The 144,179-nt window shown below is 37.2% G+C and overlaps 1 protein-coding gene across 1 annotated transcript; it reads right to left on the reverse strand.

Moving 5' to 3' along the window:
* Positions 1-16,716: 16,716 nt before the first annotated feature.
* On the reverse strand, positions 16,717-95,995 carry LOC126382082 (uncharacterized). Its single transcript, XM_050031806.1, has 2 exons — positions 94,762-95,995; positions 16,717-18,528 (listed from the first exon to the last, which is right to left on the reverse strand). Exons 1-2 carry the CDS (start codon positions 95,528-95,530, stop codon positions 17,168-17,170), a joined length of 2,130 nt encoding a protein of 709 aa, XP_049887763.1. The 5' UTR covers positions 95,531-95,995; the 3' UTR covers positions 16,717-17,167.
* Positions 95,996-144,179: the final 48,184 nt, after the last annotated feature.

Raw genomic sequence — 144,179 nt, forward strand, 5'->3', positions numbered from 1 at the left:
GTTTGAGGTATTTCTGGCCAGGAATGTACCGCGACGTGCTTGATTTTGTCAACAAATGCCGTATTTGTTCCGCTTATAAGCACAGGACCAAACTCACTCCTGGGATCATGGGTCAGCCTAAGCAGTGTTATAGGCCGTTTCAAGCTGTATCCGTAGATTTGGTAGGACCTCTTCCACGATCACGTTCGGGTTATATGCACCTTTTAGTAGTAACATGCTGTTTTTCAAAGTACACCATGTTATTTCCACTTCGTCGAGCGACTAGTGCTGCAGTAGCTAAAAACTTTGAGAATTATGTGCTTCTAGCTCACGGGATTCCTGAAACCGTAATTACCGACAATGGGGTTCAATTCACGGGATCAGAATTCAGTGGCCTTCTCAAGAAGTACAATATTCCACGAGTTCACTACGGGCCTAGGTATACGCCACAGATTAACATGGTGGAAAGGTACAACAAAACAGTCATGACAGCTGTTTCGTCTTATGTAGCTGACGATCATAGGGCATGGGATCTCAATTTATTTAAGGTGCAGTTTGCATTAAATAGTGCGGTGAACGAAACCACTGGTTTTAGTCCATTCTTTTTAGTCCATGGCCGGGAACCAATTATTAACGGTTCTTTTTATAAAGATGACAATAGGGAATACGAGGTCTCTATGCCAAGGGACGAGTATGCGGGTGAATTTGGGGTCCTTCGGGATATTTTTAATAAGGTTCGAGTTAATATCGAGAAGGCTCACACGACGAACGCGAAGTACTACAACCTGCGACGCCGTAACGTTAATACTTTGCGCGAAGGTCAAGTAGTGTGGCGGAAAACGTACGTACAGAGTGACGCCGCTAATTTTAGAGCCTCGAAACTTGCCCCAAAATACGAGCAGTGCGTAATTAAAAAGGTATTATCACCCTTGGTATACGAATTGGTCTCATTTAGTGGCAAGAACTTAGGTTCTTGGCATATAAAGGATTTAAAAATTTAATTTACAAATTGCCCCGTGTTCCCCTAGTCATATTTCTTTTAAAACAAATTTTTCCGGTTTGGATCTTTGTTTTTGGCTCAAATTTAAATTTACGTTTATAAAGAAAGTTACATAAATTATGTCTTTCTTGGTTAGCTTTAATAACATTTTGTTTTTAGAAATATAAAACTTTGGTGTGTTTACTTGTGTCGTAAGTGGCCTAGTAACATCCTTTTTATAACAAACACGTTTTTATGTAGTTAAAGACTATTAATTAAGTCTTTTGATTTTAAAATAACTACATTTACCATTAAATGTTTTATGTTATATGTTTTTTTTAGTGTGTTTATGGTGCGCTGATAAGGCCCATACACACTAGCGTTTGCAACGCGCGTTTTTATGAACGCTCAATATAGCGTTTTTATGTTTTTTTTGTATAGGCGATTATAGCCAACGATTTAAAATAGTTTTTACGTTGCTCGTGTCAACATTAATTTTTTTTTTAGGCTTTATAGTAGCCGTTGCAAATTAAGTTTAGATAGACCTTATTAGGTTACTCTTTGATTTTTTTTCCCTTTTCGACGGAGCGGGTAGTGACTCCTTAAATAAGCCTCTAACAACTGTTGTTTTGTTTTTTGTCTTTGTCTTTAGAATTGGGGTATCGAGTGACACTAAGATAGTCGTCAGCTCAACAGGGTTATGAATGTGGGTAACACCCAGTGAAATGGATACTGGGTGCTACTTTATGAAAGAAGTGAAAGGTGATCAATGAATGGTGATGAATAACAGGTCGGGGTAATTGTTGTGCTTAGGGTTGTGCTGTTTAGATGTTGGTGTTTGTGCTTCGTTACGTTTTTTTTTATAAATTGTTGTTGTCTCGTCTTCTGTGACAGATTTTTTTTAAATTTGATAAAATTTAGACTGGTTGTGCGCTCCAGGCTCTATGGCTGAGGGCAGCCGTGTTTCTCACCCAGTTCGAAACCTCTCGTGGGTAGGGGGGTATTGTAACGAAGCATTTCGGACCAACGAGCCTTGTAGCGACATCTTGTGGTTTCTGGCGATATATCGTTGTTTTATATTTTACCCGCAGAAAATCACAGATGGCGCTGCAGGGTTATCGATGGGCCCGAACATTTTTATAATTTTCTTTTGTTCTAAATTATATATTAAAATTATCTGCAACATTTATTTTTGATATATTATAATTATATTGTTTAAATTTTGGGATCAAACAAGTCGATCGATTGTTGTCGTTGATTCGGCGAATTTATGGTTTGGTAGATTTTTTCTAGTTTGGCAATATTGTGGGTTCGTGTGTCAGACTGACAGCTGGCTGAGCTGAGACACAGGTTATGGAAAGTGGGGACGTCGCGAGAGCGCCGGAGACTCCACTGCCGTAACAATAATGTGGGCAAATTAAAAGCCACGATTTATCGGCGACATCAAGAGCCGATGTCTCGATTTAAATAAATAACTTAACCGAGATGGTGAGTCCTCGCAATTCTTCGTGCATATTTTTGCACCAACTTTGTGATAACCTCGAGGTCCTTGTTTTCAGCAACATCACTGAAATCCCATCGCCTAAGGTCCAGTGGGTGGGTTTAGGTTTCATCCGAGCGATGCCCAACTATCCCGGATGAACCTGTAAGTTATTTTCTTTGTTTTACACTCGTGAGTTGCATTGCCACGCTGTCAGCTGAACCACATGCTAATCATTGCCATTCCTTGTTGCAGATGGGGTTTAATTGTTTAAAGTTTTAAAGTTTTTAAAGTCCTTTTTTCTTTAAAGTTTTAACGTTTTAATTTTCTAACGTTTTGCAAGTCTTAATGTAAGAAGAAGTAGATGATTGGATCAGACTATTTCAACAATGTTTTGTGAATGAAGATTCCTACTGTTTTCTTCTGCGTTTGCAAGTTATTTCAAGCTTCTTGACGGCGGAGCTTGCCTTGGTTGTTTGCACGTCGAAGCTTTCCTTTGTGCGGCGCGCATGTGGATGTGCCGCGCCTCTTCTTTTGTCAACACTCCGGATAAGGCCCGGTGAAGGACTGCGAGGTTGACCGGTGGACGTGCAGCCCGCCAGCTGCGTAACAGTTGGCCCGCTGCGCCGCCATCGTCCAGCACGCCCTGGCCTGAGCCGGCCTCAACTCATCACCTGTACGGTATTCCGGAACGCCTCAGGTAGGCCTGATAGTCGGAGGTCCTCGAGTAAGTGAGGTGCCTACAGGTGTACGGACAGTGTTTTTAAATATAGTGATATCCCATGGTTGTTACGGAGTGGCAATTAACCTGACGGACCAAAGCGCGACCTGTCTCCCTCCATAGGGTGTTCACCTACCTATGGTTGTACTTGTTAATTAAATGTTATAAGAATATACATTGTACGGATTCAAAGGGAGTTTTCTTTGTCTCATGCTCACCGGTCTATAACATCTAGCTGTGCCCTTCAGGTAAACACCACTTTATAAATTTTCTGAAACATATATGTAACTTTCATCATACCATTTCCTATTATACCTTTACTTTTATATAGGTAGCAAAAATCTAGTGTTTCACTGGTCCTACGAGCCTGTCACAGGTTTTTTTAGACGTGACTTATTGTAGATTTTCCGCAGATGGCATAAACTACTTGGCCGGACAAATGGGGAGCACTGAGTGCTCTTATCCGGTGAGGTCACAGTTCTTTCCCCTCTATCAACCGGAGGGGCTATTACTACCTATGTTTTGTTAGTGGTCCCTGTGGCCCTCCTAATGCTACTCCATAGTCCATCACTGGCTACATCAATATCATAGTTCCTTCTAAGAATCAAGCCGGCAGTGTAGGTACCTGGTATGCGGTTATAGTAGTGATGTTTTCCTTATACTGGTACGATCAATTATGTAGAATTACGTATGTTATATTGTATGTCTGTGGAGCCGTGGTAGCCCAGTTGGTAGAACGCTTGCCTCTGACTTCGAGGTCCCAGGTTCGAAACCAGTACAGGCGTAAACCAATGATTGTCGAATTTGTTTTCGAATTCATGCTTGGATCATAAATAGTTAACACGTGCTCAGCGGTGAAGGAAAACACATTTTTGGAGGTATGTGACCTAACCTATATTGGGCTGGTTTTCCCTTCGCGGTAAGAAGGTCAGACAGGCAGCCGCTTCTGTAAAAAACCGGACCTGTTAAATCTTCAGGTTAGGTAGGCGGACTCTGTGAAAAATGGGATAATGGTAGGGGGGTCCATTAGGGATTACGGGCGTGAGTTTATGTATGTATGTATGTATGTATGTGGTAGGGGGACGATGACGTATGTTATGTTGTGTGAGCAATAGCTTCTATGCTGTTCTGGGAGCAAATAAAAAACATAAAACACGTTCAGCTGCTTGTCTTCCCGGGTAGGTATGTCGTAAAATCTGACAGAGGGACTGTGTCCTTTCTAACATGATGGACAAATGTTTTGGGCGATAAGCGGATCCCTTAAACTTATTTTAAGTTATACCTTTAATTTTCATATCCACCGAAAAGGAAAGAGACGAATCGACAGGCATAAAATTTATCGAACATACGTTATTATTTTAAGCAGAAATTCAAACAACCGTCTAAAAATTTTACATTGGCCAACAACCCGACAGAATTACGTCGGCAGCAAACGGGTTGCATATCAGCGAGATGCCTATTTGATTCAATCATTTTATAATTAACATTTGTCAATCACCCGTCCCTTTCCTTTTTGGTGGATAAGAAAATTAGGATGTGTTTGCAGGAATCAGGGCCCATATTTTACTTATCACAGTTACAGTATAAACATTTATTTACGCATTTGGTCTGACCTTTAGAAATCCGTTCTATGTTTTATGACTTCTGACAAACACATAAGTCCGGTGAACTTTTAAATCGTTTGTCATGTTCTACGCTTTTGAACTTTAAAATTGCCTCGATTAAGCACAAAAGTTAATACCTATGTCTGGCATTGTTATGTATATATATGTATATATATATATATATATATATAATCTCCCTAGCGTTATTCCGTGTTCACAGGGACTGCTTACCTAACCTGAAGATTAGGCAGGTCCGGTTTATTTACGGAAGCGACTGTCTGTCTGACCTTCCAACCCGAGGGAGAAACTGGCCAAATACAGGTTAGGTGATATACATCTACAACGCATTTCTCGGTTATGTGGGTTTCATCACAATGTTTTCCTTTATCGTTGAACACGTGAAAATAATATAATATATGATCCAAACATGATATTGAGGAAAAAAATTAGAAGCTCAATGTAGGCGGCAGCACTGTTGAATGTTCGAATCAAATCAAATTCGTGATAAATTGCTGCAAAATGTGAAGAAACGTGGAGTGTATCCCGTCTGAAGGATGAGTTATGAAAAAAAGCCACCAATTGGAAAAGAAGTTTTGATTGAAAATACATTTTTCTACCTTTTCTTCTTTCTCATATTTAGGGAATAAAAATATAACACTATGATTTTGCAGTTAAACACTGCGCATAGGGTTATACTATAATAATACCTATAACCAAAACAATATGTTTGTTTGAAATGTCAAAATTAAAGAACACTCAACAGTAGCGATACCTGATGGGAGAAATAGACAGTTTTTATACTCATTTGAAAATCATGGTTAAGGCCCGAGCTGGGATTCATACCTGCGATCTCGCACTGAGAGTCAAGCGTTCTTCCAACTAGGCTACCACACACTGCAGAACATTCCGTCATTACTAAACTGTAGATATTATGATGATATAAGTCCATTATTTGCCTAAAGCTATACTTAATGCTACTAAAAGTCGAACGAAGATCTTCCAATAATCCCCCTATCACCGCAACACAGTAGCACAAGGAATACTACTGTTTGCTTAAGCTATCGATCTGAAATAGAGTTCACCTCAGCTGACCCACTTATTGGAGTCCAGGGACAAATGCACGGGAGTAAATATTTAATCGAGGCTTATAAATGAACCGCGGCTCGGAAATACAGTTTACTTACTATAATTATCGGTTGGTAGTCTAAAGTTGAAAGTAACAGTGGCTAAGAGGCTATTATAAAGCCTTTGTTTGGCTGTGGGTGTCTAATAAATAAAGTAAAATCTTTGTGTTTGAATTTGGAATAATTCGATTCCATCATAACGAGGTGACAAGATTCGCCAATCTGTGCAATTTTCAAATATATTCCTTATTTGTATACTGCCGCAGTGGAGAAGCGAGGTAGAGTATGCTCGACATCCCCTCCCGCTGATTGAGGGGGATGATTCCGACCATGATTCTGAGTTAATATCAAGTGAAATTTTTCGTCGCAAAATTAATGTATTTTTTTGTGTTTTTAATTACGTATTTTCAATTCTATACTTTGGCTATAAAAAAACCGCTTGATATTAACTCACAATAATGAGCTGAATAATCCCCCTCAGTATTTGTTACGATTCAAAATTGGCTTACAAAGTTAGCGCTTTTTGAACGTCAAAAATTAAATTACATATTATGTAACTAGCTGTAAAACTACTACCACATCGGAATCTGTAACGCTGAGGGAAAGACGTGGCTAGAAAACCTCCCAGCACAGGGCCTTAGTCCTACTGTTTCATGTTTTCCTTTCTTTTTTTAAATCCAGTTTGTTACGATGTTACGTAGACCCTGTACAAGTACATACAAGTAACCATTCAACTAGATAGTGTCCGTTCCATACTTTTGCGATAGAAAATTCCGCTTGATATCAACTCTGAATCATGGTCTGAATCATCCCTCAAAGTTTTTCGTTACGATGTCACTTACACCCTGTATATTTTATAATATGACATTTTTTTTATAAAAATTAAGTTTGCGTACCTATTACCACAATCATACTTGGTAAGTGAAGATTTGGTTTATTTTAGTCCTTTTCTTGCACCATGTCCTATTTGTTTTAATCTTAGCCAATCTTGATAAGTACTAAAATCAAACGATTATATGTGATAGATGTCATAAAAGATTTAACGCTTCTATGGGTTTGTCATTATCATACTTATTATATAGTACACGGCTTATTTTATGTCTCCAAGCTAAGTTCTGTGTCTCTATGTATTTACGATAAATGCCCTATTAGAGGGCAATATATCATTACGTAAATGGCATATTAACTAAATTACTTATCCCTACTAATATTATAAATTCGAAAGTAACTCTGTCTGTCTGCTACCTTTTTACGCATAAACTACTGAACCGATTGAAATGGAATTCGGTATGGATTCCATTTCAATCGGTTCCATTTCAATTGAGGAGCTCGGTGGCGCAGCGGTTAACGCGCTCGGTCTGCGATTGTTGAAGTAAAGCAACTTTCGCAAAGGCCGGTCATAGGATGGGTGACCACAAAAATAAAAAATAAAAGTTTTCATCTCGAGCTCCTCCGTGCTTCGGAAAGCACGTTAAGCCGTTGGTCCCGGCTGCATTAGCAGTCGTTAATAACCATCAATCCGCACTGGGCCCGCGTGATTGTTTAAGGCCCGATCTCCCTATCCATCCATAGGGAAGGTCCGTGCCCCAGCAGTGGGGACGTTAATGGGCTGATGATGATGATAGTTTGAGAATCAGAATAGAACTCAGGATAGTTTTAAATTCGAAATCGTCCCTTTAGGGGATAAAAAGAGAGTGGATAAGAACATGTCGCGCGCGATAATTAAAGTCCACGCGGATGAAGTTGCAGGCAGAAAACTAGTCAAGTAGGTATAAATAACACGACAAATGGCTAGGAAAATAATAGTAACTTAATATTTATAATAACTACTTAAATTGTCTGGCTATCGTTTACGACTATTATAAACATTTAAATATATCTTTTAGAAATTCTATTTGCATGGATACTGACACCACATCTCTTGCTTCCTTCACATCCATCATACACCCACGCCGGTTCAGATAGATAATACTAAACCGAAAATCAGCTGAATCAAACCTGCAATATCTTTACTGAACAAAGTACAGTCTCACGAAGTGATTTCGACAATGTCCCCATCGGGAATCGTGAGCCCTACACTCTATCTAGTCTACCGCCGCCTCTATGGTCTATAGAGGCGGTTATGTAATAAATAAACTAAAATATTATAATGTTCTAATATAACTGTCTCGCACAATGTAAACAATGATAAACAGTAGACAGAACGGGTCACCCATTAGCCGGTATCCTGCTATTGTGATAAGTTAATTGTTCTAAAACAAACAAATTGTTTTAATCGTACAGACAATTATAGTTTGACGTCAAACGCCAGAGATTCGAGGTATTAATCTCTTTAGTCAATTCCCGTGAATTACTACTACCTATTAAGTACAAATTCAAAAACACCTAATGAACTAGAGTTTTCAAAATATAAGGAGATCCGCTTTTTGGCGTTGACCTAAATTTGCTTAAATAAAGTTATAAAGGCTATTTGTCAATGAGAAACGTGCACCAACCGTTCAAGCAATACGTACTTAGTGAGTGATCGTAGTGCTTGTGAGTAGGTAACTCAACCAAACCATTCCCATTTCGTTGGAAATAATCACATACTGAATTAAGTATTGAGAAGATATTTATTTTTAATATCATCTAACTAATTTAAGAGCCACGCTCTTGTCGGTGTAGCATTCTCCATTCTTGTCTATCAAAGACCAATTCCTTTACTTCCTTATAAGAAACGACGTTCGCTTTCTCTTTAATCTGTTCCATGTAAGCTCTTCTTGGTCTTCCCCTTCCTCTCTTTTCTTGTAGCTTCCCTCCTATGATGTTTTTAATAAATTCGTGGTGTCTTATTAAGTGTCCAATCATCTTGCCTCTTCTGTCCACAATATTTGCCTCTTTTCCCTTAGTACTCTTACTAGCACTTCTTCCTTAATAACTCTTTCAGTCCAACTTATTCTTTCCATCCTGCTCGAACACCACATTTCAAAGGCCTCGAGTCTCTCTCTGTCATTTTTAATATACATGATTTATTGTGGATTTGCCTCAGACGACATTAACTACTTGGCCGGGCAATTGGGAACCGCTGAGGGCTCTCGTCCGATAATTTGTAGCCACTTTATGGCGTCTTAAAAAAATTAACTGTATTGACCGCACAGTACAATACTTATCAAGCTATATCTACTGAATATTGATTAAAATAATTATGTTTTTTATTGTGTTAAATTAACCAAATTCGCACCGGCTTCGTCGAGGTCACCAGATACTGGTTCCGCCGACAATTCTTCAAACTGGTTCCAAAATCTTTTTCCGCAAAAAATACAAAAAGGTGCTTACTTTGTTTTTTAGCATATTTTATTGGTGTTTTGATTTTGGATTTGGAACAGGTATTTTCAAATTAAAATTAATTGTTATGAATATTCCCGTCTCTACGCTAAAAAAGAATCATCACTAGGTATCTGACTTTTCCTCCTTCGATTCATTTATTATAAACATAAACATAAATAGCCTAAGTATATACGTTCCACTGCCAGCAGTGCCCAGGCATAGGTCTCCACTCAATCAACTGGAGGGGGTATGGAGCATATTCCACCACGCTGCTCCAGTGCGGGTTGGTGGAGGCATAACTTTCTTTTATTATAATTTCGTGTAAAATTCATTAAAAATAATGACAAATTGGATTAAAGTCGTAGATAGACTGTAAGTACGCAGCTAGCCTGCGTTTCCATTGACGCGGAGCTGTGCGGAGAGGAGCGGAAATGTGCAGGAATCGACCAATCACTGTGAGGGAGAGAGTGACAGAGCGTCTTCGTTTTTCGCTCTCTCGAACGCTGTGATTGGTCAAATCCGCACATCTCCGCTCTTCTCCGCCCAACTCCGAGTCAGTGGAAACCCGGCCAAACAGTGCAATAGGCCCGATATTGTCCCTTTTTCATCCCGTTTTAATTTAGATTTGTGCCGCTGTTTAAAAGAGGTCCATGTTTTCGCACATGACGGTTTTGTTTCCGGATTGGAAGATTTTATGGCAGTCGTCTCTATAAAACCGGTGCTTACCAGTTTAATCAGGTTCAGTAAGCTATGGTATTATTAAGAAAACAATAGAGGGCGGGTCACATTTTAATGCATACGTGAATTAAGACGCCATGACGTCAATCTAGTGACAATGAGGCAAAATAAAACTAGACAGACAGGTAGCTCACGCCTATAAACATTGTCGGGGTGGAAAGATCCACAAAATATCCCAGTCAATTTCGATCCGTTCTTTGTATTGATGTTCATAACTAGCGGCTCTGGCGACCGAGCAATGGCGGTATAACCATACACCTGGCCGTAAAACCGCGCAGAAGAGGCTTCAGCGGCCTTGAGGTTTAAATCATCACTAAAATGACTGAAAACCGCATATGAGTTTTCATGCAGAGAGCGATCCACGCAGCATATACTCGTACTGAGTGGAAAACCATAACCTGTGGTCGCGATCCTCAGCAGTGAGGGAACGACGAAGAAGAAGAAGAAGCGGCAAATCCACAATAAGTCAACACATGTTGAAGTCAATTATTTTAGCCATCAGCCAGGCTATAATAGCTATTATTTAGAGAAGTATAAAATGTTATTTATTATTGTTACGCCTGTCTTTTTCTATAAAGGTCGTTTGCTGTAACGGTAGGTACGTAGGGTGTCAAGGTATTCGAAAAAAAAACTCGATAAATATTTTGGTACAACTAGTTTTTCTTGTTTTTTTTATTTGGATTCTTTATTAATAAAAAACCTAATCTGCGTCGCAATTTTAGGGTTATGTCAACTCAAATAAACAAAATGATGCTAATTGACACCACCACTTATTAACGCGACCAAAACATTTGTTTTCTGCAAAAAAAAAAACAACACTGTATTGCAAACTTTGGTTTTTATTTTTATATTGTTGTTTTTTTTTTATAGCGATGATACCTCTTAGCTTGCTTAGATATGTTTTTTGTAAAACCAGGGCCGTCGCTTCACTAAATACCTGGGGGAAATAAGCTCTATTCTTGCCTGAATAGAATCAAATATCGGCCAGAAAGTGTACCAGGTACCTACCTAGGTACTTACGTGTATATTTTTGAGTTCTCTTCATTATATAGCTCTATGGTACAACACCACCATGCTCTGCTCGCCTACAGGCGGCCCCGTAAAGTATGATGGCATATTTATGTTTAATATTACGTTCCATGATCAACATCATATATGTAGAGATATCTTATTAGCATTGTTTAATATTATAGTTTATAAATTATTTGCTTGTATTTGCCGGTTAATCTTCCGAATAAAAATAAAATAAAATAATAAATAAATGTATATTACCTTGCGCCCTCTTAATAAAATCATTCTGCCCAATGCAACACCACCGCTTCGGCCTACTGGCGGCCCTGTTTACGATGGTATATGTGATTTAACACTTACATGCCTCGTGGTAACCATTTGCAGATTATGATTCCAAGAGTTTGATGATAGAGTAACAGATTAACAAAAAATAATACTAAACATTTCAAAGACAGGATGTGAATCTTTATAATGTTTAGGTGCTGTTTTTTGTGTGAAAAGTCAGTGTAGATATTTATGATAAAAAATCTTAAAAATGTATAAAATCATGATGTCTTGTTTTGACGTCCGTTTTGCGTTTTTTATGAAAGTTTGTTTTCTTTGGTTTTTTTTGTGAGAAAATGATATCATGATGACAGTAATTTTAATTTAGGGTATGTGATAAAATAATGTATTTAAAAGTTTTATCATTCAAATAAACTGCTATATTTAAAAGATATTATGGTTTAAAATTGCTCTCCGGTTTATTATTCGATTTTGTGTAAAAGTCTTCTTTGTAAGTAGTTCGATGTCATCATAATAAGTTAATAGTTACATACTGATTATGATTTTTTTTTAATTTTTACATTAAATACTTTATACGAGTAGTGTCACTTAACTACCCTTCATTACAATTTCGCCGTTAACCCAAGTAATGGGATATATGGCTGAAAAAATAAATGTATTTAAATAAATTATTTATTTATGTTTCCCAGTAAAATAAAACTAAAGACAAAAGTTAATTGACTGTTTAAAAAGTAGGTAAGTATCTTAAACGATTATTCGTGTCCTTTTTTGTCATGAAGTTTTGAGTTTTTATGTCTCTTCTCTTCTTCTTCTAATCCTTTTATCCTCTGTTGTATTGGATGCAGGGCTCGAATAACAGATTTCCACTCCTCACGATCTTTTCCAGCTTCTGTAGCTTGCTCCCATGATATGCCGAGAGTTTTTAATTCCCGGTCAACCGAGCATCGCCAGGTGTCTTTGGGTCGCCCCTCTTTATGTCTAAATTACCTATTTTAGTTCGTGGGTAATGTTGGGGTAAAGACAATTAATGTACATCAAAAGAGCTTTCAAATGTCTAGATTTCTGGCCATCATCCTTTGTAATTCATATATATCTGATTCAACAATGTAAAGTAAATAAATATACATAGGTATAACTACAGTATTACAATGTAAGTAGGAGCAACTTTGTTGTGCTTCAGGATTCACTGATAGATTCCGTCATTGAGTTAGTCGAAGTTTTTATAGCGGGTAGTTGGAAGTTTATGGAGTCGGAAAGATTTGTGCGCATTTCCACACAACAGAGTTCTTTGATGTAATAATAATCTGCCAGGCAGGCCAGGCGTAAAAAAACATAAAGCAATAAAATTACTCTGTGGTACAAAACATTTCGTAAATCGCTCATTTCCCGTCTTGTCTGTTCTGAACGTGCCCTAGTCAGAATTGTTACTTTTTGCGATTTTCGCATTCGACAAATGCGGGGAGACGGCCCAAGTAAGTAATATATATGCTGTTGTAAAAGTATTATTTGCTCAGGCTCAAGTTGACTGACATCGTATAGGTACTTACAAAACTGTTCAAATTGTTTTATAAATTGGAATTTTAATCCATTTATGATTTTATTTCATTAAAATGGTCTATATAAAACATGATTGCTAGTTAAGAGTACCTATTTTTCCCCATTTTATATGAATATTTATCGTAAAACATCTCAGTAAGTTCCATGTATTTATATAGATTTTTCGTCCTTGACCATTGAAGGACAAAATAAAAAAAAACTTAGAATATAGGTACGGTTATGAAAGGCAAAATTACGTAACCGCCAAAAGGTAATTTCGGGAAAAATCAATTTAAAGTATTTTTTCTTTTTTTGTTATAACTTTTTACATATTTGTCCAATTTACATGAGTTTAAGGTAAGATTAGGTATATTGTTTTCTTTAATTTCTTTGTTTAGTAGCAACATGAACTGCTATTTTAGGATATATTTGGTGCTTAAGAAATGTTGCCTTTCCAGTGACGAAGTATACAGACTGTTAGTGACATCGTAACGAAAACTTTGAGGGATGATTCAGGCCGTGATTCTGAGTTGATATCAAGTGGAATTTTCCGGAACCGCATCTGTCAAATCTTCAGATTAGGTAAGCGGACCCTGTGAATAACGGGATAATGCTAGGGAGATAATGATGATTAATTCAGAATCATGGTCTGAATCATCCCGCTCAGTATTCGTTACGATGTCACTAGCACCCTGTATAGTAGCAGTGATGTACTTTACTTCTGAGGACATTAGGTCAAGAGTGGCTTGGCTGCAAGTTATCTTCTATTGGGAATTTCGGACGTAAGTTTATGTATTCATGTATGTAAATGTAATAGATAGGATTTATTCAACCGCTGACCCTCACTTTATTTCCATCTGTCGCTAACTCATCTTTTTACGCATATTTTAAAACACTCACATCCCTTAACGTACAAAGTGAAACTATTTCGTGATTATTATTCATATAAACCGAAACTCACCAAGTTACCCCTTCGTGGGTCACGCAGGTGGTCACGCGTCACGCTCCGTGGTCACCATCCTTGTGATGGTATTTGGTAACTGGTAACAGGCCTCGTTTCGGTTACCTTGATGCTTGTAGTGACAAAGTGTAATATAACATTGTTCGTGTACGAGTGCGTGACGATTTAAGGTGTCAATCAGAATTTTAATTGCCAATTTTTGTTACCTATTTTGTTAAGGTTCAGTTGTGATTGCTGAATTAATACGATCGGTAAGGTTTAATAGCTCTCGACTTATTTTAGGCTACGTTCACACTGTATTTTATATCCCGTGTGACGTCATATAATTACACACGCGACACACGGAACCTCTTTCGAGACATAATATTGCCCCGCGCCAGTCTGGAATACGTGACAAAATCGAATCGAATACTCGCTGTGTGAACGTAGCCTTATTGTACCTCGTTTAGCGCAATCTGTCTGTCTGAACGTCCTATTACAACAAATGATCAACTACTCGTAATACTTCGCATCAAAACTTACTGCAAGATGACTTCTGATTACTTGAGGCTTTGCCCACCCCATTAGGAACTACAGGCGTGAAATGTACCTATATGTGTACGGTCACGAGTACTAATATGAATACTCTTTGAAACCATGTCACATTAACTTTGACAAATTAAACCGTAAGTCTCACTAAATGTCAAATATTAAGATAAAGACAGGGTTCTAAAGTGCGTTCATGACCGTACGTGAAACTAGTGCACATTCTTCCACAAACTGTGTGGTGGAGTATGCTCCAGATTGTAGCACTGGAGAATTCTATCTATATTTCCCCACTGATGTGCGAAGTGGTTCCATATTCCACCACGCTGCGCCACTGTGGGTTGGTGGAGGTGTTTGGGCTAGTACATGCAGGGACCAACGGCTTAACGTGCTTTAAGAAGCATGGAAACATCTTACTTTTCCGGACAATCAGGTGATTCAAGCCTTCAATGTCCTAGTCAAATAAAGGACATTTTCACAAAGTGATTTCGACAATGTCCTCATCGGGAATCGTACCCGGACATAATCGTGGACCCAGCGGGCTATTCACGGAGGCTGTTCTGTATATACTTAACGTAATTGTGAATACAACAAACCAGAAACAAGTTTGTTTTGATGTACAGAAAGTGGAAAATTCTCATATAGCTTTTAAAAAGAAGATGTTTATTTAATATCTATGAAGCTGAATAGGTATTATACAGTCCCTGTTTATACAGGTTTCATTAAAATAAATACTCGAATGATGGTGTTTCTTAGGAAAATACCGGTGATATTACACAGACAGTGTAATAATTCCTTCTTTCATTTCTCAGTCTGCTGGTCTGGGTGAAAACAAAAACAAACACAGGTTCCTTTCTCACTAAGACAGAAAAACAAAGGACAGTCTCACAAAGTGATTTTCGACATTGTCCTCATCGGGAATCGAACCCGAGCGTCCAAATCGTGATCTAACCACTAGATCATGGAAGCTGTTTTTAAAAGAAATTGTTTAAATGAAGCGAAGTTGTTGTTAGTTGAAAATTGGATGGATCGACAATGTGTATAAGGGATTTAGTGCATACCTAAGCTACTTACCATGTACTTACCTAAATAGTTCCAAGACCATTTCGCATCCGTCATTTGACGGACTCGGATCGGATGTAGTGTGAAAACGCCCTCAGGAATCAAATACCAAGTACGGTCTCTAGATGTTTTGTTGTATTTTGTGGAAAATAATTTATTTTACGATTCAAAGTAAATATTATAAAATCGCTCGAGTCTGGGGGAGTGTTAACGACAGCTTCCTTGGTCGTCTTAAGTTTTTTTTTTATAGACTTGTCAATTCCAGCATGTTCCATTGTTTTTTGAAACGTCTGTCAGTTTTGTTCAATATAAAAATCAGCACGTAATGTTTTAGCTTTTTCAATAATCACTTAAAATCGCTATAAAATCCTTTTGATTTTAATTAAGCCAGTATTTTATGGCTTTTCGCAAATAATTACCTACTTTGCTTTTTTATATAAATAGTTCTATATTAATAAATGGAATTCATTTACCAATTATTATAATAGCTATGATGATAGCAATATATACCTAACTATACCTATCTCATGAATATAGTTATTTTAGAGCACTCAGTTTACACCATTTAATAAATAAATTACCAATCTAATCGGATTACATGTTTACCTTACCATGTGTTGTATGCGAACAAATTATGTTTTTATAAATTCTACAATGTTATCAACACTGCTGGGTATGCCTCTCCCAAAGTACATTTCATCTGCTCTATGACTACATCATTTGCCGACTGTAGCGTAACAGAGAAGAAGGTTATGAGTTTGTCCGCTACGTATGTATGTATCGTTATTCCGAAGAATTATATTTTCTTGTTTCATAGTTTTAGAGCGTGATTTTTCCGTAGTCTGGTTTTAGTTTTTAAACTTAAGTATATTTTATATCGGCGCGGTGACAACAACGTTGAGCAGGTACCCTACAGACAGAAACATTGTAAATTCTACTTACAATGTTTTAATAAACTTTATTTAAAAATTCCTTACGTCGCATTCTAATTCTCGGAAACGTTCTAGATTCAATTTACTTCGCCCTACAGTTGATGGGATAGGTCACACTTTGCGTCGCATTTCTTGTGTCACATTTATTCCAGACATTTCTATAAGTCGACTTCTACGGAATTCTTTACCCAAATAAAAGACCCACCAAACAAGTTCGGACAAATATTTATGTTAGCGACCGAAGCGTCGTTTAGATGCAAAAATATCGGTACCGCGCCACATCCACGTGTTTATCGGGCTCATCAGAATACCTTGTTTTCGCATTGGATTCATTTGCATTCATATTGTTTCATTTGCAAAGAATTATTATATTGTGTTATCTTAATGGTCTCTTTGTGTTACAATAAATTGATTGCATATTTTTCTGCTCGCAGGTACTCATGTTTGCTGGACTTGAAGGTAAGAAAATAACATTATTTTTAATCATTTAATGATTTATTTTCATTAAAATTCCTCACTACAGACGTTTATGAATGACCTGGACAATGAGGCGATAAATATGGAATGTGTAAGTACCTACACACCTCGAAGGTGACTACTGCTGTTTACAAATTACAAGAAGTAATAAATGTACACAAATACGAACAATAAATCTGGTCATCCAATATAACCGTTATACAAATAAAAATCTCATAAAAATCCATCTACATTAAAATAAAGTTAGTTTTACAAACTTAAATTAGACTATGTACACACCTAAATAAAATAATACATCAACTGGATCAAGTACGAGTGTACCCTGTTATTTACAAAATAAAACTCTTATAAACATACTGTATACACATTAGCTACGATGAAGTGCATTGCTGTTGCCGACCCGGAGGTAAACTAGATGAGTCTGATACTACTGATGATAGTGAAGGTCTACACCATGATAGTACTTCCGATGACGCTTTCTTTGCCGTTCTCCAGCAGCTCCGAGTAGCCGGACTCGTCGCTGCACGCGCTGTCGTTGTCGCCGACGTTCTTGAACACTTCAGTCTCGGTACTGGAGTTCAAGCTGTCCACGTCCGTCAGGTTGTCGATCAGAGATTCGAAGTTTGACAAGCTGCTCACGTCCGTCCGCAGCGGAGGATACGTCGATCGTCGACGGAAACCATTTTTTTCACCAATCGGTACGTGGTTCACCTCATCAGTAGCGCCGCACTCGTTTCCTTCATTCATGAGGATTGAGTTAGAATAGCTTCTGTTACTGTCTCGAGAGCGCTCGAATGTCTGAATCCTGTCCAGCACTGATACATATTCCTCATCCTCTTCTTTTAGTATCTCCTCCGAAGGGAAGTGCGAGGGGAGGGAGGAGGGCTCGGCGTCCGAGGAGGTGACAGTGCTGGCGGTCTCGCAGCCCGAGGAAACTGATCCGTCGTCGCTATCCGTGACGAGGAAGTTACTCTGCGACATTTGTTTCGCGCCCTCATTGTCGGTCAGTTCGTTTGATTCAGCGATCGATTCTAACGTTAACCGCTCCTTTTCTTCGTGACTAGTTTCGATTGCCTGTGTGCTCTCCTTCATAATAATGTTGATAATATCATCCGATCCCTCGGAGCTGTCGGAATCTGCTCTAATTCTCCCCATGACTCCTTCGGGGCAGGACATTTTGCGTGGAGATTTCATCTCCGGTCGTCGCCTGTCCAGAGTCTGTGATGCGTAGAACTGGTCTGTCCATGAGTTACACAAGGTTTGAGTGGAATTCATCTCTGCTTCTTCCTCGTCTTCCTCAGAGCAGAGTTCTTCGATCGCCCCTAGTTTGGGAGCAGATTTGGATCGTTCTAACGGTGGTCGGTAGTTCATGGCGCCGACGCTGAGCAGAATCTTGCGGCGCGGCATGCTGGGGTTGTCGTACACGCTGTTGGCGAGGCTGAGACGTGCGTTTTGTTTCGAGATTCTGTCCTTCTTGAATTCTACGAGCGCTTGCTTCAGTTTTACCTGAAGTTCTTCGGTGATTTTTTTGGATACTGATTCTTTGGTGCAAAGTACGGCGTGGCATCGTAGTTCATGTTTGAGTTTCTTGCCCTCATGGCGGTAGACCCAGCAGAAGAGCTTGGGGTAGTGTGGGGGACTCGCGCAGTAGGTGATGCGGTGGGACCAGTATTCTGTGAGGCCGTGCTCCTTGGTGAAGCCTTTGAGGCCGGAGTTGGTGACAGATAGTTTCATCACCACGTCGGGCTTGGTCGACTGCTGGTAGTTCCGCCAGAGCGTCGCCAGCGGCTTCTCTATGCAGCTCTCACCTGGAACCAAAGAGAAACACTACATTAATTATCATCATCAAATGTTCAATAAGAAGTTGTCTACTTTTCGTGTTGAATCCTTCGTCAAATCCATGTCAATTTAAGCTAAAATGCTGTAATCCAAGTTCATTTTTCCTCGTTAAGGGCTAAAATGTGACAGTATGGACATATTACGTAGACGTGTCAAAAGACCACAAAATCTGATAAAAATATGGTGCCATGTTAGCGTTCATCGACAATATATCACGTTGTGGTATTTTGACAGAACGACATGACTTTTTTGGTTTGCCATGTTAGCACCAATCGATAAAACGACATATATCGTCAGAATCGATAAAATTACCGTGACAAAATGTTATCACGGTGCGCATGTTAGCCCAGCTAGAATATATAAAGAGTTTCCTAGAATTAATAAACCTCTCTCTCGGGTAATTGTGTTTATACGTTCTTTCTTTATGAACACTGATCTAATTTGCCTTTGGATTTGTTGGCTGTTAATTCTGTTATATCTTTATTTCTGAAGCAGAAAATACTTATTGTAGTAAATGACAGTACCTTGTACTGTGAACGCCTACATAGCAACTATCTAGTATACTATTATCTATAACATAATATGTTTGGTTAGCGAACAAGTGTGCTAATGTGCTTCGAGGTAAACCACCTGTGATACTCGTTTCAATTAAATGCATAGCGTTGTAAAGAGGTACATGCTCAGTTGTAAAGGAAACACATTCTTTAGACAATTTTGCACTTATTAAAAATAATTTCCGCATTTCCATGCACAGTTAGGTATAACATTTCAAAATGGTAGATTATAATTAAAATCTTACTTCTTTTACGAGTAGTCTAATATAGTTCTTAATACAAATGAGCACTTTACTAGGTACCGAATACACTTCAATTTACCCATCTACATAAAAGTGTCTCGTACGTCCTTTAAAACCAATCGAACAAGTTTAAAATTAAATCCTAAAGTACGCGAAACTCATATTTCATCGTAACCGAGATAGACCCTTTTATACAGAAATACGATATGGAAGTCAAATATAACTTTGCTTCCATTTCGACTACGTTCGCCCCCAGACTTCGTTCGGTGTTCGGTGGCCCAGAACGGCTGAGACGTTGTGCCTCAGCGTAACGACCCATCCGGTCCTTTGTTAAAAAACAAAATGAAAAAATGCAAAGCTTATTTAAAAGCAAAGTTCGCAGTGAATATCTTAGTAGTCAGCTAATTAGCGAGTTTTATTACTACGATATTGTTGGCGAGAATTGAAAGAGAATGTCAAGCGTGATACGAGAATGAAAGGAAGGATGTTCCTTAGGTACGTCATCGAGTAAGTACTTAGTTGGGTGTTTATCTACCAACTAGTAGCTCAAATCTACGAAGGGAGGCCTGTGCCTAGCAGTGGGTAGAGTCTGTATAGATTGTTCATATTTAAGGAAAAATATTTTTATTATAAAAGGACGCCACACAGTAACAATACAGAAACATCAAACTATAGAAGGGTTATAAAGTCCAAATAGGTACCTGTAATGAAGTCACGAGCAATATCATGTGCCCACTTTAAAACCCTGTCGCGTTAACATATTTGATATTTAGTGACACTTTCAGTTCAATTAGTCAGAAAAGTTTATGTGACATGGTACCAAAGTGTATACATTTAATGCTTGCTATAGTGCGTGTAGGTGTCAATACCCGTAAGCAATGAAATGATTAGGAATACCACACAGCTTACAAAAACATAATATAATCATTAAGTAATATATGGTTCCAATAATAGCTACTAATAACATCAAAATTACGCATTTGATTAAACAGTGTCACGATATAATTTGTAGCGCGTCGTAAATTTTGCCTAAATAATGACAATTAGTTGTATATTATAAGAAATTATTGTACTATGCTAATGTAGGGTTGGGACTAGCGAAAAAAAATTAATGTATTCAGTAGGTTGGATGATAATCTATGAGATACTTTTTTAAAAACTGCGTTTGTATGGGAATAGAAAACGGTAAGCTTGTGAACTGCCCACTCCGATACGAAATAGGGGCGTGAGTTGTGTATTAATAAATCATTATTTTATGCCTACAAGCCAGACTGCCGAATGCAAGTATGTTTGTCCTTAAAAACTTTTGGGTTTACTCAGTTAATAAGGAACCCCAAACCCGTCTATCCATCAATTAGCACAATTTGCATGAACACAATTACTAAAATAATATAAACTTACAATTATTTCCCATTTTGGGGTACTCACAGGCATATCCATCTCAAGATGGACCAGTGCCTACCCTTCATCGAGCTTTCTGTTAGACTAAGTCTGAAATAGCCGAGCCCACTGTGTTACTGTGTTATTTACATCAAATACGCATAAATTTAAATACCCGCTTTAGTAGGAGTTGCTTATTATTAAGTATTTTGTGAACTATTTTCATAAGTCACACACACACACACACACACACACACACACACATTACTCCATACCTAGAAGTTTTATTTTTGTTAATTTTAAATATTTTTATTATGTTTCATTATTGTGTATTTTGATATAAGCAGTTATAATTTTTCATAGTGCTCTGTATTCTGTCCGTGTGTCCATTTTGTAAATCCTGACAGGAAATCGTACTCTGGCCCCTGCGATACAAGCTGAGCTTAGTGCAGGGACCGCCGCATATCTAGAGTAATTGGTCTTATTATAGTTGTCTATATTTTTATTAATGTAAAATTGTAAGCCTATGTTCAATAAAGATTATTATTATTATTATTTATCTTTATATATTTATAATTCTCTCCGAAGAGGTTCAAGTCGCACGGGCCGTAGCCAAGTGCTTTTATTGTTTTAGCGATAAAAACTTCCTGACGATGCGGCATGTATTTAGAATTACTGCTTTTTGAAGAAGTGTGAGTGTGGATGGATGCATGTTGAGAGTTTGGAGACTAGTGTGGAGTGTTTTAGGTATGACGCCTGTGGTGGAAACAACGATGGGTACCGTTTTAACAGTTCTTACTTGCCACTGTGTTTGGATTTCTATAGCAAGGTCGGTGTATTTGGCAATTTTTTCAGCATGTGTAGTAAGTAAGTTGTGAGTATTGCATACGGCTATATCTACAAGCAATACGGTCTGATTGAATTTGTCAAATAATAATATATCCGGTCTATTGAAATGAACTGTTTTATCAGTGATGATGGTTGTATCCCAGTATATTCTATATCTATCGTTCTCTAATACAGCTTGTGGTTTATATTTATAATACGGAACTTTTTCTGTAACAAATTTATATTTAAAGGCTAGGTTTTGGTGTACTATTGCTGCTACTTGGTCGTGTCTATGCTTATAATCTGTTTGGACTATAGATTTGCATGCGCCAGTGATATGCTGTATTGTTTCAGAACTACTTTGGCAGCGTCTACATGTATCTGTCTGTAAGTTGGGTAGCCGGATGATATGTTTCTGATAGTTGCGGGTGTCAATGATCTGATCTTGAATGGCGATCATGAAAGCTTCAGTCTCTGGAAAGAGCTCGCCTCTCCGCAACCAATTGTTCGACGCAGCTTTGTCGACGTGCGGCTGTTGGAGGTCGTGGCGGTGTCTGCCGTGCAGAGACTTCTGCTCCCATGAGGCTATCTTATCTCTGGGTTCAGTGATCTGTTCGCATCTTTGGGGGTTGTGATCTTGGAGATTTAGGGGTGTAAGTCGTTTATCTGCATTCGACACTGTATTGTGCAAAGCGGAATGATGCATACGTTGATGGAAATATTGTCTTAATGTTTTTACCTGTTTATTATGTAAATTACAGATATCTATAATTCCTCGCCCCCCTTCATCTCGTGGCAGCGTCTGTCGTTGAGTACATGCTCTAGGGTGATGTTTGCGATGAACTGTCATTGTGGTATTAATAGTGCGCTGTAGATTTATGAGGTCCGTTTTTGACCAGCTGATGACACCAAACGAATATGTAAGTATGGGGATTGCAAAGGTGTTAATTGCTTTTACTAGGTTACGAGAATTCAATTTCGATCGGAGGATTACATTCAGTCTGTGTTTAAATTTCTTTCTTAGCTCATTTTTTATATGTTTTTGGTTGATTTGGCGGGCCTGTTGAAAACCCAGGTACTTGTATGTTTCTTCGGAATTTAGGGATTCTATGCAACTTCCTGATTCTAGTATATAGTCATTTCGCTCAATTTTACCATTTTTAACTGAAAATGTTTTACACTTGTCGATACCGAAATCCATGCGTATGTCGTTTGAGAATGTTTGGGTGATGTCTGCTAGGTGATGTAGTGACTGTGTAGTGTTACTGTATAACTTAATGTCGTCCATGTACATGAGGTGTGTCAGCGATGTTTCCTTGTAGTTGGTTTCGTCAGTAATAGTAAATCCTTGGTTTGATCGGTTTAGTAAATTAGAGAGTGGATTAAAAGCGAGACAGAACCACAATGGACTAAGCGCATCCCCTTGGAATATTCCACGTTTAATAGGGATATCTCTGGTTTCAATGTTACTGTCCCCCACGAGTTTCAGTTTGGTTTTCCAGTTCTGCATAGAAATTTTTAGAAATTTAACTATTGTTGGATGGATTTTGTAGTGCTCTAGAACATATATGAGCCAGCTATGAGGTACCGAATCATATGCTTTACGGTAATCAATATACATGGTGTTGATGTCTTTTTTATTAGAGTAAGCTTGTTTCATAGCAACTGAATCGATAATCAGTTGCTCCTTACATCCATACATATTTTTACGGCATCCTTTCTGTTCTTCTGCAAGAATATTGTTTTGAGCAGCGTGTTGGTGTATGAGTTCTGCTATGCAAGACGTCAGTATTTTATAGATAGTCTGTAAACAAGTGATGGGGCGGTATTTTGCTGGATTTTGGTAATCTGTGTCTTTCGGGATCATGTATGTTATGCCTTGGGTGACATAGAGTGGCATTTTATCCGGTGTTCTGATGAAATCGTTAATGTGGTTATGAAGTATTGGATGAACTGCAGTGAATTTCTTGTACCAGTAATTATGTATATGATCGCTACCTGGTGCTTTCCAGTTATGGGTTTTCATTAAAACTTTATCAAATACCTCTATCGGAACGAACTCAAACTCCATTTCATCTATATTATTAGACTCCATTTGAATCCAGTCTGCGTTATCATTGTGTTGTACTGGGTTTGACCAAATGTTCGACCAAAAATGGTGGAAATCGTCCGAAGATGGTGTCATAGAGGTGTGATGTGGGTTCTGAGTGCGTTGGGTAGCTGCTGAAAGTGTTCTATAAAATTGTTTTTCGTTATTTAAAAATTGAGTATTTTGTACCTTCCTCTGCGTGCAATTGGTGTACCTTCGTAATCTGCTTGCTACTGTATTGAGTTTTTGCTTAAGGGTATCTAAAAACTGTTCATCTGTCAAATTGGGTTCTTCATATTGTGAATGTATTCTGTATGTATTTTTTATTGATTCTATTTGTGCTATCAATCTATTACTCCTATTGCCTTGTATGTATTGAATGAATCTTCCTATGTCCCTTCTGAACGACTCTACCTTTTTCTGTAATCTTCTTTGCCAAGCTGGGATTTTGACTTTTCGTCTATGTTGCACACTGTCCGTGTTATATATTTTTGTCCCATTACAAATAGCTGTTGTGTACGCTGCACAATATATTATTGTCTGAGTGGTCTCAAAATCATCATCAACTGACAAGTAGTTTGGCAATATATCTGTGTTCAAGTAAGTGCAAATCTGAGCTAGTTTCTTAGAAGTTTTCTGTTTTGGTATATATGGTCTTGTCGTTGGGGATGAATTCTTGAACTTATGTAAAATTTCTGCAAACTTCTCTGTTATGTATTGTTGATCTACAGGGGTATTATTATTAAGTAAGTATATTATTTATTTTTGTATATATGTATTTATAAATGTATATTATATTATTGTGCCTATAGTATACGAATACTGAGGGGGATGATTCAGACCATGATTCTGAGTTGATATCAAGTGGAATTTCCTGTCAAAAATTGAAGAAAGATTTTGCTTTTTTTTTAAATATTTTCCGATCCTTTTGCGACGTAAAATTCCACTTGATATCAACTCAGAATCATGGTCTGAATCATCCCTCAAAGTTTTCGTTACGATGTCACTTACACCCTGTATTTATTGGTAATTTGTACTTAGTTTGCAATCTTTGATTTTTACATATTTCCTCGCCTTATGGTTGGTCGTCATTTGCATGTATCTAGTTAAGTTTCTTTTGTAATTATGTAGACGAAACAGTCAATATTCAATATTGTGAGTATGGATGTCCAATGCGCAGTTGAATCCTTGATGACGACATGATGTCCCTTCTGTGGATAGTTTCAAATCCCCAACTTATTTTGTACTTATTTTGCACGGCAGCCTATTTACATTAGCCGCTGCTAAATATACTAAATGTTTGCAATATTTGTTATAAAAATATCCAAGTCGAAACGAGAAATGTACATAAAAGGTGTGTCCGAATAAAAAAATATTTTTCTTGTACATTATAGTAATGAATATGGTAATCTGTCTATTTGCCTGCGTAGGTGTATTCGATAAATTGACATTGCCGTCATATTACAAATATCTTTATAAGAACAAGCTTAGAAAAACATTGAATCAAACGTCTTTCATCACAGCGCGAGTTGTAAGTCGAAAGAATATTATATTTTGTTTTATCACACATTTTTTATAATCTATGATGTACATAACTTAGCTAAGCGTGTATTACCTTAGGTCACATCTTCACCTACCGTCAGGTGAGATTATACAAAATGCAAACCTATTGTTAATTCGAAAAAAAAAACTTTGATAGTCTGTTACGCACTGCCGTATAAAAAAGAATAATGCTAAGTACTGCTGATAAAAAGTATCGTCCATATAATCTAACTTGAGAGGGCTCTATATTTGTCACATTTAGCTTTACATCTCGCGTAACTTTACAAAAAGGCTGAGCAGATAATATTTAAAAATAAAAATAGATAGGAAGTAATCTCCAGTCTTACTGAGATACTCACGAGCAGCCAAGTAATAATGCAAATATAGCCGCAAAACACTTAGTTGCCTGATACTAATGCAAAGGTCAGGCATTGGTCGTCAAAATATTATCTAAACATGTTCGATCATAACGTATCTATTGAAACATACAATAAAGAACATCCGTCGCGCTTAATTTGATAAAATCGATACATGTCTACAGATTGACCAGTTCATGACGATGTAGTGGCCTTTACTCAGTGTAGTAAAATGAAACGAGAGCGCTCACTTTAGTATTATTATGATGTCATCATCAGCCTATTAACGTCCCCACTGCTGGGGCACGGGCCTTCCCTATGGATGGATAGGGAGATCGGGCCTTAAACCATCACGCGGGCCCAGTGCGGATTGATGGTTATTAATACGACTGCTAATGCAGCCGGGACTAACGGCTTAACGTGCCTTCCGAAGCACGGAGGAGCTCGAGATGAAAACTTTTTTTTTTGTGGTCACCCATCCTATGACCGGCCTTTGCGAAAGTTGCTTAACTTCAACAATCGCAGACCGAGCGCGTTTACCGCTGCGCCACCGAGCTCCTCTATTATGATGTATTTTATTAAATTTACGGTTCAGCTGAAAGTTAGCGTTCTGTTGACCCTGGGTGTTCAGAGTTTTATGCTGAGCTAAAAACCCATTTTGCTTGTAATTTATGTTTTATTGGATTTGTTATTTTCTGTAATGTGTTGCTACAGGTAAATAAATACTTTATCTGTCTATCTATCTTTAGGTAACATTTTATTTTATGTTTCTTTAAGCAGCAAACTATGTTTAATAAGCACTATTTTGCGTCAATGCCCTAAAGTTCTAAACATTCTTACCTTTGGATAAGTTAAAATATATAATATAACTAATATACCTATAAGTATTAAGTCTTTTAAACGTAACTCAGTTCTGTATCCCATGTGATCGGTAATTCAAAACGAAGTTCGACTTTGCTAGTCAAATTCGAGAACAGTAGAGGAACCTAAGATCGCCGTTGTTAGATACAGCAATATCTAATGTAAATATTAAATATAAAAGTTTAGGTTTCATTCCAAGCAGCATATATTAAAGCCATAACTCCTAGCAAATCTACGATTTGACACGTACCTAATAACATAAAGCAAATCCACCTAACACTTTGTAGTTTGTATTTTCCAACATTAATATATCGTGTCGCTTGTCATCATCATTCAATAAGTCTAGTACATTTTTCAATCTAGACATTTTTACTAAAGGCAATGTGTTTGTAAATATCATCATGTATTTGATGATCATCTTTATAGGGCGTAAGATTGGAGGTTTACGAGCGATCACGTCGCACTTAATGTCCGAAAGGCGCCGACTGGGCTCAAGGAAGCGTCTGCATTCAATTCTGCACCAAACACATATTTATATTAGGTACTTATTGTATCTTTCTTTTAAAGGAATAGAAAAATAGGTAATCATTTTGTTAGTAGGTATTTGATGAATGTGGAGTGTTGGACAAATGTACTTAGTTCTATAATCAATATGATTATTATCATAATTCGTGTTTTATGCAAAGTAAACTAAAATAAGAAGAGAGCATTAGATTGAAACCGGTGGTTATTTTCTATTGTTATAGAATGTAGAGACGTTTTCTTTTTATTTTATTTATTTTTACTAAAAAGGTACACAGACAGATTGTAAACAATACACATATGACATAACTCGAAACAGGTCAACAGGGGTTTTCAAAGTCTTTTTCTGAGTAGGTTAGTTCATTAATAGCAAACAAAGAAAGGTCGCCTAAAAGCAATTCTACACCGAGAAAAGCGTTAAGGAGAAAAACTCATGTTGTAATCATCCAGTTTACCTAATATATATTTTTACCTATACATCTGGACTGTTTTATATTACTATTTGATAATTATTCAAATGTCACCAAACACGTCAGAAACTAGTTTCAAATAATGTTTATTAAAGATGTTTATGTATAGAGAATCGTAATAAAATAATGGAAATATGTTGCTAGGCGGTTTGAAGACTCGACCTACAAAATAAATTGAAATGATAATCGGAAAATTCATGGACTACTTGGAGGTTGAAAACACTTTATATAAGAAACAAATTCGTTTTTACGTTCTCTACTTCATCATCTCCCTAGTGTTATCCCGTTTTTCACAGGGTCCGCTTACCTAACCTGAAGCTTTAACAGGTCCGGTTTTATCAGAAGCGACTACCTGTCTGACCTTCCAAACCTCGAAAGGAAAGCCAACCTAATACAGGTTAGGTCACATACCTCCGAAACGCATCTCTCGAGAATGTGGGTTCATGTTTTTCTAAAAAATAAGCTTTATCTGCTCGTGTCGTATCAGGAAGTGAAGGTTTTGGCGGGAAGAAGAGAGGAATTGTGATTACTCCACCGACAAGAGCGCAGCTTTTAAATAAAGAGAGAGAAGCTTTATCTAAGTTACAAAATCTCTCTTAATCAATACTCCGTCCAATAATCTTTCTCCAGTATTGTTATTCTAATTGTTCTTCTTGAAGTTATTGTCTTGTTTTTGTGTTTGGCGTCCTTTTTATAATAAGCAATATCTGTTCTATTCTCAACAGAAAACGTATCACATACTTAATACAGATAATTCTGAGATATTTACTGGGAATATCTTAATGATAAAATGTCACAGGCAGAGATACTAACATACCGGACGTATTGCGAAACCATCGCTGAGGTCCAAACATCGGCTTGTATACGGTACTGCTAGGTATATGCCAAATTCCAATACTAAATTGACATCGCTTAGGTTAGCCTTCTAGGGCTTTGCGGGATAGTGATACAAATACATATATGGGATCGACATGTCCTTTTGTGAGAATCCCTAAACATTTTTATCAGTTTCACTGTTGATTGTCATAATCGTTTGCAACTTGGCTACGGCCCCTCAAGGTTTCTTCTGACGACTGAACTCGGTATTTTAGAGATTACGGACTGAAATAAAATTAGTATATGTAAGTATTGTATAACAATATTTTATGTATATTTTTTAAAGAACGTCTAGGGCCCTATGCCGAGGTTTTTCTTGCAGCTTCTTTTCTCCGGCTATACAGGTTGTGAGAAGCTGCAGTAGTTTTAGGCGGATGAGACGTTCGTTATGTAAAAATTAACGATTCAAAGTGTAACTGTGTTACCCACTGAATAAAGATATTTTTGCATTTGAATTGGAATATATATTTGCCACCCCAATTAATTTAAACCGGACGAAATTCCTACCTTACCTACATTTATTTGCTCGGGTGGTATTGAGTAAGAGTTGCATCACACACCGCACTCGACCGACGCGACGTCCTGCGTTGTGCAAACTTGTGGTTACGAGATATGTCTACTTGTCACCGATGTACGGATGTTATTTAACTGATTTCGAGGATATACATACTTAAATAAGAAATGAGGAAGATAGGTAAGTTTGAGTCAATCAGTGGAGATAAGAATGCAATGTGTAAGGAGCATTTATTAGGACTCTAGAAGATTTAGCGTTAGCGTTTAGTGTAAGTAAGTAGCTATTTTCGCGAAGTATGTTACCGTGATAAAGTGTATTTGTATTGTATTGTGATAGAGCGATATTACAAATGGGCCGGCTTGACTGGGCAGATATCACGGTCTCACAGAAAAATCGGCGTGAAAGAATGTTTACGTTTCGCCGAGTGAGTGAGGGTATCGGAGGCCCAAAACCCCTCAAAGGCCGGCAATGCACTTGTGACCTCTCCAGTGTTGCGGGTGTCTATTAGCGACTGTAACTGTGTACCATCAGGCAAGTGATCTTCCGACTGTTTTAAGAAACAGTGAAAAAAAAACAATATTATATATGTAATGTTATTATGAAAATATGTATGTATTTTAATATATAGATAACATTCTCTGATCGTCAATCTTACAACTTGTAATATTTTACCAATAATAAAATAGTATAGCGCCACAGGACATTTTAATACCTAATAAAAGTAAAGTGAAAATTGCACATTACAAATTCAACATGTATTTTCGAAGCCAGTTGAAAAGAGCTTTAAATTGCAAACACGGAATTTTTCACTCAATTGAAAAACCCTGAAAAATTCTCCACGAAATTGCGCTGAAAAATAAAAGTACATAGTACACTGGGAAACAGATTCTCATTATTATGCAGGAAGCAAGAGTCGTAATTAAGTTGCTTTTGCCTTTGCCATTCATTTCTGTAATGCAGTTTCATAAAATATGGAACTCGGCAGAACTGTGCCAAATTAGAATACGTCCGTTTTCAAATTAGTGAGTTGATTAATGGAGCTGCTTATTGAGCACCCATTCGTCCTCTAAAATTTGTAATGGAATAAGTTTACTATTTCAAAGAAATTGTAATGCCAAAGTTTGGTGTGGTTAATTTTTTGTTGAAAAAAATCGAGGTACCTACCCAATATTGTCAATATCTAGGAAATGAAATTTCGTAAAGGTATTTTCCAAAGGAATTTTTACAGGAAACGCATCAATTGAATTAATTGAATTGACTCTGGATTTTTTTCTAATATTGCTCTATTGCTCACCCAGAACACCTCTATTGACTAACATTTGCCAAATGACAAAATCGAGTATTGACCGTACGCAGCTCAGTACACTAAATTACCTAACGTTATCCAAACACAAACATACAATTGAAAGTAAGAAATAAATAAACAAAGTGTGAGAGTACCATCTTCACAAGCAGGTCACGTCTGTGGTTGACTCGTTGAAGTCGTTGATCAATCACTCCCGCAGCTCTCAACCGCCGGGGGCTGCGCCGGCGCCGCGCTCGAGCTTTCACTTTCAGCGCCATCGACTGCCGATAGGCCAACGACATTTCTGTTTGTAATTCGGTTGTGCATTTCGATTTGCCGAATGCGGAATTTGTACATCGGACTAATTGCATAAGATGACTCGTTTCGATGGACTTCAGTGGAATGGGTTTTGTAAGCGGAAAAATATCATAGTGTGTCATAACATCTGTAATTGTTTATAGTGATTTCTGTGAAATTCGTTTGCATTATTTAATAAATTAAGTGAAATTAATTATTAAGTAAGTGAAGTTGCTTAATTAAGTGAAATTAACCAGTCTACATTTCACCACATCATTGGACATGTATAATAAATAATAAACATAAGATCTATGACGTACGTAGTATGAACGGTCACGAGCATTAATATGTATACACTTTTGTACCATGTCACATTAACTTTTTTGACAAATTGAACTGTACGTCTCACTAAATGTCAAGTATGTTAGTGCGACAGAGTCCTAAAGTGGGTACATTATATTGCTCATGACTGTACTATGTATGCTACTCGAGAGCGCTACGCGTTTTCCGTGTATAATTTGTTAGTAAATACATTTAATAATACACGTGTTATAAGTCTGCATGATAATACAAAAACTAGTAATAAATTAACACTAATTAACACTTTACATTAAAATGCCATGAGCCGCGGTGGAAGACAGTGAAGCGAATAAAGTGAACGTTATTCTGTTTAATATCCACCATTTGCATAAATAGTAGTATGTAAGTTGAATTCCATCCTTGAGAGAGTCGTCACTTTTAATTAAATATTTGCATCATCCCTCGCCATCGCTCTTCGTCTCTTGGGTCTTGCGTGTGTTATAAGACCAATGACAACCTCATCAACCCTGGTGTCACGGTTACTACTGAGCCCCCAAATCCCCCTGACATGGCTCATGTAACGACTACATATTTACTAAGAAATAAGTATATAAATCTCTTCTTCTATCGTGTGAGTTGTGAAGTGGAGTACCAACCTCATCAACCCTGGTGTCAGGGTTACTATTGAGGCCCCTGACATGGCTCATGTAACGACTACTTACTTACATCAGTAAGTAGTAACCGGGACCAACGGCTTAACGTGCCTTCCGAAGCACAGATCATCTTGATTTCAGACAATCTGGTGGTCAGCCAGTAATGTCCTAACCAAACTAGGGACCACAAAGTATTTTTTATGATATGTCCCCACCGGGAATTGAACGCGGGACCTCCGGATCGTGAGCCCAGCGCTCAACCACTGAACCACAGAGGTCGTCGAGGTCAAAAAGAAGAAGTATATAAATGATAAATTACTCCAGAAAGGTCACAAATTCACGATTCACCTACCAGACACAACAAAAGCGGAATTAGGACATTCGTACGTAACGCGCTATACAGACACTAGTTACATAACGATTGATGATGGACATTATTGTAGACATAATGACGTAATTCATGACAATCTCATGTACATTAGTTCACCAGCTGCGTATGAACTTATGAGCATGAGTATGATATATCATGTCATAGTCTATATTATACTAAAATTATTAATTCGAAATATTTTATGTCTCGTCTGCCAGAAGACATTTTACCCGAGACGGTTTAAGCGTTTTTACGTTTTCATGCTTAAACCGATTTAAATGAAATTCGGTACGGAGACAGTTTGAGGTCCAAAAAAGAACATACAATAGTTGTTATCTCCGGATTGATCCGGATCTATAAATAGAAAAGAAAGTGTCGCGCGTGATAACCGATGTCCACACGTACAAGGAAAGTATGTACCTAGTTTATAAATTCTGTACTTAATCACAATTTGTTATTGAGTGTAAGTCTCTGTGTAATGTACCTACTGTCTATTGAGTACGTTTGTACTTTTAAGGTCACGTATCTTTTAGAAGATCTTAAAGAATTATTAAGAAAAAAATATGCAAGAAAATAAAAAATAATATATTATGATAGAATTATATACAAGAATTATTATTAATTATTAACAGCCTCCGTGGTTTAGTGGTTAGAGCGTTAGACTCAAGATCTGGAGGTCCGGGTTCGATTCCCGATGGGGAAATTGTCGAAATCACTTTGTGAGACTGTCCTTCGTTTGGTAAGGACTTTTCAGGCTTGAATCACCTGATTGTCCGAAAAAGTAAGATGATTCCGTGCTTCGGAGGGCACGTTAAGCCGTTGGTCCCGGCTATTAGCCGTAAAAACACCTCCACCAACCCGCAATGGAGCAGCGTGGTGGAGTATGCTCCATACCCACTCCGGTTGATTGAGGAGAGGCATGTACGTAGCTGAGGTATATACGAGTAGGCTGTTTATGTATTTATGTTATGTAAAGGTTTATTTCCTTTGAGCGTAGGGCATCAGTAAATAGGGAGATACTAGTCGTTAGATGAGAAAATTAGTAACATTGGATTTAGACTTGAGCGCCATATTTAAATTGCCCTAAGGTATACTATTTATTTATGATGCTGATAAAAATAAATCTCACTAAATAAAGCACTGGATCGGCGCTAATAGCTATAAATAGATAAGGTAAAAAAAAACGAATAACACATGAATATTCTATCCATCATACTTCCTATATAGCTTTTAATTTAAACATGTCAGAAACTAATATAAGCAAAAAACGATATGCACAAGTTTCTTAATTAATTCAGCCGCTGATCTAAATTATATGAATCAATCTTGATAGTGGTTTGCTTTGTAAGTAGGTATATCTTAGAGTAGTTTATGTATAAGTTGAAACTACATAATAATACATATAAAAAAACTATACATATAATTAAAACTAAATAATATATAATTAAATCCTGTGCAGCATCACAGACTGTTCTGGGGCCTTAGCTAAGTTGCAAACATTACGAAAAAATACTGTCTCTTTTTGACGTAACTTTGTTTGTCAATAAATTGAAGATTTGCCGCAGATGCAATTATCTACTTGGCCAGACAAATAGGGAGGGCTGAGAGCCATCACCCTGTACAACATTTAAGACAACAGGCCTGAGGGTGCCCAGTTGGGCGCGAACCTCGGCTCAGGGCGTCGTCTGAGAGGATAATATCGATATAAGCGCTGAATGAAGGAAATCGTCGACCACGCCGGCGGGGTCGGTATCGGGGTTCTGAAGTGCTTGTTGTCGCTAGCTGATTGGCCGCCTCTATGGCTAGAGTAATCGCGTTGTCAGGATCGTATATTACGTCCTTCGTGAAAGAAAAACGACAGTGATGGGTATAAAAATATACGGGATTGATATGTGTGTCAATCATAAACTTATTTTTATTACACAGTCGTTTTTCTTAATCGTTCGCAGCTTGGCCGTTGTTTCTTCTCAATCAAGTCAATACGAATTTAGATAGCATAGCAAACTTTGTAATGTTTCAAATTGTAGCTAAATTAATCGTAGATATCAGCCCACATCGACCCACAGATGTTTAGTGGGTCGTTTGTTTCTCACGCCATTATTCATAGAAGTTAAAAAAACAATGTGTCAAATATCTAATGCAGGAAATCGTCTGGACAGAGACGTTGCGCTATTGTAGTGTCACTTCCTACTAGTCGGTTGAAAATAGCCGCCGCCTGCGCCGCTGTCCCCGCGTCATCGGCGATGCAGACAAATAGACACTAATGTTTGATTTTTCGTATAGTATTAATTCTGTCAACTAGCTGAGGTAAGAAGGGGTGAGGGAAGTGGAACTAATTCATTAATTGACTTACAAAAACAGCGTAAACCATTAATAGTAGATTAAGGTTCCAGGCATGTCAAAAGTTTAAGAGAGTAGTCGCGATTGGTTGAATGTGGTCAGGCAGCATCTTATATCTGATATTTGAATCAAATCTGTTGACAGAACATTTTCGTCTCTTACTAAGAGTCTATAGGCTGTATCGTCGATGCACCGCGCCGTCAGTTCGGTTCCGGATCGCTTGCGCATTCCGGACCCGCGCCCGCGCATGCGACGTGCGCGCATCTCAATGCTTCAGGAAGTCACATTTTATTTACTTTAGGATCTTGTGCCACTCTATATTCCTGACGTTAGACAAGTTAGAATAACTTATTGTTGGTACACTTAAAGACGGGTTTTGTTGTGCTTTTCAGTTTCTACCTTTCTACCTCTACTTTGCCGGTTTGTGATTGTTTTCTAAACGATATAAATATTACCTAGAAAACGAAAAATGTGTATATAGATATATTATAATGACATAATAAAAAAAAAATGTTTGTGCACAAAACGCAATGGAAAATGAAGAAATTTATTTTATTCTTATTCTTATTCTTAAATACTCTTTATAACAACGTTATTAGTTACATCGTGTTATTTGTCTTTGTATTCTTGAAACGAACAGCGAAATTACCTTTATACTTTTGTTTCAGTTTCCATTGTAACATTATGAATAAGTACTTAGTTGTTATTCTGCATACCTGAATGAATATGAACAGAAAAATGTTATTGTTTTCATACTTTTCAACTTTGTCAAAATTCATCTCATTATTTACGGGCATTTTTATCCATTTCGCGCGGTTTAGCGTACCTACTTATTATTCTTTACATTTGATGTACCTATGGTAATGATTTTACCAATTGGACACTGATATTAATAATTATGATTAATAGAAGTGGTACCTTGTCTTTTGAGGAACTGCAGTCAATATTCACTCACTAATTTAAGAGCCACGCTCTTGTCGGTGTAGCATTCTCCATACTACTTTTTCAGAGAAAAATAGGGCAGTGGTTTCCCTCTTGCCTTCCGCCCCGCAGTATTCTGTTTGACGCGAGTGGGATGGCGCCCAGAATAGTCTATTTCAAAGTCGTACTAGAACTGCTATCCTCCGCCTCTGAATAGTACTGACACTTACTGCAATAACTACTTAGGAAACGAAAAAGTATGTAGATGCAATGTAGACGAATATGATGTATATAGGCATTGAATATGCAGACATAGTCCATTCATTTAAAAGTACATCCTTTTAGATGTCGCATATTGCGCACTATGTACTTTTAAATCATAAGTATAGTTAATTTAGCACAAGAAACTTGACAGTACGTTACGTACCTACTGTACATTTCGAAATTACTTACGTCGAAATTCACCGAAATGTTTTGCAGATTTCGTCCACTTACCGCAGTCTGCATGTGGGTCAGTACGCACATTGTACGTTTATACAACTAACATCACACGTATTCGCTTACAAATATCACTTTTATGTACAAAAATGAGTACGACATGCTTATGTAAACGTAAATGCTACCTACTTAAGGGGCAGATGTCTGAAGAGAATATAAAGACACTTTTGGTCGTTGCATCGTGAGCTCCAATACGAGATATATTTTAATTGTTTAGCGTACAATATGAATGTAAGTATATAATAATAACTTTTAATATTCATTTTGTTTTACTAAAGAAAATTCCAATTACAAGCTACCACATACAAAACATACAGTTACCCAATCTGCCAGCTGGAGCATCATTTTAGAATCATAATAATTTACTCTCGGTTCACTCCCACAGACTATGATGCATTACAAAGAAGTATCTACTGAATATTATTTTTAGTCGTTTTGTTCCAATTGATAGATAATCAAATCTTTGTTATTATATAATCTATGTTTGGGTATAATTTGGCATGTTCGCCGAAAGGGCTGGTGACCGGTCGTAAGTAGGCGACGCGCGCGACGCTTTCACCGCGGATTCGCACATGGGAGTGCATGCGCTGCTGCCACACTAGCGGGAGCTGCGACGTACATTCGCGAATATAGGTATTCAAACACACAGGTGTGCCCGCGGCTTTACATGAAGATGGTGTCATACATAGCTTAAGTCCACTTCAAAAGTACCTTATCAATATTGATAAAGACATTTATTTGTTAATGATTGAGTGAAATACATCCTATTGTGTACTAAATTAACACATTCTTCAGACAATATCCTTAAGTATGTCGTGTATTATTTTCAATACTTACCGTTATTCAATTGTAAATACCTAAACAATTTGATGCAGTGTTTCTCCGTTTCTACTCCGATGACTCGCCATAACGCGTATTCTTAAACAGGTACGCCCGGACGCTACGGAAAGGTGCAGTTTGCGCTTATATTAATTAGAATATATCTTTAGAGTGGTCTAAAAGTATATTCTAAATATTGGTGAAAACATTAAGAAAGATGGTAGACAGATATGTCTGCCCGTAGAAAATTATGGATCTACCTACTCCACTCCAACATCAGTCATCCCGTGATCATGGCACTTCCAACAGTGTCGAAATATCGGGAGTCTCAATTCCCTGCTTTAAACGCGGTAAGAACCCGTTATTATGTGTTTTAATTGGTGAAAACATGTTTGAAAGCGGATAAAATGTTTCGGAAATTATCTTTTACTTACGAACTCTATTTATCTGATGAGCGCTTCCGTTCGTGATATTGCCTTGTTCAATTCCGTGTTGCCACATTCAATTCAAAACATAAACACAACATGAAGGACGATTACGATATTATTATTACTTTCATAACAAGCATTAAGTAGTATTCTATGCAAAATTGTCATCGTCGTTAAGAAGGTGACTCGATCACGTTATGTTTAAACACGTGCTAGTAATTTATCAATGTACAATGCATCATTATTTTATCTTAAGGCAAAAATATTCTTATATTTTTCTATATAAATTATATCTCTATGAACCCTCGCGCCACCAACGAAATGTATACAGTTGTTCTTGAGTTGTGCAATTGTTGTTGAGTTGTGCAGTTGTTGTTGAGTTGTGCAGTTGTTGTTGAGTTGTGCAGTTGTTGTTGAGTTATGCAGTAGTTGTTGAGTTGTACAGTAGTTGATGAGTCGTGCAGTTGGTGGCGCGACAGTGGGGGCTCCACCATGATGTACTAGAGAGATAGGCCCCTTAGGATGATATAACCGATGTTTATTGCTTAGTTAATTTATTATATTTTTGAAAATCTCTACGAACACTCAAGATGATTGATTATGATTGTAGAGGATAAACGACGCACGCATTTTACAATGTAAATATTTTCATGTCCCGCGCAAGATGGAACATCTGTTCAGTTTTATGTTAATACATACGTATATTGTTGTTGTACGTTGTATTATGTAGCTTCTGTTATCGTCTCACTAAGCGCCCTATCTCACTAGGACACTATAGTGGCGTAACCACGATCACTCCAGAAACAAAATGTATGCGGTTGTAAACGCTACCTCACCTGGGTGTCTATTCTTGGTTGCGTAACCTTGTACATTTTGGTGGTGCTGCCACCGCTGTATGCTAGTTAGATATAGCCCTAATATTATGAAAAGGTAAAGTTTGCGAGTTTGTTTGTAGGAAGTAATATCTGGAACTACTGAACCGATTTTGAAAATTATTTCACCAGTAGAAAGCTATATTAATTCTGAGTGACCGAAATCCACGCAGACAGACTTGCAAGCGGACAGATATATACATGGATAATCTCACTTGCGTAGTCTTTAATTTGCGTAGGTGCCTCTTTTTGATGCTAAGGTGCCTTTCAGCTCATATTAAATTTCATTAACACTTGAGAATTTCTTTTGAAAAAAAGATCTTAGTTCTCAGGCCAAACACTTTATTATCTTATGAATGTAAGTAGTTATAGTACAGTTATGTCGTGGAACCCCTTAATAAAACAACTGTAACCTACAAATTAATTCGTACGAATTTCAACGTGCAAATTACAGAGGAAATGCCAAATTACTTTTAGTAACTTACAAAAAAAAAAAACAATAGCTCGACGATGTCTGTGAACTGATTCATTCATTAACTATAATACTATTAAAATATATTGATTTTTGTCATTATTAAATCCATTACTTAGTACGGTCTTACACACTTTAGTAGAGTTGCAAATAAAGAAGCGATGTACTATATACAATTTGTTTTGATCGCCAAAATGAACAATCCAAATATGGGGTCGTTTGCCTAGTTTTTATACCGCACAATGGCCCATTAATATTGGCATGAGATCCATTTGGGCTACTTACGCCTAATACAGTTTAATTTTATGAATGTAATGTGCCATTTAAAATAACATTATGGTTTACCGATAAAAAACGTAGGTACGCCTAAACTTGGACCTGTGTAAAAATAGGCTCTACATTTGAGGTTCGAAGGTACATTCCAGTGTTTAAAGTCAAGAACCAAAACCTAATGAACGCACTTTGTAACACATTAAATTAAAAAGTAAATTAGTTGGTAATCAAAAGTAAATATGCATAGGTGTAATACATTTAACAATGTAAACTTAATAGCTCAGCACTGCCGTGTCACGCACAAGTCTGCTATCTTAAAATAGTCGAGTTACGAATAACCAGTTCAAAAGGGGTTTATATCCTATGCTTTACATAGTTCAGTAAAAACATTTTAAAATTTATTGATACTTTTTGAGATATAGAGGTTGACAAAGTCTGCTAACTTGATTTTTTTGCATGTGGGTCACGCCTAACTCATCTAACTAAAAGTTACAATAGATAGGCGTGACTACGACGAAGGAAATCCTCGCGATTCGCGACATTCTTTGTACTTGCAAACCCGGCGCCCAGGGAGGAAACACTTCCTGAATCTGAGAGAGTAGTCGAGGACCCAAAATGCTTTGAACCAGGCATAAAGGGGAAATATTTTTTGGTTTGAATAAGAATGGGAAACTTCTTTAGAACAGTGATACTACCTAGAACCGTTGGTCACAGGATTGAGTTTTGCAAGAACCATCAATGGGAGGATACAATACCAGGCTGGAAAACTGTTTGTTGTGAGAAAGCATACTCAAATGTGATGAGGATGATAAGGTCTTGTGACTTTTCTTGTTGAATAAAGAATTGCAATGGATGTAACCCTGGGTTTTCATAACTGAGCAAGCGATAACATCATCGCTATTAATATTATTTTTAGTTTTGGTCATCAATTGCAGCATCAAAATCGTAAATAGTTCATGAGCACAGGGTTATTTTGTTTATTGCTTTTGTTCCTAGATGATTCTCGTTCGCCGAATGCGATTTTTTGTAAAACATTTGTTGAACCTTTGCTGGATTCGGCTTCTTCAGGGGTTCTATGTATATTATACCCTCTTGGAAGCGGTTTTTGTGGTTTGTCGCGAAACGAATTCAGGTTTTGTGGACTGATGGTCTGTGTTGTCCATTTTTGTGATAATCTGTCAGATCGTCAATCTCTTTTACTCTCGAGAATTCAAGAGTTCGCTGTGCAACCGGGAACTGTATCAGTTGCCATGAGGGTGTACCCTGGTTCCAGAGCTTTGTGTATTCTGCAGTCACAAGTGAAGACGAGTTGATTGATCTCATCATAGCCAAGAAGAGAATTATATTTTTCTTTTGTGAGGTATAATTGTCACAATTCAAAGCCAAGTTATTGTGGTTGCAAGGGTTGTTCAATACAGAGACAGAATGCTGATGCTGTATTATGGACTTTTCAGCCTGCAGTGGCCTTTCTCGAAAAATAATCCTTTACGGTTGGTTTCCACATCCATAGTATGTAAATATGATCCTAAGCTTTTTGGCAGTACTTTCAATTTTAACACCATCTTCTGAATATCTACGGGTTTCATAGGTGGAATAAGTCCCATAGATGTTTAGAGGGCGATCTAAATAATGAAGGTACCTACTGTTGACGAGATTTTTGCTGTGGATGTGCAGGAGGCTATTTGCATGCCCAGGCTAGCTGTGGGGATTGCTGTTTTCAAGAACGTTGGTTCTGTTCATTGAGACGTTTGTGTCGAGGGTGAAATATGATACTGAGGCGAAGCAGGTGGAGGAGGCCAGTTTTTTATAGTTTTATTTTCTACTTTCTTCGAGGGTTGTCCCTCGCAATAGAAAACCAAATTCCTACTCTGAAGTACAAACTTCACAGGATCCATTCTTGTACATTCTTGTTGAGAGTGGAGATCCATTTTCAGCAATGATCGTCTTGATTGACTCTTCTACGCTTGTGGCTGCAAAAAGCGTAGGGAGTATGTTTCGAGCCGGTGCAAACTTCCATCGTGTCTGGTACAATTTGTGCTTGCATAGCAGACAAGTTTTCGGGAGAGGGGAGTTATGCAGTCTAGCAGATTGTGTGGAGAAAGAGTAAATAAGTCGTCGGAAGGTACAATGCAGACTCTTGGCCACGAAAACATTATGTTATTTTGCGACGAACTACTGGAAGGTGTTTCCAAGGGGGTGTGGTGTGCTGGCCTTGAGGATGGTTGAATTTAGTAAGGGTTCAACAGATGTTTTGAGTAAGGGGTGGTGCATGTGTACCGATGATTATAGAGTGATGAAAATTGTGAGGAGGAATTAATCGATTCCTGAAGGTTATGCCTAAAACATTTTTAGCTATGGCATTGTGATTGATGATTGCAAACATGCTGTTGGAATCCCATTTTTTTTCATTGTATTGAGAAGAAGTTTGAACATAATTATATATTTCACAAATATTTTTGTTCTAAACGTTCATTATATTTTAGATTATTTTATTTAAAATTATAAAATTACATAATTCTGAGCTCCTGATTGCTGATTGATGAATGTGTACGAAGCAAAAAAAGTATGTCAGGGTAGAAAAAAAGGAATTCCCAACTTGTACATTAATATTTCCAATTTTGTAGATATCAAAATTAAACTAAGTACTTAATATAAATATTTTCCTTGTATCCATTTCACTTAGTCTACTCAACCCGGTCTACCCCAAAAAGCAGTCTTTATAGAAAGCTTGTAACGATCATCTCTTACAACTAATAATTAGCATAGATAGATTAAAGTTATAATAACAAACCGGCTGCATGTGCCAAACTCTGCTAACTTAATATAGCACAGACCGCGTGACCACATTTCTATGGAAGAGTGGTCATGCACAACTCTTAAACTCGATTTAAATAAAAACTATTATAATAGAGAAAAAAATCAAAAGTGCCTGTTATTCAGAGTACATTTTAGAATATTTTCTGATATTTTGATGACAGATATTTCACTTAATACGAACTATACAGACGATTAACTGAAAAAAACTTTAAAGGCGATTTACTCAAAACAGCATTTTTTGAGATAGCAGAGATTCGTATGACACGGCAGAGCAGTTATGACAATTTTGACAGTGTGAAACATTCAATGAACATCAATTTATGTTATGGTGTAAATATGTTTCGAGTAGAAAGAAATTTACATTATTTAAATGTAATTGTGAAGTGTTTGTACGTTTATCGACCTCAACCCTTGTAAAGGTGAACTTCTTCTTCTTTGCGAGTCGATGGCGATCGATACTAAATTTTTGCTGACATGTCCGTGTAACCTTTTGTCTGTGACTATAGAGATGCGTCTTAATAAATGAGTGAGTGTGCCTATAGCCCCGTGTTTAAGGTGAACTTATGATACAGAATAATGACAGTATGTTATACCACATTTTTTCAAATACATAAATTAGCTTGTTTTCCAAGTTGTTTGAAGTTGCTAATTAATAACAACGTATAGTTATTGTCCTTGGTCTTGGTTCATACAAGACCATTAACCCGGCCCCAGGGGGAACAGAGTCATCTTCTCTGCCCTCCACTGGGGCAATTCCTGTTCGGCGCGTCCTTGCCGCGGGGGTGGGCGCCTCTTACTTCAGTAGGCCGGAGTGAGATGGTGGCTGAGTTCGAATAGGGACCCAGACCTACGGGGTATAACGTAGAACCCTTGCCCAGGGATACGGGTGAAGACCTCAACGGCTGCAGAGGCGGAGATGGGAGCCATCGGTACGGCAATGCAGGACGGAAGGGGCATGTCACAGGGACAGTAACCTGGAACCTGACAGAGGGCAGCAGTAACTGTCAGTACTATTCAGAGGCAGAGGACAGGAGTCCTAGTATGGCTTTGTAATAGACTACTCTGGGCGCCATCCCACTCGCGTCAGACAGAGTACTGCGGGGCGGAAGGCAAGAGGGAAACCACTGCCCTATTTTTCCCTAAAAAAAGTAGCATGGAGAGTATTTGGAAAATGCTACACCGACAAGAGCGTGGCTCTTAAATTGATGATGATGATAGTTATTCGACTCGTGTTCGGAATCGATCGGTAAGGTACATAAAACCTGCTTTTTTGGCGCGTATGTATGAGATATGCCAAGCGTGAGAGAATGTTTACAAGACAAACGTTCTTCACATACATACAGTCATTTAGTCCAAAATTCGTTCAAATGTTAGTGATGTATTTTAATACCCAGGCAGATACATACTATCTTATAATAATAGACGCAACTCACGCATCCCTATAGGGGTTGGCAGAAGTAAAGGAGCCACTCTTGTTATAGAAATCCCAATTATTATTATTATGTTTGTCATTTCCATATCTCGGGACTATGGAGTCCCGGACTTTTGGAAGGCATGCGTGGGGCCGAAGCCCTTCTTCCACTCCTCCCTGTCCTTAGCTTGTTCGTGCCGCCGTTTCGAAAAGCGGTCCAACTCGTCGCGCCATCTTTTTCGTGGCCTTCTCCGACGCCCTAAAAAAACCTAATGCGTTTGTTATGTATAAGTATGTCCGTCCGTGTAACCTTTTGTCTGTGACTATAGAGTTGCGTCTTAATAAATGAGTGAGTGTACTTATAGCCGCGTGTTTCAGTTTTCTCGCCCTGCGTTCGCATACTTAACAATGATAATTCTCACCAAAACCGCTAAACCGCTAACACAACACGGCGCTCTACCTATATATCATGTCACCGACTGGCTTAATCTAAAAATACAAATATACTTTATTGCACCAAAATAAAAGGAAATATTTACAAAAGACTCTTAACTAAGTACATGGCAAATGGCGGCCTTATCGCTAATAATCTACGTGCTCCGTTGCCCGACGACACTTTGGTATTATTCCTTATTCTGTGCTTTAGTTTTCCAACTAGAAATGAGTGAAGCCACCACAGGCAACATAAGCCGGCGAGTCGGCGGGTTCGCCGTGCATAGCGCAATGGTTCTTCTAACAGGCAAAAGGATCACCAAAGCTCAAGATGATGAAGGATTATAAAAATACATTTGTAATTCATTATGGAACCAGTTGTTTCTACGTCGTACATGGTTTACTGATTCTTCCAATATGGCAACGTTCCGCTTGTCACGGATGTTGTTGTGGGAGTGACTTGCTAATTAGGGTTTGATTTTGAAGAACAAATCTTTGGCGTACAGTCATGAGCAATATAATGTACTCACTTTAGAACTCTGTCGCACTAACATATCTGACATTTAGTGAGACTTACAGTTCAATTTGTCAAAAAAGTTAATGTGACATGGTACCAAAGTGTATACATATTAATGCTCGTGACCGTACCATCGTTAGCAATAGAAAAACAGAAGTAGGTATTTCAAATCTTATGCCAAACAAAGACTGACAACAGGGAATTTGACTGAGTCAAAGGTAAATTACAAAATGCTAATTTAGAAATACCTTAAAGCCAGTCTAAGATGAACTAAAATCAATGTCATTTTTGTATGTGTTTTTTCATATTTCGATTTTGAATTTAGTAACAATTATTATTTAGTAGCGACAGATGTACTACACCTGACTACCCCAATTGGGGTTAAGACCGTGAGTTCATGTTTATGTTATACAGTTAGTGTACGAAACGATTGATGAATATGGAGTAAGTACGTAAAGAAGTATGACAGGATTGTAGCAAATTAAATTCCATAGCCTCTGCTTACCCCGGTGGGAAATAATTAGACGTGAGTTTATGTGTGTATTTATGCGGAGTTATTTTTGACTGTTTATCCGCTAAAACGAAGCCCTTTCTAAGTGATATGATAAGATATTACGAAGACGATGGTAGGTAGCAGCAAGTCGGGAAAACTTCCTTTTCAATCATTTGAAATCCGATACGAGATTCTATTTCCATTTATCAGATATCTATCGAGTAAATCACATCAACATCGCTATTATTGGGATAAATTTTCAAATGAAATGACGGCAGAATAATAATATAAAGCCGCCACTGCTCGTAATAAAGTTTGCTGTATATTCCACAGGCTTTCAAATTTCGTATTCACAGAATTATTTGTTTGGTAAAAATATAGCTGTTCGGAATAGTATTTCAACGTTGATTATTTTGTTCCATATTTTATTTTTCGATTACGATGTTGATTGAATTATAAATACATTTTGTAAATCTGTAACCGCAATGGAGCAGCGTGGTGGAGTATGCTCCATACCCTGTCCTGCTGGTTGAAAATAGGCCTGTGCATAATATTATGTTTATGTACCTAGGTAGCTACGTATAAACTGGGTACTTATAACCTTTTCCTCCAATTCTTCGTAAACTTCACTGTTAACTACCTTATATAATTGCACTAAAGTATATTTGTTTTTGTAAAGATTTTTTTGAGTCGGTTAGGCCCGGGCAGTGACTGTCCCTTACATCTCCTGTACATACAAACGATCCTAATATTATAGATTTAGTTTTAACAAAACAAGCTTTTGCTAAATGTAAAATGTAGCTGTTATATCGTAGAAATGTCGGATATTTCAACGAGCAAGTCTTCCAGCTTCCATATTTGTCTTGTTGAGAGAAATTCCATGAAAATGCCTTTGAATTGTTGGATATTCTTGAAGAGATTGATTGAGTTGTGAATTTGAGTTGTATTTGAATACAGTAACTTTCAAAGCCATTATTATGGCGTCCGTTGTAATCAAATATAGGTTTGTAAAAGTCAATGAAAATATTGTTATATTCAACTGTATCGCTTGTATACGGTCATATTAGTACCATGTCTACATTAAATTTTCTGACAGATTAAAATGTAAATATCATTAAATGTTAAAATGTTAATGCGACAGAGTTCTAAAGTAGGTACATTCACACAGTCATACTATTATTGTAACGTTTACAGGCTTAAACAAAATTTTGTGAATCTATAACAAACATGGTGGAAATCACGTCCCTAAACCACAATCCTAATTTAATCTCATACGTAATTGATATTATGTTAATCCTAGTAATTGATTGTTTACACAGATACTGGCTGATTATCTACCGTGTTAAATGTCATTACTGGTCTGATCAGATGGTGTCGATAACATCGTCGAGTAGATTAGCCAACACGTCATCGCCGCTCGTTAATGAATGGATAGTTGTTAGGGAATGTACGCATACAACGAGACCCGTTCAGCGGTACTTAGAGGAGGTTTTCGAATCCCACGCTCAGTCAAAGAGGGGTGGGGGGGATTTGTGAGGTTGTCATTACGTAGTCAGTATCCTCTAAGGAAATTTTGAAGCTTCTCGTGCTATATTCTCGCAGAAAAAAATGAAACTCGCAGTCGACCACACAAAGGCAGACGTCTGCTGATTGTCAGTTACTGGCGACTAGGCAGAATGGTATCATGATCTTAGCCAGTCTCTTAAACGGCCCAAGGAAAAAATATAGTATGCAGTGTAATTCCAAAAGAGTTCTTGCCAGTACGTGTACAATAATTTCACAAACTTTTTAACTTTCTGTGTGGAAAAAAGTATTTAAAACTATATTTATGAAGTACTTAATATACATAGGCATTACCGATATACTATTCACATTGTTGGCCAAACAAAGACAATATTTTTTAAGTTTTTAGCGATAATTTTTTAAAGGTACACAGTAGATGATGGTTGGTATATTAACATTATTATACATCAATGAGGTAACGTGTTTATCGTACAAGTATTCGTGATAGTGTGACACGACGGAAACACGTCCACTGCCAGTGACAATGAAACAATGCTCCATTGCGGAACTATTTTAATAAAAGAACTAAGTAACTATTATTTATGGCTTGTATATCCATTTATATCACTTAACCCGTGCTTAAAAAAAACTCGCAAAGAACGTAAAGATCGAAAATTATTTCGATGAGAATTTGATGGTGGAATTGGCATATGCATGTCCGAGCTCAAAAATGAGTATGTGTTTATTAGTATTATATTGTCCTCTTAATTTTGCCGTATTATAGTATACATACAGCAACTGCTAACTTGGCTTTTTCCCTTGCTCGTGAACTTGAAATGTATGATTTGATTTTAATTCAAATATCGGCTCGCATTATTGGTCGAAGGACTGGAACTGTCTGCCGTTGTCTGTTTTTCCAACTCGTTATAATCTGGGAGTCTTCAAGGCTAGAGTGAATAGGCATTTGGTAAGTGTGATCCACTTGTGATTACCATCAGGTGAGTTTGTGGTCAAACGCGAGCCTATATTATTTAAAAAATTGATTTAATTATTTCGACCGCTTTTTTTGATAACAAAATCTATTACAAAGGTAAATAATCTCCTTCCGTTCTTTTACTATCTGTATACAGGGATGGATATTCATATACATAAAGGAATACGTGTATAATGCATACCGTATGCCGCACCAATCTGCCCTAATGTGTTTGTGTTCGTCGCAAACAGAGTGGGTTTGTTTACCACCGCGCAATATATGCAGCTTTATTTTTATAGCTATTTGTTGTTTTTTATTACAAATTGTATAGTATAGACTAGGTCTTCTATCGTGTGGGTTGTGAGGTGGATGACCATCCTCATCAACCGTGGTGTCAGGGTTATTATTGAGCCGCCAAATGCCCCTACAATGTGCCTTCCGAAGCACGGATCATCTTATTTCTGGACCGTCCGGTGATCATCCTTTAGTGTCCTAACCAAACCATGCAAAGCATAGACTAAGTAAAGCGAGGTCTTTATGGTCAGGACTGAAAAAAAATTAGAACGTTACATTTTTGATTGCGAACAAAACTCAAGTACCTATAGCCAAAATTACATCGTGGAAATGAAATATAAAGGCTTATTCACCTTATTTATGTATAACAAATTTACCTCAAATGACTTTCACTATTTGGTCGAAAATAAAAAAGTTAACAACCCCATTATTTGTACATAAATCATAATATTGAGGTCGATGAACTGAATGTTCTATAACTTTCCTCTTTAACAGTATTGAAGTTCAATGATACTTTAAGTATTAATAAGAAGGTCATCTTGTCCTTAGAGATGTAGGCTTTGAACTATAATTACTGGTTCGGAAGAAATCTACCTTAGATAAACCCAATTATCGGTATATTTCTTTAATATTTCCTAATAAATAAAGGTAGATATTATGGGTTGTACTTTTATTGAGTAAATTAAACAAGATTTCAAAACGATTAAGTTGAACGCGAACTGCTTTTAGTTATATGTATGTTTAATATAGTGCCGTCCTTCACTTACAATAAGCGCTAGAAAGAGATAGAGCTGGTTTTAGTTATGTCAAATTAAGTTAAAACTAAGTTGGTGGTTGCCTGAATCGGCACCAATGTTACTTTAAAAAAGTGTAACATTAAAACAAAATAAAGGAGATTCCCAGCAAAATCAGATACGATTAGAAACGCATCTGCTAATGCGGATATCGAGTATAAGTGCTCATTCCCTCTATCCCACACTGTCCCAGGTACGTACGATTGAATGCAAATAGTGGTCGGTTCCCACGCCTGCGCCCGCGCCGACGCGCCGCGTTGCGACAACTCGCGTCCAATCGCAAATCGATTCCGTTCCGCGCCGCGTTGCTACTCTATACTACACTACCGCAACCACATTCCACTGCCACGCTCGCCGGTGTTGCTAAATCTTTGTGTAAGTATGTGTGTGTATGTGTGTGTGTATGAGCTGGTCAAGTTTGGTCATTTAAAGCTCGATCTCGTTTAAATACTTCCTTTTTAGGTACCGAGTGTTGCAATAAAGCATAAAACTGATTGAACTTTTACAAAGCCACACTAAAAACGTATAAGGAATTCTTAAGAGTTTGTTCGTGCGTTCAAGCTTCTATATTCTAGTCATCAATGCATAATATGCTAGTAATTGTAATATGGGTTTAAAATTATCTAGCAAAAGTCGAAAATAATATACATAAACTGACGGCCGGAATACTTAACGGGGTGGGTAGAGCCACAAGTATTTAAAGACAATTTGGAGCCATTGTAAAACCCAAAAAATAAGGAAAACGAAAATATACTCAAGTAACAGAAGTCCAAGAATTCATACTCTTGAAATTATATTTACCTGAACTGTAGGTATCCGCGTGAAGAATAGAGATAATGTAAATAACATCACATCGAACATAAATATGCATCTGTCAGACTTAATAGGAAGTATACCTAATACTTATAAACCTGCGAAAAGAAAGGTCAAGGAACGCTATAATGTATTGTCTGCTAGACACAACAAAAATATACACCCATAGTGTCGTATTTAAGAACCTGGAATTCCCACGCATAATTAATCCTATGATATATTAGGCGATGAAACAGATAAATATTCGATAAAAATTGTCATTTCCTGTAGATATATCAATAAGCATATTATATTTCTCTAATAAAATAATTGGGATATAAAGGTAAGACATTAAATTATATCAATAAATATTAAGAAAATGTATCATCAGGCCATTGACATTACAAGATTAAATTTACTTCCCTATATCAATGGGTTGATAAGAGTAAGGTGATTACACTATTTGCGCGACAACAAGACTTAAAAACAACATAACAGAAAGAGCACCACCCAGTTCAAAAGCGACCAAGAATATATTACATTTTGACAGCTGTCACACGCTGGTGCGTAGCACGGTTGCTAGGATGCAAATAAAAAGGATAAACCATTTAGACTACAACAATTGATGCCTTCAACCACTTCCAAATATCTACACGCATATCCACGATGGCCTGTGTACGCATCGTGGATTCGTGTCGTGTCGTGAAGTGTCGCGCGGGCGCCGCGTGTTGTGTCGTTGACATGCGCGCGCGGCACGCCCCGGGAGGCGCCGGCGACTGATTTACGCGCTCCAACTCCACCGCGATAAAAATACTGTTAATTGATACACGATATAGTTTATAGTTATAGCTGTTGCGCAATGACATCGTCTTGTTTATAGCGCGTAACTAGCAACCACCGCGTACGCATTGCGTGTACGATTACTGTATTGAAATAATTAAAGTGACCGTAAAAACCGAGAAAGTACAGCCGTTAGTAGGAAACTGGTAGGTTACTCCAGTCTGCATCAAAGTATTATTTCAATTAATTTGATTCCGTTGGAATTGACCGAAGATCTAGTTCAATAAGAAAACCAGATAGGGGTGAAAGTTATAGAGAACTTTGAATCTCAGCGGGTAATGAACCGAATATACCTAAACCGACCAATTTGGCAACTACAGTATGAAAGTTTTTCAGGTTTCACAAGGAGACAATCTCTCGAGTTTTGTAAGTCTCGTTATAAAAATTGAATCAAGTTTCGTGCAACCAACAACCAACTTGGAGAAGCAAAAGTTATCTGATAATTTAAGAACATAGTAGAAAATTAACAGGAACAGTTAAACTTAATAAAGAATTGCGAGCGAGCGTGAACAGGACCAATTAAATAGCTTAAAGCCTATGTGCCGTATGGTGTTCGCGACTTAGTGATAGGGCTTCTATAAGCGCCTCGTCACCTGGGAGGCTTCCAATGCTGGACGAACTGCTCCAATACTCTTTACACGATCAGATTTGTACACACTGTTAGAGAGTCTTCTTCAGAAACAAGAAGCTGACCAGAATGGATACGACACACAGCCAAAATGACTTGACACGATTTGACATAATGACATTTGATTGTATAAAGATTTCCGAAGTAAATATTGAAATGCACCATATGAGTAGTCATATAAGTACTTATGTGTGTGTACACTTAAACAAAATATGTTCAATAAAAGTTAACAAATCCCCTCATATGGCCGTCTCCAATCTAAAGTAGGTAACCTTCGAGCTCTAAAACAAATTCACGTCATTGCTGCCCACTAGATGTACCTACTAAAGCTTTGGTCCGAATATAAATAGCGAGTTGGTAAATAATATAAACTCCAGAACATTTTTCTTGAAAAATTTAAACTATAAAAGATGATGCCGTGTAAACAGAAATATCATCTTTTATATTAATAATCTTATAATCTTAAATTATTACAAGATCTAATGACAGACAAAATGGAAATGAACGTAAAAGTCTAGCGGTTGAGCGTTAGGCTCACGGGCCCGAGTTTGAATCCCGTTGGAAACATATCACAAGAATCACTTTGTGATCCTTAGTTTGGTTAGAACATTGCAGGCTGATCAAACGATTTTCCAAAAGTAAGACTATCCGTGCTTAGTAGATCCCGGCTACTATTTACTTAAGTAAATACCTAATCGTTACATGAGCCATGTCAGGGGTATTTGGCGGCTCAATGAAAATCCTGATGAGGCTGATGAGGTCGATCATTGGTCTCACAGCCCACACGGGAGAAGGAATAATCCTGAATTCTGAGCTTATTTAATTTCTGCTGTTGATTCTTCTATCAATCTTGTTCAATATCCATTATAGTATCAACGCTGGCAACATACCTAGCTCCTATATTATTATTCTATACACCCAAGTCCATTTTCATCGCATTTACATAGTTGCATGCGCACCTTACATGGTGTCACTCCTTGTAGGGTACTGACCACGTAATGGACACCTACATGAGTTACTGTATGGACTATATTCGATCTAATGTGGGCCTTTGTGTATTCATAGGCTTATAAATACCGACTAATCGTGTAAGCTAAACTAATCTAAAAGTGCGTGAATCTTTGAAGTGATTATTGTAAAGATCGTTTATTGGTACATAAGTAGTTTTGAGCATAGTTTTATTTATGTTAGTTTTAGATAAGGTTCAATACAGTCTACTCGGAATTGGCTTGCGTGTATGAAACGATTGATCCAAGTGGAATTCCATAGTCTCTTTTTACCCCGGTGGAAAATAGGCGTGGTATTATGTATATAGTTATTAAGCGACTTAAAAAGGTACACACAAGTAGATTTATTAAAGTGACACGAGGTAAAGTAAAGGCGACCTTATTTCATGATACCTTTCAAACTCAAGCTTATTTCCCGCGGGGGTATTTTGTGTACCTCTCAGGGATAATTTTAGCATATTTTCATTAAACGGATTAATGGAAGAAAATTGTTTATGTAGGTAACATTACTTATTATTTGTTTTTGTCTTGCGAAAAGTTTACACTCTTTCAATTTGTATAAGAATTTTCTTCCTTGTTATTTGCATTTTTTTCTATGGCTCATATAAGTAGATATATTATAATTTTTGTTTTGGAATTGTAAGGATTCTTGTTACTCACTTGTTCGCCAACTTGTTACAACGATCTTACTTTGTTTCAATGAAAACGTTTAGAAGTATTGTCGTGTTTACCTGTAACAAAAAAGTATTCAATTAAAAACACAGTCAATAATTTGATTTCATCTTTCATCATAGCTTATTCGTGTTGTTCATAGATAATCAATATCACGTGGTTTCCTGGATTAGTGCCCGGTTAATGGCAGTAACCCTATTGATAATGCAAGGACGTAATATACGATCCCGATGACTTTTACGATGATAGACATAGAGGCGGCCAATCAGCTCGCGACACTAAACACTTCAGAACTCCGATACCGACCCCGCCGGGCATGATCGACGGTTCTCATTCAGCGCTTATCGCTATCGACCCATTAGGGTTGATTAATTCTTTCAAATATTCTTCCTGTCAGACGACGCCCTGAGCCGAGGTTCGCGCCCAACTGGGCCTGTTGTCTTTAATTTTGTACCGGGTGAGAACCCTCAGCGCTCCCCATTTGTCCGGCGAAGTAGTTTATGCCATCTGCGGCAAATGTACAATAAGTCACGTCAAAAAATATATTGATAATACATTTTTTGCTTAAAGATTAAGAATACAAGGTCCGGTGGAGACTCAGGTATATACTACGACAGTTGTATTAGCATCGTTCACCGTTATACATTACCAAGAATTTTAATTTGCATTATTTATTCGTGTAGGTTGCGAGATCAAAAACCGACCTCATCAACCCTGGTGTCAGGGTCACTATGACACAGAACGTTATGGAACGACTACCTACTTAAGTAAATAGAAGCCGAGACTGACTGCTGAACTTTGTCCTTCGAAGCATGGATCATCTTACTTTGAAACAAACGGGTGATCAGCCTGAATTGTTCCGACCAAACTATGCATCATCAAGTGTTTTTTTTTATATCGCTGCCGGGATTCGAACCAGGGACCTCTGTATCGTGAACCAAACGCTCAATCACTGGATCTTATTCAATTTGCATTTAGAAGGCGTAAAATTTCTTAAGCCGCCATTATCGCCATTTTGGATTTTTAAAGCTGTTACAATAATAATGTCATGGTCAATTTAGTCTGTCTTTCGCCTCTTTCTCTCTCTTTACTGTTTCGTCTCTTAACTCTTTGTCTTTCTCTCTCTTTATTTAAGAGCTGCGCTCTTGTCGGTGGAGTAATCGCCATTCCTCTCTTCTTCCCGCCAAATCCTTCACCTCCTGATACGACACGACCCCAAGACGACGACGTTTTTGTCTTTCTAACTTTTTAAAAGTATTTTAGAAACAAATTATGGAGTATTAGGTTTTCAATTTATAAAATTAATTGTTTATTTAAAGAGATTCTACTTATATTCAATGCACTTATTCTACAAGCCTCAAAACATGACGCAACACCGCCACCACAGCACTAATTAAGACACAACTCGAGTAGTGTTTCCGATTTCCCACACCGCACTGTTTTGTTACTGCTTGCATAATCAGTAAATACTAGGAAACTATTATCTAGTTATTAACAGGTATACATCTGGTAAACCTGTCACTGAAATGAATGACTTTTTCTGCGTAGACTTCGGTTATCGCGCGCGACACGTTTTTTCGTCCCCTTTTCATCCCTCTTAAGGAGTGATTTCCGGATAAAAATTATCCTATGTATGAACATTATATTAGGCCTAAAACTATCTCCATAGCAAATTTCATCTAAATTGGTTCAGCGGTTTTTGTGTAAAAAGGTAACAGAGAGATACAATTCGGCAACAGTGCTACATTCTGAGGTAGGTACACATGCCAAAATACCAATATTTAAGTTAAACCGGCAGAATTTATTGTTAAATAAATGTACAACCGAAATAACCAATTGAGTTTTCCACGGCAAGTCAATGACATTTGCTGGGTATAATTTTGGTCATTCTACCTCTCCACAAGGAAAATATAAAGGTCAATGAAATCTTCAAGATTTCGACATTAAAATACTCAGATGTCTTATCATTAATTTAGATTAGGAAACCAGTGGGCGGATTGGATTATCGGTTCGTTCGAATAAAGATCATATTTGCATGAAGATACAGTTTGATAGTAAAGTAACAATTGATTTAGATAGATGGATAAACAATTGATTGTAAGTTAAAAGAATTATTGACCTGAAAACGAAGGTTATTCACTGAATAATTTACTTAATAGAATTGAGTAGGTACTTTTTTAGGAAATGCGCAAATAATTGGCATGTCAATGTCCTGTAAGGAATTTGTTCCATGTTTAGTAAATTGATGTACTTATTTATTTATTGATTATAAATTCTCGAATAGCATGTGGAGCGTGCTGGAAGATGCTTCCCCCTTCCCCCATACTTCCATGCCCCCTTCAGTTGATTGGGAGGGACATGTGTGTGTGGTTATAAACTTTTTATATTATTCTTGAATGAGTAATAAAAGTACAATTTAATTACAAAGGAAATAATATTCCAAAGAAGTTTTTCTTTATTATATTCTAGATTAAATCTTGGTTTAATCAACTATTAATAGACACGTAACGTTTCATTGCGGAACATAAAGATTTGATTTTAATAATTACAAAAATCATTTAATATTTATACGCGCGTTCGACCGCATAAACAGCCACTGGTTAATAATTTAACGCTTCAACGCTTTCAATCGTATATAAATATAGAATAAGAATAATATTAAGTATTTATTTTTGACAAGATTTATCTGTAAGTATCTGAAGTTACCTTTTATAGAGAACTATTACAATTGATTGTGTTGTGCATTGTACTTGTTAGCAAAAAACGTTGAACCGGCGCTGCGGCTACGTGACGCCAGCGCCGCGCACGCTCGGCGTTCGGCAGCCGGCCAGCGCTGGCGTCGCGTCGCCGCGGCGTCGACGTCGTGTCGACGTTGCGCGGACGCTGGCACGACGATGTCACTAGGATGGGGGGGGGGGGGGGGGAGTCTCTCTGTACTAAAGAATTACAAAAAAGTGTATAATAATATTTTTATTGATAAAAGAAATTCAGTGGTAAGAAATGACTAGCAACGGCCTTGTTAGTTTGTGTTCCATTATATTGAGTCATTTGGCTCGTGTCGCGACCACAGAAGTCAATTTAATTATTCTTATGAATCACCAATATAGGCTGTGATAACAACCTTACAAATTGTGCTATAAGCAGTCGTTATTACACTGTTGGACTCATTATTACGTGGAATAATGTCTGACACTTATACCTACTTATGTTTATTAATATTATATTGTTATTTTAACGGAATACGCGATGTTTTTGTTCAAAAAATTATCATTATGTGAATCTAAATTAAAATGTAAATAATTGCTGATTTACCTCTGTCAGAGAAAAGGAAAGAAATTCCTTAAATTGTAATGAACGTCATTTTTATAATGTTCATTACTGAGATATGTCTTAAGTCACTTGTTTATACTTAAATGTATGTAAGTATTTCGCAAATAACTTCCTAAATTGTGCCCTAGCGCTGCACTCTAGGTAGTAGCATACCGTCCAGCAATAAATCTAGCTTTAAAAGTAATGTTTTCCTGTAACTAGTTATTCGCAGTACAGATAGACAACGGGACAAATTCCACTACACATATTTTTACACTTATAATTGGGTCACTGTGAAACTAGCAAAGAATTAATTAGAAACCGGTCTTCTATCGTGTGGGTTGTAAAGTGGATGACAAACCTCAGCAACCCTGGTGTCAGGGTTAAAATTAAGCCACCTAGGGCCCCCGACAAGGCTCATGTAGCGACTATGTACTTGCATAGTAAGTAGCAACCGGGACCAACAGCGTAATGTGCCTTCCGATGCACGGATCATCTTAAGTTCGGACAATCGGGTGACCAGCCTGTAATGTCCTAACTAAACTCGGGACCACAAAGTGATTTTTGTGGTGGGGACACCACCACCGGGATTCGAACCCGGTACCTCCGGATCGTGAGCCCAACGCTCAACCAGTGGACCACGGAGGTCATCAGAAACCAGTGACTATTATTAAATCTGCCAACTTTAGAAAGACTACAAGTGAAGGACGTCAGGAGGGCAGATAAAGACAAACAACTTTGTTATTTCAGAACAATTTGAAGGCAAAGTTACGTATCTTGTTCTGAATTCCCTGAAATCTATTTTAAGAGATAATTGGAAGCATCTGAAGTAAGGCCAATCTATTAAATCCATGCTAAAATTAATTAGGCGTTTACTACGTTACTTTTTTTGCTTTAGGCAGCAAAATCTTATTTTTCTTCTTTTTTGACGCAACTTATTGCAGATTCGCCGCAAATGGCATTAACTACCCGGACAAATGGGGAGCGCAAAATGTAAGACAACAGGCCTGAGGGTGCCCAAACCTCGGCTCAGGGCGTCGTCTTATAGAATAATACTTGAAAGACTATCAACCCTAGTAGGTCGATAGCGATAAGCGCTGAATGAGGGAAATCATCGACCACGCCGGCGGCAACAGGAACTCTAGAGAAGTTCATCTTTGTGTCTGCAAAGAATACACCAATCAGAGCGGGTGAGTGAGTCAAACTTTTAGCAGAAGTTGCTAAGTGAATCAACCCTGCCAGTGAACTAGAGTAGGTCGCTGTTGATCATGAAAACAGTCTGACTCCACTTGCATTTGCAATGGAAATCTGAACCTTGTGGAGATAGCTTATTGTAATACAAATCAACCTGCTTGTTCTAATGAAACGCGACTTGTATGCGCCAGCTGAGGTTGCGTTAGTCTTTGAATACTGGGCTGATCTGATAATTTATTGCAAGTTAAATTACTTTGAGAGGAATACTATGATCAGGATTAGTATAAGATAGTCACTTAAAGCTATAACCAAAATTATTTTAATTTCAGTATTGGATATTTTAATAAATACAACTTTGATTGCTCTACTAGCAAAATAATATCAAGTCATTTCAGTGAATGACGCTGCAAAAAAGAATAATTATGAATTATTTTAGTGAACCCTCCCCTTTTCATTAAGTGTACACGTCATCACTTTAATTTTATTTTACGAAGGGAACCAATCTTACCAACGACGATTAACCAGATGATATTCAAAGTTGAAAGACCTCTATATGGCCCAGACATTTTGGCAACGGTCATTACAATTGACGCAATCAAAGACGATTTTGACGAAGATAAAGACAACTTTGCTACCAAGATGGCGAACGCTGGTGAAGCTACCATCGACACACCATGTGAGTTTAATTGAAGTGGGTTGCCATGGAACCATGACGCACGGTTTACATGGACCCTTTATAGAGCGGAAAGAATGAGTCATCAGCCTACATAAGAATTTGTACAGGTTAAGGGTCTTAAAACAATGCCCAAGATGGCTAAACCAACTTGAGTCACAGGTTTAGGCAAGAAAACACTTTTAAAGTAAGTATGTATTTTTCTGAAGCATTACTATTGTTTTTTGAAAGTTTTGGATAATGCTTTAAGAAAAAACTACTCTTGGAAAACTCTGAGGACATTGTCATGTTCTAATAAATAATTCTCCTAAAAGGAAAACCTGTAGATTTAGTTCTACTGAAGGCGCAAAAAAGGTATTAGTTGCTAGATGAGAATTCAATATCGAAACATTTTTTACAGTATCTTGTCCAATCAACAACCGTGTCAAATATTGCTTAATCTCCAACAACACGCCACGAACCACATACTGGTACGGAACTCTTTATAGAGCGGAAAGAATGAATCACCATCGTGGAAGCCACTTGCACTAATTACTCGCAAATTGTATAACAAGGCTGCTTAAACGAATTAAAAGGTCAACATGAATTAATACACGAGAGCGAATTACACTGAAGGATGTTCCAACTGTTTAAGATGGCGAAGTATCGTGTGATAAAGAGGTTCTCACCACGATCCTTAATAATGGTGATGACCCTAACCTGGAAACGAAAGGACGACCAATAAACAATGAGGTAAAGGCGAGTAAGTGCATCGAGCAATAACTAAGTGAAGAAGGTCTACAGGACTGTAAATTTTACTTCTCTTTAGTTGCTTAATAGCCTGTTTAATTTTGTTGTGTTTGTTCACCTTGTTAAAATAAGATACAGTCTTAGACTAAGATTAGAACGTAGATAAACAATATAACTAAAAGATTATTCAATCAACAGGAACCAGGATATAAACGCCATAAAAGTAATACCCAATAATAATAAATCACTTCAAAGACAATCCATCATAATGGCGACCATCAATAAGATACTTAAGCTAATACTGTACATAACAGTAAACAAGTATAGAACAAATGCGGCTATTAAACCAAGTGCAGTGTCAATTGAGCGTGTGAATGGAATCGTGATTGAAATCTCCGTCGGAGTGATTGCACCTAGAACTGAATCATTCGTCGTGACATTCATTATGCAACCTCATAATCTCGATAATGAATGCAAGTTTTCATGAAAGGGTCAAACTTATAACTCGATTACGTCTTCTAATTAACACCTGTTATACATATTTTCCAGTTTCGTATTTTGGTAGCGATTTGCACGTGTCGTGATATATGGAAGCAGTTTTTTTAATACGTATAGTATGTTTACGTAAACTGCTGAATCATTTTAACTACATAAATGTTTGAAGTAGAATATAAGTATTACAATACAATAATATAAAAAGTCATATTAAAGTGTATTATAAATGACTTGCATGATATCGAAATAATGACAATAATTCTAACTCAAAATTAGCTCCTCATTTACTGAATTCACGGACGATTATCGGAAAAAAATTGCAGGAAAAAAATGAAACATTACATGGGTCACTTTGGATTTATGTGTTTTTTTATTATGAAAGGAAGCTGCTATTACATGAGTATGTGTTTCTTGTTTTCTTCAGAAACAGATTGTAATGGGACACGTGACGGTAAATTGCAAGAGTATTATGTGAAGGAAGGGTAATGGAAAATAATATGCCATGACGATCTGCCGTGACCACTGCGTAGTACCAACACATGGACAAATATTGTATTGTTGAAGAAAATAATGCAAGTGTTGATGTAGTTTCCATGATAGAAGCTGTTTCGAAAGACGAAAGATTGACAGTTAACGCAAATGGTGTTGAAATGAAGATACGTCGATGCAATACGGATAATTATCATCATCATTATAACTCATGCATCACTATCCACTACCGGACATATATATCGCATAATGACATTTGATATTAGAAAGATTTATTCAGTCAATCTAACCTAAGCACACCCGATTTTGATTTTATGATAGCAATATAGTTAAACCTAGAAGGACATTGACCGAATTGGAGATGTCTTTAGAAAAGGTTCATTACGATCTACTCTGAACCAGTGTGCGTGTATGAAACGATTGACGAATGTGGAAGAAGCAAGAGAAGTGTGGCAGGATCGAAGCAAAATTAATAAATTCCATAGTCTCTGCTTACCCCGGTAGGAAATAGATGTGAGTTTATGTATATCTGTATGTAATAAAGTTAAATTCTTCATTGGATTGATAGAGGAACAATGAACTTTACAATTGAAAGAAAAGACTAGATCAATATTATTTGTTATTAAATAAAATATTTGCCTTTAAAATATAATATATTTTGTCACTTCTGATTTCGAAAATAATATGTTATTTGACTTCTAACTAGAATAGAATAGAATAACTTTATTCCCAAAACTTTCACTAGGTTACAAAAGCATTTACATAAATTAAGTTTAACAATTTGTGACTAGTAGCTAACACTGCCCAGGGAAATGGGACTGACTCAGCATATTGTTGCTAAGAGTATGGTACGAGTACCCACTCTCACCAACACTGATATTCTGCCAGTACATATTACACTTATAATTAGTAATAAATGAATTGAACATGCCAACAAAAAACCGTGCCGTGAATTGTTTAAACGAAAAAATATATAAATAAGTAAGGTTAACAAAGTACTAAATGAAAATCAGTAGTATGCCAAGGGGTTAAATTAAATCATAATTGATAGTATAAATAAAAATATATGAGCAAATAGAATAGATAACTATATTGGTATGTAAATTGATAGGTGTATCAGTCACCCCATACTTTTTTGAATATTAAGAAGATGTTCTCTAATTTTTTTCTTAAAAGTGGGTTTTGAGGTAATGCAACTACTCCAACTGGGAATATAGTGGTGAACTTATGTTATGTTATTTCACTGAAACCACTCTACCAACGTCTCTCTCGAATCAATTAACTATTGCACAGCCACGAAGTAATCATACTATTGTGTAGTATGTTTCCAGCGAGGAAGTATTTCATTGCTCGTACTTAAACACCTTGAACGGTCAATAAGTTTACAAAAGGTGACGGCAGTACACATGTATACTTGTACAGATTACGTAAGTTTAATAAATACACTAGTATTCCATCAGCGGGAGTAAAATTGCCAGATGGCGTTGGTTGTTAGAAGAATATCTTCTAAAGTCCCTCTAATGTTATGAAACAGTAATCTGACTGGCATCAGACCAAAATGCTGGACTACCTATCATTGACCCCTTTCCTAAATTCGCTCATTTCCCTACGTACACAATCATGCCTATATCCCCAAAGGGGTAGGCAAAGTTGAAGGTATAGTGGACACCATCTCTTAGCCAGCTATGTTTAAGTCCAGTGTTTAAATTTTGTTCAAGTGTCGTTGTATCTTATTATTTCCCTATTTGATATTTTAAATAAATCAAAGGAAATAACTGCCTTAGAAAGCGACGCCGTGTTTTGTTGATTAAAGTGTACGATGTAATTATGATATCATGTCATTAGATGACAGTATTGCCAATAAGCTAAAGAATTTAAACAATGTAGTTTTGACAGCGGAAGATTGTATTTGCTTACCAACAACGGGTATGAGTAAGGGAAATTACGTATAGGCTTTCCTTGACGTGGCTTGCCAACGTTTCACCAACTCGCAGCAATGCAGTGTGTTTAGTTGTTCATTAAACCTTTTCGTAATATGTTAAAATAATTCTGAACTATGACATTATGACTGAATGGATACAATAGTTACTGTTTTTACAATTCGTAATTCTTGATAGCAACCTTTGCTATAAAGCCTACTTTACCTCTGCCCTTGACTTCATAGAACTTTTTATAGAACGCTGACCTACGCAATGAACTGAGTAAACAGAAACCCTTCAATACTAATAGAAGAAATATGATGAAGCAATATTAGAAACAATGAAGTCTATATGACTGAGTACTTTATAGACTAATAATAGGAGGAGGAAAATGTAAACAATGTTGTTTTCCGGTGCTGCGGCCTGGGATCTTGTGGGGATTGGCAGCTGTTACCTTGAAGAGGGTATTAGGCTTTTACATAATAGTGATATTGTTGTTGACAAGATCGTTTTTCATAACACCATTTATTTTGCTTAATAATAAAATAAATAAGTTCCATGGTAGTTGTTGATTCGTAGCATTATCCAACACATGGTGATTATTTAATTTCGGTATGAAAATTACTTATCTTAACCACAACAACATCCTTAGCAGTCTAAACACGTTCTGTACCTACTAAACAGACCTCAACCAATGGACATTCGCCTGCTAGAGCTTACACCACTACCACCAACGTCATCTGATGCATCTTCAACATCAAACGCCGCGCCTGAAACATTGTCTCAAGCGACAACCAGCCCGAGGCGGTCAGGTGTAGCAAAAACTCGGCTAACAGCTGTGTCGGCGCATGCGATTATCGCTCCGTGTGTAACAGGTCGGGCGACCTCGATGCGAGACTTTCTACCACGATGCCGGCGCCGGCGATTCGATCTACCTGTTACAACATCATTCTTTCTGTTCTGCGATCGGACGTTGTATAACCGCCTTATAAGGCGTCGTCTTTGAATTATGATGTTGGTTTTTTGTTGTGTCTGCTAATTATGTTATACCAGCGCTTATATTTGAGGTCGTTGGTTTATGTGTGTCATTAGTTGCATATTTAAAGGTGACACTGGGTCACATTAATATTTTAGCTTTTTACGTTACGTTCTTGTTTTGTCTCAAGCAATGTCATAGCAGGATAATCGGTGTGATTATCGTCTGTGAATTTATTTATTTTATGTTAATCGTCGTTGTCATCATTAACAACTATTTTTTCATGCATTGCTTACTAGGTCACCTCTTTATACTATTATTAGCCAATCCGAACAGCCATCTCCATAACTTTTTCTGACTACCGGACTGCTGGTCTGCCCATTAGCTTTTGCCCTATTCTAGGTTATTTTTTTATGAATTCCTATTGAATTCCAGTCATTTGATAGATGAACATTGTTAGTTTATCTATGTATAACCAGAATATTTCCGTCGTGACCAGCAAGTGCATTGGACGTGATTCAATCAATATAAACATAAAAATATTATACCATATTATCAACTAGCCGTGTGTAGGCACGTACCTACGTATCAGTGACAATGTTACTGGTTCTGTAAGACAAGGTAAGTGTGTTATACGTGTTGACAGTTCATTGACAGAGCCACGGCATTGATTTACTATAAGAATTGTATTCGGTTATTTCATTTATAACTCGTCGGTAAATCTTTCTTGCTTGACGGTGAAAGAAAACATTGTGAGGAAACTATACGCTCTAAAGTAAGTACATTCAGAGGCAGAAATACACCTACTGAGACTACTGATCTAACCTGTAATTTGGCTGGTCAGATAGTGTGACTAAAAAGGCTTGAAAGCTTTTTTAATACGTTCAGTTTCAGTAAGCGTATTCTGAAATAAACAGGATAAATGCTAGGGAATTTGTTTTACTATTCTTGAAAAAACCTGATGTTTGTTTTTAGGAAGTTTGTATTAGACTACAACTTGTTTTATCTCGAAAACTATTTGTTGTAGAGAAACTACTCGTGCGCAGAAGTACCTAACTTACCAAGTCTTCCTTATTTAACTAATAAGGAAATTAAAATTTAAACACGTGCATATTATGTTATTGTAGATCAGTATACTGTTGTTAAAACTATACTTTTTGGTGTTAAAAATAATATTAAAACGTAATTGACATTATAATATTGTATAAGAACAGTATCGTTTACTTTTTTAGTATTCAAGTTAAGTGTTCTTTTCACACCGTTATCACTTCAATTGAAATTTAAGCAAATTAAATTACGTAAAAATATCGAAACTTGTTATCAACAAATCATCACTGTCATTATGAGGAATAATATTCCTAGAACATTTCATAGAACATGGACTAGCCAATAGAAAGGCCTATCGGAAGTCACGTGCCACCAAGATGGCGCCGGCCACTTCCGGAGCGGCGCGTGATTGCCACTCACGACCGCATTATTTGATTCCATCTTCATTCCCCGATTATTGAGCACTCCTAATTTAATTGTTTACATCTCTGTTCAACGCCGCGATGGAATTTATAAGATATTCGTGACCGGAACATTTAGATAAGCGATGATATTCTCAATTGTTTGCATTGTAATATTTGTAATTGATGTTTATTTAAGCTCGCCTCTTTATTGAAAGGCCGAAAGTCCTCGCGTGGTTTATAAATACAGAATATTCATATAGTGAGCTTTTGATGGCCTGCAACGTCGGGACATTGTCACACACCGGACACTTCATACAAAAATCTCATTCTTATTGCTTAAGTGTCAGTGAGACAGACAGTTCGCGAAACTGCCGACTTAACATAAAAATACGTTAAACATCTTTTGGGTTGAAGAAGAGTGAATATCGAAGTAGTGTAATGTTCAGTGAGCTGCGGAGGACGATCAGGTCAAGGGCAGTGTCGTAAGTAGTACATAAGTAACTCCTACAATTGGCCACGGCGGAGACGTCACAGTATAGCGCTGTCTCACTTCCTCAAGCAACTAACGTCATCTCTCGCTCACTTGCAATAAATTTTAGAAAATTGTATACATATTATTAATAAAAAAAAACAAAGAAAAAGTTTTAAACAAAAGGTGAAATTATAAGAGGTCTCTTCCAGAGTTTACGTGTGAGGTTAAGTTTCATAAAAGGAGCCACTTGGCTGCCAAAGGTTACCTTATTGTTTTAACTTTTAAAACAATCGATAAGTACTTACTTAATCATAATAACAATTTTAGACTCGGCATTTAGTTGTAGTAAGTATTGGAAACAACAAATCATAATAGTATACCTACCATCTTATGTCCCTACCTTATGGTTCCAGTTCCACCAGACACGTGTATAATATAAATAATTTAATATGCGCAGCAAAAAATCCGATAAACAAATCAAACTGTGAAAACGGATAAAATATTCCGTAATAAGTACTTTTTGAGACGCAAAAAGACGGTTTTAAAAACATAATCGTTGTAGACAATTGCAACATAAAAATACCTTTTAAAAAAGTTTATAAAAAAAACATTTACTTTTTCATATTTTTATTCGCCGGTCTATTTCTTGTTGTTGGACGTGTTTGTAACATTTTGTAATTACCTATAATAAATTAATATATTATGCGAGGTGGCAAAACAATAAGCATTTTTATTTTATTTTATTTAGTGGTGAAAGTAATTCGATTATACCTCTAGATATTAGATTCTACTATGATCAAATCAAACTCTTTTGAACAATCGTGACCATTAGCAGCTACTTATTCGTGTAATGTACTTATCAATTAAAGGAGTTAAAAAAAGATTATTAATTTGACCCTTTGCCGAATTTGTATGTATGTAATATTGTTGGAATTGCACAATTTTAAATTATGTATTATTAGACTATGTGGGCTTCTATACACGTGTGCCGAACGCGGTGTACCGATTTTGTGACGAGAAATCACTACCTGCTAATATTTTGTTCGTGATACAAAAATTTCTACGTCTACGTAATGAATGCCGAAATACAACTTTTATAATCAATTTACATTAAAACACGTGATATCTGTCACATCCTTATTATTAAAAAAAAATACATATATGTTAATATACATACAACAAATACATCTGCCGTCTCAAATACTATGTTCGATTAAAATACCATCAACTAACGACTTGAGTATTTGCGTCACAAAGTGCATTAGACGAGCAGTAATTCCACGCAAAACGATTTGTCTTTCGAAATTATTTGTTTTTATTTGAGGTTAGACTGTTAGGGCGTAGTCTGAATACGTCGTATGAAATAACTATGCTTTAATTTTACATACATGCACACATAACTTATTACCTACCGCTTATTACCTACCGGGGTAATTTTACCATCTTCAAGGCATATTAGATCATTATCATCAGCCGTACGACACCCACTGCTGGGCATAGGCCTCTCCCAAGGATCTCCACGACGATTGATAAGATATTAGATAAGCGAACTTTATTTATGGTCTACTATGCGTTAGCTGAATCATTACTGAGCTATACTTAGAGCTGTTACGGGGTAACATATAAACCTTACCTACATAAAATTAAAAATATACAAATAAGGTTCCTCAAGAAAATTGTAAACAAAAAGACCAAAGATACATATAAAGAGGACTATAATAAACTATTCTCATATTGTAAAATATTGCCTATACTAGATAAAAAGGTTCAGTACCTAATAGCGTTAGAATCATATTATAAAGAGGAATATAAAATAAAAATAAATCATAATATTAATACGAGATCCAAGGCACAGGGTAAACTTCTCCAGACACCTGCTAGAAACTGTTATGGAGAGAGGACTAGAAAATATATAATATCAAGGTTATGTAATAATCTTCCATTTCTGTTAGATCAAAATAAAATTATATGTACTGGTAGTCTTTTTTTTTTAAGAAGAAACTGAAGGAATATATGTTGGAATCAATAATGAGTGTAGTTAAGTTTAGTAAGTTAAGTGTCTGTAGTATAAGTCAATTTATAGTATTTTAGTGGGTGGTGGGTAGTTGTTGTAAATGCTGGTACTTAAACAAAATTAGGGAATGAGCGCGACGCCAACAAACTACGGTTGTAGTTTGGCGATAGTATTAAAGTGTATATGTATGTAATTTTGTTTATAAATAAATTTAAAAATAAAAGTAGAGACTATGGAATTTCATTAGCTTCGATCCTGACACACTTCTCTTGCTTCCTTCACAGTCATAAAAAAATGGCTAGACGCTTTCATTTTACTTAATGTAAAGTGAATATAATGAATACAACACCTTACGCCACAAAACCTTAGAAGTCTCAAAGGCCTCAAAAGAATATTCAATGTTCATTTATTAATAGGTACCTATGTTGTTTGAATAACTTACACAAAAAAAATTCGTCTATCTTAAATCGAAGGTTCAACTCACTTATCGATAGAAAGTAATTTCTCTACGTATCAATTTTTATTTCATTCCTTTATTCTTTCTTTAATCCACTCCGCAACAGTCGTGAAGCCAGATAGGTAGAGATACCTCTTTAAGTTTTTTCTAGTTAGTGTTGTGCATCGTTAACATCTGCTAACACTGCTTGAAAATAACTAAGTAATTTTCTTATAATTTATACAAATGAAAATAAACGTAAGTAACGGCCGGAAAAGTCTTGAAAAATATCTTGGTTATTACAAATTACGAAATTGTGCCGGAGGAAACGTGTAGGTTACATAAAAGGGAACGGAAATACGTATATATCTACGTATAAGGTTTAGTCATATTAGCATTATCACTATCTGCTTATTGAGATAAGTAAGATTGGGAACAATATATTTGATCATGTATATCCCATCAAAGATTTATAAGAATGTTTTATATATTTTATAACAAACCAAGAGTTTTTATTTTTATTACGAATTTTATAGCCGAGAATTCCGGGTGATATGACGATGATTTGTGTAATCTATATGTATTGTTTATTTACTATTATTTACTGTGTTAGGAAGCCAGCTTATAATTTATAAGTTTTTTAAATATGTATTTGATCAAAGATATCCTATAGATGTACACGAATATATATTTTATAACAAACCAAGCGTTTTTAATTTTATTACGAAATTAGTAAAACATTGAAATGTGGTAGAACTATTTTTAAATTTAAATTGGTTCGACGGTCAAACAAATGAGAAAAGAAATGCTCACTAGTTCGACGGTCGAACTAATGAGAAAAAAAATTCTCACTAGTCCGACGATCGAACTAATGAATCGAACTAGTGGGAACAAAGGATCACGTTTAAGATCATTTGATATGAAATGCTATATCCATTAACTTATTTACGAATTATTATTAACTGCCAAATATCATCAATCTTCTATATTTAGTGATTGCCATCACAGGTCCCATATAGTCCAAAAACAAATTAAGAAAATGTTGACATCACTAAGTTTAATCTAAAAACAGATTTTTTTAACATTCGTTGGTTTCGCGCAAACATTGTGTTTGCTCTAGTGGAAACAGGTTGGACTAGTATCTGGTATTTATCGATGGGCCGGCGTCAATCGCGTACAACTGGTTTCTGGTGGTCAGTCTTCCGCAACCTGGTTGGAGGAGCACAGTTCCTATTAGATTCCAAACAGGCTCTAACGGGGACTACGCTGAGGAATTTATTAGATTGTAATAAAGACAAGCATCGAATTATTTACATAGATAATCAATGTGCGAGAAACGAGGCTAGAGCGAAGTACGAAGCACTCGTAAAAGAGAAGACTACTTTTGAATACATACAAAACATACATCCAATAACATAGGACTTATCACTAATAGGGCTATTTTAAATGGTATGTATGTAATATTTATAATAAGTAAAAAATGTAATATAATACGTGTCATCTAAGGGGCTTTACATCCCTGACAACACGGCAGAAGAAGAAAGCAATATTATTTTTTGCACGTGCCGGCGTTTAATGCTCTCTCGTATTTTATACGCGTCAAAAGTTTTTACTCACATCTAAATAGTATACTTAAATAAGGCACTTTTGACGTGGTAAATCCCAAATGTTGCGCAAATATTTAATTTTTAAAGTGTGTGTTTTACTGTACACGCTAAGCACGCTTTTAAAAAAGAGATTGTGACGTTATAACATAGCGATAATTGTAAAATCTGAAATGATCCTACTTTGTACTGACAAATTAAAGTTTTTAACAATGTAAAGAATCAATATTAAAAAAAGATTTAACTTGAAACATATACCTACTTGAAACATAAACGTATACCTCTTTGCAGCCAGATGTTACTTGCATTTGGCAAACGATCAAATGTGAACAGATAAATCCTGAACACAGATACAGGGTGAACACGTAAATATTCATTTAATAATCAAAATACAGACCGCAGATAATGTGTATCGGTTCGGCAGAAGATTTCCTAACTATTTTATATTATAACATAGCGTCACGCCTGTATACCAAAAGGAGTAGGCAGAGTTGTACAGTATATACACCCACACCTCGCCAGCTATGCTTAAGCCCCATATGACATGTCTATTTTATCGAAATCTATAAAAATAAACTTGCATAACCTTTCAGACATCACATAATGATTAAAATCTTAAAAAAAAATACTAATTGCAAAGACTTTTTTCAATCGTATTGTACAAGTTTTTATTTACTTTTCGTGTATTTACGTAAACTTCAGATGAATGAAACTAATTTTGTATGCGTAGGATTTCCAAAACTTTTAAAGATTATTTAAATAGTGATTTTTTCGTAATTACGTTGTTCATAGTTTGTTCTATAGACACTCTGTACAATGTGATGATGCTAATATATCTAAGCATAACGTATACATTTCCTCGCGTTGATATGTTTATTACATCAGTGTTGAACGGAGCTTTTGGTTTTACATATAAATCTGTCAGTTCATACAGTACAGTCCATAATATACATTATGTTATTTTCAATTATGACTTTTACAATAATACTTCAAGTAAGACCTTATACTTATAAGAGGTACCTATTTTATTGTATTTTATAGACTGTCCAAAACTCTCTTAGATGGATTTATATCTTAGTAATAAGGAATAGATACATAACATAACGCCTTAACATTAATCTCCTCATAATATGATCAATATTATATTAAAAGGAATTTATTCCATAAATATTTACTACGTAATCGTAAGTTATAAAACATAGTTATAAACATCATGATGATGTTGTTCAAAATTAATATTTATCCACCTACTAATTAAGTATTATTTAGCTAGCGAGGATGTGGCTTATTGGTATGCTTCTTCAGAAAACACGAGATTATGACGCCATCGCATTTACATATTGCTTACAAATAACCACATATGAAACTCACGATTGCAATAGCCAGTTATGACAAATTCACGTCTGATTAGCAGAACTACTATTAAACGATTTGCAGTCGCTCTTATACCTATATATGTGAGCAAATATTGTATCTCATCTGCCATGGTCATGAACAGCCTCCGTGGTCTAGTGGTTTCGAGCTCCGGGCTCGATTCCAGATCAGACATTGTCGCAATCATTTTGTGCGACTGCCCTTTGTTTGGTAAGGACATTACAGCCTTAAATCACCTGAATGACCGAAAAAGTAAGATGATTACTGATTCATCTTACTTTTTCGGCTTCGAGTGAAGCACTGGCTTCAGAGGGCACGTTAAGCCGTTTATCCCGGCTATTAGCCGTAAAACACCACCACCAACCCGCAGTGGAGCAGCGTGGTGGAGTATGCTCCATACCCCCTCCGGTTCATTGAGGGGACACTTGTACTCATTAGTGAGATGTAAGAATATAGGCTATTTTATATTATGTATCTGACATGGGAACCATGTGTCTATAAAATTTGAATGTAAGCAATCTACCGCGTGTAATGTATCACGTGGTTATAATGTATCACGTGGTTTCTAGGATTTGTGCCCGGTTTATGGCAATGGGCTCGTCCCCTATTACATGGGACTTCAATATAACTGGAGTGGGTGTACTAGACACCTTCGCCTACCTCTTCTGTTAAGAAATCTACGCTTCACCCTCAAGCTTCGTCGATGAAATCTATTAGGATGAAGCGTAGACTTACATTCAGTATTTTTTGTACTTAGCAATACAAAAACCCAGTAGTCTATCTAAACGCACTGCATAAACATAGGCAGTGCAGTAATGTTTGCGTTGCTGTGGCGCGGCGTCTGCGCAGATATTAGTGAAAGTCGCGCAGGACGCCGCGTGCGCATTCCGGCCGCTCTTTTGGCCGAGCACTCGTTACGTCTAGATCTTCAAGAGAATGCCTAGCCTTATGTTTGTTTTTCAAGACATGCTTGAGATCGTAATTGATTTTAGATTCTCTATTTCATTGTGCGACGCTGTTTTGAGATTCTACTCATTTGGTTTTTCTTTTATATACTTGGTTTATACAAAGTCGGTAGGTTTTATAACAGTAAACTAGACACCTTCAGTATCCTTGATCCTAGACTAATACCGCAATTACAACTAGATAACTACTATGTCTTTCCTACTAACCTGCAGGGAAGCAAGCGAGATGATATAATAAATATCTACCTACCTTATAATAATTAAATAAAACGTAAATAATTTATTCACACCACATTTCAGTTAATAATAATATTTTTGGAAGTGTAGTTCGGTGATTGACTTCCTGAACAAGAGTAGACCGCCTACAACCAAGCTTATTTACATTGACTTATAATAAACACGGAATTGAGCGCCTTATCACATTTTAAGTATAAAATTTTAAAAATAACTACCTACTTATTTATTATACTTTATAAAAATATATATTCCGTATATTATTGTGCAAAAAAAAAACAACCTACCTATATAGATTTTTGGTTGACTAACAAACAGAGACATGAAATGTTGCAAGTTTTGGGTGAACGGGTCGGCGACTGACTATATAATGCCCACTTGATTAAGAAAGAGCTTTTTTGACCTGACTTATTCTAGATTCCTTAGCTGGACAAATGAAGAGCGTTGAGGGCGCTCACCTGGTATAAAATTTAAGACAACAGGCCTGAGGGTCAGGGCGTCATCTGAGAGGATCAAATTGGAATTGGATTGCTGTGCACAGATTATTATCATTCATTTTGGATGTATCTGCCTGACTGATGACAGAAAGAAATACGTATTTATTATTTTAAATATTTCGCTCAAAAACAAATAACAAAATTAAGCAACACACACACTGCGGACTCAGCAGGCTGTGAGTCGATGGACGTGTCATTACGAAAACATAGAATACATTTATTTTATTCTTATTCTTCTTAAAACTCCTCGTTTGGCTTTTTTTACTTCATCTTTATCAGCCGTACGACGCCCACTGCTGGGCATAGGCCTCCCCCAAGGATCTCCACGACGATCGGTCCTGCGTTGCCATCATCCAGCGGCTTCCCGCGACCTTCACCAGATCGTCGGTTCACCTTGTAGCGGGCCTACCCACTGAGATTTTTTTACTTATAAAAGTTTAATCACGGGGTCAATTGACAAATAACGTGTAGGGTGATTTCATGACGACGACGTCCGTAACGATGTGGACAAAGACATAATTATCATGTCTTACTTCCCTCTTGATTCAAGATGTTCAGCAATTCAAATTCAAAAATATTTTTATTCAGTAGGTAACATAGTTACACTTTGAATCGTCATTTTTTACATAACGAACGTTTCATCCGCCTAAAACTACTGCAGCTTCCCACAACCTGTATAGCCGGGGAAAAGAAGCTGCAAGAAAAACATCGGCACAGGGCCCTAGGCGTTCTTTAAAAAAATATGATGTCAAGAGCTTCAGACCTCTCAGCTGTAGTATTTAAGTACTATATTTTGACGAATGTATCTCACATCGCAATCTACCGACCAGGCATCTCATAACCCTCAGACTCCCAGCTCAAGCACGGCTAATAGGTTCCCTATAAATAGTCGCTTGGAATTCGATCCCGTTACCTAACGGCAGAGTGCCTGTGCACTGCGCACTGAGTACTCAGTACCTAGTACCGCCCTCAATGAGCGACTTAGTTATACGCATCTAGATACAACAACTTCTTGGTCGATACACACTGTACCTTGCGGTGTACACAACAGTGAATCCCATCTTTTAGACGAGCTATATCTATAAAGAAATAGCTACTGTAAAAGAGACCAAGAGGAAGGCCAAAAGTGAAATGGAAAAGAAAGTAGATTTATAAAATAAGCATACTTATGTAAAAATGTTAAAGAAGGCCTACACTACCGGAAGGGGTAGTCAGAGGTGTAGCCACTCATCGCCAGCTAATAGGGGGCGAGCCTACCCAAAACCCGGGCACAAATCTTAGAAACCACGTGATGTCAATTATCTATAAGAATATTATAAAATACGATTATTATATCTTAGCTTGAATCATTGGAAACATAGTTAATTACCAAGTGAATGCAGAACTTTGTAGCGTCGCCTCTCACTTACCTGAAACAAACAGAGTTTTCATTAGCGTTATGCAAGTTTATTTTAAAAGCGTTTACCTTATCATAATCGCCATACATAACACAACATTTTATAATCTTTATCAGGCAAATCTATACTTGAAACTAAACCATTAAATGCTTACGGGAAAACACATAATTCTTTAGATATTAGTAAAGGTCTACACAAGCTTACGGAAAGGCTGTGGAATAGTATACTCAGTGGCTTATACGTAAATTAAAAGTATAATACCATAATGACAAATTACTTAACACAATTTAAATTAAGTTATGTAATTCTTGTAAACTATGTACATACATACATACATAAACTCACGCCTATCTCCCACCGGGGTAAGCAGAGACTATGGACTTCCATTTGCTTCGTTCCTGACACACGTAAGCTATGGCCACGCTGTTATTTTAATTTTAACCGTTTTTTGCAATTACTAGGTATATTTATTGCAAAAAACAATAAACACAATTTGACAAAGGGTGACCTCATTGCTTATACTAAGTTTCTTCCAGTCTCGCTGCTACTCCATATTTAACTATGCAATGACCCTTAAAGTTTTATAAATCTATATTATTAGGACATAGAAGCACTTCATCCAAAAAAAGCAATATTATAAAAATATAAAAGCGCGCAATATCGACAAATATCAAATAGCAATATGGCTTATAAAGATTAATAATAAAAATTGCTTCAATGGGGCCCTTTAAGATCTTTATTGTATAATTGTAATTACGATTATCCAGACATCAGAATGCAAATACATCATGTTTTGCATATTAATCACTGAATATATCACCTTGTTGACAGAATGAATCATATTAATAAAGCCATAAAGCAAGAGGAGTTAATTTGTTTTGACTCATTGTATTGACATACGCTTTAGAACTAACAAAATCTTGCCTCGTATCTAAAGCAAGACTACTCTATTCTACCGTATCTCTTATGGGTGGCTTGTAACGGAGTCGCAGTGCATATTTTTTACATAATTATTTTGTCTACATTAGAATAGAACGGGACTAGAACTAAAGAACTATATATTAACAGTTCCAACTACCGCTTCTTATACTTACTTACACCAAATTACATACTTTGCTGCGAGTACAAGCAATATGTACACAATTATTGACCGTGGAGTATGTAGTTAATACATTCGGCTAATCCAAGAATAATGAGTGTAATAATCCCAATAATTAGATCGACAAAAACTGGACGGTACCAGGCGAACAGGAAATGGAACTGGTTGTGCTGATAGATGAGAGAGGGGGTGAGGTATAGATTTCGAGAGGAGGAGGGGGTGGTACAGCAAATAGCTCGAATTTTCGGTAGAAACCACCAACAGGTTTACGTAGCTAGAAGACTCAGCACATGAGGAATATGTTCCTATCTTCCTATGCATTTGTTTTTGAAGATATACTTACATTTCATCACCAGCCCATTAACGTCCCCACTGCTGGGGCACGGGCCTTCCCTATGGATGGATAGGGAGATCGGGCCTTAAACCATCACGCGGGCCCAGTGCGGATTGATGGTTATTAACGACTGCTAATGCAGCCGGGACCAATGGCTTAACGTGGCTTCCGAAGCACGGAGGAGCTCGAGATGAAAACTTCTTTTTTTTTGTGGTCACCCATCCTGTGACCGGCCTTTGCGAAAGTTGCTTAACTTCAACAATCGCAGACCGAGCGCGTTTACCGCTGCGCCACCGAGCTCCTCACCTACTTACATTTATGTGATATTAATATCGTAGAGTCTTAGTTCAGATAACGCGTGACTTAAATTGTAGTGCCACGGGTTCCAGTCCAGCATAGAAACACCTTAAACTATCTTAAAATGCAAGTTAAATGGTACGCAGTTACTAAGCATTTGATGTTGCCTCATTAAAATACGAACACTAGTTGCATTCAATAATAAACACAGATGTGTAGATATAACTGCTACTGCAGATGTAATTTACGAGCTGCACAAAATGGCCGCTAATTGTGGAGTATAATTGTAGTTGATTATTGTAACGAGTGTATTTCACCTGGAGCATTGTTTCCAATTTCAATCTCACGTAATTATAACGCTAAATGCATTTTGTGCTTTGTATCAAATTATACTTTTATGAATAGCTTGACGAAATGCAACGACTTGTAGCCGAGTTGCTTGAGGGTAATTGCTGAAAGCTGGATTCAGTTCTGAACCGGGAAAATAATTATATTATTAAGACATAATTTGGAGGTAAAAGATGACCCAAGGAAGTGGGGATGAATTGTGTGTAGAAAACGATAAGTTAGAGGATGATAAAAGCGTTATGTTTTTACTAAGAGAAGTCAGAAATATATATCAAAATTCTATTAAAGGCGTATTCAATAGAAATATGAATTTAAACGTGACTAGAATGAAACTTTATCGCGTTGGAAATCGAACGTGTTGTAATAATCTAATTGTAATAATTTAATAACATTAGTTATTAAATTGTATTCTAAAAACTGTTTGGTCTGCTATTATCGATACTCACCCTCTTTTACGCAGTAAGTTTTATTACAGGAGTGCATAAAGCGAGTCGCTTCAAATCAGGCACTAGAGGGGGCTGCAGAGGGCTGGCAGAGGAAACGCGACCCAAACTGGTTTGTCTCCAAACCCGTCCTAATGAGACACTAGTCAGTCGGTAGCCACTAAAGTTCAAGAGCAAGAGCAGTGACGTCACCAGCAGGTAGGTATATCTTGTCCAACAGTAGGTTTATTACCAGTAAATGCTATTGATTGTATGCAGAAGAAGTTTCTTGCGGAAGTCAAAGGTGTACATGAGATCATCTATGAAGACTTCAAAAGGCTCTATAAAAATAAACAGCCTTCGTCTTTGGTGTGGATTTTAAGGTCGATGATAACCTCACCAATTCTGGTGTTAGGGATATTATTGCGCCGTTAGAAGCCCGTGGTATCGCATAGCTCAACGAAGCTTCCGAAGCATGAAATGACAATTTAAGATATAAAAAAACCTATCTCCTTACACGCATAATAAATTATGTGTACAGGATGATATGATTTGCCAATTTAATGAGGAGAGACAGTTGTGCAGATACTCGTATGGCCACTTTAAAACAATTGATGCCGATTGATTCTCTCTGCCTCCTTCAGGCCAGGAGTGTTCAATAATTTGTATCATTATATAATGACTCATCAGCATCATTTCATACAGTCTCTATACAAATGATACATGATACAATAATACATGCTATTAATTTCGGTCATTCTCTTCTTCTGTCCTTTGTGATTTGATTCAATCTTAGTGAAATTAATGAAACGTAGTTAACGTAAAAAACGGATTAACAAATTCTTATTCACTTTGTGTAATACCCCGGAGCAGTTTGCAGTGAATACTTAGAATGGACGACAATAAAGTAAGTAAGAAGTGAGTATTCTCTTAAATTAATGTCTAGTGCTTAGGAAGGGGTCGTTTACAGTTTCTTTGTTCCTTTGTCAAAAGATCATTGCCCTCAATCAAACGCATCCTTTGCATTTATGTTATTTTATCGTCTTGTTTGCGACCACCTACCTGCGTTTGTAAAAGATAATCGGAAAAAATCTCCGTCAAAACAGGGCCAACGTCTCTTGAAAGGTATATGTCTGTATATTTGATTGTTCTGGGAATTATGCGATAGATGAAGTAATTTGTTTACGGATCTGAATTATTTAATGCAACTAGCCCTTTTCTTGTCCTTTATTGCACAAAAAGATAAGATTTATCTTGATTTGATAGACTAAAAACGTGATAAATTTTTAAAGCTATCATAAATACAATAAGGACTGCAGACCGCAAAAAAGATCAAAAGTAGTAGCTTCACATAGCTCATCGTCCTGCCCCTCGTTAGTCGCGCAATCTGTTGCGATTGGCAATATCCGCTGTTGAAGTGCAGTTCCCATCATAGAACTGAGGGCAGATCAGAGAGCTAGCTTTTATATTCGTTAAGACTGTGCTTATCTTTAAGTCGGTTCTCTCTATTGCAATTCCTAAAATTATATTTAATTAATTATTTTTATTTCAAAATTATATAATATAGTAGTACATCTATAAAAGTGAGACGATTTGCATAACATTTGATAAAAAATATTGATTTGCATTTTTTTTATGTAATTGTACCTCACAGAAGATAACTTGCAAAAAATTTGAGAAACTAAAAGTAGTAGTACTTTTTTTGTTTTTATTTATTAATTTTATTTTTATCTACTACGTATACTAGGTAAAATATACGATAGGGAGGTGATACGATACGTTGCACGACATAGGTATATTTATTCTGTTAATTTGTCTCTGACCAAAGAACAATGAACTAAATGATTGATGTATTTAAATAGCAAATAGGGCAAAAATAGTATCAACAGCAAATAAAATATACATAGCGAATGATTCTGAAGATTATCTACAACGTTTCAATGACTTTTAAAAGGCCTTGGTTTGTCACATTGTGTTTGAACAGGAACCTGCTCAATAACATTACAATATTTTTACCTATTTAAAAAAAAACACAATAAGTGGTTGTTACAACGAAAACTAGACGTTTTCTTGGCCAAACATCAACTTTACTACTTTACATTACTTTACTAGATATCCATTATCTTCAATTTTGTTAATAAGTTTTCGCTGCTATCCTAATTCATTTAATGTTTTATTGATACAGTTTGGATACATCTTAGAACATCGTATCAACAGAACCTGCAAGTTGTTATCTGCATGTGGATATCTATGCCAACTCCATAAGGGATTACGGGCGTGAGATCATGAATATATCTATCGCCTGAGATTGTGTCAGAAATCCGGAAGGAAGCTAATATTAATTCTATTCAACTCATCACATTTGCATAAATAAAACAATAAACTTGTACTTCCGATATTAAATGACCCGAAAATATTCGATTTCATCTCCATACTATGCAGATGAGACCATTATCATATACTTATTGTTGTACTGTTTCGTATTTTATCATACTTATCTCTTATATCGATAGGAACATGAATTTGTGTTCCAATTATCTGATAATTACAAAATTGGCATATGATTTGTAAAAAATGTGCGTATAATCATGATTAATTAATGTACCTATGTAATTAAATATATAAGATACTTATTTATTCAAACAATTAAAAACAAAACAAACTCTCTGACAGAAAAACTAATTCTCTGACAGAAATAACTACCAGCCCTAGCATCTCTCGAAGCCCCAATAAGACGCATTGAGAGATCCTTAACAAATATTTTTGCTTCTGGACCCCAAGGACCCATCGTTTCAACTGCAATTAAATAATAAATTGCAAAACAATATTCATAACATAAAGCACAACTATGTTCTCTATTGGTGTAGTCAGAGGTACATCCATCGCAAGATTAACTGAGTACCCACGCTTAGTTAGATCAACGTGATAGGTGGGAAACCGCATTGTCCACTATGATGATCAAGCCAACTGTGTTAGAGAAAAGTGCACTTACGATAAATTAATAACTCATTGATGCAAGTCTGGTAGCGGAACGGGGATCGAACCGCGCTCCCCGTCTGAGAAGCCAGCCGGTGACACATAGGACACCGAAATTGTGAAACAAATCTTGATTTGTATTGATTGCAGATCTATAGTTTTATTTTACCGAAGTTAAACTGGCCACGATTCTAATCTTCATTTTTTGTTTCTTTTCTTTAGCTTTTATTTTTTATTACTATATTTTGTAGGCTCAATTGTATTTGTATTTTATCATGTGCTTTTTGCTAACTTATTAAAATAATACTTTTATTAGTATTATTTTAGTAATATAGAACGTAGGAAATCATGTAGTGATTGACCATAAAATGAAACGAAATGATTTTGCTAAGAATAGAGTTTGAGCAGGGGATTTTTAATAATTTTGAGTATGAGTTAATGTCGATAGTAAAGAAACTAACAAATCGATGTCAATACCAAATACAGCAATAGAGATACGGGCGGGAGTTATGTTTGTACGTGTACGTAACACGACTCAGTAATGTAATGATGAAAAGGAATTTGTAAATGGAGCCGGTAATCGGAATCGGTAATGGTAATCGGTAAGCAGTGGGTAAACAGTGATCGGTAGGCGGTGGTATGTGTGCCGACGACCGTCGCAAGGACGACGCCTGCGCGTGCGCTGGCCGCCGCGCAGCGCTACCAGGTTATTGGGGGGAATTGTATGCTTCAGAAATATACTATGAACTTATCATATATTTTATGTTTTGATTATCTTTAGGTACTTATAGTAAAAGACAATGCATCGCGCGACCAGCGACATAGTCCGAAAAATTAAGTGCAATAATAATAATAAAATATAATAATTATGAAAATTATAAATTTTATCACTGACTAATAATTAAGAATGTTGTCCTCTCTACCAGTTGCAGTGCCCTTACTGAGTCCATGTTGATACTATAATACTAAGTACTTCTGTATTTTTATAATATCACATTTTGTACGAACACAAGGTCGCAATAAAATATTTCTATTTCTCTTAAGTGAAAGACATATCATTTTCTAAATAGTTGGTACACGATCGATAAATCCATGTTGGACAGAAACCGGTGGACACATGTCATTCGCTCTGGAAACAACCCTTACGCTGACAACCCTAAAAATGGAAAGAGAGAGGGAGACAACAGAAGAGTAACAGACGTGTCGCCTAAAAGCAATAAAAACAAGGTAAATGGTAAGAAGAAAATTCACATAACAAGTTTTATTACTTAACCTTGTATCAGGTTATATTTCTTAACAGAATATACCAGTTTATTAACTTAAATTACTTGCACCTACTGTCTCAATTATCTATGTGGTAACAGTCATTGACAGTCTGACACGAATTTGATAACCTAACACTGTACAACTAACTTTTATTATTATTATTCAAGTCATCTTAAAACAATGTGCGACCGCAAAAGATGAATAAATGAATAATTATAAATCTTGTTTAAACAAGTTTAAAGTTTACGTGTTTAAAAAGCATTCGATTTGGTACGTGTGCCGATAATCAGGTGCGCACAAAACAGACCGTTCTGATGTAAGGTTAGAGTTGCTTATCAGTTGTGGAAGGATAAAGTGTGTGTAGTGTTCACTGTGGCCGAAGGAGAATGGATCAACCGGTCGTAAGTGGAAGAGTTCACAAAATGCCTTCGTCCAGTTTGATACCTGCTTTGGAACCACTTTATTTATATGTTTACAAGTTCGTTGTTACTCCTACCTACCTAATGACCTGATAAAATCTGAAGATTATGTCTATCACAAATTATAAGTCAATTTTTTATCATGCAGGTATGTACTTTGAAATTTGTACGATAATTCCGCGCGTTAAATATTACAATAGTATTACAAAATGATTCATTTTCATAATTATCTTGAAAGACTGACTTGCATAAAACAAATCCTACATCAACAACGTTATAAATTGATAAGTAGATTTATTTATTTACTTAAACAAAATACTAACGAATGGACACTCCATACTGAAATCTCGTTCTTACTGTGTGCTGCGTTACCTCATGCGTGCGAACGAGACAGATAGTCTGCGCATACTCCCTTACTCTTTAACAACTGACGCCTTAAATAAACTAAAGTGAGGTAATTCAAGTTCGTTCGAAGCTAGTATTGGTTCGGGGTGGAGAGTGTCCCTTTTACAGTATTCTTGTATATTCTATGTATAACTAACACAAGTTTTTTTTACAATCAGTCATGACATAAATGAAGAACACTTGTAGCATGATTCAACTGGAATGTTGTCTTTATTGATAAAGCTATTTTTATACAAGCCTGAATTGGCCAATTTGTGGCCCATTACTGGAGACCTTGAATTGCCCTTTACGTCAGCCCTTGGGGTCAATCAATGGTCAAATATCAAGTGTATGTCTGACCTCTGCGCAGTCAAAAATCAGTTGCTTCTTAAATTTTTAAAAAGCTAAAATGATGTAGTGACATTAAGAATTAATGAAGTTACTTCTGACTTTTAGTCCAGGCGGTACAACATCAAGAAATCGTTTCGAAGTTGTGCCCCTTAAGTTGTCAGTAAATCAAATTCTTCAGCACCTTACGCGGTGTCAGAATTTTCAGTTTTATATACAATTATAATAGCTATTAGAGAAGAGAGAAATTTCCAAAAAAATCGGCTGCCGTCCAGTGACGGTATGCGCTGAATTCTTCTGATCACGTCATCAGAATTGTTTATATTAACAAACCAAAAATCCACCTTATCTGTTCTGCAATAGTGATTATAATTCCATATAGAGCTGAAAATTCTAACAGCGCGTAAGATGCTGAAGAATGCTGGTCTGTTTTCAGCTCTAGTAGTAGAAGTGGGATATTTTTTACATTTTATAAAGATAGACACACATACAGACAAAAACTCACGTCTATTTCCCACCGAGGTTAGCAGAGACTATGGAATTCCATTTGCTTCTATCCTGATAGACGACGTCGTCTATCAGGATAGACGCAAACTGAGCTCTGCATCAGGGAGAATTTTCAACCGTGCGTAGTGTGTAGGAAGCAAGATAACGTTATCTTGCTTCCTACACACAACGCACGGTTGAAAATTCTACGAAGGTTGAAAATTCCTTAAATGGGTTTAAAAGTTTATTCAAGATCTATTTATTCAAGTTTTAATTTTTAAGATTTGCAGAGTTAGTAGTAGTAATTTAATATCCCTTCATTAATTAACGTTAAACAATCATTAGCAAATATCTGAAACACGATATCTAATCACAAAATGTTTTCCTATAAAGTGGGTACGCTGGTTATACAAACTTTCATGGAGTTATAAAAGAAGACCTACAATTTCTCAACAAGTAAGTAAGTAGTTAGTAGATATAATATATTTTCAATCCTTTCAAAAATCTACTAACAGCAAGTAATCTCCCTCGTCCAGCAAATTATTATTATGTAAATGTAAAGCTACAGCCTTGTCCTCTGTGACTCGCCGGCCCTTAGGGTCAAGCCGCCGACCTCGCCGGATCATCCGCACATGTTTACTTAACACATTCTTAATGGAAACGATCTGTGGATCGATATGGAGGAAAATTGGAGGTAGGTAAATAAACGTATCGGCATCAACACACCTACTACCTACCTACTACTTACAACGGTGTAACTTAAGAACCTTGATGTGTAAACAATATGCACCAACAATTATGAACAATTTGTGTAAAATCTACTAAAACGTGTCAGGAAGAAATGTTATAAGAAAAATTTGATTATATTACATTTAGCTACTTCAAGGTGTTCAAAAATACGAGAGAGGATGGTCAAAAACAAAATGGCGGCGAGCGGAGGTGGTCAAGAAGGACCTGTGCTTGTGCAATGTCTCTGAATACGATACGTCCGCTAGAGTGAAGTGGAAGAGAAATATAAAGAAGGCAAACCCCACCATGAGATGGGAATAATAAATAGCAAGGAGAGGGAGAGATGTTTTTCAAAATATTTTAAACACAAAGAAGTTTGTGATCATGACGATTGCAAGTAATATTTAAAAAAAATAACAGCTTTTTATTAGATGATACCCACACATGATAATTCGCAGAATTATTTAAACAATATCAATCTACATTTATGTCTTCCCATTCAAAATTAAAGCACATAACCCAATCAATCCCATCCAATTTCATTTCCCATTCAATTTTCCTGTTTAGTATATTACAGAATTGTATTGTATATTCGACAAGATACCCTTTAAGTAAATCTGTTAACCTTATGCAAATCATTGCACAGACGGGTGACATCCACGTGTGGTTATTTTTAGTGTTATGTATGACAGATAACAATATTCCATTGAGCCAGTGAGTCGCCGATATCACCCCGATAGCCTTGTTACCGGCACGAGGACGACGGCGGGTCATTCTGATGTCGATCAGTAACCTTGCTCAGCCGATGAACTATGTCAAATACTGGGTGTTAGTGACATCGTAACGAATACTGAGGGGGATGATTCAGACCATGATTCTGAGTTGATATTAAGTGAAATTTCCTGTCGGAAAATTCATGAAAATTTTTGTGTTTTTTTTTTTAATTATTTTCCATTCCATACTTTTGCGACGGAAAATTCCACTTGATATCAACTTAGAATCATGGCCTGAATCATCCCTCAAAGTTTTCGTTACAATGTCACTAACACTCTGTATAATGATATCAAATACTTACATATAATGTGGCTACAACTTTACTGTCCTTTTCAAAATGACGAAATATTGGCCCATTGGCCAAAACGGGCTGATAGCCACGTCATCAGTCCATCTTGGAATTCTTGAAACGAATATCTGGACTATGGGATATCCCATTGATGTGTGTATGTTTTTTAGTAACAAGGCTTTCTGACTAATCGAAAAAGTTTTTTTTTAAACTAAAGTAGATACCTCATTTAACTTCCCATACTCCCAAATATTTATTCCGAAGTATCTAGATAATTTTCGTCAGACTACCTCCTAGTATTTAATTTCAGTGCCAATATTGTTGTCTTAAAGTTCATTGTCATGTGTTAAGGCTGCGCTCGGTAATGGCTGATTGAACACAATAGCTGGAATACTGTCGCTGCTAACGCATTCCACTTCCGCATCGCTTCATTACTCAGTACCTACCTAACTGATACTTTAAACCGATTAGGAAGAGAAACGAAATTATAGACCGGAAAATAGAATAAATATACCTACGACGAAATGGTTCTGTCAAAACGTGAAATGCGAAACTTCCGAAATTAACTAAATCATCACTTTCCAATGATTACTTGAACAATTCCCCGTATTTGTACAAAAATGGTCGTTTCGACAAAAACGGTGCGTTTCGCATTTATTTTCAAGTGACTGCACTTTTTGCCATTTTTCTTGGGCAAGCGCGGCAGCAATTATCCCGCGCATGCGCGGTGAGACCGCGGCGCGCGCGCCTGTTTATGGACTATACCACGATCATTCTTAGCTAGCTTTTCGCCCGTGACTCCGTCTGCGTGGGCTTCAGTTAAGCATATTTTTTCAACCCTCTTTTGTATTCATGGGTGGTTTAAGTACGAGAATAAAACCATCCAAGTTCGTGTCGAACTATCTCCGTACCAATTTTTACGTTAATCGGTTCAACAGTTAATGCGTGAAATGGTACAAACAGACAAGAGTTACTTTTGCATTTATTATATTAGTATGGATTCTATGCTCATGCAATTAGCGTCACGCAGAGCACAGATTATAAATGAGCGATGCAACTAACGGGACGCGAGTGGAGTGATCCAGTTCATTCATGATTTTCCTCGCTTCATCAACTATTGTGGCTGAGAAAAAAATGGCTTCATATCTCTAGATGGATATGCCTTTCGAAATAAATCTTGAGAAATAATGTAGTCTCTCTAATCCAAACCTCTTTAGGTACCTATACCTAAGTAGTTTACTCAATAAAAATATGTAGAATTGTAATTCCACATCCTACAAGTGGAAACACGTTCAGGTAAAATTGTGGTATAAACGCGAAGCTATTACAGAACAAGAAGTAACAGGAAAATCACAAATTTCCCCCGAGACAGCGTTAATTAATACCGAATTACAAGAATAAGATATTATGTAACAAAGTGTAACAATAATTAAAAGATAATATAATTAAATTGTGTATTGTGTACAAAAGTTTTAAATATTACTCAATTTCCTTGCAATAAGTATTTTACCATATCCGTAGTTGGAGAAAACACACCGTTGCTAATTAAACCACGAACTCTCATTGCCATCAAGACACTTTTACATAACTTCAATAAATATAATCATGAGTGTCGTGCAAATTGTTGAGAAAATACGGAACTTTAAAATATAAAAGTAGGAAGTAAAGATTTGTATCTGATTGAGATGTTGTGAGAACTGGAGACAACGTTCTGATACAATTGTGTTGTTATAAGGGCGACTAGTTTTGTTGCTCGTGTGAAAAAATATATTTTATTCCCATACTTACAACTGTTTTGAGAGCCACAAACGATTCCCGAGGTATTTGGTTTGTTAGTCTGACAGGAGATGGTCTTGTAATAACAACGACGCATGCGTTTCTCTCTACAAATGATCCATCTTCATCTATTCGTACAATTGTTTTACAGCACGAGACGAATATAAGTATTACGCTCATTGTTAGAAATGATTGCTGGCAGAAAGGAAAATGTAAAACCATATAAATGAGGTACGGTCTGATGCATACGTTATATTATCATACCTATTGCGTGTCGTGTTAACGTATCGTTTTGTTAATTAGTTATTCGACATATATTCTGAATCAAAAAAGAAAGAAAGAAAGATAAATTTCAGAAAAAAAATTCGTAAGAAAAATTTGAATGAAAGATTTCTTCTGAACTTGTGTTATATTATAAGTTTTACCTTCTAAACTTCCTAATACTTACCAGTATGTACCAATCTACCCATGAGGGAAAACAGCAGACGGCCTTCGCTTCCTCATTGAAGCATATATTATACTATGATCTGTTATGATTTTGATGCAACAATTGTAGATAAGTACACTTGTCTTCCTCTTCTCTTCTTATCGTGTAGGTTGTGAGGTGGATTACCAGCCTGGTGTTGTGGTGTTATATAAGGAAAATTTTAAATATCAAAGATTAATTGTTTTTAAAATCGGCCATTTGTCAACTGAGACAAATGTACAGTACATTTGAAACGTGAGACTTCATATCAAAGGTGGCTGCAGGTTATATCCGTTGATTGGGGATTGCATGAGGTACATGAAACTAGATAGTCTTGATTGAGCTCACCATGAGGTTTTGACAACACAAACCAAGAACTATATTTTTATTGAACACTTTGATTCGCTATTCTTGTTCTTCTTCTTTCTTCTTTTTCTTGTTAAAAAAAAACTGTTTTTGCTCTGATATTACTGTGACAGTACAGTAAGTTTATAAGGGCCTCAGTGGCAATGATAGTGTAAGCCGAGCGTGTGAGTGGGCTGTCGGCGGTGCCACGCGCGGCTGCGCCGGCGCCGAGAAAGCGGTGCGTGAAGGTCGCGACGCAACAGAACGCACGAGCAACTGCAACGCGCTTACACACAGTACTTATATGAAGGCTTGGATTAGAACTGCAACTAAGTGCAATTCAGCGTATGAAATCTGGAAAATTCTATGAATTTACTAGGGGAGGAAAATAGGGTGAGCTAAAGCCATTGAGAACAATCAAGAGAGTTAGCATTACAAGACTCGTGTCACCTTATAACCAGTGGACTTTAAAGAGTCTAGAAGATGATGAGAACGTTGGATTTACTAATATACATTGTAAGTACTTAGTTAAAACAGTTTTATGGTTATGTTGTTCTCTATTCAGTTCGCTCGCACGTGTACCGTTGTACAGCGTGTAGCCTTTCAGCAACTCAGCGCCAGACAAGCAAATTATTATACAAGAAAGTTCGCCAGTGTGATAATTAATTTATTTGTCTTACAAAACCGCTTCGCTTAAACTTTACAAATTAATTTATTTTATTTAGCGAGTTCATCCATAAACAAACCAAATAAAGTTTTGTAGCGAGTTTATTGTTATTACTGTATTTCTATAAAATTGTTTGTACTTACAGCAATGTTTTTAACGTTACGTCGTTACGTACATTATTTGCCACGATAACAACAAAATATTATTATTTTTTATACTAAAACAACTAAATGAAAACCAGTTAAGCTTAATTGCCAACACTAACAGGTCGAAATAAAATATTTAATGGTTTATTGTCACGGGTACCTACCGGACTGGCACCAATGAGTTATTAATTTATCTGAAGTGCAGTTTTTACTAACACAGTTGACTCGACCATTATACATATACGGCGATACGGCTCACCACCTATCATGTTGGTCTAATAGAAAGCTCATTGGGGTGTGGATACTTAGTTCATCTTACGAGGGATGTACCTCTGACTAACCCAATTGGGATATAAGTACTCGTAAGCTTGTTATGTTTATCGTCACCAAGTGATGCATTGTTGATTTATGTATAAAAAATAGAATAATTTTCGCGGAATTAAAACGAAATATATATAATTACATTTATTTAGCGAGTTCATCCACATCATGATTTGAGGAGCACGGTGGCGCAGCGGTTAATGCGTTCGGTCTGCGATTGTTGAAGTTAAGCAACTTCGGCAAAGGCCGGTCATAGGATGGGTGACCACAAAAAAAAATAGTTTTCATCTCAAGCTCCTCCGTGCTTCGGAAGGCACGTTAAGCCGTTGGTCCCGGCTGCATTAGCAGTCGTTAATAACCATCAATCCGCACTGGCCCCGCGTGGTGGTTTAAGGCCCGATCTCCCTGTCCATCCATAGGGAAGGCCCGTGCCCCAGCAGAGGGGACGTTAATGGGCTGATGATGATGATGATATATAATTAATCAAATTTATTAATAATAATGTAATATAACGGCTTCTACGAAACACAATGCTCCTTTTATAAAAAAAATAAGTAAGTAAGTACAAGAGCAATTATACGTAGTTTTAATGTCCTTTTAAACTTATTATTACAATAACTCGGTTTAACGCACATAATAACTCGAATAAGCAAGTAGGATGTAAATACATTAGATAATAAATGCGAATTGTTGAGGAAAAACGCATACAATTACAAATAACTATTTTTATTTGTTTCTGTGTACGATAGTAAAACCCTGATGCGGTCGGTCATTGACCTTACAATCCACACGATAGTGAAAACAGCATTACATTAAAACCTTTGATTTGTCATAATAAGAGGTTGTCAAACTCATAAAGATCAAGTCAGTCATGAGATTTATCTTTTAAATTAATATATACAAGTATGTAAAAGTAAAAAGAAAAAAAAGAAAAAATATTTATTTACCAAATAAAGTAAAATTAACACAAGTTAATAGCGGGCCCTGCACTAGGGTTTCCCCTGTATCGCAGTAGCCCTATGGTATAACAATTATTGCGTAAAGATTAAAAATACGAAGTCCGGTGGAGACTCAGGTACCTATATACATTGAATTAAAAAATAAAATATGTACATTGTATATATGTTGCAGTCAACATATTCCCAATAAAATCTCCGTACGAGGTCATAAAGCCATGTTCTTCCGCCTTCAGCAGTCAAACACTTTATTAGCATCTAACTGGATTCAAGTGCACTCAACTGAACTCAGATTAAGCTTTTGCTAAATGAGATTTTCATTTAATTACTATGCTCCATGGCTAATTACAAGACTAATACAGATATATTGCGCAGTAAAAGTTAAAGTGCATGATGTCTTAGATTTAATCTACAAAGTAAATAAAATATAATATATTTAAAACGTATACCATATTTCGTAAAATAAATACATAATATGTAATTGGTGCTAATTCCTGCAAATACCATCTAATTTTATTTTAAGTTATATCTGTCATTTTCTTATCCGCCGAAAAGGAAAGGGACGGGTAATTGACAAGCATAAAATTTATGGAACACACGTCAATTTTAAGCACAAATCTAAACCAACCGTCTAAAAATTTTACATCAGTTAAAAACCCGACACATTCATTTACTCATTCTTCCTAAAATTAAGAGCTGTGAATCATCCGTCCCTTTCCTTTTCGACGGATATGAAAATGACGGATATAACTTAAAAAAAAATTAGGCGGTGTTTGCAGGAATCGGGGCCATTGTTTAGTTACATACGATGGTTCATTATAAATACATATTTATAGACTACAAATAATTTTATTTATTCGTAGCAAATAGAGGTATAATCGCACATCCGTATGTACTTGTTTTTCCTGTGGGTCAGAAGATAAATCCATATCTTTAAACATACGTTTACCCGGCCGGAAAACGACCTGTATTTCCAATCGGTAGAATAATACATATTCATTATTAAGTACAGTTTAAACATGTTCATCGAAAATACTTATAAATATCCATTTCCGTCGAAAGTCGGTAACCAGGTTGTAACGGCAAAATTTAATTGAACATACAAAAATCGCAGTTATTAAAGTTTAAGGGAAAATATAATAATATACGACAATTTCTGGGAGGACAACTTATTTTGCTGAAATATATTGAAGACTTAGTGAAATGTTCGGAAGTTAAATGATTGTCATGTGCTCAGCGGTGAAGGAAAACGTCGTACTCACGTACCTGACAAATATATTTTCAGAGGTATGTGATTTGAACTATAATTGGACTGATTTCCCTTTGGGTTTAAAGGTGAGACAGCTAGTCACTTCTTAAAAAAATCAGACTTGTCATATCTTCAGATCAGGTAAGTCTAAGGAAATATTTGTCGTTGAACAATTGTAATTCAGACGAAAGATATGTGGTTATGTATAATTATAAATCACATTGAACAAATAAGTGTTGATAAAACTTAAACACAAACAATTTTGCAAAAAAAATGCGTAACAACAGAAATTGGAAACAAAATTACATTGATAGAAAGAACAATCATAGCAATTTTAACGATGTAATTTAGGGCAGAATGAATTCGAAAGTGAACGGTGAGCGAATGAAAAATTGCAAATGTTTCAACATAGATGTAGTTTCTAGATTGGACAGTCGGTAAAACGAAGAACATTCTAGTGAATCAACGCTATATGTTCTTCTATCTGTGTAGTAAAACAAATTAAAGAAAATATTATTATTTCTTTAATGAACGGCAGCTAATCACACCGAGCTTGCCATAAAAGTCGATTATATTATATCCTCTCAAACATTATGGGTAAACTTTCATAAGCGATGATCTGATGCCCTTTTACTGTTTATGTGTCGACATGATTTCGCCTTATTACAAAACAAAGGGTCAAGATAATATCAGCATTAAAATATAATTTAAGTCTACGCCACGAAAGAAATGCTCGGATATTTATGGAACTATTTAACAAGTCATGATAATCTTTAAATCCATACAGACACGGTCGATCTATACAGCTACGGGACTTTTTTCGTGGCGCGGACTATATATACTCGTAATATCTATTTTAAATACGTTATTATGTTTAGCCGTAAAACAGCACCTCCACCAACCCGCAATGGAGCAGCGTGGTTCAGTATGCTCCATGCAGCTCCGGATGATGAAGGGCTGTGGCCAGCAATGGGACGTATAGGATGTTTATGTGATGTTATTATTTTTAGTCCTTAGATATCTATCTTAGGACTTGAATACAAGGTGCAAGTTGTTTGTTGGTAAGTTGTGACTTTACGCAGTTCTGTAATTGCGTGAGCTGCTACGTGACTTAGCCATAACATAAGATTCTACATGTATGTCTTGGGAGACGTACCCCTCCCCTTGTTTTGGTATAATAGGGGAAAATTCCACCAGACAGGACAGTGGGGTACCGCGGGAGATTGGGTCAGTGGATTAAGTAAAACTGTTATGTCGCAGCTCGTGAGCATGAACCCACAGACAGGATTAATATGTGAATGAGATATGATGACAAACCGAGATCCACATTTGACCTTTAGCGTCGAAATATCTAACTAATCATTATGTTTACTTTTAAAAAGTAATTTATCTCGAAAAAAATATTTTTTAAACATAGCAAAAATCATAAAGATACTTTTTACATTTAAGATTGTTTTATAAAATCTTTACATCTGTTTAGATGAAACTGAAGAACAACACTGAGTGATTAAACGGATTACACCTCTGTGTTCTCATAATATTACATTTCTGTACCAATTCTCGTCGGTTCCCACAGATGAGTTCCAAGTCACTATATCTACTCTACACGACACGTATCACTGCAGTAGTGTATCACCTGTGCATGTGGGTTAACAACCGCGATAACCGCTAGCCCGCGTTATCGGCGCCCGCGCACCCATATATATGTCTTTATCGCGCGTACCGTTTGTCGATCGACCAGCCCTGTATTGAGGCGGCCGACATACCGACAGCCATAGATACACTACAAGCTATTAAATATGCATGCAGCCTAGGAGCAAGGGCCCAACGAAGAAGGCAATATTTGCCGCGTTTCTGCTATAGATACCTAAGGCCTCGTTTAGGCATGCCAAATATCGCGCGATTTACACGCGTTTTCATGACTAGTGCCTCTACTCTCTGGCCACATCGATAGGGATACGGGCGTAACCATAAGGTCACAAATACATTAAATGTATGTCTTAAACTAATAAATCTGATTTTCTAAAGGCCTAGTAGTGAATAACATCCAAGGCAAATCTACAATAACTCACTTCAAAAAAGTATAGTTTTTGTCACAGTTCTATTGACCTCTCTGTCCTACCATGCTAGTTATCTTGGTCACGGTTGAATAACAAATGCTAAGTTATTCATGTCTTTGCACTAAATTAAAATTAATGCTGATGTGTTTATAAATTATCGCACGACAGACTCGTGCAACATTAAATGTTATACTTTTAACAGAAAAAAATCGTAAAATATTCAAAATGAACTAACACAAGCAACTTGTTACAAAAATATTTTTTAGGGATTAGGTAGTGACAGAATAGCGATAAAGACCTTTCAAAGTAATTTTAATAGTTTCCAAATCTTGACCCTAAAAAAAAGGCAGAGCGTTGAAGGCTTCAATCGAAAGAATCTGTACCTACTGATTTGCCTACAAATATTTTGAATTAATCTAAACATCAACCTATTAGAACCGGAGAATATAATCGTTCAATAGTATCATGATGAGTATTGTAAAGACGACACGAAATCGTGATTCCGAGCAATTTAACCAATTAATACGCTGAGGCTTTGGATACCATACAATCGATTCCGATTGAGAGAACTGTGCCGTTACAACTAACACTGTTACCTACTACCTTAGTAGGTAGGTCTCCCTCAAGAGAGATGAATTGATTACACGAATTGTGTCAATCCTTGATATTTTTTGCTTGATCCTTCCTCTTCTTGACCGGATTTATATCATAACCGCAAAATGTAAATTGAACCTTTATCCAAAGCTACACCGGAAGGCACACAGTTCAAAGATTAGATAAGCGTAGATATTAACCATATCATAATTTAAACTATACAAACATGTTTTTATCCTCTCTTTGTTTTACATAAGTACAAATATCTCAAATCAAAGTTTTATAAGGTCTTTTTAATTAAAAGACTTTTAGTATCTCTCTGATAAAGATAAATCTGCATAAACCCATTAAATAAGTCCTTGGTAATGAAGTGAATAAATTAAATACGCGTATAAAATGTCAAGCTTTTAGAAAACATGAGCTGACACTTCGTAAATAGTACGCTACGCTGACAAATGCTACAAAACCAGTAGTAGGGAACAAAATTCTCATGCAGACCACAAAAGTAATTCTAAACTCTTTATCACTGGAGATAGAGGCGATATACATTACAGACGAAAATACGCGTCAAGCTTTTGAGAACAAACTTATTTTTACAGTCAGAAACGATAATTCAGAACACTTTAGTGTTGAGAATAGAGATAATTTTGTTAGTAAAGCAGATACGGCAGCGGCGGCTGTGGGAGCGACCAGACAATGCCGTGTGGAATGCGATACGAAAAAACGTGCGAGCGAGACAGATGCGGCAACAGAGCCTACCGAGCTTCCTGTAGAGGTCTGCGGCTTGCGGGATCTCATACAACTACCCACCGACGTATAGCCGCCATTCTAAATTACACCGATACTTGATACAAGCTTGATAGGATACCCTTTCATGGTGATTATTAAATGTCGTGATTAAAATGAGTCATCATCGGCAACCCCTAAATACCCAGAACTTTGAATAATGTTTTAGGGTTTCCCAAAAAGCGAAGGGTTCTACATAATACCCCACAACAAACCCAGCTCAACGAAATTTAATCATCTGACAGGCTTCAATCATGTGAAGGAGCGAAAGTCATATTTTATTATTTTATAAAACGATTCTAGTCTCACCGTCACGTATTGTGTCTTTAATTTCTATTACATTTGTACTCTCTAGAAACTTTCTTTCCTATATCTCCCTACTTACGTAAAGAAAAAGCAGTCTGCAAGCAGACAAAGCCAGCTAAGCCGCTTGCACTAAGCTGTGCATTAAGTATAGAATTAGATGTTTACATGTACTTAGCATTGTGTGATGTTGGACATTCTTCAGCGTTTGACGTCATATAGCTAATCTTCGCTATTACCCGCGCTGTCACAACAAGCCTTGATCTTAACATTGTGTGTTTGCATATCGTTAATCTTGAACCCCACCATAAATCATGATAGCTTGACAATTATCCTGCAGTAAGTATAGTAATAGCTGGTCGTAAATTTGATAACTTTGTTGCGGTGAGTACACTTCAGGTCGATTGCATATCTCTCAATTTAATTATAAAAAATCTTAGCTGTTATAGAGCAAGATAAAATCTAAATAACTGTATTAACTTTGTAAAGTGAACTGCCTACACCTGACTCCCATAAAAAAAAATATAATTCGATAATTGGAAAACTGCAATAGTAATCATAATTACTCGTACAAAATAAAATAAAAGTAATGATGTATTCTAGAAGGTTAATTTCAAACTACAAGTTTGCAAACCAAGAACTGTTTAAGATAAATTGAACTATTACGACAATGTAATAAATAGGTCAAGTAAAAGTACAGGACTGTGACAGACTTTCACTATCTCGAAGAGCAGCCGGCTGACCCGTGTGACACCGGTCGAAAGGCATATATCCTTATGACCACTGAACTATTTTATTTATGTCTGTGTGAGTATTTGTCTGCATTATTATTTAATTATATTATAAGACTACATCATATTCGCCAGGAAATGTTTTAGTATCATTTGCTACGAACATTATTGACTCTAATCAGATATAAAGTGTAATCGATCATGCGCTGAAGGTCTGACTCATACCGTATTCAGAAAGTCCATTAATACACTGCATTGCAACAAGATAAACATTCTTTGAAATGAATACAGCTGTTTACTATACTTTTAGTGTGGGAAAGTTTTATTGAGTTAAGAGTTCTCCTATTAAACGCATTCCAGCTTTAATTACACATTCTTTCCTCTTTCTCATTTCATTACAAATATTATGGAAACAGTTATTTTAAACAGGCCAGAAGCTTGATTACGTAAGGAATATTTTTAATAATAACAGTACAAAGAGTAAGATACTATAGTAACAATAGAAGTAACTTAATATGATGCTAATGCGGTGTTAGATAGCAGAAGTTAATGGCAGACCCAAGCTGAACTTTGACAGAGGAGATCGCAAATGACTCTCATTAACACGATAACTTGTAATATTCCATTAACGGGTTATTACTATTGAAAATAAGGCAAGTGTTGAATAACAATTGTGCTGATAATAAGGTTGAAAAGGAAAATTTCGTATAAATACCGCTTTAGGACATTAATTTTGTTTATATTTAGAAATATAATAATTTTGATCGTATTAAACCTAACAAAACCATGAAGATGGACGCAGGCGTTTTTATGCTAGGATAAAAGTAATAAAGTAATTGCTTACAAGATAATAGTAAAACATAATAGTTGTGTTGAAAACCAACGACCCTTAAAAATAATTAAAATACTTAAATACTAATACTTGAAAAAAGGCTATACTAATAGATCCTTATTAACGTACAAAAGTGATACCAACAACAAAAAGCAAATCTCATCTCCCCGTCAACAAAGAGCCAAAGAAAACGCAATGGAATTTCTATCGGTTTAATCCAATTATCTGCGGCTTTCTCCATCGTACGTTGCGTCCATCGCTCTACGTCCAGACAATGTCTGATTTTATATTATAAAACTTTTGATGTCTACATACTCTGTAGCAGCAGCTTAAATATTATAATAGATACCTACATTGTTTGGTTTCACTGAGATAGATTCAGCGTCGTTACCAGAGACAGCAGCGCATGACAGATTCAAGACGGCGTTAACGAAAGTTTTGAATGTAGATAGGTATGTATATTACGATCGCATTAGTGTTTATGTCTGTTGGCTTGACGTCGCAGACGCGTGCAAGCTAAAGATACAATTCTTGGATTGTAACAAGGTGTATTTTGAACTCGACTGATTACTCCAGAGCAAGAAACAAAAAACTCGTAGTTTGTTAGATGAGATTACAAACGATGACCGTTTTTTGTGTGAACAGGAAAGTATGATGTCGAGATACACCAGTTCGCTCTTAAGGATAATCGAGTAGCGTGAACCATGAACAGACCAAGGTAAAATTAATGGAAATTTAGGTAGGAGACGTTACACGGCAACCCATTTTTCTGGTCATCAAGTTCCAATAAAAACACCATACCTATTAGATCATCACGCGAAGATTAGAAATAGAATGAATTATTTACCGAAGTTAATTATGATCATTATTTACGTCTTTTACTGATAATAGGTAGATACTTAAAGCGGATTTAAAATTCTATCACGAGAACACTTAGCACGAATGCATACCGAACACCTAGGCTGTAAGCAGTCAGTTGATCTGCAATGGAATCGTAAGAATTTGGATACCCAGTCTTGCTTCGATGAGTTGCCTTGAACTACATTGTCGTGTTACCTTGTGTTGTTATAGAATTGAAATTGCAATGAGTCGTGGTTTATTCGTAAACTTGCCCTGTTTAGTTATTTAAGTATGTAATCCTTCCTTAAATAAGAGCGTTTTACTAACAGTAACAGTAACCTATATAACTAACGTGAAACAATGATTCACTATTTGTTAAGATTAATTGTATCCTAAGCTTTAGATAACTAGAATGCATAAGTGAACATTGAAGCAGTTTAATCTACTTAGCACGTTCAGTAGGTTTCTAGTGTACTTACCAATTCGGAATGTGAATTTATTATGAAATGTACTGAGTCTATTGTTTACAAATCATAACGCAATAACAGGTGTGCCGCAAGGAACATTCTTTGTGCCAATGTTTTAACTCCATTACATTTGATGTTATGATAATGGATCTAATCCAATAAGAATAGCTAATAACATTATAATGTAACCAATGGAGTAACTGTTGTGGTTATGCGACATTAAATCGTTTATGCAACCGTTGCAATAGTGCGTCGCGATAGTAATGTAAAGAAAGTAATTTTGGCATTATGTTGAGTAATAAAATAAACTTTATCGAATTTCAACTTACCTCTAGCCCAGCCGGTGAGGACGTTGCCGAGATAGGCCACCTTGTACACGGGGTCCGGCTCGCTGATGCGCACGCTGTTGGTGCGCCTGAGTAGCCGACCGAGTCCTCGAGACAGTCGCCCTATAGCGCGCGCAGTGAAGTCCTTGCCACTGGCAGCGTCCGCCAAGCAGACCTCGTTAGGCAGGATAGACTTTCCCTGCGCGTTCTCCTGCATCGTCTTATGTCCCATTAATCGCGGAATCGTCAACGGTATTGACTTCTTCCTTTCAGGTGTCAGCGTCTTTGCTTGGTTTACGCTGTACACGTTACAATTCTTTTTAAAGCTTTGCCCATTTGCATCTTTGGTTTGCTCTGTCTCAGTCTTTTCAGGTTTATCGAACTCGCTGATTTTGAGTATCGATACCTTGCCATTCAGGTTCTCGCTTAGCGAGTTGTTGTTCAAGTTGTCGGTTTGGCCGTCACTGAACCGACGGTCAGCGCTATTCCGCCTCTTCATGAGAGACGGGTTCCTTAACATTATGCTAGTCTCGCTCGAACTCCTGTTTTTCAGGATGTGTATTTTCTTTACGCGTGAGACGGCATAGTCGACTTCGTCGGTGCTGACTGTCCGCTCCGTCTTGCCTTCCTCGTCGAGGAAGCGGACTCGCAGCCCGTTAGGTTTGCAATCTCCATTCAAAGTTTTTTCTGCATCTTGCAGCCGGTCCGTTTGGCTTTTTGCACCAGCGTCAAGGCAGTAGCGCTCGTTTTCACTCAGCGCCCCGCGAGCCATTTTTCTCTTGAATAGGCTTCGCTTTTTGCCAGTGCTCTATTACATTCTGGCTAGAGAGCTCTCCAGCGATGAATTTTCACACGATTTCAGTTCACAACTTTCCTAGTTTTTGTGCAGCGAAAACCTATCACTAGAATCAGTCACTTCCCTCGGTAACTATAAAACACATACAGAGTAGTACACACCTCGTCCATTAAAGAACGACACCGGTTTGGAATGTAGCCTTCTCTACACTTACTCAATGCACTTGTCCAGAGGAGAAAACGTTCACTACTCGTAAACGTAGGTTAATTAAAATTTCAGTGCAATCACTCGATATCGAGATAATTAAAATTTCCAAGTTATAACGAAAAGAATGCGCAGTAAGTCACTAAGAAACACAGTTTCGAAATATAAGCCGTTGGCGCGGTCGCGACACATGCGTCTCTCGCGGCGAGCGGCGGCGGAGTGTGCTGGCCGCGGCGGGGAGCGGCGCGCGCGCACCGGTCACTCGATCCCTTGATTCTTTAATGATCCAACTTGTACTCTGGTACAGGTCTAATGCGGCGACCACCTGTAACAAATAACAACCATCATATAGGAAGTATGAAACATGGAACAAGCATTGTAATGGTGAATAATGGTTTGTGACATCAGACACACCATTCAGGACACACGCTCTACATGATGTGGAACAAAATCAAGAGCATTTAACACATAATGTCTTCTCTTCAAAAAATTTTAAGGAAAAGTTTTATACAGAATTTTCTCGTGTAAATAAAAACAACCTATCACACTATATTAGTTTTAAATGTTAAAGGTCTTCGGACTTTTAAAGAAGTAGATGAACTTCCTGAATTTGAGGATAACTATTGTATTGCCACTCACGAGACCATTGTCTTATAAGATCGTGCTAAGTAAGGTAAAGAATAATACACTTAGTGAGAATTTTCCAAAGATACCAAGCCAATAGGTAAGTAACTATCGACAAACATTAACGAATATTTGTTTAAAACTACTAGTGTACTTATAAACTAAAAAGTAAATGAAGAAAATAAAATTGCTCAATAATTTATTTAATAATTAACAAATATTGAACTTTCTGCCTTATATTTTTCTACTTCACGTGTAACATATCAGTTTGCAATTAAATATTTACGCCCCCGTGCTCAATTGACAAGAATTAGTTTTTGTTATGTATAATTTAATCTGATGCTTCAAACGAAATTGCAATTTGAGAGCATATTTGTAATTCTCCATAGTTTATTCACACCAGTAAGAATGTTGATGTGAATGAATCGACTTGTCACCTCAAGTGAGATTGTTTTTCTTGCATAATTAATTTATTTCATCGTAATGGTTGTTTCAAGGTTATTGCGGACTCCTTTTAGGGGATTTACTCTAAAGTTCGACAACTTCTTACAAATTGTTAATTAAAATGGCTGAATATATATATTTTTTGGACTGGTTACCTAACATTTTGTTTTTATTTTTGTCTGCTATATATTTTTTGCATGTTGCTCTACCAATCCGCAATGGTGCAAATGAATGAGTGTCACTAAATCAATACTTCCCTCTCCCGTATCTCTATTCATTCACTCTTAAATGAATCTAGGTCACTGCGATAGGACATATTATATCTTGCTTGGTATGAAATTGATCGTCTATTTTTCAGTCGTTACAGCACATTGTATAAATTACAGCATAATTATTTTTACCAACGTTCTGAAGGCGTACAGATCTACTTCTTGAAAATAACAAAATAAAACATAAGCTTACGACTATAATAGTGGCTTATACCAATGGGATAGTCAGAGATACATCCATCACAATATAAACTACCGGTCCTCATCGAGCTTTCTGTTAGATTAACATGATAGGTGGTGGGTGCGTCGTATCGCCGTCTATTATGGTCAAGCCTTGTTAGAGTAAACTGCATTTTTGATATTTGAAATTTCTATTAAAAAGGCTTCAAGAGAAATTGATCGAGGCATTAGCAAAGTAAAATCTTCAACAACCTGCAAAGCGAGTACTTTCCTTTGTCAATTGTATGCGCACAACACAACACATTCCACGGCGCTTCTGTGCCGATTTGTAGAGGCTGTTGGGCTAGTTGCCAGCTTAGCGAACGGTGTCGAATATTGAATGCCACACACCTACTGCAGCACAAGTAGAACGTATTCAGGGCTTAAGAGTCGCGTACGACGTAAGCTGTGTATATACATACAGGGTGTTAGTGACGTCGTAACGAAAACTTTGAGGGATGATTCAGACCATGATTCTGAGATGATATGAAGTGGAATTTTCCGTCGCAAAAGTATGGAACAGAAAATAATAAAAAGAATAACAAAAATTTTTATGAATTTTCCGACTTAAAAGTCCACTTGATATCAACTCAGAATCATGGTCTGAATCATCCCCCTCAGCATTCGTTACGGTGTCACTATTACCCATACCTACTTGTATGGGTACAGTATGTACTTGTGCGGGGTGTAAGTGACATCGTAACGAATACTGAGGGGGATGATTCAGCTGATTATTCTTAGTTAATATCAAGTGGAATTTTCCATCGCAAAAGTAAAGAATTGAAAATAATTAAAAAAAACTAAAAAAATCATGAATTTTGCGACGAAAAATTCCACTTGATATTAACTCAGAATCATGGTCTGAATCATCCCCCTGAGTATTCGTTACGATGTCACTAACACCCTGTATATACAATAGGACAAACACATAAATTTGCCTACATCTACTTGTAACTTACATTAAAATGCAGGAAGATCGATTTCCTAATAAAGATTCATTCTGAACATAAACAAATGTTATTATTTTTAAATAACATAAAATATGTTTTAATGAAAGGTAAGAAAAAGTACCATTACATCTCGTATGTGATAAATAGTTGTTGATCATTAATTTCTCACACACAGTACTATTATTATTTAAAATTAATACTAAGTATTGCACATGCGCCGTCAGCTTGGTCAAGGCGCGACCTGCATTGTTCAACTCCGGCGCATCTGACGCGGACAATCGCTTTGTTTGAACACTTATACTATATTATTACGGTTAGAAACATTTTATAGAGATTACACCTCATTCAGACTTATTGTTGTGTTGTTTTGTGCGACATAAATACCTAGAGTCCATTGAAATGAGTGTTACTTGTTTGATTTGTTGTCGGTTTTTCCATTTTGCGACATCACTTGAGACAAATTATTCAAAAGAGGTGAAGAAACTTTATTTATTCTTTGTTAACATAACATTAAATAGCATCACGCCTGTATCCCCAAAGGGGTAGACAGAGGAGTATAGTATGTACAGCCACTCCTCGCCAGCTATGGTTAAGTCCCACGTGTTAGGGGTGAGCCTATTGCCATTAATTGGACTGGGAAATCATGGAAACCACGTGGTATCAATTATATACGATCCCCACACGACATTAAACTCATTAAGTTTGATTTCAGTCGTTTAGAACCCAAGCCAGGGTTCGAATCCGTGATAATAAGATGTAAGTCGCGCGTTCTCCAAACAGGGCTGTCTCGTATTTGTTATTATGAATAAAAAGAAAGTTAAAAAAAGATCTTCTTATTTTATCTTATTTAGCCTATTCGATCCCACTGCTGGGCAAAGGCCTCCCCTTGATTTTTCCACTCCTCTCGACTTTGCGCGATCTCCGGCCAATCCTTCTGATAAGCATTGAGGTCACACCATCTTTTACGCGGTCTTTCTCGACTTCTATACCCGCCCTGAGGTACCCAGTGAGTAACGACCCGACCGAAGTAAAAGTTGATACCCAACGGGAAATATGCGTGATTTTATGTTTGTAGAAGTTGATTCCATAGTTGATTTGTGTTGTTGTTTTTTTTGTTGTTGGTTGAGTATTTGTTATGTTATGTTATTCCATAGTAATAGTTAGTATAATACCATTGGCACACATAGGTAGATACACACAGCATAGATGTTACACGCGCCAAACTCTAGGGATCCAATTACACATTGTAACTGTTTTGTATAGGTATTATCACGTATTATTATGCAGTAAAACTATTCAATTTGGAGCTTAAATTGCTCCTGTTACGAATACGTTTGTCCTACACGAGTAACCTGGGTGAGTGATTCTAACTGATACCGCGTTATACTTAGTACGGCCATAGAATAAGGAATAATACTACGACTAGAACGGCCACTATCCGCTCCCCACCACCGGCTGATCTAGGTTTACCTCACCCCTCCGTCTTAGTTTACATCTTCATTCGTACGGCGTCAGACGTCACACACGATGCGTGGTGGAGTATGCTACATACCCCCTCCGGTTGATTGAGGAGAGGCCTGTGCCTGGCAGTGGGACGTATATAGGGATGTTTATGTATGTTTATGTTATTCTAGCATAACTAGAAATAATACACAGCTTATTTGTATACGCAAACATTACACAATGAGCTCCTGGCGGCGCGCGCATGGAATACCGAATCATACCTGCGCCTTGGCAATTCGTGGTGTGTAATGAGCAGTGTACTGCGCAGAAACAGGATGGATCGCATTGGGGCTTCCCCAGTCCTTTGGCAAGTGGAGGCTAGATACAAAAAATACGATCTTATAAACATACGTATAAACGTATACGTTTTTACAATAAAATACCAGATAATATATTGAATTTGTCAGAAAATAAATTTAAATGTGAGGCTTACTGTATGTAAAAAAGCTTTTTATAAGATTAATAATTACCTAAATGATAAAAATGCCTAGTATTAAATGTGGTTCTCTAGTTATTAAATAACTTGTAATGTATACTTAAATTGATTTAAAATGTGTTGTTTTTACAGTTTCTTGTCATTTCTCCTCAGCCATAACCCCTTGCAAAATGACGTAGATTCAAAAATGTAAATTGAACTTCAACAAGCTTATCCACGATAATTACGTTGAATAAATGATTCTGATTCTGCCTCTGGTTCATAAGTGGCGCGTACAATATTACTGTAGAATAAGGAATAACTCTATGTAATTCTTCGACTCTTATACTAGCTATGAAGCTGTACTAGGACTCTTATGACTTTTATGATACATGTTCATACCTAGTATAAGGTACAGAGTAATACGTAGTATTAATTCCTAAGACTTTCGACCGTAAAATAGTTCTTGAAAACACACATTTAAAATCATAGGTAAAAAATAAAACTATACCTAAGTACATATAGGAAGACAAATAACAGCCTCAGTGGTCTAGTGGTTAGAGCGTTAGGCTCACGATTTGGAGGTCCGGGTTCGATTCCCGATGGGGACATTGTCAAAATCACTTTGTGAGACTGTCCTTTGTTTGGTAAGGACTTTTCAGGCTTGAATCACCTGATTGTCCGAAAAAGTAAGATGATTCCGTGCTTCGGAGGGCACGTTAAGCCGTTGGTCCCGGCTATTAGCCGTAAAAACACCTACACCAACCCGCATTGGAGCAGCGTGGTGGAGTATGTTCCATGCCCCCTCCGGTTGATTGAGGGGAAGCCTGTGCCCAGCAGTGGGACGTATATGGGCAGTTTATGTAGGAAGACAAATAAATGAATAGGTAGGTGTATATACTGATACATCGGTCACGTGGCGTGTATCACGTGGTTTCCAGGATTTGGGCTCGGTTTATGGCAATAGGCTCGCTCGATATTACATGGAACATAAACATAGCTGGCGAGAAGAGGGTGTATATTGCATTCACCACTACCTACACTTCAGGGACACATACATAAATGTTATGGTATGTTGCTGGTCGTTATACAAGTAACATGCCACGGTATGATAATGGTAGCCATAGTGAAAAAGCGCGGGACTTGCTTTTGAAAACCACAGGTTCGAAGTCCGTTTGGAGTTTTATTCTTCTTTGTTTCCAGATTAATTGTTTCGGTTTTTTGTACCGGGGGTAAGAGCCCTCAGCACTTTCTATTTTTCCGACCAAGCAGTTGGTATAGGTAAACTTACAATAAGTCACGTGAAACAAAAAATAACTCAAATAACTCGATATAGATGATAGTAGCTAGAACATTAATAAACCAGGAAAAATCCTGTACAATTGAGATAATTGTAAAATGTAGTAAATAATATATCGTCGCCTTATATCTAGTGAAAACCACGTAAGCGCCTCTTAACAATTCATTACATTCGAATGTAATTTTTGTTAACAAAATTTCACTGACTTGTCCAAAGTCAGTTTCAGTCCAGGTAATTTGTGGTCTCAACTTTTACGCGGTATAAAATTAATCAAAAGAAATCGAGGTTTTGCCGAAGGACATCAGAATGTGTTCTTTTCAAAAAGCGCGTACTTGGTATTCACTTCAAGGCAACGATATAACATAACATAACATAAACAGCCTATATACGTCCCACTGCTGGGCACAGGCCTCCCCTCAATCAACCGGAGGGGGTATGGAGCATACTCCACCACGCTGCTCCAATGCGGGTTGGTGGAGGTGTTTTTACGGCTAATAGCCGGGACCAACGGCTTAGCGTGCCTCCGAAGCACGGAATCATCTTACTTTTTTGGACAATCATGTGATTCAAGCCTGAAAAGTCCTTACCAAACAAAGGACTGTCTCACAAAGTGATTTCGACAATGTCCCCATCGGGAATCGAACCCGGACCTCCAGATCGTGAGCCTAACGCTCTAACCACTAGACCACGGAGGCTGTTAACAAGGCAACGATATACTAGGATAATAATTGACTTAGAAACTGAAATCCGGTATCTATTTCTATGGCAAGGTAAGAAACACGTCGAAGACTAGACTCTATTATGTCACGTGTTGCATAAGCAAAACACATTAAACGACATAATTACTTAGAAGCTGTAAATATAGACCGTTAAGTCACATGCATGCATAATTGTTTGTTTCTCAGACATTAACAGTGACTTGACTAAACATAAAAGAAAAATTAAACGCGGCAGCGACGTCGCAATAGTTCCTGCTATAATATAATACCTATAATATAAACATAATATAAATAGACTATATACGTACATATCGTCGCCCTATAAGGCAAACCACATAACTTCCTTTTTAAAAAATCACATTCTTATGGTGATTTTCTTCAACAAACCTCTTTCAATTAATTTTATTCCGAGTAAAAATTGAATTGGATTGAAGCTTGCTTCTCTATTGTTTTGTTAACAAAAATCTCGACCAAATATGATTTTTTCAAAAATATGTGGCGTTCACTATAAGGGGACGATAGAGGTATGTACCACTAGGATTTAAAGTGTGGATAATAGTGTGCTACTTACATGTCAATACCATATTTTTGCTTCGACGTACTCAGATAAAAAGGATGACTGTCTATCTATCAAAATAAATGTTTGTGACGGATAATAGCGAAATTTTTTTTTGTGAACCTCTACAAGTTCACAAAAAACCTCTACAGGTTAAAGCGATGAATAGAAAAAGAAATAATTATCAAAATCGGTTCATGTACGACGAAGTTATGCCCGAACTACCATTAAATATATATATATACGGTCGAATTGAGAACTTCCTCCTTTTTTGAAGTCAGTAAAAACAGCGTCAACTGTACATACGCGGTGAGGGCAGGAAGACAATGGTAATGGAGAGAACTACGGATCTGTTACACACCGGCTATTATTTAAACTAACAAGTGTTCTTATTCAATAATGTTTACTTCTTGAAACAAGGTAAAGCATTTTTCCTCAATTTTATCTCTGTCGGTAACATAATAGTAAATATATAAACTTAAGCTTACGAGGAACAACACCGCACCCGTGTCCGCACACCTGCCTTCCTCCCCGACACACACTCATAATGTATATTTGTGATGAAATAACAAAGGGAATGCATACAATGTCCACTGGACAATAGATTTCAGGAAATCGCAAACGCGAGCGGAATACTGACACAAACGGAATCCTACACGACGGGCTGCATCGATAGGTACACCTTTATACCTATTACTAATATTACCAACAGATTAAAGGCCTGAAAAAATCCCGAGAAATGCGTTTTCGAGGTATGTGACCTAACTGTTATTATATTTATTATTACGAAGTATGTGATATAACTGTATTGGGCTGGTGATCCCTTCGCGGACTCAAAGGTCCGACAGGCAGTCGCATCTGAACAAAACCGGCCCTGTCAAATCTTCATGTTAGATAAGCTGACGTGCTTGTAAAAACGAGATAATTCTAGAGAGATGATGATGATTAAGCACTTAGTTTGATAGATACATTATATCACACCCCAATATAACCTAGATGTAGGTTTAGGTGGTTCTGTCATAGTAATGCTGGAAACGGCGGACCACCTCACATCTTCACGAGTTTGTCAACTTGGTTGGCGCTGGCCCAACAACTTTACTTGCAACTAACTCTCAGTGGAACGTATAAACGTGTTACACATCGAGTTTTGACTTTACTGTGTGATATAGAAGTTTTAAATGTTGTTGGAGAATATATGTTGTCGTGCATGTACCTCGGAACTAACCTAAAGGTACATACATACATAAACTCACGCCTATTTCCCACCGGGGTAAGCAGAGACTATAGAATTCCATTTGCTTCGATCCTGACACACTTCTCTTGCTTCCTCCACATTCATCAATCGTTTCATACACGCACGCCGGTTCAGAGTAGATCGTACTAAACCTTTTCTAAGGACATCTCCAATTTGGTCAATGTAAGTCCTTCTAGGTCTTCCTCTGCCATCCCTACCATCAACTTTCGTTTCATATACAGCTTTCGCAATTCTATTATCCTTCATGCGCCAGCAACTAACCTATAACCAGTGCGAATTAAATAGTCACTTCCCGTGAAGGGGTTGCGTATCAGCGAGGTGCTTAGTTAATTCACGAGGGTGGTACGTGAACAAATTCCCTGCTGAGGTAAGCAGTTTATGTAAAACCAAAACATAAATACATTAAATTCCATTCGCAAAAATCAATACTCTACTACCGCGTTGTTGACGTGGTGCGCAGTACGATTTAAACTTCCATTTCCGGCAATATTTGGCAGCCCGTTTATAAATTCATAAAAGGCACTTTACCCACAAAGTTGGTAAACTTGTAAGTTTAGGAGAGGATCAGAATGGTCCGTATTACGCCATCGGGCGGCCACAGGACGTGATCCTAGTGCTAATTGGCGTGATCGCGGCGTGTGCGCACTGAATACTGAATGCAACCGGTGCTTGGTTCAATCTGTAGGCAATTTGCATTCAATTGTCAAAGTATTATTGGATATGAGCAGGTTAATGACTTAGTGTATGGAGCTTGTAGACTAACGCGGGGGCGATTTAATCGATCACATTTAACATTACTTTATTGCACACAGGAAATACAAAACAAAAGAGAAACACACACATATTCACACACATTCACATTTGACAGCGTGAATAGATTGTTTTGACTTACTGTACCTAGATCTGCGTCGAATGGCATTGACTAATCGGGGATCGCTAAATCTGACCAGACAACTTAAATTATATCTTATTTTAAGGCATAAACCTGCCATTTACCAAAAGATTACTACATTACATTATGTTCTTCTTCTATCGTGTGGATTGTGAGGTGGATTACCAACCCCATCAACCCTGGTGTCAGGGTTTTTACTGAGCCGCCATAGGCCCCTGACATGACTCATGTAATGACTACTAACTTACATCAGTAGCAATCACATTGCGTGGCAATCACGTTGTGTGTGTGGTAGCAATAAGGCCGCCCAAATTGTACTGTATTCATGTGTTAATGTCTGATTGTTTAAATGTAGTTCTGTGCAATAAAGTATATTTAATTTGATTTGATCAGTAAGTAATAACCGGGACCCACGGCTTAACGTGCCTTCCGAAGCACGGATCATCTTACTTTTTGGACATAAGGTGGTCAGCCTGTAATGTCCTAACCAAACTAGGGATCACAAAGTGATATTTGTGATATGTCCCCACCGGGATTCGAAGCCGGGACCTCCGGATTGTGAGCACAACGCTCAACCACTGGGCCACGGAAGCCGTTTACATTGTGTTGTACTGCCCTTTGAACCACTAATATTGCTACTCCAGAGTGTCACGCTGCACACGAGGATGCTAATTAATGTGGCTTTGTTTATGACGTCACGTTTTTTTTTTTTTTGAAGTGACTTATTGTAGATTTGCCGCAGATGGCATTAACTACTTGGCCGGACAAATGGGGAGCGCTGAAGGCTCTCACCCGGTACAACGTTTAAGACAACAGGCCTGAGGGTGCCCAGTTGGGCGCGAACCTCGGCTCAGGGCGTCGTCTGAGAGGATAAATATTTGAAAGAATTAATCGACCCTAGTGGGTCGATAGCGATAAGCGCTGAATGACGGAAATCGTCGACCACGCCGGCGGGGTCGGTATCGGGGACCTGAAGTGTTTGGTGTCGCGAGCTGATTGGCTGCCTCTATGGCTAGAGTGATCGGGTCGTCGGGATCGTATATTACGTCCTTCGGACGCCGATGACGTCACGTAATATAACATTCCGTGTACGGAATTAATATCGCAGATGACGGTTTCCTCGTGTCTGCAGATATTATATGACAGGAATGGAGTCGCAACTTGTTTAGTAATTTGAATCTATCGGCAAGCGGCAATATCACTCATAATTATTTACTAAATTACGTTATAATTTCCCTTTCAGCAGATACGATACGATATACACAAAGCCGCATCGTCACCACCAGGTGTTATGATGAAATTGTAGTCAAACACTTCATCGCATTAAGATGTTAAGGTCTTAATAAGAAATTATAACACATTCTACCTCCTACATAGCCTAGAGCGATCTAGGATAACACTGAGAGGCTCACTAACCAAATAACCAAACGTTTACTGAATAAATAAACCTCTCAACCCGGGCCAGCTAATTTCTTCCGCACCATCGTTGGGTTGGATCACGCTAATTTTGCTCGCAATAAACGTCAAGCACCACTTTAGCACAGGTCCTATCAGAGTTCGTATGTGAGAGAGATCCGAGGAGCATAGCCGATGGGACCGAAATATGCACAAAACGATCGTATTACATAAGGCAACGATCGTACTCTAAACTTTCAACGTCGTCCATTGCTATTTTTGTACCACGCTACCACAACTAGCGTTTGTGTTACAACGCAAGGAACGGCGGTAAATCTATGTAGCGATCCAGCCAGAAATGTGTTGGTGCGGCCTCTTCACACGCCGATGTGAGTTAACAGGCGACATGCGGACTCGTGTAGTAGCGCGGAAGGCATATCTCCCTTGTTTCTATGTTCTGTGGGTCCTATAAACTGAAGCACGTCGTAAAACCAGGCACACCATATTGGGCTGAAGGAAAAACCCAAAGCTGTTGCCTGCACGATTTTCACGGTGCAAACTCATGTTTGAGATTATTAGAATTTATATTAGGGTAAGTACAAACTGCTAATAAATAAGGTGACGCCTTGTTTCTTGTAAAGTGATATTTTTTTTATATCTACGACTTCTGTTTTTCTTTCATAAAGTTGATTAATATCAACTAGCGTTAATACGCTCAAAATAAGTTAGCTCAGTGAAAACTTATTTGTTTTTATATTTCAGTGCAAAGTCTGAAAATAATCTGGTTTGACTCAAATCAATTTGGCAGCCCTGCGTGGCATACTAGTTTTTTTTTATAGACGAACTGTTCTTATAAGTTGAGGAAATATAATACAAAGCAAAACTTTTTGCTGTCTGGATTAGCCAATAAGGACTTTAATGTTCTTTCTCCCTTTTTGTCTATACGACATTAATCATTGCTTTTTTCTTTTCATTTCATTAAGAAAAAAGCCTAAAGTTATTAGGTCGCAATCGCATGAAAGGAAAAACATACTCGAATTTCCTAGGAATACCGTAAATTACGAGGCTAGTCGAGTTCTAACATATTCACATTACAAGAACTACCCCCGGTTACCGGGATAATGAAAAACTCAAACTTCAAAAATAACTCCATTCAGTTGGTAACATAGTTACACTTTGAAGCATAGTTACATTGTTATATATAATAGGTAAGTAATATTATTACCTAAAAATATTTTTTGTCGAACGTCCTATCCGCCTAAAGTGACTGCAGCTTCTCACAACCTGTATAGCCGAGAAAAAGAAGCCGCAAGAAAAACCTCAGAAAAAAATTAATTACAATTTCAGATACACAAGATAACCAAGTCACCGGACAACAATCGCAAACGAAACGTGAAAAATCAATCATTAGGCTAGTTTCCAACTAGTCCAATCAGTTGCTTTTTATTAAACGTCAAAATTTGAAATTACTATAGAATTTGTATGGAAAAGCACGCTATGACGTCATAGAAAAAAGAAAATGTTTTTCGTTTTTCGTCTTTACTTAGTAATCAGAATTTCATAACTTATCTTGAACGTAGTACACGATCCACTTGTACATGATACCTTAATAATAACATAATCATAAATGACGAAGGCAGACACAATGTATACAAATGAATTACTTTACAAGTAACAAATTCAAATTCAAAAATATCTTTATTCAGTAGGTAACATAGTTACACTTTGAATCGTCAATTTTTACATAACGAACGTCTCATCCGCCTAAAACTACTGCAGCTTCTCACAACCTGTATAGCCGGGGAAAAGAAGCTGCAAGAAAAACCTCGGCACAGGGCCCTAGACGTTCTTTAAAAAAATAAAAATAAACATAAAATATTGATATACAATTGAGTAATTTAGCTGCCTAATATCAGTAACATGTAACATGTTGTCATATTCAATATTCTGCAGTGTAGCCACCAGCCCACCCACCGCTTCACCTAAAATATCTCCAAGGACCTGCTTTACATTTCATACAGTTCCATACTCTTGCGATGGAAAATTCCACTTGACATTACCTAACACAGAATCATGAGTTGAATCACCCCCCTCAGTATTCGGTATGGCGTCAGTAACATCCTGTATAATTATGAAAATATATAAAGAGCGGCCACGGAAATTAACATAAATAACGAGAAATTATTGGAACACACGTCTTATAAATGTCACGTGATAACCTTAGCATAATTAATCAACTTTGTTAAGTAAATTTTATACCTTAGCTATTTATCGGAAAACCTACGTAAGTGCCCATTTTATTGCATTTTATGATTTATTCTCCTTACAAAATACCTATAGCGTGTAAACGTTCTTAAAAGTGTAATCTTATGTCGAAGCAGTAATATTCTTTATAATATGTAGACGTGTTAATTAAATTCATACATGAACGGTGTTAAATCACCCATAACATAAGAAAATAGAACCGCGGAAAAATCGAATATTCTATAATTCATTCAAGAGGTAATCGAATTATGCTTATAAAAAATCACTTCACGTCGCGTCAGATTTTTGCGAGCCTTCGTCGAAGTGTGTGTAGCACGGGAATTGAACTCGTAGCTCATAACACGCGCCTGTGGCATACCAAGCAGATGGTGACGTGACTTGTTGGGCAAGAGTCGCCGGCGGTAAGGTAACAGTTACATTGTAACTCACTGGGGTATTGCTGAGGTTACTACTGTTGCTTAATGAGGTCTTTTAGGTCGCTAGAGGGATTAAAATTAGCTTTGGATAGATTTATAAGTTCCTCCTCATAATCAGAATAATGAAGGACTGGAAGACCCTGCCGTAGTCTGTGTACAGTCATGAGCAAAACACGTACCCACTTTAGAACCCTGTCGCACTATCATATTTGACATTTAATGAGATTTACTGTTTTATTTGTCAAAAAAGTTAATGTGACATAGTTTTAAAGTGTATACATATTAGTACTCGTGACCGTACGTATAGAGTTCGATTTTACACAGCTTCAAAGATCGCAGATATTAGATGTTAATTTCTACTAAAAACCTCCGCGCGTTCCCAAGATAACAATCTTGAAAGGCGGACGGACAACGGTGTGATCCTATAATGGTTCCGTTTTTCCTGTGGTTGTATAAGTATATGGAACCCTAAAAACCGGGACGTGCGCAGTTGCTAAAATAGACGCGTATATAAAACACGCTTATTTCCCATTGGGATACGCAGAAACCACGGCACTACACTTACTAACACTTTCGTTTCTCCTACTCTCATAAAAATCATCATGCATACACGCCTCACATCGCTTGCTAAAAACCCTTCTGTTATAATATCATCCAAGGTGAGAGGATAATCTATTATTATTTATTATCTACCTAAGTAATACTTCCGTCCAATCTAATAATTATTTCGGACGTAAGTTATTTGTAATGTGTGTGAATACCATCCCAAAAACGTAAACAAAGTTTCGTATTTAGAATACCCTTTACACGTGTTTAGGAAGCGGGTGGTCTTATTCGTGTCGGGGGCGAGATACGTGTTAGTATAATGCTTTATGAACCTTGCTCCGCAACTGTCTTCTTACCTATTACATTAGATAAAGCCATATCCAGCAAAATTAATTAGTTCCTATTTTCTAATAAACCACCATTTATTACATAATTATCTGCTTCACATCATGTAAGTGTATCATGAAATGCGACCGACCTCTTATACGTATATAAAAAAGTTTCAAATATCCCAAAATCCAATGTCAGTTTACAAGCCACACAATTAAATGGTTGGTTTGGTTTTACCCTTCCTAATCACGAGAAATTCTTCTAAAACTATCCTCTAAACTATTTGCCGCTCTATTTTGTTATTCGTTCCTAATATACTTCACACATACACTACCTACATGGCTTGGGTTTTTAGTTTTAAGAGTTTTAGGACTCCGGATAGCTAGTTATCTTGTCAGAATGTCTCTCAAACCGCCCCTTTAGGCATCGCAGGCGCTAGTAATAGATAAATGCGACTACGCCACAAACTACCTACATAGCCTGAGCTTTTAGCTTAAAAAGCAACAGTTTAAAGTGTCAATATCTGAACAGCGCGTCCTCGCGGGCGAGATATTGGATTTCATACGTCGTTAGTGGCTGCAACACGGATGCCAATTTACGGCCGCGCGGCGCACCGTTATGTTTCATATCAGTTTTGGCACTGGATACGAGTCTGATAAACGAGTTGGCTGTTTAAATTGTAGGTAAATCTTTGCTTTAATAAATAGTAGGTATCTATTCGCATTCATCAGGGAGAAAATTATAACCACACCTTATACAGACATAAGACCACATGTTCACTTACTATCAGGTGAGATTGTAGTCAAACGCAAAATTTTAATTAAAGAAAATATGGAGGGCAGTAAAGTTATTCTCACACGAGGCGATGTTCGTGAAACGTTACCTTGCCGACCGCTTCACCGCGAACCGCGTTAGTCGTGTGAAAATCGCCTAAAAAACTGAGCTACGTGAGACAGTACCTTGTCGTCACTGTAAAGTTATCGGGTTTCCTGTTCATCTTTGGACACCAATTTTAAAAGTGGCTAACAGCAAGTTGTCCTTCTATAAGTTGTGATGTTATTATAATCATTATCAATCTACAATTTATAATTGAATTAGCAAAATTGGAACGACCGTAATGTCGCCTGTCGTCGTGAATAAAGGCGTTCTTTATTTCATAGCTAATTTAATTTATCTTATAATTAAAGGCAGCTCAAATTTACAGACTGTAGAAAGACGTTATAAATTGCTAAACAAACACACTTAATAATTAATTTAGCATAAAAAGGGAGGTTTCTTAAGATTAGTTGATAAAAAAGGTTGTACTTTTACAACCATATAAATTCCGTAGATAAATTCCGTATTGAATCCGCATAAAGTCACATCTGTATGTGGTCCGTTGAACCTTCATTGAAATGAGCAAGTTAGCTAACGGCTGGCGCATTGTACTCGCAATCGATACGATGATCATTACAACCATTACATTAACTAACCTGTTACATCAGCAGTGTACAATGAATGGACTGTAGTCGGCACACGCACACAGAGTGGCAGTTACACGGCGTGTGTGACACACTCACACAGATGAGTGACACAGTTCGCGACGCTTAGTGCTTAGTTTTAATCACTGACAATTTTACAAATGTGGCTTACTCAGTGTTATTACAAAACAAAGACTAAAGATGAATTAGGTTTAAAATAAATGTAAATTACTTGGCCGGACAAATGGGGAGCGCTGAAGGCTCTCACCCAGTACGTACAACGTTTACGACAACAGGCCTGAGATCCCGCGGAACCTCGGCTCAGGGCGTCGTTTAAGAGGAAAAATATTTGAAAGTTAATCGACCCTAGTGGGTCGATAGCAATAAGCGCTGATTGAGGGTAATCGTCGACCACGCCGGCGGGGTCGGTATCGGGGTCCTGAAGTGTTTGGTGTCGCGAGCTGATTGGCCGCCTCTATGACTAGAGTAATCGGGTCGTCGGGATCGTATATTAAAGTCTTTCGGACGCCGATACTTTTCAGTACCGTCCCTAAGCGGGATGTATTCGGAAGCCGCAACTACCAGGGGATTTGGGTGGTGCGGAGCAGAATCAAAAAAACGTTTTGAAACTAATTTGAGCCATTGGGCAATGGTTGGCAGACCTAGGTCAATGTGCAGATTTTCATTGCGAAGGAACCACGGAGCACCCGTGGCTTTCCGCATGAAACGATTTTGTATTATTAGCTGTAGAATATAGCAGTACCTACTTACACATTTATGTGTGTGAGTGAATCGATTATAATGCTCTCACGCATGCCTCATTCCTAATTGCAAGCATTCTGTTACGTCCTGTTAATTAAACCTTACGACAAGGAAAACAGCTAAGGTCTAATATTATCATATTAATTGCTCGTTTTCTCAAAAACGTTTCAATTTGTATCCATTGAAGCGGCGTTACCAACGGCGGTTGTAATTGACTTTGTGACAATATTAGGATTGCGTTGATGTTGGTTACAAGGAAAACGGCAAAGTGTAATTGAACTTTCGTAAGTTTTTTGTCATGGCATATACCACATGTACGAGTTTTTTTTTTACTCCGGTATAAGCTTTTCCTATCTCTCTCTCTTTATTTTAAGAGCTGCGCTCTTGTTGGTGGAGCAATCGCCTTTCCTCTCTTCTTCCCGCCAAATCCCTTCTGATACGATACGGCCTGCACCTTCTCTTTTATTTCTTTCATAATTGTTCTCTTAGGTCTACCCCTTCCTCTCTTTCCTTCAATTTTTCCTTCTATGATGTTTTATATCAACGAATCGTATGTCTGTAGTCTTTATTATGGTTCTTTTTCCGTCTACTCTTTCCAGCACTTTTTCATTCGACAACATTGAAATCCAGCTTTTCCTATCGTAGGTACCAATATGCAGGGCTTCAAACATCTTCCCATAATATTGGGAACTGAAGGTGTATTCCCATCAGTGGGACTTAAATAGGGCTTATACGGTAGGCTATTTGCGTACTGTTCTTTGTAAGACCATTTAATATGCATGACAGATGGATGACCTTTTGCTATTCGAGCTGGGAAATCCTGAAAATAGACACGAGCATTTCCCAATTTTCCCGATTAAGTTCATTAAATCGAAAATTCCCGATTTAAAATATCACAGGTACTTACGTATTATGTATTCCACAAGTCACGTTACGTAATACCATGGCAAGGCTCGCGAGTGCGCTTTGCATGCATAATTTAATTTCGGGGAAGCATATGCCACATGCACGCTGCATGCTGCGTGCATGCGTGATGTGAAAACACGTTTACATGCATTGTAATGCTAATGAGAATAATCTATGTATAATAAGATTTAATGATAATCACTTTATTATAAGTTTATTATTTTCAATGAATCTAAGCTGCTGTATAGTAAAATATTATAGAAAAGCAGGTTGAAAATATGGAAGGAAGGTGACCTAGGTGGCTACAAAGAGTAAAGGTCCTATCTCACTAGGACACCATGGTTGCGCCACCAGCGGGAAATTATACGGAATTCGGTTGCTGGCAATAAATTGGTTGCGCAACCTATTGAGGTACTCTTTATACAACTGCATACATTATATTTGTGGCGAGACCCATGAGCTAAAGTTCTCAAGGGAGTAAAGAAAAACCATGCACTGCTTGCGGCGAACACTACATTAAGCATATAACTACGTAGTTATAACATATTTAGGTAGTTATAGATAGCTTTAGTGATCGTATTTTCACACGTAAGTAGGTACTTAACGTGTGAAAATTTTCCAAACATGGACATAGTTTAAACATGATAATAAAGTTTATAATCCGTTTGCTTAGAGATTGCACAATTTACTTTTAGAATGGTGATCACATCATCCACGGGAAATACCATAAAGATTTTCCTTTTGGAAATCCAACAGACACAATCAGATAAACTTCAACCGCAAAAAGCGTTATTAAAGTATTATGCATAAAACAAATGCGAAAGTAACTCTGTCTGTCTGTTTGTTACCTTTTGGCGCTTAAACCACTGAACCGATTTAGATGAAATTTATTACTGAGATAATTTGAAACCTAAGGATAGATTTTATCCCGAAAATCACTCACTAAGGGGTTAAAAAGATGATGAAAGTCTCGGGTAGAAATCTTCTATTTTATTATTACGTATATATGTATTTATGTATATACAATTACAACCCCTTACCTACATAAACATACGTCCGTAATTGTTATAAACCCACTAATTTATTAATTACCTACCATTTATCAATCATACATCGTGTTATACATAAGGCAACACTAGTATGTTATGAAGATATCCCGGACGTCAGCCTGTACGAGATTAGGATGGCCCTCAAACAACTCAAAAACAACAAAGCGGCAGGAGATGACGGAATCACAGCAGAACTTCTGAGAGCGGGCGGAACGCCAATACTTAAAGTCCTCCAAAGGCTCTTCAATTCCGTCATATTTCAGGGCAAAACGCCGAGGGCATGGAGCGGAAGCGAGGTGATCTTGTTCTTCAAGAAAGGTGATAAAGCCCTACTGAAGAACTACAGACCTATCTCGCTTCTGAGCCATGTCTACAAGTTGTTTTCGAGGGTCATTACGAATCGTCTCGCTTGCAGGTTTGACGATTCCCAGCCTCCCGAACAAGCCGGTTTCCGAAAAGGCTTTAGCACCATAGACCACATCCATACGCTGCGGCAGGTTATACAGAAGACCGAAGAGTATAATCTGCCACTTTGCTTGGCGTTTGTGGACTATGAGAAAGCCTTTGATTCGATCGAGACCTGGGCGGTGTTGCAGTCTCTTCAGAGGTGCCAAGTGGACCATAGGTACATCGAAGTGCTAAGGGACCTCTACCAAAATGCCACTATGTCAGTTCGAGTACAGAACCAGAGCTCTAATCCGATCCAACTGCAGCGAGGAGTGAGACAGGGAGATGTCATCTCTCCGAAACTGTTCACTGCTGCATTGGAGGATATTTTTAAGCTTCTGGACTGGAAAGGATTTGGCATCAACATCAACGGCGAGTACCTGACGCACCTTCGATTTGCCGATGATATAGTCCTAATGGCTGAGACCCTGGAAGACCTGAACACCATGCTCGAGCATCTCAGTAACGCATCCCAACGAGTGGGTCTTAGCATGAACATGGCAAAGACAAAAATTATGTCCAACGACCATGTCGCACCCACTCCAGTTCAGGTTGGGAACGTTACACTCGAAGTTGTAGACCAGTACATTTACCTAGGACAAATAATCCAGTTAGGTAAGTCCAACTTCGAGAAAGAGATCTCTCGTCGGATCCAACTCGGATGGGCAGCGTTCGGGAAGCTGCGGAATATCTTCTCGTCCAAAATACCTCAGTGTCTCAAGACGAAAGTCTTTGACCAGTGCGTGTTGCCAGTGATGACCTACGGCAGTGAGACGTGGCCGCTTACTATGGGTCTCGTGAGGAGGCTCGGTGTCGCTCAGCGGGCAATGGAGAGAGCTATGCTCGGTATTTCCCTGCTCGATCGAATCAGAAATGAGGAGATCCGCAGGAGAACTAAAGTCACCGACATAGCTCGAAGAATTGCAAAGCTGAAGTGGCAGTGGGCAGGACACATAGCGAGGAGAACCGATGGCCGATGGGGCGGAAAGGTTCTGGAGTGGCGACCACGTGTCGGACGACGCTCAGTGGGTAGGCCCGCTACAAGGTGGACCGACGATCTGGTGAAGGTCGCGGGAAGCCGCTGGATGCGGGCAGCGCAGGACCGATCGTCGTGGAGATCCTTGGGGGAGGCCTATGCCCAGCAGTGGGCGTCATACGGCTGATGATGATGAGTATGTTATGAGGCTCTTTTTATGTATAGGAAACTCTTCCAGGAAAACCTAAGTGCTGAGTGCTTTGTTAATTATAAATATTAATATAATTTAGTATTATTTTATATACGTACACACATACATAATGGTGCTAATTCCTGTAAACATCATCTAATTTTATTTTAAGTTATATCTGTCATTTTCTTATCCACCGAAAATGAAAGAGATGGATAATCGACAAGCATAAAATTTATGGAATACACGTCAATTTTAAACACAAATCTAAAATAGCCCTATAAAAAATTTACATTTTACTCATTCTTTCCAAAAGTTAAGAGCTGTCAATCATCCGTCCCTTTCCTTTTTGGTGGATAAGAAACTGACAGGTATAACTTAAAGTAAAATTAGGAGGTGTCTGCAGGAATCGGGGCCAATATCACGTAGTTCACATACATATCCCAAAGTTCATAAGGACTCTAAACTGACAATCATGCATGAAGACTTTGATGAGAGTGGCAGAGGTGAAAGTGGTCAGGGTCGTTGTAAGTGGCCTTCCGAGGTCTCAGCCAACCCCAACGGGAAATAAGCGTGATCTTAAATATTTGTCTATCATAGGTACATTCCGCAAACGTATTACACAATGTACCTACGTAAAGTGATTCACTTGTGTATACAAGCTGGATTTAATGTTGTGTACACGAATTATGTTGGTAATTTGTTTGTTTTAATACACTATAATGTTGTAATATGCTATGCTGTAATGTTGTATTTAGTTAAGTAGTATAAAGGGGCACTTTTAGTTATTACAACTACGATGACCAAATTGGAGATGTCCTTAAAAAGGTTTAATACCATCTACTCTGAACCGGCGTGCGTGTATGAAGCGATTGATGAATGTGGAGGAAGCAAGAGAAGTGAGTCAGGATCGAAGCAAATGGAATTCTATAGTCTCTGCTTACCCCGGTGGGAAATAGGCGTGAGTTTACGTATGTATGTTTTAGTTATTTCTTTTTATTATATTTTACTTAGAACACCATTGCGGGGTCGCTGTTAATCTGACCTTTCAATATTACAGCATCACGCTTGTATCTTCTATAGTATAGGGGTATACAGAGGTATACACTGTACAGTATAAACACCCAATCCTCGCCAGCTATGTTTATGCCCTATGTAAATAAGGAGCCTGACCATCCAACCCGAAGGTAGAACCTGCTCAATTACAAGGATAGGTTACATAACACTATAAATACATTTTCAGTAATGTGGACCTCCTTAGGGACATACCTACCTTGATTCCTTAAACGCGTCGTTAAGTAGCTTTGTTGTGAGTGGGTTGATGAGGTTAGTAATTCACCTCACAACCCACACGATAGAAGAGGAGAAGAAGTAACTTAGTTATTTATGATGAAAACATGAATAAATCAGCCAGCATTATGGATATGCTTAGAGGCGGACTTTTTAAGAAACTGTAATTGTATATAATTTGTTTTATTTTTAGTTTTGTTTAATTATTTTATTTAATTTTATTTTTATTTTGTTTGTTTAGTCTATTTCAATACTGTACGTAACTGTTTTGTTTATGGTGTAAACCAATTCTAAAATAAGTTCGAACTCAATGGCCTAAATAAATAAGCCCTTCAGGGCCCCGATACCGACCCCGCCGGAAAATGATGTATCTGCAATTTTTTGGTAAAATAATTTGTGTCTTATTGACAATAGCAAAAGGTGCAAATCAAATTCTCCCTCAACCTGGCACCCCCAGGCCTGTTGTCTTAAATTTTATACCGGATGAGAAACGTCAGCGCTCCCTATTTGTTCAGACAAGTAGCACGGCTAATCTACAATAAGTCACGTCAAAAAATGTTTCGGAGCCGGACCCAAGGCCAAGAACTCTTCAAACGTCTGAACAATATCGGAATCCAGCCAGACAGTCGCGTCGGATGCCTTCTTTTATCTTACAATTTGGGATAGGTATATTTATTAGCCAATGAAATAGATACAAAGTGAAATACTATATCTACCCTTTAAGGGCCAAGGTCTTTAGATAATAACAACACAGCTGATTTAATTATTGACTCCAGACGTTGTTTGTTTACTAAACTTAAGTAAACTATAGTGTCGGGTAGGATAATAACCGTAAGCTGTTATTATAACGTTATCGGATTGAAGGTATTTGTATTAATTATGACAGTGTGATCGATTGGAAATTATTGTTTTAGAGGTTGTGAAGCTTAACACACTGGTTGTGTCGTGTTATAAGTAATTCTGCCACAGTTATGTTAATACATCTTGTTATTTTATTTTCTACTAGCTGTTCAATAATAATAACCTTGGACGAGCTTGGGCTGAAGTTGGTAATCGCCGGTTGGTGTCACAAAACAAATTAACTTAAGGGGCCTCTACATGTTGTCTTTGGCCCCAACACACTTTCCAAAAGTCCGGTACTCCATATACAAAATAATAATAATAATAAAAAAGTCAGTTATATAGAGAATTTTTACCTGTTTACTTAACATAAACTGCCTATATACGTCCCACTGCTGGGCACAGGCCTCCCCTCAATCAACCGGAGGGGGTATGGAGCATACTCCACCACGCTGCTCCACTGCGGGTTGGTGGAGGTGTTTTTACGGCTAATAGCCGGGACCAACGGCTTAACGTGCCTTCCGAAGCACGGAATCATCTTACTTTTTCGGACAATCAGGTGATTCAAGCCTGAAAAGCCCTTACCAAACAAAGAACAGTCTCACAAAGTGATTTCGACAATGTCCCCATCGGGAATCGAACCCGGACCTCCAGATCTTGAGCCTAACGCTCTAACCACTAGACCACGGAGGCTGTTACTTGTTGAGCCTGTTTACTTATTAAAAAATTACTACAAAAATTATGAAATAAATGATATAAATGTACCATATTGTACCTTTGGTGTGGAGTAATATCAAGTCATCATGATCTCACTTATCACAAGATCAATTGGATCACAGGATTAATACGAGTAATAATAAGCTTTAAACGGTTTAAGTGGTTGAGCGTTGGGCTCACATTCACCGAGGTCCCGGGTTCGAATCCCGGTGGGGACATATCACAAAAATCACTTTGTCACAAAAAATCCCCAGTTTTTTTAGGACATTACAGGCTGATCACCTGATTGTCTGAAAGTAAGACGATCCGTGCTTCGGAAGGCACGTTAAGCCGTTGGTCTCGGTTACTACTTACTGATGTAAGGTAGGAGTGGTTACATGAGCCATGTCAGGGGCCTTTTGCGGCTCAATAGTATCCCTGAACCAAGGTTGGTGGGGTTGGTAATCCACCTCACAACCCACACGATAGAAGAAGAAGAATAAAGCCGCCTATTGTGCTTAAGTTTTTATTCGTATGTTTATGTCCTTTGTATATGTCGTTGTGCAATAAAGTATTATTGATTGATTGATTGAAGAATAGGCTTTAAGTTCACCCCTATCTCCTATCAGCTATGTCGCCCACAGGCTCGCATAAACTACTGTAATGGCAAAACTAACGAGATTGACAAACTTACCCGTCTTGACCCCGTTAACTAGAGAACTTACTTCACACCCATAATCCTTAACGGAATGAGCAGAGACACAACTTGCAGTCATTTTTGATACGAAGTCCTAAATTGGATATATGTGTGGCGGATAATCATGGCATGTAGATGTGTCCTTTGTCACCTAGGTAGGTAAGTCGGTTTTTACAACATTTCCGGGAAAATAAGCACCTGAATGCGTTTTATCTTTTTATCCGCTTCCTTACCATCATCAAATCAAATCAAACCACCATCATCAGGTCAAACATCATGAGTAGCACCTCGATTTAACAGAAACCTCGGTGAGGCGTGGGTACTTAGTTCATCACACGATGGATGTACCGCTGACTACCTCAATTACGAATATAGTCCTGAGCGTGTAATGTTATGCAATCCGGAATAGCTATAAAATTAATTTTGTGAATTCATTGCCTTGTTTTAGTCATAGAATGAGCTAAGTACCATATTTATCTCCATTATTATATTTACATCTGGTACAGCACTTTTGCTTCATATAAAATCCTCTTTCCAACCCAATCATGCGCATGCCAGCACGCCTATCAGCGCCGCAGTGCACAACTAGAGCCTGCAAATAATCAGTGTTGTCACCCTTCCGAGTTTCCATCACGCCTCGCCGGTCAAAGCGGGGTAATCAGATGCAACAACCACTCGTTAACGCGGTACAACCGACCAGTAACGTGGACAGACATTTCCCTGCTTTCTAACGATTGTGACATTCATTGGTTTGTGTTGTTGTAAATCAATTCAAGAGAATAATAATCATTCTCGCTACCTATATATAGTCTTTGCCAATTTAAAATCTATTACGTGCAATCGGGTCAATTTTACAGATATAAAAAAAAAACCGCCTGAAATTTTTTGTATGACTGTGTGTTAAAAATATTAAAAGATAATTGTCATTTACGTACTTACATAAGAGTTTGAACTGAATGTTTTAGGAGCAAATACTATTCAATATTTACGCGCGGTCGCGGTCGCGGGAAGCCGCTGGATGCGGGCAGCGCAGGACCGATCGTCGTGGAGATCCTTGGGGGAGGCCTATGCCTAGCAGTGGGCGTCATACGGCTGATGATGATGATGACTATTCAATATGACAAAAAATAAATTTGGTGAGGGCGACACATAAGAGCTTTTAAATTGCCAACGACGATATAACAGTTGTTTGAATGGCTAACGGTGATACAGCTCACCACCTATCACGTTGGTCTAACAGAAAGCTCGGTGAAGTGTAGGTACTTAGTTCATCTTGCGATGGATGTAGGTACCTTTGACTACCCCAATTGCTGTGCTGGGAGGTTTTCTGGCCACGTATTTCCCTCAGCGTTACAGATTCCGATGTGGTAGTAGTTTTACAGCTAGTTACATAATATATAATTTAATATTTTGACGTTCAAAAAGCGCTAACTTTGTAAGCCAATTTTGAAAAATAAATATTTTTGAATTATGTTTCTAACTACTGCAATTAATAACCACATCTAGTACAAAGCTGGGGGGTTTAAGTAGCCACATTAAAGCAATTCACCTAAAAAAGCAATACCTACTGCTATTTGACATTTGATTGCATTGCGCACTAACTTTTATGTGTGCAAATGTCAAATTGCAATATTGCTTTTTTAGGTGAATTTCTTCGATATGGCCTTTTTAACCCCCCTGATCTAACTAGACGTGTTGTTCTACTACAGTGTAGCAATGTAGGTACGAGGTGAGACGACTCATTTATTATTATTGCATCAAGTTTCCATCTCGTTGAAAATTGGCTCTTATTGGATTGTATCATTTGCATGTCTGGAGGTTCTACGAAGTTACGGTTTCATAACACGTCTTTTTAAAGTGATTTCAATAACTTGTACCAAGTGTAAAGACCTTTGAAAACAAATGGAAGAGTTTTAACAAAATCAAGGTTTATAGACTTATCTATGAGATAAGCAAAATAATTTTACTTCATCTCCCTAGCATTATCCCATTTTTCACAGGGTCCGCTTACCTAACCTGAAGATTTGACAGATCCGGTTTTTTACAGAAGCAACTGCCTGTCCGACCTTCCAACCCGGGAAGGGAAAACCAACTTAATGCAGGTTAAGTCACATACCTCCGAAAATCCATTTCTCGGAAATGTGAGTTTCCTCACGATGTTTTCCTTCACCGTGAGCACGTGATAACCATTTATGATCCAAACATTAATTCGAAAACAAATTCGACAATCATCGTAGAGTAGATCGTACTAAACCTTTCTAACGACATCTTCAATTTAGTGTACGTACTTACAACTACTAAATATTATAGGAACCAAACTTTGCGCCCGCAATATACAACACGGCAATAAATATGAGTGAAAGTGTCAAGTACTCGACATGTTTATACGTACATGACCTAAAAAAGAAAATACTGAAATCAAGGTAAACGACCCGACGCGTTTCTAAAGCCTTCTATATCTTCATTTAGGAGAACTGTTTATATAGTGCTTCAGCCGCGCGACTAATTTGAAAGCGCCATAAGATTTAATCATTTTTCAATCTTAGAACTCCAATACCAAGTTTTAGTTCGACTTATGTACTCGTGTACCTCGAGTGTCGAGTAAAGATTCAACATAATCCCAGTTTTAGGCAATTTTCAAGGAGTATTAGACTTTTGTTTACCAACATATCCTTACTAGTCACAGGAAAAATCAACCAAAGTAAGTACCATAGATTGCTACGAACTATGAGCGCGGCAATGCATACCAATGAGGTAGAACCTTCGAGAGCTTTCAGGCTGTACGTACACCATCCGTAAAGAGTGGAAAATTTGAGCGTTCCCATAACAATATCATTCATGCAATATATAACACGGCTTTAAACCGCTCTTTGGGGTATCATTATCATCATTAAAACGCATTATACCGGATACTTACCGCGGAAAAAAACAGGGAGTCTCATGTTCCCGATTTAACTCGGTAAAAACCCGGTATTATGTGTTTTAATGACGACAAATATGAGCATAAATATCTTTATTGAAAATAATTAAAAGGTTCCTTATATAACGAATTAAATAAACTGCAGTTTGATTATATCCACTATTGAAGGATCTGGAAGAGCTTTCAGCGAGTAGCCTTTGCCGACTTTAGTTTAGGTAAGTCTTGTAAATGTGTGAGCTATAAGTACCTACGATAGGAAAAGCTGAAATGAAATGGTGTCAAATGAAAAAGTGCTGCAAAGAGTTAAAGAAAAAATATCCATAATAGATACTTTAGAGAACCGGAGAAGAAAATGTGATTGGCCACCTGACACGACACAATCCATTTAAAAAGAGCATCACAGAATGAAAAATTTAAGGAAAAAGAGCAAGGGGAACATTTATGAAACAAATAAAAGAGAAGGTGCAGATCGTATCGTATCAGGAGGTGAAGGTTTTGGCGGGAAGAAGAGAGGAATGGCGATTACTCCACCGACAAGAGCACAGCTAATAAATAATGAGTGAGAGATACATATTAATGGATACACTTAGAATGAAAAAGTAATGTAGACATACCTAAATATTAATGTATTTTGAAAACCCTTCTTGGAATAAAAGCATCAAGTTCAATGCCGTTGCTGAGGACAGCTTTGTATTGAAATGGACATGTGTCGACTGTGATAAGGATCAAAGGGTCTCATAATACACTGAATGTACATTAGTGTCTTGTACATACGTAAACATAACACCCTGCGGTCACACAGGCCTCTCCTCGATGGCGAATCAACTTTGGGTATGTCTTTATGTGGATTTGTACATTTTAATCACGGATTCAAGATTTAAGTTCAGTAGTCTAGCATGTACATAACATAACAAGTACTTTATTTCACACATAGGATATACAAAATACAAAACAAAAGAAAAATAGAAAGAGTACAGTCGCTGGTGGGGAGCGGAGAGTGACCGTTCTAAACGTAGATTATTGGTGCTGGGGGTCTAAAAAGGCCACACTGAAACAACTCATCTAAAAAGCAATATTGCATTTTGACATTTGCGCGTTTAACTTTTTAACCCCTCTGCTCCTGCTTTTGATATGGCGATGCCTTTAGTAGTTTAGAGATTAAACTGAATATACATAAGACAGACCTGTAATTATCATAGTTATTGATGATAGATTTTGTGCTCTTAAAATTGTGAGTTCATAAAACAAATGAAATCAAAATAGCTAGGCTGTACAGAATTGAGTTTCCATTTCGCTCCAGTTGGTTGTCAGTGATTTAAGGTCGGCTCCAGTGAGCGATGGCTGGAGTCGTCTCAGGAGATCTGTACAAATGATCTGGTCCATTGGAGTCAAGTGGCTTTCGGTCACATTATGCTGCTACACGTGAAGCCACAGTACGTATATACCTACACAATAAATTGCTTCGGCAGACAAAGGTTATTCATGTGACCTGATACGAAATATTTCCAAGTTTGATCAAGGAGAAAATTTTATCGAAAAATCAGCCTTTGTCAATCTGGGACGAGCGTGTTAACGCCACCACCGTGTCCTCCTGTCCATGCAAAATATTCGATCTAGCCGACACACACACATTCGATCATATCCGTCTTAAGAATTCGCGTCAAAAGTGTCTGTAAGTTGTCTGCCGATTGCTCGCGGGATCATAGCTCTGCCCACCCGATAAGGGAGTAAAGGCGTGTGTTTGTAGTTTTAATTTAATTTCGTTTAAACTTTTGATGAAAATAACGATCCAGTGCAGTGCTATCCTGTTAATTAACGCGCGTTTTATTGGCATACAGAAGTATATGAAGGTACTAATTGGTGGCTATACTCGTAATTGTTTTGAAGAGAGGAAACACATGTGCTTTCATTTATTTTCTTACTTGAAAGAAAATAAGACAATTTATGATAGAAAGTATTTTCAAAGAAGCTAGAATACACTAAAAACTCGTAATTGCGGGAGAATGATCAGTATACTTGAAAAAAAAATATAAAACAACGGTACAATATCGGATTTAATGATTTTCCTATGAAATTGCTGTATTTACCTACCTACTTTTAGGAAATAAAAAAGAAGTATTTATTTGCTACTATTTTTAAAATAAAACAAAAACTACTGACTTTTCAAAGGTTAGCTTAAAATAGATACTTGATTGATCTTGTTATCAAGTTACCTTTAAAGTTCACCGCGTCCGTCTCATATTTTAAAATTTAGGGTATCTAGGTAATCTAGTTAATATCTAATAGGATAATGCCACTGTTATAAAAGTACTAGGTAATTTCGTAAAGTAGTGGAGCAGGCTATATCAAGTGCCGTAGGAACATGGTTTTCTTGTAATAAATACAACATTGTAGGATTATCATTCAGTAGGTATTTCGTAGAATTTGACCATCGAGTTACACTTTACCTGATGTGAAGACCTACTTGCAGTTGAAAACTTGTCACTTCATCTTTATTTTCCTGTCTATGCGTCTTAGTTTTGTTCAACAAAACACGAGTCGAATTAAATTTTAAATTTGAATTTGGAACGTACTCGTATACATAAAGAATTACACTGTATACTGATATTTATAATTTTTTTATTCCTAATACTCGTATTTCATATTTTTCTGATAATCCTTAAAAAACATGAACTTAGGAGGTGTTACAATTTTATTTTTTTTTTTATGAAAGGTCACTCAACTGTGACACTGCAAATTGATGGCTAACGACTTGTGGTTTTACTTACCCCTGAAGGGATTACGTGCGCAAGCTTTTGGAGGTTAAATTATGACGTAGCAGATGTACTAAGCGTAGTCGCAAAGCCGCAGAAATGTTCCCGACAGGAACGTAATGACTACGCGGCGTGTCGTAGCGTAATGCTACGCAGCGTAACGCGTTTAGGTCACAAAATGGTGAAGTAAATTAGTAATCGTGAAGTTATATAACCGTCTCGTGCACATCATACGAGACTTCCTCTCAAATCGAACCTTTCGCTACCGCGTGGAAGGGACGCTCTCGTCACCGCACCCTATACATGCCGGAGTCCCACAAGGCTCCGTTCTCTCCCCTTTACTATTTTCATTGTATACTAGTGACATTCCCAAATCCCCTAATACCGAATTAGCTTTATTTGCGGATGATACAGCCATCTATTCTTCGTGCCGTGGTCGAGTTATGATGACCGGAATCCTCCTACGCGCGGCCAATGCCTTGGGCAAGTGGTTTCGCAAATGGAGAATCGAGGTAAACCCGGAGAAAAGTGCAGCGGTGTACTTTTCAAAGGGCTATTATAACACGCCACGGTCACGCCGTCAACTTAAAATCATTAAGATGTTTGGCAAGCCGATCCCTTGGGAGGAGCAAGTCAAATATCTCGGCGTAGTCTTAGATAGACGTCTTACTTTCAAGGCCCATATCAAACGTGTGCGCGATCGCGCCGCGTTTGTAATGGGCCGTCTTCATTGTCTCCTTAACAAGCGAAGTAAATTGTCCCTTAGGAATAAGGTGAAAATCTACACGACTTGCATCCGTCCGATCATGACCTATGCAGGGGTAGTTTTCGCTCATGCGAGTCCCTCTCAAATCCACCGTCTACAGGTAATACAAAATCGTTTCATGCGGAAAGCCACGGGAGCTCCGTGGTTCCTTCGCAATGAAAATCTGCACATTGACCTAGGTCTGCCAACCATTGCCCAATGGCTCAAATTAGCTTCCAAACGTTTTTTCGATTCTGCTCCGCACCACCCAAATCCCCTGGTAGTTGCGGCTTCCGATTACATCCCGCTTAGGGACGGTACTGAAAAGTATCGGCGTCCGAAGGACGTAATATACGATCCCGACGACCCGATTACCCTAGCCATAGAGGCAGCCAATCAGCTCGCGACACCAAACACTTCAGGACCCCGATACCGACCCCGCCGGCGTGGTCGACGATTTCCCTCATTCAGCGCTTATCGCTATCGACCCACTAGGGTCGATTAATTCTTTCAAATATTTTTCCTCTCAGACGACGCCCTGAGCCGAGGTTCGCGCCCAACTGGGCACCCTCAGGCCTGTTGTCTTAAATGTTGTACCGGGTGAGAGCCTTCAGCGCTCCCCATTTGTCCGGCCAAGTAGTTAATGCCATCTGCGGCAAATCTACAATAAGTCACGTCAAAAAAAAAAAAAAAAAAAAAAAAAAAAAAAAAAAAAAAAAAAATAAGAAGTTATATAAATACTTACTGTAAGTATTGTTAGGATATTTTGTAACTATAATATTTTTCTTTTTTCCGTTATATTTTTCATTTTTATTTTCCCCGGTGAGAAATAGACGTGAGTTTATGTATGTGTATATTATCACAGATATTATATTTCATTAAGTACGGGATGGGGCTAGGGAGAGAAGATGATAATAAATAGATCGCATTAAGTTAAATGTTAAAAGTCTTTTAAGATTAGATAGGCCTTGTAACCTGACTTCTTCTTCTTCTATGGTGTGGCTTGTGATGAGTTTAATTACCATGCAACCTCATCAACCTAACCTAACCTGACTAATCTCTAATGAACCAATAATATTAGACAAAGCTCAATCCAAGAGTTTCACTTTACTTATTGGAGGAGTGCGTCAAATAGCTTAATTAACTACTTGGCCGGACAAATAGGGAGCGCTGAGGGCTCTCACTCGGAAAAAAATTCAGACATCCCAGCCCAGTTGGTCGCGAACCTGGGCTCAAGGCGCCGTCTCTGAGAGTGTTATGTTTGACAGAAGCTAAAGTGGGCCGATGTTAAGAAGCAAAGAAAATAAATCCATTTGCTAGTAAATGTAACATCTTCTCGACTGCGCACTGCTACCATACAAGTATACTAGCCAGCACGCGTGTAACCTCATAGTTGGGCCCTCGAGTTGCTGTTGTATTGACTTTGAAACGTGACCGCCTCCACAGCTCTTGAACTAGACAGGAAACTGACATATTTCTGGTATTACTGTACAAGTACTCAGAATGTTTGTATTCCACAATACCTAGCCTATTAAGTAGAATCACCTCTGTATCTTGTCCCTATAACAAGCTGTCCACCCACGACTCCGCCATGGGAACTTTGGTTACAACGCGCAGTACGTTATCTTCTTAAGGGGTAATTTTCTTTTCTGTTCTTCCCTTTGTCTTAAACTCCATGCATGTGGTCTTAATAATCGTCGTAATATTATGTTTCCTTTCGCCACGATCACAAGTCACAACACAAACTATTTAGAAAAACTACTTACATAAAAACACGAAAAGTGATAGTATCTTTACCAAAAAAAATCACGTCGACGCTGCTAGAGATAGACTGCTATCTTGTATTGATGACTTCATGGATGACTTTTCAAAAATGAAAAAACTAACCTTAAGTAAATATTCATTAGATACATGAATTAAGGTATAATAAACATTAACATGACGTGGTAGTAATGAAACATGATCGGTTTGTGTAGCGAACATGTTCACAGGTGCCTTATAAAAGGACTGTCGTTTTAAGAAATAGCCATTCAGTGAGTTTTCGTTTCTGCGAAGTTGCCCTTTAGCGAACAAAGGAATGTATTATATGGCTAAGTGACTTAAGAGCATCTTAGTTCTTACGCAGAGAAAACAAGCTCGAGAGAGTGCTATAAAAACAAAAATCTTACTTCTTTTTCTCTTATTTAACTTAAGAGCCACGCTCTTAGTACGTATTCGTAGTCTACGTATCTCTATCCAAAGCTCATTCTAATGTATACAGTTTTGAACAAAAGTATTTCCGTAGAATAAACTATAATTTACTATGAATAGGTAAGTTTCTGGCCAACTAGTTAAAGCCATCTGAAGCTAACCAAAACATGAGTCATGAATCTATGATTAAATCAGCAAACTGACGATGTAAGCAAAATTTATATTATGATTTAAATACTTAAATAAATTATTATTAACATGCTTACATCGGCTAGGAAGTTGCAAAGTTTCCGGAAGTCAACAGCAATCCACCGTCGTCGCTGACAGAGCTGTATTAGATTAGCCCCCTCTGCTCGGCCCTCTCACTAATTCAATGAGAGGAAAATCCTCTCATTTGTGCCACTAGAGGAGTTGCTATAGAGATGTATTAAGTTGATGGTACTTGAAATATTTCTTAGGATGATATTTCTTTTTAGGTTTGATTAGGCTATTTAGTTATGTTGTGGCTTGATTATTTTGTATTATGAAAAACGTTGTCGTTCTTGGAGATGCTTTAAGAAAGTCCGTAGCATTTTATGTTACATAAATAAACAAACCCTGATACTAGGGTTGATGAGGTTGGTAGTTAACCTTACAACCCACACGATGGAAGAAGACTAAACAAACATTTGTATTTAGTACAGCTATTTAAATAACATAACATTTGAAGAAGTTATTTTCATCGTTAAGTTCAAAGTTGAGCGCTTATTAGTAGTGGTCACTTAGATGATACTCGACCATTTAAATGATTCTAGATCTTAGAGTTTTGTTATAAAGGGTGCGCTGAGGGCTTTCACCATTTAGGTATTCATAACATTATTGTTACTGTTGTAGGTCTAAAATCTATAAAACCTTTGTGTAACGTGCAGTTATAACAAAATCTTAAGAGTGTCCCACCTGCTTAATATAGTAGTTTTTGAACTTTTAATGTGTCTGTCAGAACGATTAATCCATTCAATTCAAACAACCCGCCATTAAAGTAATTGACAACGATAAAAACTTAGTGAGATTGCAAGCGATTAAAAGTTGAGTAAACTCTTTATGTCAAGTAAGTAGCTGAAGTCATAAAAACTTATCATCTACGAGTAGTTAAAGGGTACTCACCAAAAACGTAAAGAAATGTTATTAATAAGAAGTACATACATAAACTCACGCCCGTAATCCCTACTGGGGTGGGCAGAGCCACAAGAAGTACCTACTGTGTTTAAACAGAATTTAGATTGCTTGTTACCTAAATGTCTTCGAAGATATGGCAGTTGTAGAGAGAAACGGTCAGAACAGTATTTTATTTAAATAATCTTAACATTTTTAAATTCTCTTGCTATAATTTTTTGTTACGAAGTACTGAGACTAATCACAGGTGCACATAGACTAATCACACGTTTAGCTGCTTGTCTGTCTATAGGACAGAGGGATAGTGATCCTGCAATTTCCCTACAAAACAAAGTACAGATCTCAAAGTTGATTAAGGGGAGGTCTGAGCGCATCAGTTGAACGTATATAGGATGTTTATATCATTTATACGTTTGTTTTGTTGGGCAGAAGGCAAGAGGGAAACCACTGCCCTATTTTTCCCTAAAAAGTAGCATGAAAAATGCTACACCGACAAGAGCGTGGCTCTTAAATTAATGATAATGATGTCCTGGAAGATTCGATGCCGTTTTTTGTTTTTATGTCCTTCCAATCCTAGAGAAGAGCTTAAATAAATGATCAAGTGGAATCGTGATCACGTAAAGCGTGTAAAAACACAACCTGATAGTAACGTAAACAACATAGAACAACACGCAACAACAATGGCCGACACTGACTGTGTCGGGGTCACGAACCACTAAACATGCATTCGGATGCAACCATTGTGTGCTAGTATATTGTATAGTACGAACTGGTTCGTTTACACGTCGCAACAACGATGACAGTGACCTTGTGGGGGGTGTTAGGTCGCGTCAGACCACGGTCCGCGGGTCCTTGTATAACTGGAAAGTTGGGAAAAATGGATTCGAGTTCAAATCCTATGATTCCTAACCATTATAATTTATAACCCACTGATATCGCTATTAATTATTCTTATCTAATAAGGTAACAATAAGCAGCTTCAAGTAGTTAAGTTCTTTTTTAACTATATTTGATTAAAGCTCATCCGTGGATGTTCAACAAATACCTAATCTTCTCTTCTATCGTGTGGGTTGTGAGGTGGAGTACCAACCTCATCAACCAAACAACTAACCAATACCCAATAATTAACAACCATTCATAAATTAGGTCATAAAATCTCGTATTGCTCTCGTACATTTAAAAGTGTTAGTTGTTATTATTTGAATAGTCGACGTTCAGGTTCCAAAATTGTATATTTAAAGTTGTATCACATAAATAATGGAAATAATAACCCTGACACCAGGGTTAATGAGGTTGGTAATTCATCTCACAACCCACACGATAGAAGAAGACAGAGAATATATATAAATATAAAACGCTAGCCTTCATTAGTCTTAGCTAGCTTCATCAAGTTTCACTATCGTACGGATTATGAACTATCAGACGGACTAGGCTCCATTATGGGGTAAACATGCTTTAGAGATGCTCTAGGGATTACTAAGGTCACGGTAATACTATCATACAGTATTCCAACTCCATACAAACGGGCGAAACGCGAGTTATACCTACGTGCTCGGATCTCAGCATGCGCTCGGCATGCAACCAGTCGCGAATGTCGCACAGTGACGAACGGACGGTGTGTTGTATTTTAAAAGATAACCGCGCGATTTTTCATTAAACTTAAAGTTAAAATAAGTACAAGTGCATATTTAATATGACGAGTAGGACATATTGTGCTGTATTTGGTTGTATGAACTCATTTCAGGCGCAAATATTTTTCGGTCGCAAATTTATAAGACAAACATATATTTTTTAAATTAAAACTAAGAATAAAAAAACATGCATTTTTATTAAACACTTCCTATTCCAATTACAAAGTATTTTATTTGTTTAAATAAAAAATCATAATTTACAATCACAAAACTAGATAGAAACTCAAAGTAGGCAGATGTAATTAAAATTCTGTAGGTGGGCAGCCCTATCGCATGTTTACGTACCGCGCGGGTGTAGGCATTTATTTCAAGGACACGGCCGAGTTACAATACTGTATGATAGTATTACCGTGCTAAGGTATTAGGGTGTTACATTAAACTCATTAAAGAATCAGCCGCCATGAGTGGGTCGATGCTTACACAGTGGACATTGTAGCCGGCTCCTCACACGACCATCAAATGACCAGACAAGCTTTGTCTATAGTCATGGGTTATTTATTAGTATCGATCTGGTAAATTCTGATTATAGACGTTATAAAAGGAAACTTTTTGTGAATAGGTATTATTTGTTTTCGAACATGAACATTTTAGAATTCCCTTAGGTATTTTATAGGATACATTTCAGTGAGAATATGTTGGAATTACATGAGTTATTTCTATCGTCCTCTATACACCTTCGGGCAAATAAACGTAGGCTGGGATCTCACCCCTATGATGGGATCCCACCCTCACCAGCACGAGCTTCGTACAAACAAAGCGCTTCGCTTTCTCGTTTCTAATACGAACGGCTAAGGTCTGGAATTCTTCGATAAAAACACTATTACGTATTCCTGGTGGGATTTATTAAATGCGATGTAGGTAATTGAAAAATCTACCCGTCAAAGTATATCAGTTTATTTTATGAGAAGAAGATAAATTTAAGTATATGCAGAGTGCTATCGATTTTGTGTTATTGACACCAAACACCTTCCATTATGGTTGCGACATATTTACTCGACAAAATATTTTTAACGTGCCTGCATACATAAGCCACACGTGTTTATCACCGGCATAAGCAGAAACTGAAGAACATACAATTTTATTATTATAGACGGCGATACGGCTCACCACCTTTCATGTTGTTTTAACAGAAAGCTTGGTGAGGTGTGAGTAGGGATGCAAAACTTTTAAAAATATCGATATATCGATATCGATATTTATCGAATTAAGTCGATATTGATATATCGATATATCGGACTGGTGGGACGATATATCGATATTTCTTTATTTATTTATTTTATTTATTTATTTATTTGTACACAATGACACAGACACAAGAAACATACAAAGAAAACAGACAGTACAGGCAAGCTTATCTCTAAACAAAGAGATTTCTTCCAGCTGACCTAAGTGACAAGAGAGACTTTCAACGTATAATATTATATAGATAGACATACATACGCGTACAAATGATTTAGAAATTACTCAATTACCTATACTAATATAAGACACAATATTAACCTAAACCTACAAACCACATTTAAATAAATTATAATATAATATATATTTCATAGATATAGAAACATATTATATACTTTCTATATTGGTTTATAAAAATACACACTATATACAATATATATACCTAAATAAATAAGTAAATAAAATGCATACAAATACGACTAATGCAACTCAAGCAAGACTCAAATAATAATCCTTCAAGTTCCTTTTAAAACTACCCACCGTGTCACATTCCCGAGTGACCCTGGGTAGCGCGTGCACAGTTTGACGGCCTGCACGGTAAAAAAGTCACCGTACATTTGCGTAGAATAGGGGGGAGTTTTCAGGTGCAAGTTGTAAAGGGGACGGTGAGTGCGACCAGATGAGGCGAAATACGTCTTTTTCTGGATGTTTGTGTTTCATATGTGATGCTAGATTGCTTGTATTTCCAGATGTTTTAATTCGTTTATTACAAAGTGTGCAAACGGCATCACCGTCTTCTTTTTTGAAATACGACCACAGTTTACTTCTCTTCATATTAACGGTAAATCAACAAAGTCAACAAACAAGTACAACAACCAACCGCCGTTACGACCAGAGACAACTTTTTTTTGTTATTTTCGTCCACTCTGAAGAAGAGGCAAAGGCACATAACCCATACAGCCTAAGACAGACTACAACACAACAAAATCGGTTTTAGATAGTCAGTGTTGTGTCTTTTAAATTGGGTGGGGTTTTCGATATTTTTTTTCGATATATTGATTTTTTCGATATTGATATATATCGATATCGGCGTTCGTCGATATCGATAAATATCGATATTTTTAGGCGTCGATATATCGATATTTATCGGTTTTCCGATATATCGTTGCAACCCTAGGTGTGAGTACTTAGTTCATCTTGCGATGGGTGTACTTCTGACTACGCCAATAGGATTATTGTCGTGAGCTTGAGTTATGCGTATCATTTCATCGTTTTTGTTTTGAGATAAACTGTAGATATTTAAGTAGATATCAATGGGGATAAAACAGTAAGTAAACAAAAATAATTAACAGTTAAAACCGTATAAGGAACCTGACCTTTAACACCGATAAACCGGTAGTTGTAAAACATGATAATTTCTTTCACCCGTAAGTTGAAGACCGAAGTACAGATGACGCACGGAGAACAATGCAGGTTTGACGTCACGATGCTTTCTTGAAAGGAATGATGACGTCACACTTCCGGACTGTGACATTTGTACAGCAGTCGATGAGAATCGAGAGGACGGTTTCTATTATTATTGAAGAGGTTTGCTCTTGTGCTCAATACTCACTGGGTAAATACCTTACACTAGGGTAACTACATTTGTAGTTTCAGGGGAAAATTTACGTCGGTGGACTACTTTATTTTGACGTGACTTATTGCATTGGTAGTATATACTTGGCCGGACATATGGGGAGCACTGGTACCCAGTTGGTGGATAGAAAGGTCAAACATGTTTACTTATGTCTACACTACTCATGTCTTCGAATGAAAGCTTGTTAATATGTTTTTGATATTTGATTAGTCAACAGTTGCCAATATAATAATTATACTAGGTATATAATCTGTAATTTAGGATCACGAAGTGATTTTTGTGATTTGTCCCCACCGGGATTCGAACCCGGAACTCCGGATCGTGAGCACTACGCTTAACCACTGGACCACGGAGGCCGTTACGAATTTAAAACTGATTCACAGGCAGTGCAGGGTGAATCAATCCTCTTAATGATCATAACCCACACCCTCCCCTCCCCCGGTCCCCTCCCCCTCGTCACTCGCCACCGTCCACCGAGCTCGCGAAACTCACGAATAAACCAGTGGACTCTACTATTCTAAGCACTGTATAAATACTTTGACTTTGACTTTTTATTTATATACTCTCTTTACGCATTGTGATACACAAGGACATTTAAAGTAAGCAGACTTTAGCCCCGTGCGTTGTAGAAATTTCGACAACTTGAAAACTATTTTAATACTAGACTACTACCGTCATTTAGTAAAAACAAAACTAGTATCCAAAAGTGTCAATTAGGTACTTTAGCGTAAAGTATATAACTATAAAGCAAGCAATCAGTGATCCTCTGCCGGCAGTGATCTGAGCATCCGCCAGCTATGAATATGCATCGCTCCGGTCGATACCGCACCGAAGTTCACACAAACTTTACTGTGGACCATCGACAATACCTTCTCTAGACTCCCAATAAGAGGCGAACGTATTCTGACAACACATCTGACTAATAGATCAAATAAAAGATGCCACCTGTCGACCTTAGGCCGATACCAACCGCTTTCGTGGCCTTTGAACGTGTTTAGGATCTTGAGTAAGCCAATCAGTACGTATCGTTCAGCTTCCCTCAACAAATCCGCGAAAAATGGAACATTAGGTGTCTATTTGGTTGTATCATCGATGCCGTGGACCCAATGTCCCCAGAGAGCCCAATGTCACCGCCACCGAATCCACTTTAGAGAACACATTTACATAATGTTACTTTTCTTCATTTAAGGCGGGAACAGTGATGTTCTATCAATGAAGGATAGCGCAGGATGATGTGATTTGATTTGAAATGGTTCTATGGCTAATAACGGTCGTGCCACGAACAAAATGCATGCAGTTGACACCTTTATAGAACTAATAACTGTAATAGCCTTTATAGAACTACATACATTTTATTGGTGCTGCGACCAGGTTGCGCGACCTGGTGTCCTAGTGAGGTTAAGTCTTTACAGCTGGAGTTGTCTCCACTTGTCCCAAATTCTGCTCGCGGGAGTTATTGACAGTTATCTAAAAGGTTGTTTATTATGAGAATTAATATAGACGACTAACAAAATTTCGACGATCCATCAGTGTACACATATCAATATGGGTATACCGACCGAGCAAGTTTTAATTACTCTGGAAAATTTTTAATGTCTCAGACAAATAAGACGAATTTGTTATTTTTAATAAAGCATTTTTATTATATTAAATACATAATTTGAATAAAAAGCTCATTTAAATGTTGGTTTGTATAAAACAAACAAATTATTTGCATAATTACGTCACTAATGACGGGAAAATTATCTGGACTATCCTGAATCCACGTTGTTCTTCAATTTCTTGTTACAAAAGTATAAGTAGGTAGATACATACTTACTATAAATTCACGCTTATTTATAGGCTTAACCCGGTGGGAAATAATTGAAATTCCATTTGCTTCGATCCTGACGCACTTCTCATAAAATAAGTAGGTAGGTACCTACATTTAATATTCCTAGCCTCTATATTACTTTCATCTTGGTATCTAAGATTTTCCTCGACAGAGAACATCGATTGCATCCGGTGAAGCAATCAAGAGCGCAGTAGAATATCTAATCACGTCGCGCAATAAAATGCGCGCAGTATTCGTTAAACGAGAATTTTCCACCAACTGAGCTGTATTAGCTTTGCGCAGATGCAGCGAGCTGGAACGCAACGATAACGAAATACTAGGAAATGTACATATACGAGAATGAGTAGCACGAAAGTTGGAACATAATGACCAAGTTAAATCTGAGCCAGAGGAATGAGGCGAAGTTTCTTGACAGACGATTTGACGTCAGCCCAATGCACCCACGTGGGAAAGAGAGCGTTCTGTGGGTCAGTTGAGTTTTCTGTAATATTCCAGTTTTAAAGTAACTGAACCCCTGAAGTTATCCAAATATATTTACACATGTTCACAACTATATCCCAACCCAATGGAGTCACAGTTACAACCATCGCAAGATGAACTAAGTACCCATTCACTTGATAGGTGATAACCCGTATCGCCAACACATCAAAAACATATTTTGCGCTGTTTCAAAATACTATTTGTATTTAACAGCCAAAAATAAATCCGTGGAACCCACTTGACTTTTCTACGGAACCCCTAGGTTCCACGGAACCCACTTTATGAATCGCTGCAGCTCACACAGAAATGGGACTCGCGTGTCCCGCCCCAAAACGCTCCCGGTTAGAATCGATCGGTTTAATCTCGACGGATGCATCACTATGCTATGCTAATGGACGACACAACACTTTGCCTTCTGTGCTTTGACAAATCTAACTCGTATCGCGCATTGAAGCTATATTTATACTTAACTGAATTAGACGTTCTGTTTATCACGATCAATGTCAAACTAAGACCCTTTTAGTTGAAGGTTTAAAGGTTGAAAGTTTCCCTGAAAGATCACTGCCGTATCCGAATACCTTAGGGAGCAGTCAAGATAACAATCCTCAAGCCAATCCTCTAAGCAAATGTTTTTGAACTTATAAATTACTTACGACGACTTTTTTGTAATATCCCTTTGTAGATTTATTTGATGAAAATAAGTTGTTTTTTCATCAACATTTTTTATTAAGTAGCCAAAGCCACAGGATTGTCCCAATGAATATTTTTTAATTAATGATAATGACCACACATGCCATAAAATAATAAAAGCTATTGGTGATAGTGTTACAAAGGTATCTAACTAAAAAAATATTCCGACCGAGAGTCTCTAGAATTTTTGTCTACTTCATTATTGAATTTAATAACTAAATATTTTGAATGACTTACTCAGATATACCTATTTAATCTCATAATATTAAGTTCATATGAAGATAATATCTCGGGTGAATGAAAGGTATATTGTGTAAGTAGGTACAAAGTAGTGAAACAATTGAAACAGAAAGCAACATGTACTCAGGAGTAGACCAATGATCTTTACTAATGAACATTTATTGTCGTGTTTCCCCGTACTTAAGTGTAAACATGTTTGTGTAGGTTAATCCAAAAGTTTTTGTACCTTTTGAGTAAAAATAGAGGAAAAAACATCAATGTCACAAAAGTGCACACGACAAAAAAACCTTACAAACATGTAAGTAGCTACTTAGAAACAAAATACGGTTAAATTGACTTTATGTGACGAATTGGCGCAATTATTGTCTAAAATTACATATCACAAATACTTATTAATTTGCATAATGGTGCAACTGTCTAGACATAGAGGTAGGCGCGACACCCACCCCGATACCGACCCCGCCGGCGTGGTCGATGATTTTCCTCATTCAGTATCGTCGTTATCAGTCCATTACTGTGGATTAATTATTTCCAATATAATCCACACAGACGCCCTGATCCGTGATTCGCGCCTTACTGGCCACCCTCAGTCTTGTTGTCTTAAATTATGAACCGAGTGAGAGCCCTCAGCGCCCTTTTGTCCGGACAAGTAATAGTAATACGTCAAGCCAGAATAAAGATGTCACAGAAAGTTAACAAAGAGGAACTACGAGGAAGCTGAGGTATCGATTTTATTTCATATCATTCAACCGCCGACAGACCAATCACAAAAGCCCGCGGTGGACGCCAATCAAAGTTCCATTTAGTATCCTATTTACCCCTTTGTTCTGTCATTATTGAAATCCATTCTGCTTATATTGTAATTAATATTGTGTTCTGTGGTTTATTCTGTTGTCAAATTTTAAAGCATATTTACCAGTAAAAGCTACGAAGAAAAGGCAATCTGTTTAAAGCTGTTGTAAAATGACACAATAGTTAAATTCAAAGTTTAATTAATAAAGCAAAACTTTGATGTTTTCTACAATACAACAGAATAATAATTAAACTTCGCATATCTCATATAAAATATGCGTGACAAATATTTACGGTACGCCTCAACAATAATTAATTGTGAAGTTTATGAATATATAATTATCATTTGATTTTATACGCGTGATCTGACTTGAATGAAAATGGAGATCGGTCACGTTTTACCATAAGACACGCCTACATAATATAACACTAGCCGACCTGTGTATCACTCGGGAGTAAGTACGATTCCCAACTCGCACCCCGTGCAATAGTGGAGTCAATAATGGCGGAGCTTCCTAACTAACTTCTAATTAGGCAGTGACAGGCCCTCTGCGTGCCCTCGTCAGTAATCAGTCACTTTCTTACCTAGGTGACCAACGTACTTAAAAATCTAATGTTTACGATTAACGGTGTTATTTTTAGTAACACCCACACTTCGCCAGATATATAAAAGTAAGTCCGATATAACGGGAGCGAGCAAATTGCCATTAATGAGCGCAAATTCAAATTCAAAAATATCTTTATTCAGTAGGTAACATAGTTACACTTTAAATCGTAAATTTTACATAACGAAAGTCTCATCCGCCTAAAACTACTGCAGCTTCTCACAACCTGTATAGCCAGGGAAAAGAAGCTGCAAGAAAAACCTCGGCACAGGGCCCTAGACGTTCTTTAAAAAAATAAAAATAAACATAAAATATTGGTATACAATTGAGTAATTTAGCTGCCTAATATCAGTTCTCAGACAGTTAATCCCATGCATTCATATCTTCTAAATAATCACTAACTTTATAATAACCTTTTTTGTAATGTTTCTGTTTAACTACTGTCTTAAAACAGTTGATAATCCTGGAAACCACATCTATGATCCAAACATGGTATTCAAACTCATAAGTCGAATACAGTGGTTTAGAGACCGATCCGGGATTCGACCCCATGACACTACGATGTAAGACACGACACGACGTGATATCACGCGTTATTTTTAATTCACCTCCAATACTGTCAAGGACCAATTTGCTCAATAAACATATTAAACCATACCCAAATATTCTCAAATGTACCCAAAAAACTAAACAAAATTAAAATGTTGTTTGGTTCTTAAAACATTGCGCGTTATATTAATGTAATTTTATTAATTATTTTATTTAACGATCATAATTTGGCAAAACAAGTTTTCTTTTTATAAAGTTTTGATTGCAGAATCCACAAACTCACTTGTATGAGGAAATAAATATCATAATACACATTAAAAACCCAACCAATGACGCAGGAAGGTTCAAAACATATTTTGTAGTTGTTTTAAAATATAATATTGTTTCGATAAACTCACGAATTTTTTTTATTTATTGTAGTCATTTTTAAACTGACTGAAATGAAGCCTATATTTCCCCAAAATCCATTAATTGTATTCCACTGAGGAAAAGCATCCCTTTTTTTAAATTGTGTCCTATTCAGCAAGGTATTACAATCTGCAATATAAAACAAAGTCGACATAACATAAACGCTGTAAACATAAGCAAATTAATTATAATATTCTATCAACGACATCTGATGCATTTGAATATTTTAAAAAACTGTTACATATACTTAGTACTTACTACCAAAACAACATTATTGCCAAGTCCTGCTGACAAAACTTAATTTTATATAAGTTGACAGCTATGCAAAATATCGTTTATCTATCATATGATCAAGAATGAGATAGTGCTGGTTTTAGAGTGCTTTATGTCCCCTAGAATCGTCACAAGTTAGGTGCTGACTTACCTAATATTCGTAGCAACTTATATCGCAAGCTTGTAACTCGTAAGCGCAAGTTCTGGGCTAGGGCTGGCGACGCGGGCGGCCGCGAGCGAGCTTCCTCGCGACTGAATGCCTGTAAGCGGAGCGATTAAGCGACCCTACAGCGGGCAACACAAGCTGCAAGGGTTGTTTTGTTTGTCGGGTAGCTCGTACAGTGCTACGCACAGGTTGTGCTCGCTATCGCGTAGTGTAATTATGACAGGATGTTGTTGTGACTAGAACGTCGCGAAGAGTATTTGCAAGCTGTTACGATGAAGAATTGTTAGCGCCTGTTGGAAAGATGGAAAAGTAAATTGAGATATTAGAACACCTATACATATATTTTACATAATAATATATTGGGTAAAATGTCTTCAGTGACTCTTTCGTCGTAGACGTAGTTTCTGGATTATGATGCCTTCTTGTGGCGTAGATAAAGAACATAAAAAACATACTATCAGAGTCTTTGGTGACTCACTAATAACCCTGAGGGTTGATCTCGATGTCATGTTGATGTCATTGACCTTACAACCAACACGAAGTAGAAATAGAGTTTTGTATTGTATCCTATTGAAGGAGAGTGTCAGAACGGCTGGAAAAATGTTCAGCTGTTTTACAGTATTTTCTTTTTCTACTATGTTATGGATGATGATGTGATCCAGCCGATGTCGGCTGCGGCTACTGTCGCGCGAGAGACTTATATAATCGTTTCTATTTACCTTTTTCTTCGGCTATAACCGGGTTATAACCCGGTTTGCTATGTCCTTAAAACGTTATCAAAGAAAGTCAAGGCCTTCATCCAACTACTGAAATGAGGTCCGAGATACAATCAGAGCATGTAGACATTGAGGTCAAAGTTACGGCGGGAATAATTGGCCGTGAAATGTTATTTATTACATTATACTGTAACTAGCTCATAGCCGCGGCTGCGTCCGGGGAAGAACGAAATTCTGATAATGAAATTCGAAATTTTAACCTTTTATAAAAAATTACATTATGGATACGTATGTTATGTAAAAGTTATACATAGTTTGATAGTCACTGTATTTGTGTAAAATTTTCAGTGTAAGAAAATAACAATGGTTGCAACTTGTTCAGAATTCACGTACCTGAGCGAGCCATATAGACAATAAATAAAAAAGTTTACGCAAGTCATGTCAGCTTGAACTTACGCTTCAGGGATTCCAACTTGCCAACTTTCAGTACAAACTTTCGGCTTACCCTCTCGTATCGTTTTAAGATATCGAGTTTTGCAAGTTTTTATTGAGCAATACGCGCGATGGTCATGACATGAACATAACAAACTATATTGTTGTATACAAACATTGGTACATAGATACATAAACTATTTTCCCCTCGGGGTAAACAGAGACTACGGAATTCCACATGCTTGGATCCTAACATACTTCTCTTGCTTCTTCTGCATTCATCAATCGTTTCACAGGCGCAGTTATGTTTGTGCTTATGTTTAAGGGTACTTCTGCTGATTTGTAAGTGTCTAGTTTCGCAAACCAAGGCACGATTTAGTTATATTATATTTCCTCTTAAAGGAACCACTTATGTTTTTCACTACATATTACATCTTATAAGTTCAGAAAGGTTATTTAACTTGTATAACGTTTACTAATATGATAGTTTACATAAGAACCAGATCTTTTGTAAAACTGTATATCGATGACATTTTAAAATCATCAAATCAATCGTTTCATACACGCACGACGAGTAAATCTTACTAACCTTTACTATTTTTTACTTAGATTTTTTTTACTAAGAAAGATACCTACCAAGAAAGCGACTTACCTGATGTGATAATAATATTACATCTAGCCATGCCAATGTCTACAAAGTATCAAAATACGATATCAAAGAAACGTAAGCAATATAGTGTACTGGATAGTCTGTGCGGTTGTCACTGGCACCTGGCGACTGGAGACGCACGTGACCCACACGTTGCCCGCCACGCCGCGCGCGCGCCGCCCGGGATGATGTCGCGCTGCGTGATATAAAACTGCGTGTCTGGTTTGAACTATATCTATAGACATTTACTTTAACTTGCTTATTCCTTTGCATAGATGTATCGAGAGGTTTGATGACATAAATTGAAATATTGGAGCTTTAGCTGTTGATTGAAGTGATTCAAATTCAAATTCAAATTCAAATTCAAAAATATCTTTATTCAGTAGGTAACATAGTTACACTTTGAATCGTCAATTTTACATAACGAACGTCTCATCCGCCTAAAACTACTGCAGCTTCTCACAACCTGTATAGCCGGGGAAAAGAAGCTGCAAGAAAAACCTCGGCACAGGGCCCTAGACGTTCTTTAAAAAAATAAAAATAAACATAAAACATAAAATATTGGTATACAATTGAGTAATTTAGCTGCCTAATATCAGTTCTCAGACAGTTAATCCCATGCATTCATATCTTCTAAATAATCACTAACTTTATAATAACCTTTTTTGTAAAGTTTTTGTTTAACTACTGTCTTAAAACAGTTGAAAGGCAAATTCTGAATGTCAATGGGAATCTTATTGTAAAAACGTATACATTGCCCCTTAAAAGATTTAGTAATCTTATGTAATCGACTGACTTGTAAAGCAAGTTTATTTTTATTCCTGGTATTAACAATGTGCCGATCGCTATTTTTTGCAAATAATCCTATATGTTTTTTTACATATATTAAGTTTTCAAAGATATATTGTGATGCCAAAGTTAAAATATTAATTTCTTTAAATTTATTTCTAAGTGACATCTTGGGTCCCAATTTGTAAATCGCCCGAATGGCTCGCTTTTGCAGAACAAAAATGCTGTTCATATCTGCAGCATGACCCCACAGCAAGATGCCGTACGACATTAGACTGTGGAAGTAGGCAAAATAAACTAATCGCGCGGTTTCTACATCGGTTATTAAACGAATTTTTTTGACCGCGAATGCTGCTGAGCTGAGCCTTTTGGACAACTTATCAATATGAGGACTCCATTGCAACTTAGCGTCCAAAGTAATTCCCAAAAATACAGCAGTATCCGTGAGGTCCAATTCCTTATTTTTTACAATAATAGAATCGAGGGGCCTACTAACATTCGATAACGTAAAATAAACATATTTTGTTTTATTTTCATTAAGTAGCAGGTTGTTTACAGTAAACCAATCCACTACCTCTGAAATGGCGTTGTTTACATCGTCAAAGGAATCTTGTCGTCTCTTTACTTTAAAAAGTAAGGAGGTATCATCTGCAAACAGCACCACCTCATGTTTTACAAGACTAGGTAGGTCGTTTATGTAAACTAGGAATAGAAATGGACCTAGAATTGAGCCCTGCGGGACGCCTATAGTGACGTTAGATCCACACGATCTGCAGCCATGCACATCAACCCTCTGAACGCGGCCACTAAGGTATGACTCCAAAAGAGCGATGGCATTATCAGTTATTCCATAGTGACGAAGTTTCGCGATCAAGATATCATGACAAACGCAATCGAAGGCTTTGGAAAGGTCGCAAAAGACACCAATAGCATCTTTGGACTCCTCCCAAGCCTGAAAAACATGATTTATTAACTCAACACCAGCATCGGTTGTTGAGCGACCCTTTGTGAAACCAAATTGTTTATTAGACATTAAATTGTTTAAATTGAAATGTTGAAGTAATTGCAGTAATAAAATTTTTTCAAATATTTTACTAAGCGTGGGTAGTATAGATATTGGTCTAAAATTAGTAGGGTCAGAAGTACTACCAGCTTTAAACAATGGAATGACTTTACTGTGCTTCATTAAATCTGGAAACACACCATTGTCTACACATTTATTAAATATACATGATAGATAGGGAGCTATGCAATCAATCACGGAGTTAATGACTTTAACAGAGAGACCATGAAGATCTGCAGTCTTTTTGATTTCTAAAGATTTAAAAGCTCTTAAGACGTCCCTAGGACTCACGTGTGTAAATGTTAGTTTATCTACTTTGGACGTATCTATGTGCTCCCTTACAAGTGATTGAGCGAGTGCAGGAGATGACTTCAAGTCCTTGGTAGTCGAAAATGGAATGTCAGTAAAGAATTTTTCAAAAGCTTCAGCAACTTGCTTATCATTTGTGAGTAGTTTACCGTCAATTTGTAATTGATACTCGAGATCGCGTGCTTTGACTTTCCCAGTTTCGCTATTAATAACTTTCCAAGTCATTTTAATAATATCTGAGCTACCTTTAATTTTACTGCTAACAAACATTGCCTTCGCGGTAACGCAAACACGTTTGAAAACTTTTGAATACTGTTTTACATAGTCGTGAAAAGCTACGCTATGATTGTATGTTCTTTCTTCGTAAAGTTCATACAACCTGTTTCTACTCTTATAAATTCCTACCGTCGCCCAGTCACTAAAAATTGGTGTGTCTGCTTTCTTAATTGTTTTTGCCTTAAATACTTTATTAAATTCCGATTTTGTTAGATTAAATAGGGAGTTATATAACAAATTTGGGTCATCACAGTAAGGAAGTTCTGGTAATTTGTTTGACATATTATCTTTGAATTGTTCTAAACGACTACTTGATATGGGATTGCATGTAACATCCTTTTTCAGTGAGCGGTCAACAAATAAGTTGAAAGATATTTGTTGACCACAGTGATCTGACTTTAATTTATTAATTATTAATTTATCACAAGGTTCTAAGTTACTAAAAATATTATCGATACATTTCGCGGACTGTG

The sequence above is a fragment of the Pectinophora gossypiella genome, chromosome 3, assembly GCF_024362695.1.
Source record: "Pectinophora gossypiella chromosome 3, ilPecGoss1.1, whole genome shotgun sequence".
Lineage (NCBI taxonomy): Eukaryota > Metazoa > Arthropoda > Insecta > Lepidoptera > Gelechiidae > Pectinophora > Pectinophora gossypiella.

Coding starts and splice junctions, on each gene's coding strand:
- LOC126382082 (XM_050031806.1), bottom strand. CDS start 95,530: ATGGCTCGCGGGGCGCTGAGTGAAAACGAGCGCTACTGCCTTGACGCT. Junction 18,529..94,761: donor CCTCACCGGCTGGGCTAGAG/GTAAGTTGAAAT, acceptor CTTTGGTTCCAG/GTGAGAGCTGCATAGAGAAG.